We start from the raw sequence: 144,179 nt of genomic DNA, 5'->3' as shown, positions 1-144,179 counted from the left end.
TCTCTCTCTCTCTTTTCTTTCCTTCCTACTTCCTTAACAGAAATGTGTTATTCTGGACAATAGTTCTGAAGGCTAGAAACCCAAAGTGTTCTCTCAGAGGCTCGAGGCTAGGATCCTTCCTGGCCTCCTCTCAGCTGCTGGTGGCTGCGTCCTGGCGCCCCGCAAGCCCTTCTCTGTCTCTGCAAGGCCGTCTCCCCGGGTGCATCTGTTGGTCCTGTGCTCAGGCTGCTCTGAACTCAACAGATGATAACCAAATATCATTTAGCAAGACATTTTACTGTTCTCCTGCCTGACAGTCCCCTACTCATGAGAATGAGGGAAGTATGGACTAGACACTCAGAATTGAAATGCTCCAATAATATCCAGTTCAGTGACTTCTTGCACTGAGGTTGTTCAAGAACATCGTTTTGTTTTGTCTCATTTCTCGTGCCCCCACCTTCCAGCCATGCTGCTCTGCCCGCCTTCCACGTGGCCCTGGAGTATCTGGCCACGTGACTCCGGCACTCGAGCACTCCCCAGGTCCGTGACTCTCCATGCATTCCCGCTTCTCTGCCTGACCCAGGAAGCCCTTGTCTCACCTTTCCAGCTTTATCACATACATATTGTTCATATGTTAATGATATCTGAACACTCAGAATCCCCCCAAATAATGCTCCTCCTTGCCTCTGTGTGTTTTCTTTCCTGAGCAGGAAACAACCCCCTGCCTCTGTACCCTGCCTTGCAAGCCTCTCCTCATTCATCTAGACCCACCTGGTGAGAACAGTGTCCCCACTTGCCCCTTAGGCTGACATGATCTTTCCTCTTACTGTATAGTCACCATGCTCACTCCTGGTGACCAGGTCTATTTATCATTATCTTTGTCTTTCTTGAATTCTGACTCCCCTGGGAGGAACAGCAGCTTATTCATTCTGTGTCTGCAAACAATAGCACAGGGCTGCTATCTTCAGGCTCCAGGGACATTTATGGAATATAATATCCACAGAGAATGTTATCACCACCTCACCAAAATTATGAGCTAATAATTACTCAATGCCTATGGTGTGTCAGATACAAAAAAAAAAAAAACAGTTCTAATCCTGAAGTTCTGTCTTCAAAGACTTTATGATCTAGTCAAAGGGATGAAGCGATGTTATACTGGCCTACTACCATATGCCTGACCTGTGTAGGGATTTAACCTGGGAATGAAATATCTTCCGTTAGATCCTCAGAAGAGGACATAGAACTCCAGAGAGGTAAAAAAAACTCCACAGGTAAAAACAAAAGGGATCTCATAAGGATTTTTAAAGAGATGCGTGACTGGGCTTTGCCGCACACAGTCGTATTTTAAGAAAATGACTCTGGGTACCCAGAGTGCATGTCAGAGCAAACGGAGCCGTGGAGGGCTCCCATCACTCAGAGGCAAGGGAAGGCAGGGAAGGCACCAGCTCACCAACCCACATTCTGGGTGACAGGGTTTGGCAGCTGCTTGCTTAATCATCCTATGTCGAAAAAGGATCTCTTCTACCCATGGAACCCTGGCCCACACAGTACCCGTCCACATCCGTCCCCACACAGGCCGCCCCCCACGCACCCTTCAGTTGCCACTAACTGACTGTCCCCACCAACTAGCTGCTATTCCAGCTCCACTGGTTGTGCAGGTCAAACTGCAGGCATCGTCCCGGTTTTGTCCATTTCCTGCACCAGGACCCCTGCACACAGGCTGCATATCCAAGTCACCAGACCCTGGGCTCCAAAGTCCTGCCTTGCTGCCTATCTTCCCAGCTCAGCCAGCCAATCACCACCATCCCCTGGGGACACGACAGCACATCTGACCTGGCCTCCAGGTCCTACCCTCTGCCCCGCACCCATCCGTTCTCCCTCCAGCAGTCAGAATAAGCCTTTACAATCCGATGCCACAGAGTGAACTGATTTAACCGCTTCCTGGTGCACTTGGAATAAAACCCAAATTCTCTTCCATGGCTGGTGAGGTTCGGTACCATCTTCCCCTGCACCTCCTCGATCTCCTTTCACTGCACATTTGCCTCACTTTCTGGGCTCCAGCTGCTGTGGTACCTGAGAAGCCGAGTTCACTGCTGCCCGCGAACCCTGCCCCAGGTTCTCTCTCCCCTGGAATGTGCCAGAAGCCTCTGGATCAGATGTGATCCATGCACTGACGCCTCCCATGCGTGCACACCTGCCTCGGTTCCTCCAGGAAACAATGGCTTGTTGGTGTGTTGGGGAGTCACTGCTGGAAGTCAGTATTTGTTACTACAAATCAATGTAGCTCCTCCGTAATTCCAGTTACAAGCACCACCTTTTCTGACTGCATCCTCCTCCCTCTCTGGTCCTCTTCTTCTAATGTCCAGACTCCCACAGTCCTTAGTGTAAGAATCAATCTCGCCAAGCAATGTTCCTCAACCCCCTTATGCCCTCGGTCCTCCCAATCTGACAGCTCAGGCTGCCCGCCCTGTGCCTGTGGACTCTCCTGTATAGTCCTACTTCCCGTGACTCATTCTCCCTTCACTGAGTGAAGGGATTTGCTTGGCAGAACTGCGAGCGCTCAGATCTAGTCCACACTTCTTGCCTTCTGCACAGGTTCACTGGCAGAAGAAAAATGCAAGCTGTGCAGACTGCTAGCAAGCCTCTCCGAGTTCATCACCATCAACTTCAGGCGGGCCTTTGTTCCGTCTGCTCCGCCTCAGTGCATTTCCTACGCCCATCCACCCACTGGCGCAGACCTCCACTTACCGTCTCCTCTTCTCTGCCCAGGCCTCCAACGGTGCCTCCCTCCCCACTCTCTGCTGATGACCTTGCCGTCTGCCTCCGTAAGAAAACTAAAGCAATCAGAAAAGAGCTTCAAATGCCTGCCACCATATTTACTGGACTGTTAATTTCTGAGCCCAGATGTTCCTTCTTCCTTTCCACTAACTCAGATGGGGTTCCCTGTTCTCACCTGACGTCATTCTTGCATCCTTCCCGCCCTTCCTGCCTCTTGGCAGACACCCCTCAGACAACACCCCCTTCCTCATGGTGGGTTACTTCATCCCTCATCTGCATTATTCTCATTGACACTTTTCCTGTTTTAAAGGAATGATAAAGGGAAGTGCCTCGGCTTTCTTAGCCCTCGCAACGGCCCTATCTGCTCCCACCGGCCCCACGCTAACCCCCAGGCATCACCTGTGTTTCCTTCCAGGGGCCTATTCCCATTTTCTCCTAAATGCCCGCCAGTAAGATCCCAGCCCCGGGTCCCCACCAAGTGCCTGTCCACAAGGTCATCCTGCTATGTCTGGTTTTTCTACTCAGTGAGCATCTCACGTGTCACTATTCCACAAGTCACTCTCTGCTCTCTATGAAAGTTTTTGCTTAGCTTCCAGAACCTCTCTCTTCTAGTTTCCCCGCTTCGCTGTCTGCCCCACTTTTCCTCTCCTCCTAATGTTGAAGCCTGGGGCTCAGCCTGGAGATTCCCTGTCCACACCCGCTGCCCTGATGGGCTCATCGGTGCTGTGGCCCCCTGCCCAAGGGGTCTCTTGGGGCTGCTATGACGCGGGCTGGAGGCTCGGGGTCTGAAACCAAGGTGTGAGCTGGTCCACATGCCCATTTGTGACTCTAGGGGAACCTTCCCTGGTCTCTTCAGTGTCTGGGAGCTCCTGCCCATCCTTGGTGCCCTGTGGCTTGTAGCCTCATCACCCCAGCCTTTGCCCCACAAGGTCACGTGGCCTTCTGCCTTCTGTGTGTCTGTGTGACTCCGAGTCTCTGTATCACTATCTCCCTCTTCTTACAAGGACTCCATTCACTGGGTTTAGTACGACTTCATCTTAACTAATTATATCTGTTATGACCTTATTTACAAAAAGACCATATTCTGAGGTTCTGAGTGGATGCACATTTTGAACCCAGTATACTATCTAAGTGCAGAGAAGTTTCCAAATTTGTATCTCCAGGTTTCTCTTACCACCATTTCAGACTCTTCTGTACAATGTCCTTCCCAACACCTCTACCTGGCTGCCCTGATAACCTCAAAGTTGATATGTCCAAGACTGAACTCGTGATCTCTTATAAACCTGTTCCTTTCATAACTTTTCCCATCTCAAGTGTTGGAAATCCTATACCAGCAAGTGCTCAGTAAAAAAAATCTTGGAATCGTCCCTGATGGCTCTCTTTTTCTCATACCCTGTGTACAATAGGAAGGACATACTTTCAACCACCTCCCCTTCAAAATACATCGTGAGTCCAAACATTTCTTTCACTTCCCACCATTTCCACTATTACAGCCATCATCCAAACACCCACATTTCTCATACAGATTATTTCAATAGATTCCTAACCATCTTTCTTCTACCCTTAGTCCTTTATAGGCTATTCTCACCAGGGCATCTAGAGAAATCCTCTTAAAGTAATCTGATCACTCACTTCTCTGCTCAAAGCCCATCAGGGGCTCCCCATCCTACCCAGAGCAGATGGCACTATCTTTGTTGTGATTTTAGGGTCCTAAGGCTCTCATTACCTGTCACCTCATTACCTACTACATTCCCCCCTTGTCTTGGGCTTCAGCCACAAGGCTTCCCTCACCAGTTCTCAAACAATAAGCACATATCTACTGCAGGATTTTGCATTTCCTGTTTTCTCTGCCTGGAATGTATCCCCCTTCCAACTCCTTCAATTCTTTGCTCAAATCTTACTTTTTAAAAGAGTTCTCTGATGATCATGTTAAAAACTGCAAGATCCCCACTGTATTCATACACACTCCTAAGCCTTCACCCTGCTCTTTTTCCCAAAGGAACTCATACTCTTGTAAAATTTTCCTTATTATTATGCTTATTATTTATTGCCCATCACCCTTCACTAGAAGGTAAGCTTCATAAGGGCAGAGATTTAATAAAATGTAAGAGACTGGAAAGGAAAACATGAATATGCTCTACCATACTTGGGGAAAATACTGTTTTAGTCATACAAACCCATGGTGTGATACTGTGTAAAAACACTTCTTTATGTATATTTTAGTCAGACATTGTTGGAAAGGTCTGGTCTTCCAAATAACTAGTTTTTATAGTACTTATCACCAATGTGGTCATTTTTTAATTTTTATGTTTTTAAATGTGTTCAGTGATTTTCATCCCCCATTTAATTGTAAGCTCCATGAAAACAAACTTTTACCTTTATCTTCTCCTGGGGACTCCCAGCATCAAGAAAAATGTGTAGTATATAGGATGGGGTCAATAAGTGTTTCTAATTTTTCTACAGAATCAATGGGTGAATAGATAGTTTCAGTGATATATGAAAAATATTTCTCTTATCTTACCCATGCTTAGACATATATAATACAAGCAATTATTTAAGGGTTGATGATAATTTTAATAATTATCATTGTTACAGTTATAAATGTTAACACTGTTATTGTTATAATCAGTATCATTAAAATATCAGTTGCCCATTTTGTTCTAGGGACTATCTTAAGTGTTTTTCTCACATTTTGTCTTTAGACCTTAAAAATTTATGACAGACACATTGCTATTTGATGCTAATTTTACATATGAAGAAATTAAAGTTTGTCAGATCTGTTGGACAAATCTGGTTACATGTCTGTCTTTTCCCACAGATCTTCTCTCTTATCTGTGACCTGCAATTCCCTAAAGAATAGCATCTCCTCCTTAGCGCCAACCATACAAAGATAAGGCATATGTATGCATGATAATTCCATGTAGCCAGACTTCACAGAGAAAACACTAAACTCCAATTTGTAATGATTCTGAGGCTAAATTCATTTGCCCACAATGTGCCCTCACGTCCTTGCCTGAACAACTGAATGCTGAATTTAATGAGATAGCACCAAATTTTAAAATAATACTATATATTTTAAGCTCTCTGGGACATAAAGAGACAGTTTACACTTAAAATAACTGCAAACTCCGTGGAAGATACAGCCAATTTTCATGATAAAGTTAAACATTAAAGTTGTCCTCCTGAGTTTCAATCTTGGGCAAGGTGAGGGCAGATCAGAACCAAAAAGAATCCACTGTCCTAAAGAGAATATCCTGAGCGATTTGAGAATTTCTCCTGCGTCAATAACCGCAGTACACTGAGCATCCCCAGATTCACTCAGCTATGGTGGTTTTCTAGGGCTCAATTCATTTCTTATTCCAAAGCAAACTCTCAGAGGTTGTAATAAGCGTACTAAATCCTCCTGCCTATTTGGTGCTGGGTTCTGGGCTACTTCACTCAGCCCTCTCTGCCTACCTTAATAGGCAGCAATGATCTTCTATTCCAGTGCTTCTGTTTCTGTTTGCACAAAATATTCTACAACCTTTAACTCAAAAGTCATTTGCATAGAGAAAGAGTCCCATCACTGGGGGTAAATGGAGATTAAGGGACCCCATTCCACGGTACTCTGTCCAGATTCCCAGATTGCATTGTTTCCTTACGATCTGCCATAGGGAATGGCAGCCTTTTTTCCAACAAGAGAAAAATACCTTGACTTAGGGAATTAGGAACTTTAAATTTTTAAAGATTTTCAGTTGATATGTATGAATGCAACCAAACAGATGCCCATGGCTCAGGCTGGTCTTCTGTTTTGGGCTTTGCGGCACGTCTACAAGGCTGTCCACAAAAGCTGTGGGGAGCCTGGCTGGGGTTTCATGTGCTGAGGTGTTACAATGAGCTACTAAAGACTGATTTCCCTTTCTTCTGAAATCCCACTAGAGTTCACTCACATTTAAAAATTCTCATCTCTTGTGCGTATAATTTATGGGGTTTGAAGCAATAGTCACTAGAACTCAATGTAGTAATCAGTCTTTCTAAAGTGGGCTTTGTAAATTTTATACTTTTTATGATCTGACTGCTTTTGAATATATATCTTTTTGATCATGACACAACTGTCAAATATTTGGAGCTAATGTTAGTTGTATGTATTTGAACGTTTTTTTTTTGAGTTTTGATGACCACAGATACTGAGAGTAAAGCAGTGCAAAGGCACAGAAATCCTGGGCCTCGGTTTGCTACGTGTCCCTGGTTGGCCAAGTGCCGCTGAGAGCCAGTGCTTCTCTAATAAAGAGCCCAGTTCACTTCCCCACCTCCCTGAGGTGCCCAGGCAGGGCTCAGCCAGAGCCGCCCCTCCGACAATACGATCCACATGTGGATGGAGGGCGGCCCACCCAAGATGTGCCTGGAACGGGACTGTGGATGCCGGGTGGAGAAGAGAAACATACTCAGCCTAGCCGAGTGGCCCAGAACAGTAAGACCATCCCAATACTGAGAAATACGGAAGAGGACGCACCCAGGTAAGGAAACTGGATTATCAGGTCCAGGGAAGACTTTGCAGGGGCGATAAACCCTGAACAAAAGTCGTGAAGAACACAAAATTAGCCACATGGACAAGAGGAAGAAGAGGTTTTATTAGAGGAGATGGTGTGTCAGAGGCAGGGAGGCTTTGCCAAAGAGGATGGAGTCCGTGTCTGTGGTTGGGTGGAAGGTACTAGGTGCCTGGAAAATAAACAGAGGGCAATATTTCATACAAGTGTGGGTAAGGGAACCAAAGCATGTGCCCTAAGGATGCCGCTCCCTGTGAGACCATGATTTTCCTTTCATTGTTTTTCCTAAATGCTATTTACAAAGATAATTTCAAGAGTCCTGCTCGGATTACAGCTCTGACACCTTTTCTCATGGTGTCATTCTACGCACAGGGGCAGGTGCTTAGATCCACAGCACACAGGACTCGGCGGCTGCTTTTGTCTCTTCTCTGTCCATCTCTGATCCACAGATGAGATCATGCAGGTGGTTAGACCCACATCCGCATATGAGGCACTGAGCCACCCCACGTTTAACAACCCCATCTGTAAGTTTTCAGCATCTACTGCTGTGTGCGCCACCTAACAGAAGAGGTGAAGACAGAGATTTAAAAAAAATATATCTGTTGAGCATAGGGTGACGATCTTTTAAAAAGCTGAAAGATGTGAAAGGCAAGCATGGCCAGAACGGTCCCCACAAGCCTGGGCCTTTGTGTTTCCCTAAAGTCGCCCCCTGCAGCCTGCCAAGTACTGGGATTACAGAGTAGTTAGTGCCGGCTTCAGGCACCGGCACAAATGAAAATATAAATGATGGTCAATTAGAGATGATTTCCTGAACCGTTTCTAAAATCATTAACAAGTAGTGTGACTAGCTCAAGAACAAGTTCAGGCACTGTTCACAATGCGAAGTCATCAAGCCACGGCCACGGGACCCCGTTTAATGGCACACAGCTCATCAGAAAGAGGTCTGCCCTGAGGGGTGGGGCTCCTCCATGGCCTGCTGGCAGAGTCCCACCTGTCCAGGATGCAGTCCCTTCTGGATCCCGTACTCTTTGTTACACCAGAGTGGGTCTTGGAAATGGAGATGGTTTGCATCTGAAAGATGCACCCGGAGGACAGGATGGGAGAGAGGTTTACTGGCCGCCTAGTTTGACCAACCCAGTGGAAGTTCCTTTGTATTTATGGATGACATTCCCCTGATGATGGAGTAAGGTGGCACTGGCAGTGGCCTAGGTGGGCCCCAAGACGCTAAGATTCTTTCCCCCACCCCTCAGAGGAACCAGACACTTCCCTGGGCCAGAGGCTGTGACATGACAACAATGTGGAGTAATTATTATTTCCTATAATAAATGAGAAAAAAATGAAGCTCAGGGAACCCAAAAATCTGCCTAAAGTCTCAGTCATAACAAGAGGTTTGAACCCAATGCCTATGCTACACTCGCACACCACGACAGACGTCAGGTAGATAAGAACCTGGGGGTCTACCTGCTGATCAGAGACGGACAGAGAGGAGACAAAGCAGCGCAGCGCACTGCCTCCCATCCTCCTCAGTCCTTATCACAGGGCACAGCACACTGGGAATGACAAAAAAGAGCACCTCCCCCGGCAACACACTGACACACCACGCTCCCCACTTGCACACCTGTGCACTCCCATCCACAGGGGGCCTGGCCTCACCACTCTGCGTAACTGCTCAGAGAAGATGGAGGCCTTACATATGCATGGAAGAGAAATGGCAGGAGACCTTGCTCTCTGCTGAGATGGGAAAAACGGAGCAAACGTTAGTAACAGTCCTTAGAGAAAAAGCGGGAGAGTTCCCCTTCTTCTACAGATGAGAGAGGCTGGATTCGAAGCCAGCAGTGCGGCGCGCAGTGGTGTGAGGGGCGCCCTCCGGCAGCGAGCGCTTACCCAGCACCTACCAGCCCCTTCTGTCCCCAGCGAGGCGGCTGCTCTCCCGGGCGCCTCCCCGTGAGGGTGGAGTGAACCATCAACAACCGGAGCAAACATCTTGACTCAGAGGACACGTCCCAGGCTCCAGGGGGCAGGTGATGGTGGAAAGGGGCCACCTGATTCAAGGAGAGCCCCCCAAATTCTCCAGGCCTGACCGTCCTTTCCACTAACACGGTCCCCTCATCCCACGTCATCAGTGCAGCCGCCTCCCCTCACCAAGCCCAACAGTGTCACCTCTCTGTGAAGGTCCCCCTTCCTGTCCACACAATGAGTCCAACCACTAGCCTACCTTCTCTCATCCCTCTCAACCTGTCAGCTCCCACATCCCCACAGGCCACCCCCAGCGCCCCAGACTCGAGCCAGAACAGGTTGGTGTCCTTGCAGTTCTCCCCTGCGTGTTCTACGTACAGCCTACTGACCTGCCAAATGGAAGAATAATGGGCTTCAGAAAACCTGTGCAGAGCAAGAAAACTAATGTTCCTTGTTCACTATGTCAAATATATTTGTTCAACTACAGAAAAGTTGAAAAAGAGACAATGGTGCTTTTCTTGAAAGAAAAATAGAAGGTAATTGCATTTGTGTTTTCCCAACATTTACCAAGGACCTTCAGAACTCCGCACACAGCCTGTCATAGCTGACAATACCTGCTAGTTCAGACAAAAGAGGTTAAGTGGAAACCTCGCTGACAGGAAGCTCAGGTCCCCATGTATAACAAAGGCATCTGGCATGTGGTAGTTAATAAATATCATCTAATGGATAAAGGAAGGAATTAATTAATTAGTCAATAGCTTTTAAAAAGGCAGGCAACATAGAAAGATAAAAGAAATTTTAGAATGCAGGAAAAAAGGTTTTAACTATGAAAATTGATGTGGGATGCCAGTTCAAGATAGTAAACAAACAGCAAGATATGTGGGGGTTGGAATTTCGGAGGGAAGTGGAGGCTGGAAAAGGAGAACTAAGCCTTGGGCAGGAGGTGGTGGGGACTACGAGGCCTGTCGGTGGGCAGCCACGTGCAGACATAGCAATATATTAAGTTAGAGATGTTACTTTCCAGTTAGTTCTTCTCAGCTTCCAGCTCCAAGACCAGGTGTGATGGATGGGAACAGAACCCACGTTCTTTCCTGAGATGTGCTTCACCCCTTTTATACAGAAGTGGTGCAGAGTCTATGACATGTGGCCCAGTTCAAACCCTGAGCCTGTGGGCTTCCAACATATGCCTTTAGTGGCAGGTCAGAGCAGGCCTTGATTCTGCAGTCTGCCTGAGTCAGACCCCAAGGCCTCTCTACTTGTCACCAGGGTGGGCCTGGGGAGGGTGAGTGGCTGCAGGCAGGAGTGCAGCCCAGGCTGCCTCCCTTCCCATCCTCCTTTATCCCTGAGTCTCTGGGCAAGGCACATACTGGGTCTTTGGTGAACATCTGTTAAGCAAACACTCACACAGTACAGAGAAGCCCCTTCTCAGCCCCAGCTACAGAAACACGGCTAAGAAGAGCCCAACAGGGGCCTGTATCTGTGCCACCTGCGCTGTGGCAGGCACGGTTTTAGGTGCCCTGTGTGTTCCTCCTTTCTCATCACAGTATTTCTTTAAATGAGATGAGGAGAGCATCATCAGACATAAGGGGAGGAAACTATTTTGCTCTACTTCACATCCGTTCCCAACACACAGGGCATGGCTCACCCAGAGCAGCGCAGTTAGAGGCAGCGAGAGGCCACCTGCGCAGGGAGACCCTTCACCTGGGACGGGCGACGACAGGGAAGGCAGGAGACGGGCCACACCATTTGGCCGCCTGCAGGATGCTGGGTGACGGTGTACAAGGCACATCAGTGTTCACCATCCCGACCACTTGCAAAGGGGTGCATTACACGCAGGGGATAATCGCAATAAAGAACCAAAGTGTATTAAACAAAGCAGATACTGAAATAGTGGCGGTTTTATTTGCAAATCAAATCTGGATGTAAGTGGGCTTCCTCCCTTTGTCTTCAGATACCGCTCCGTCTGCGGGAGACCCAGGACTGAGGCGCTGCCATCCAGGGGCTCCAGCCTATCCCAGAAGCATGAGGGGCAGCCTGGTCACTGTGGGTGACTTGTCCCGGGCTGACGGGCCAGGTCTGGGAGAGATGCTGAGGTGCCCCATGGGCCTGCTCTGAGATGACTGGACCAGGGACGTCAGCCGCCCCGGACCTGCCCGGACTCAGAGCTGTGGACATGCAGGGAACCGTGTCTGATGGTGTCACAGCTTCCTGATGATAAAAAAAAAAAAACCCTTAGATTCTCATTAACAGGAATATTTCCAGAGCTTCATTCCAGATCCACTTAATCCAAGTCTTCAGGAAGAGACCTGGGAAGGTATGCATTTAACCACCTGCCCAGGTGAATCCTATCACAAGGGGCTGTTAAACATTTTCCAGTTAAGGTAGGGTGTACAAACTGGAGCCCATATCGAAATCACCAGGAGGCTTGTTAAAGGGGATTACTAGGCGGGACGCCACCCCAAAGTCTCCAGTATGCCCCGGGGGCATCCGAATTTGAATTTCTAGCAAATTCCCAAGTGATGCTGACCTGGGCTGGTGCAGAGCACACACTTTGAGAACCTATGGGGTTAATTTAACCCTGGAGCAAAACAGGGGAGGAGAGAATCAGGAGAGCTGGCTGCATTCATGAAGGAAGGGCCAGGGTCTGGGGAGAGGCTGGGGTTCAGACCTGGAGCTCTGCTCACCAGCTAATCCCCCCAACTTCTCTTGTCACCTCCCACCACACACATTTCTTGGTTTCCTCAGCCTCCCCAGCTCCCAAGTCTAAGCCTCCTCCATCAAGAAATCTGAACACCTAACGGGCCCGAAATGACCCTGAGAAATAGCCAGCCAACTAACACAAGATATTTAGCTTGACTATTAACTCAGGAGATGAGATAAAACACTATCAAATACTTTGGAAATGTTCTGAACAGGGTAGGAAAATGGTCATCAAGTTTTCTGAATGAAGGTACCTCTTTCAGTTAATATTTAATACAGTCATAACCTCTGGGTAAAGTGTCCCAAAACCCAAATGATTCAGATTTTTTAAAATATCATTTGCAAATAACATGTTGGCTAAATTAACATAATTATGCAAGTATTTTGGTTATGTAAAAATAGCAAAGTATACTAAAAGACAAGTACACCCAAAATAGAGATTTAAATCCCTTAATTCACTGTCTTTTATTAAATAAGCCTATGTGATTTGGAAAGATTCATGAGCCTTCTTACGTTTCTACATTTAAAGATACTTTAGAGGTTCTAATGAAAGCTAGGCATCCTGTCCACCGAGAAATCTCCCACACATCGCTCATGGATCGCCATCCGGGCCCCACTCCAGAAACACCCAGCACAGGTAGCACAGCAGGTCCTCTGCAGAAAACACAGCTCCTCTCCTCCTCCGCCCCAGGTTCCAGAACAACAGGAGACCTCTGCCCAGCAGCCACTCTGGAACCTAACTCCGCCAAGCGTTTCCATCTCTCAGGCTGTCCTGTTTGGAAGAGGCTGGCATTAGAGCAAGGAAGAGCCTTTATGACAGATTTGCTTCACCCCGGAACCCTCCGCCTCTGGTCCTCTGATGTCCTTACTCTGTCTGCTCTACCACAGGGCAAGCGGCTCTTCTAGTGTCTGCATCAAACAGCTGTGGCGGCTTCTCACAGGTTCGCCTTCTTACCTCTGGGGCCCTTCCTGAGAAGAGTTGGCTTAAATGGATTTCACATCAACAATGACATGGAAGCATGTGCAATGCGGACAAAGGCAAGTATTTGGTGGAGGCTAGAAAAATATAGGAAGTAACTCCTATTGGAGGCAAATAAATTACTGTTTTCCAATGATTTTAAGAGTATACATTTACTACCCTAACTCTGGTTAAGAAGAGAAACATATCCTATGCTCTGTGTGAAAGTGAGTACTAGTTAGATCTTATTAGCAGAACATGGCATTTTTATGAAGAGCTCTAAATATCAGTGGTTTAAATAATTAATATCTTCATTTATCTTCTTTGCTGGCCCCTCTCCGGTTTGTACAATGGTTAAGAATATATGAGTGACTATAATGTCTGCATGAGTAGAAGCCTATTATTTCTAAGAAGAAAAGGGGTGGGTGCTAAGGAGCATTACACCATGAATTGAAGTTAACCTTTGTTTCATCTCTGAGATCTTGTAAAAGTGTGTGAAGTCCAGGAATACAAGAACTCCCGGAAAGCGGAGACATTAATAAGGAAGCACCAGCTATGCTGCCTGCATGACAGCCTGCAGGTGGGCGGTTCCTTTGTGGATGAGGTCTGGCTTGCCCGTAGGCACGGCTGTGCCCTCCGCACTCCATCCCAGGCAGGCACCACTCATCACTTCCTCTCTCAAGCAAGGGCCAAGCATCTCCCAGCTGTTCCCAGGACAGCCACTAATTGATGGGGCTGCCAGGAGAGTCGCCATGCCTGGACTCTGTTTCAAGTCACGGACACGCACCCATCCTCTCAGGCCCCAGTACTCCCAAGTGCCCTGCGTCGGGCACCCTGCTGCATACGCTGGTGATGCATGAGGCACGATGGACGAAACGGCCTGGCAGACTTGCCATCACAGCCTTGTGCTTTTCCTTTCAGTCCAGCAAGCAGGCCACCTGCCATTTGGGAACACAGCAGGGATAAGCAGAAGACTGTTTCTGGCATTTTAGCAAGAAAACTGAAAGTGACACACAAAGATGGAGGAAAAGGAATGACCACCCCCAGATAGTCTGAAAAGGGCACCACCATCGCCTGTGTGCAGGCACACTGGCCCTGTGGCCCATTGCCAGCCCGGCACAGTCAGCAGCCTCGGTGGTAACGAGGGCAGCTGGTCACCTGTCACTGGGCCCTCCCCGTGCGGGAGCCACTGTGCTGGGCGTGAGGCAGGCTGCACTCATCACTGCTGTCTCCACAAGCGTCCTCTTCGGCTCTGCTGGACAATGGGGGTCCGGCTTCAGATGTGTCCAGGGATTTACCCAAGGTCACCCAGTAAGTGGCAGAGCTGGGATTCGTCCCTAAGCCCCCATTTCTATCCACTTGCTTCTCTTCTCTGATGGGGGCAGCAAAGAGCAATGCGAGCGAGGACGCTTGTGGACATGGGGAGGTTCACTGACTTGCAAAAAGCAGGACTAGTTTGCAGTGAAGTCAGAGTTACAGCCCAGACCCTTGTGACTCTTATTTGGCAATTCCTGCATTTCATCAACAGGACATGTTAGCGTGGTGAAGGCCTTTGTCAAGGTGGAGTGGGTGCAGTGGTGACGGGAGCTGCAGGGGCTTCTGGTGGGTCTGGGACACTGAGGATCTGATAATGGATCTGCTTTAGAAAGGGGTGCCCACACCCAGCACAGCAGCTCCTAAGCAGGCAGCCAGAGGCCTCCAGAGACCCGTGTGGCCCTGATGAGAGCTGGCTCCTTTAGTGCCTCATCTGCTGTCTCAGGCCCTGGGCCCCCAATCATCCTCCAAGAATGGGTGTTTCCAAGCTTACCCCACAGAGCCTGCCCATTGTGTCTAGGTGGCCATGTGACTGGCATGCCAGGACAGCCCTGAATGACACAGTTACAGTGGTGAGGTTATAATTAACACCCCTTCCTACTGTCAGAAGTTTCCCTGTACTGGTGATAAAGTATTGATTGCACTAATTAGGGCAGTAACTATAATAAATGATTGCATTTTCTTTCTCTGAGTTATTTTCATTCTGCAAGACCATGGGCTCCTCAAGGACAGAAAGAGTGCTCCATGCCCACCCGCCCTGTACCCACACATTTCAGCACCGTGTTGGGCACACAGGTACAGTTTGGGCTCAGTGAATTTCAACCTATTACTCAAGATTACCTCAAGTTCTCACCTAAGATACACCTAGCTCAATTTCTGCCAGAGATCTAGTTTTAATTTAAAATTTCTCAGCAGGGTAAACAAGCACAATCTAATAGAATATCCCACAAGTTGCCCATACAAGCTAATACTTTTAGCAAATCTCTAGAAGTGAGTAAACACATTTACATTGGCTTTATAAATATCACATATATGGAGTGAAATGACTCTGTTAGCCTAGAAATCGTTCGAGTTGTTGATCTGTGTTGTTCCTGTGATTTCATTGTCTGCAGCCTTGTCTAAAGCAAAAACTAAATAACTTCTGGAAACACAAATACATATGTTTCAAAATGGCAATAATGCATCTAGCTGGAAAGGGGCTGCAAATCACATAATGTTACATGAACATTCATGAACAATTCATGCAAAGTCAGTCATGTTCCTTGTTGAGATTATTTGTGTCTAAATACACAATAACATAATTGCTTGCTTAATAGATCAGTTGAATTGCTCATAACGCTGCTCTCAAAGGATGAGGAGAAGAGTTAAGTAGGACAAGGCAAAAACGAAAGGCGAAGGACTTCACTAGAAAAATACAAATCAGGAGTCTCAGAGGCTCTCATGGCAAGATCCCCTCTCCCAGCCCCACAGCACCCTAAGCAGGGACAGGCCTGGAAGCTGTACTTAGGCTAAGGTTCTGAGAACCAGATCAGCCAGGGAGATGAGTCAGGGCTCACCCTGAGGCTACAGAGCGTAGAACCAATGATCATGAGGGTAAAGGCATAACTGAAAGTCAGGTGGACAGTCACCTGTCACAGACTGGATGACTGGGTGATAAGACAGAAGCCAGGTCTTCCCCAAGAAGAAGAAAACCCAGAACGTCAGAAGGAATCAGTAGGTCTGGAGGGGGCCTGCGAGCCCTCGTCTCTCACAAGGCCCCTGCATAGACACCGCTTGTCTGCGGACGACACATGGAGGAGCAGGAGCCGGGCGAATGAGCCCTGGACCCCTTCTGCGTGGCCACAGGGTCCTGGAGCCCCAAACCTTGAGTACTCAAAGTTCAGCACATTCCACCATCCCCTGGGTCACAGGTTAGAATGCAGGACCTGCAGCCCTGTCCCCAGAAGTCAGGAGGCAGTGGGTCTGAGGTAGAGCCAGGCATGTGCACCCCTCGTTCCCAGGGTCAGGGGAGGACTCTCAAGAGAAGGCGGCATCTGCATGCGGCCTCAGTGAACAGCCACTTGGCATCCGGTGAGAGAGGGCTGCAGGCTGAGCGAAGGTTAACGTGAAGCCTGAGGCTTCAGCCTATGGGCACCCTCCAGGGACCCTGAAGAGCAGGTGGGCAGGCCTGGGAGACAAGGTGAGGGATCAAGGATGGAACCGGGGCCAGAGGGTGAATGGCCTGCAGCCTCCAGGGAGGAGCCTGGGTCCCTTCGGCGTGACCAGAGAACCACAGCTCTGCTGAGCGGGCCCAGCCTCCCGGTGTGGGGGAGGCCTCTTTGGGCACAGTGTGGAGGACGGGCTGCCGCAGGGAAGAGCCAGGAGGAAGGACAGTAAGGTGGCCACGGTGGCTGAGCAGACGGGAGGTGTGGAGAGCATGGATGAGCCAGGAGTGGTGCAAGTGGTCAGCAGTGTTTGACTCCGAATCTCTTCTGCAGCCACAGATAGGGAATTATGAGAGAATGGTCAAAGTGAAAATGCACTACATAAGTTCACATTAATTTAATTTACGCATCTTGGGGAGCCAGGCACCTAACACCTCAGAGGTCATGGCTGGTCAGTGGGGTTTGGAGGAGGAAGCCCAGGGACAAATGGGGATGCCACACAGTGAGCGTCCTGCCCTGTTTGAAAATCCAGCCCCGCCTTTGCAAAGGGGCTTTGGAGTAGATCAGTTCTGACTGGGTGCATAGCATCTGCTCTCAGCTGTTTGGCCCCAGTTTTCATCACAGAGAGTCATGCCTCAGCTATTCCTGCAGCACAGCACTTAGCGTTGATTCCTGGCAGTAGCCCACCCAGCTGGGGGTGGGGAGGGGTGGTCCCTGGAGGTGAGAGTCATGTGGGATCAGTGGCATCCCCTGGCATGGCAGGGGCAGGGTGCCAGTGCAAACAGATGGGTTTCCACGCAGCTGCATTATTCTTTTAAGTTCCCTACAAGGCACCCCTGTTATGCCTGTCCCCACAAGAGGGACCTCCCGTGGTCCATGCCCCACCCTCGCCATGCTCCCTACACCCACTATAGCTAACTATGCCAGCTCTGAAGAAAGTGCCCAATCGAAGGGCCACAGGTATTTCCTGAGCTAAAAGAGAGAGACTTTAAGGAAACACAAAATCGTTGGGATTAGTTTTCGTTCTAAGGCCAATACTTTGTAAGTGGAAGTATGTGTACACTGAATGGTGTTTTCCTGCAGTAAAAGAACCGTATTTGAGACAATAGGAATTCTGTGCACTTCACAATCATCCAGTGAGTTTATAGCCCCTCAATCTTTCATACAACTGTAACTACACTACTCAGAAGGCCTTAAAAATCATCAAGGCCAACCTCACAGTCAGGATCAGAAAACTGAGGCCCACAGACATTAAGTGAGTAGACCAAGGTCACCAAGGACTTCTGTTTGGTTCTGTTTTAGCTTGTTTTGAAGTATAACATATAACTGTGCTGTGTGTAGACACTTAGCCGCGTTTCATACGGCATCATGCTCCACACATCTTCACAAATGGAATATACCTAGCTCAGGAGATGGTATTTCAGGGGCTCCCTCACATCTCTGTAATGTCACTCCCCTATATCTAGTGACCCCCTATTTATGGTAATCACTGTTATGATTTCTAATAGCATTGCTCCATTTTGCATGTTTTTGAAATTTATAAAAATTGAAATTATGGAGAATATACTTTCTATGTCTGGTCTCAAGTTTGTGGGATGTTTCCCTTTGTTTTATGTGTATGTGAACCACTTGTTCTTGTGCACTGAGTGGATGTGTACGAGGGCCAAGTTTCTCATGACCGAGAACCACCAGAAATGCAGCAGGAGCCTCTAGGCTGGGCTTCACGTTCATGCCCTGTATACACAGCCCCCATCCTGGAGGGCAGGGGCACCTGCGACTCATTTCTAACAAACAGAACGTGGTGAAGGTGATGGGCTGGCACTCCTGTAACTGCAGGTCCAGATTGATCCAGCAGATACCTGTGGGTGCTCTCCTGCTCGTCTGAAGGAGTAAGCTGTGCGGCCTGTGGAGGGTCCCATGTGGCCAGGAAGGATGGGCCGCTGTCAGGGGCTGACAGCAGTACTTGGTGGACTGCCAGCAAGAACCCAGACCTCAGTTCTAAAACCAGGAGGCACTAAGTTCAGCCACCAAGCCGAGGCAGCTCAGAAGCTGATCCTTCCCCAGTGAGGCCCTGAGAAGACCACTGCCCTCTGGACACCTTGAGCAGAAGGTGTAGACGCTGAGCGAGTGCTTGGACTCCTGGACCCCGGAAACCGTGTGGTGAGAGCGTGCGCTCCTTCAGCCCACGGAGTCGGTGGGAAGGAGTCCCTCGGCAGAGGGCCGCCAGGGCAGGGACCAGTTCTCTGGCTTCCCAGGAACAGGGATTTGTGTTCCTCATTTTGCTGAAGGCTGAATAAACTCCCTGCACACTCCCCATCCCACTGCCTCCGTGATCCATTTTCAGCAACAACCACTTTGGCAAACGGAGATGATGAAGTTTGTTAGGCAAGTTTTAATCATTTTAAATGCATAAACCTTTAAAAAGTCATCGGTTGACTGGGGAACAAGGGGGAGAAGCTGAGGTTGGACATTTCAGGACAGTTTCCTGGGAAGAACCATCTTAGGGGAGAAAAGGAAAAAAAGAAAACAGGGGTTGTATACCTTCACGATGCCATTTGTGTCATGTGTTTCCCATGGACACACCTTGGAGCTTGGAGTCAGTGCCATCCCCGTGCAGCCACCTCCCAGGCAGACACAGCTGTGGCCACCCGCCCACTGGCACTGGGAGGAAGCTTGCTCCCTCGGGGAGGTGAGTTCCCGAGAGCCCATTTCTATTCCTTTTCACTCTGTCCTTGATTTATTGCCTTTGTCCAGCGTCAGCATGACAGAGGCTTTAGCTTTGAGCACAAAATGGTATTCCAGATGCCCTTGACAAGGGCAGCCAAGAAAATTAAACTGCTGGCACGAAGACCGGCTGTTATTTAGAGCTGCAGAGAGATTATGGGGGATTAGTACTTTATCAAAAAATATTTCCACTATGAAACTAGTGCATTTTTCTTCAGTACCTTTGGCAGGGTGCTAATTTATCTCCCACCTTGCATGGATTTTGGCCCTTCATTGCCAATTTATCGAACAGCTTGACGAACGTCGGGGCCTATGGTACAGGTCGCCCAGGCTTACTCAGCGATTGCTACAGGGAGCTGGAGGGCGGGACCTTGCCTGGGGATTTGCATGCGCTGTCTCTTGATTCCCATTGCTGGGCTTTCATCTGAACCACCAGGGACTCATCTTTACTCTCATTTGTCTTTTTAGAGGCCCCGCCTCAGGATAGCAATGCAAACAGCTGACACCCAGCAGGTTTCCTTTATGGAGCTGATGACTTGGTAACATTTTTTTCCCTCAGTTTTTTAAATGCAGTGATTTATCAGTTTCAGATTGCCTCTCTTTGAAGATATTTTTCGTCAGACTCTAAAAAAAATTTGAGAGGGAAAAATGCCTATCAACATTAGAGATAAGAGGATAAGAGCAATCCATTTTTATTATATGCTACTTCTTAAAGTTTCTCGTTAGCTTCCATGCTGTTGTTATCCACTTAAATTTCTTCTCCCTGATTCTCAGCTGTGCCTTAGTGCAACACAAAGATATGACAGTGAACTAACTCTTTTAAGGATGAACCACTAGAATATGCTTCTAAAAACGTTCTTTTGCTTAAAAAAACAAGTGTCCTGTTGCTGTTAAAAGCTTCTAAGCAATTTCACTAGAAAATGTTGTCTATAATGGTGGAGTATTTATCATGCGTAGACACTGGGCCCCCAGATGGCGCTAGACCAGTGCTGAGTCTCCAAATCAGCGTCACAGCGCCCACCAGGCCGGCACAGACTGGGACCACTTCTGCATAGGCTGCCGCAGGCACCCACTGGGAGGGGAAGAAGTGATGGTAGGAAGGGAAGAATGTTTCAAGCCAGGGTAACAAAACGCACAGAGCGCCAGGAAGAATGTTTCAAGCCAGGGTAACAAAACGCACAGAGCGCCAGAGATGAGTGACGTGTTCAACAGTCTGAACATGATGAGGGACAGTGGGTGTGTGAATAAGCACTGAAGCTTCACAGGGAAGCAAGCAACCAGGATTGAAGAGAATTTGGAAATTAGCCCAAGAGCCATGGGAGCTATTGGAAAATTCAAATACAGGAATGTATTAAAGAATGTATTTGAATGCATTTGAATTCTATAAAGATGGCCCTGGTCAGAAGGGAGAATGAGTTAAAGGGCACAGGCCAGGAGGTCAGGAGAATATTGGGCGCCATTGAACTAATCTTCTGAGAGTCAGATGTCCAGGACAAAGAACTGCCCTGAGCACATAAACATTTGGACAGAGCAGAGATGGAGGGAGAGGATGCAATGCAGGGGAAGGAGGCCTGATGAAATCAGGGGACAGATGGACCCTGGAAGGTCAGGGAGATGCACTGACACATGCTTCTGATGTGGGAATCTGGGTGGGCACAGAGTCCTGCACTGGGTGAGGAGGACCCAAGCAAGGGAGGATCTGGCTCTGAGTGTGCGTGTGTGTGTGAGTGTGTATGTATGTGTGAGTGTGAGTGTATATGTGTGAGAGTGTGTATGTGTGTGTGAATGTGTGTGAGACAGTGTGTGTCAGTGTGTATGTGTGGGTGACTGTGAGTGTGTATGCGTGTGTGTTTGTGTGAGTGAGTGTGTGAGAGCGTGTATGTGTGTGACTGTGTGTGTGTGACTTCTGTGTATGTGTGTGTATGTGTGTGTGACTGTGAGAGTGTGTGTGAGCATGGTGTATGTGTGTGACTGTGTGTGTGATTTGTGTGTATGTGTGTGAGAGCATGTGTGTGAGTGTGTGTGTGTGTGTGTGTGTGTGTGTGTATGAAGCTTGAGGCCAGTCTGAGATGTGGGGTGAAGTGAAGCTGTCCCCTCACATAGGACACGTTCCTTAAGGCAGCACAGGTCTACCTAGTCACCAAGTGCAGTCATGGGAATGGGTGATGCACCTTAGGGCGGGTGTATCTTTCCCCCGGAAGAACCAGAAGTGCCCTGAGAAAGCCAGCAGGCTGAGGATGCAGTGCCCGATGGAGGGCTGAGTGGCAGCAGCCAGCAGTGTGACAGGCCATAGGGCCCAGGCTGGGCAGACCTGCCAGCGGCGCCGTGTCCTGGCGGACTCCACACGGACTGTTTGAATTAAGTGCGCCAAAGTGCTGAGGAAGTAGAATATCTATTTGTTATATTGAATATTCCCAACTAAACTGTTTCATCCACTCATTTCTCCATTCATTCATGGAGGGACTCAATACACTGCCCAAGGACATGGACACTGGGGAGGTGTGTGACTTGGCACGATCCCCTAATGTGCTTCGGTGAACATCCTTCATCTGCTTATGTGAGCTCACTGGTGGGGGAGGAGTGAGTTTTCTAACAGAATCATACATTTTCTACTGTGTATTCAAACAGTGGACTTATTTCATGTGCTTAATTATTTTTTTAAAAAATACATTTTGAAAGTCAAATACTATAGAAAAACTTAACAGAAGAAAGCAACTCCCCCCCACTGGGAGCCTCCCCGCCCCAGGACCCTCCTCCTCACGTGCATTACATCTAGCGAGTCCTTTTAGTCTTTCTGTCATTTCCCTTCAGCTTTATTAAATATGTTGCTGTTTCCTAATTTATCAAGTGTAGGTATTCTGCTTTGCCTCCCCACAGTGAAAGGTGAAGGATTACCTTCCTGGGACCTCATCACACACGGCCACCCGCCCTGTGCCTCTGACATGAGTGCAGGGCAGTCCTGGTGAGGATGGTTTCCCAAGACTATATTGCCGTGTCCCTTGTAAACACCCCCCTTTTCAGGCATCTACCCCTTGTCAGTGTGCTGCCTCCTAAGACAGATCTTCTCAACCTCAACCCTACTGACATTCTGGGCCAGATTATTCTGTGTGTCTGTGTGTGGGCAGGGGGAGCGGCCCGGGGTCCCTGGGATGTTTAGCAGCATCCCTAGCTTCTATCCACTACTTAAAAGTAGCACTTTTTATCTTGATAACAAAAAATGTCTCCAGAGGTTGCCAACTGTCCCCTGCGGTAGGGTGGGGGACCATGCTGCCAGCTGAGGGCCACCGGCCTAGACTGGCTGCTCCTGGGGACTTCTGCATTGCCGTTATCCTGCGGTTATGTGACCTGATCTGCAGTGGGAAACAGTGTCCTGGATACTCTGTCTTTCCTTTTTATACATGTCTTTGGGTGATGCACACTGTGGCAGTGTCGCGTGCCCTGTCCTCGCCGGCAAGAACAGCATGCAACAACAGCAGGATTCTTCTGCAGAAAGCTTTATTCTTCAGCTCTTTGTGAAACAAATGAGTTGGGCAGGACCCAGAGGGGAAGGAGAGGCTTGCTTATATAGTTCTCATGCTCTGACCTGGTTGGTGCGGCTCCATATGCCTTATTAGCATAACCATTTGGTGGGTCTCATTGGTCCTTATGCCAAGGCGCAATTAGCATGTAGTTTAGTGGTGTGGGATGATTTGTCATTAGGAAGTTCGGGGCCTTCCGGCTGCCCTGCATTGGGCGCTATTTTCTGAGCGCGGCTGCCAACATCTCCCCCTTTTTTGTCTAACAGAAGCTCAAGGCGGAACTTGCCAGCAGAGGCGGAGACAGAGGCCTGACCTCCATCATACTTCCTGATGCCCCCTTTTTGGAGAGGGGTTCTGGGCATCTACCCCTATGCAGTCAGGCATGCCTCTCAGAGGGGTCCAAGACCTCTTGCAGTGCTTTGCCTCGCATCCTCTGGCTGGTGTTGGGACCGCTTGGTACAAAGGGTTTGGACCCTTTTTCTCAACCCTCTTGCACCATGAGCTTCTTAAAGAAAGCTGTGATTAAGCATTGAGGTACTCGGGCCTGGTGCAGAGCCACATGGGCTCAGGGTGCAAGAGCTACCTCAAGCTAAAGCCGAGCTTCCTTCTTAAGCATGTTGAGCCACACTTGGGGAGAGGCGCCAATGTCTATTGCCATTAGGGCTTGAGCAAGGATCACCTTGTCCTGCTTATGTTGGTTGCGGAGTCTGCATAACAACCAGAGTAAGAGCATGAGACCTCCAAGCAGGAACACGCCCATCCCAGCCATGCCCGCCCACTCCTTGACATGGGAGAGAGCTCTGAGGAACCAGGAAGAGAGTCCTTCCGCTACGGAGATATCTAGACGGGTGGAGTTGATGTGGATAATTTCTCGCCGCAGCTCTTCTAGTGTCCCATCGAAGTCTTGGGACCAGTTTCCTGAAAGATACTGGGACAGGTCTTGTGACAGATTAGCTGCCCGTGTAAAATTTTTATATTGAATGCTAGTGATGCAGAGGGCACGATATTTCCGCTCACATCCCAATTGGGCCATTTGCCAGAGCACCTCTATTTGTTCCTCCACGAGATCTATGCGTTGATTGAGGATCATTATTCCTCCTTTCAGTTTGCCATCAAGTGTGGACTGTTGGTCCAAGGCAGAAGCTACTGAGGCTGCAAGGTTATTGAGCTCTGTAGCCGATTTGATGGAGGTGTCTAAAGCTATACCAGCGGCGGTGGCTGCGACCGCGGTCGCGGAGATCAGGAGCACTATGGCGGCTGTAACACCGAAATCGCGCCTTTCTCGAAACAGAGTCATGGTGTTAGGGGCGTCTACGGGAACAGGGACCCAACGGGGGATGCGGACTACCAAAGCATTGGTAAAGTTACGCGCATCCCAACACTGAGACAGAAAGCAGGTTTCATTGGAGCAGGAGTCAAAGCTACTATTGGATAAGATAAACAGAAATGGGGGGTATACGCATACTGGAGAAGGTGGAAAAAGGGAATTAGGTGACTCTGGACCTGATTTTGCTGAACACGTGTAGTTCTCGTTGTTATGGGTCATGATCATGTTCCAGTGTGCGCGCATGTGGTTATTCTCGCACCAAAAGGTGATATTTTTTACACCGATTCCCCCACCCTGGAGGGCGGAAAAGGGGGAGAGGTCGGTACACGAGCCATTGACTCCACACAGCATCCATTTATGGAAGGGGTTCATGCTCAGCTGCTGACGAAACTCGCCTTCGAGCACCTTTACTGGCCACCAAGCCTCATTGGCTGGCCGTCCCTCCATATCTGGGGAGATGGTAAACTCCTGCCTCTCAGTTGCCCACGTTACTACAGTTGACTGACAGTCAGTCCAGGGCCACAGCTCTCCTTCATAGTCGCCCACACAATGGGAGGCATATTTGGGTTGACGAGGCCTGTCGGTGGAATTGTTCCTGGGAGAGTGTACAAATGTGCCATTGATCCAGAGAACCATCTGGTGGATAGTCATGTTCTTATAGGGCGGGCTCCCTTCCTTATTAGGCCCTTCAAATTTAGCTGACATAACGGGGAGGCTACTGGCCTCTAGAATTATGTCACTGAACCATCCGTATTTCCTCCGTTTCAGGGAGATACAGCCAGCTAGATTCTGAGTGGTGAAGCATAATGACCCATTAGTTACGAAGGATCGGTTTTCTCCCAGGGGAGCTACTAGGGTGTCTTTAACTAAGTAGGGCAAGTTCATACTAGCATTGGTAGTGAAAAAGCGCGGAAAAACGGCTGCATTGAAACGGACAGGCATAGGCTTAGGAAAGGCAGACAGGATTCCCCATCTCAATACTCCCTGAGTCGGGGTCTCCAGTGTCAGGAGCAGGGTCAGGAGGTATAGCGAAGTCATCTCCTTTGTTTAGGACTTTCCTCATTAGGCGCTCCGGGATCCAGAAGGGATTTTCTTCACCCTGGGGGAAAACACACACAGCTCCCCTGGATCTGATTATGATTGGATCCGGGCCCTTCCATTGGTTAGATAACACGTCCTTCCATTTTACTAGTTCTTGTGGGTCTTTTGGCCACTGATTATGGCGATCCACTGCTGTATGGCCTTGAGCATCCAGATTCAAAAAATTTATAGTGAAAAGTGCTAGGGCTATGGCAGTTTTTGGTTTGGGGGGTATATCTTCAATTCCCCCTTTTTGTTTAAGTAAATAGGATTTGAGCGTGCGGTTCGCGCGTTCCACAATCCCTTGACCCTGTGGGTTGTAGGGAAGGCCAGTAATATGTTTTATCCCCATGTGATGACAAAATTGAGCAAATTTTGTAGAGGTATAGGCTGGGCCATTGTCTGTTTTCAGAATCTGTGGTAACCCCCATGCGCTCCAAGCCTCAAGGCAGTGCTGGATGACATGGGAAGCTTTCTCTCCTGACAATGGGGAGGCAAAGATGACTCCTGAACAAGTATCCACGGATACATGTACATATTTCAGTTTCCCAAAAGACGAAATATGCGTCACATCCATTTGCCAAACTTGTAAAGGCCTAATACTTCTGGGGTTGATCCCAACATGAGGTGTGGGAAGGAAGCTGCAGCAATGTTGGCAGCTAAGGACAATGTTTCTAGCTTCGGCCCTGGTTATGCTAAACCGCTTGCGCAGTGTTTCGGCAGTGACATGAAATTGTGTATGGAATTTTGAAGCTGTGGTGATAGGGTCTAGCAGGGGAAAAGCTATATTTCTGGTTGCGAGGTCTGCCAGGTGGTTGCCTTGGGTCATAGGCCCGGGAAGGCCTGAATGTGCTCTGATATGAGTTATATACAAAGGAGATTGCCTATGAAGTAGTGCTGATTGTATCTGTTTGAACAAAGTGGCTACTGGGCTGGACGCTTTGATTAGCCCGGCCACTTCTAGAGATTTGACTGCATTAACTACATAACAGGAGTCAGACACAATATTTAAAGGTTCAGGAAAGATTTGTAGGACCTCTAAGACTATGCGACATTCCACTATTTGTGGAGTGTCAGGCGTGTAGCCTTTTGTCACAACTTTGCCATCATGGACATAGGCACCTGTGCCTGTCTTAGACCCGTCCGTGTAAACTGTTTTTCCATGAGGCAGCGGGGTTAGGCTAGTGACCCGAGGAAATACTAGGAGATGATTTTTGGCGAAGTTGATGAGGGGATGTTTAGGGAAATGATTATCAAAGGTTCCTGAGAAACTGTAAGCAAGTATGGCCCAATCATCGTTCATAGCACATAATACTTGTATCTGTTCTATGCTGTAAGGGGTTATAATTTTAGCTGGAGCCTCTCCGAAATGTGTCATGGAGGTTTTTACTCCTCTCAAAGCAAGTTTGGCCACGGCTGCCGGATAGTACTCTATTGTCCTAGCCTGAGAGGCTTGGGGATGGATCCAGATCAGTGGACCGTGCTGCCATAAAACTGCTGTTGGCAGCTCCGGGGTGGGAAGCACACACAACTCAAAGGGTTCATTCGATTGCACTCTATTTAATTGTGCTGTCATCAAAGCCTGTTCTACTTTGCGAATGGCTTGTAATGCCTCAGGTGTGAGGGAGCGCGGTGACGTTAGTTGTGGGTCTCCTTCTAGGGTTTTAAATAGTGGAGTCAATTCAGTGGTGGGTATCTTTAAGTATGGGCGCAACCAATTAATATCCCCTAGGAGTTTTTGGAAGTCATTCAAATTTCGCAATTGATTATGTCTTATCTCAAGCTTTTGGGGGCAAATTACATCTGTGTAAATGGTTGCTCCTAGGAATTTGCTAACACTAGATTTTTGGACCTTCTCGCTTGCTATATTCAGTCTCCAATTTTCTAGGGATCTAGTGAGATCTATATATGCTTCTTCTATTTCTGCTGGTTGTGGGGAGCAAAGAAGGATGTCATCCATGTAATGGATGATCTTTAGCGTGGGATAGGTCTTACGAATTGGGTCTAGCGCTCGCTGAACGTACAGTTGACATATGGTGGGGCTATTTGCCATTCCTTGAGGGAGGACCTTCCACTGAAATCTGGCATCGGGTTGTTCATGGTTAATAGCTGGCAAAGTAAAAGCAAATCTTTCCCTGTCCTTGGAGCTTAGAGGTATAGAAAAGAAACAATCTTTAATATCTATTATGAGCACTTTCCATTCTTTGGGTAAGGCAGAGAGGAGTGGCAGTCCCCGTTGTACGGGTCCAAGCATTCTCATTTGAGCATTTACTGCTCTCAGATCATGAAGCAACCTCCATGATCCTGACTTTTTCCTGATTACAAATATGGGTGTGTTCCATGGGGACACAGAGGGTTCTAGGTGTCCCACTTGGAGCTGCTCTTGCACTAAGCAATGAGCTGCTTCTAATTTTTCAGAGGATAGGGGCCACTGAGGAACCCATACGGCCTCCTCTGTGAGCCAAGGTATGGGCATGGCATCTTCAATGGCCCCTATGAAAAACCCAGGCCATGACGGTCATTCTTTACTTTGGGCAGGATGGGCTCTATGTGTCCCTGTTGGTGTTTCCCCAGCCCCTTGCCAGGGATGTATCCCATGTCCATCATCATGCCTTGGGCGGGGGTGGAGTATTCATTAATGAGTTTGAGGCCTAAGTCTCTCATGACATCCCTCCCCCATAAATTGACCGGTAGAGGGAGTACATAAGGGGTGACTGTACCCTCTTGTCCTTCAGGGGCTCGCCATTTCAATGGTTTGGCACTAATTGAAGGGCTTGACTCATATCCTAAACCTTGTAATGAATGTGAGGATTGGGTCACAGGCCACTTGGAGGGCCACCAGGTTGCAGAGATAATACTTTTATCTGCTCCAGTGTCTAGGATTCCCTCAAAGCTCTTTCCCTCTATTTGAAGAGTTAATTTTGGTCTGTCTGCTAAATCTAATACTATGAAGGCTGAATCCCAGTCAGAGGAGCCGAAGCCCCTTTCTCCCCTCTCCGTGTTGGTAGCAGGATAATTGGCGTGGAGACTAGGTAAAACTAAGAGCTGGGCTATGCGGTCTCCTGGGGATATAGGATAGATTCCTCTGGGAGCCGAACACATGATTTTTACCTGTCCTTCATAATCTTGATCTATAACTCCGGGATGAACTACCAGGCCTTTCAATGCAGCAGAAGAGCGCCCTAGGAGTAACCCAATGGTATTTGGTGGTAGGGGGCCTTTAAAGTCTGAAGGGATAGGCTGAACTCCCATCTGTGGAGTCAACACTATTCTGGTGGTGGCACGGATGTCCAATCCCGCGGAACTTGAAGTGGCTCTCCTTGGGGGGCCTGGTTGTTCCCGAATGACACTTGCGTGCTGGTTGCCCCATATATTTGCGGGCCCTGGTGACGGGGGCCCCTCTGGGCGTTTTTTGGCAGTTCTAAGGGTTTCCCTTCTATATCTTTAATAGACCGGCACTCATTGGCCCAATGCCTGCCTTTCTTACACTTAGGGCACAACCCAGGGGTCTTTTGGGTTGTTTGTTCTGAAGCTGGGCTCCTACACTCTCTCTTTATATGTCCTAATTTCCCGCATTGAAAGCATTTGATACTTCTGTTAGTGATCCTGGCTTGTTTGTGGCTCTGTAATATGGCCGTGGCTAGGCCTGCATTGGTGAGTGGCCCTCCTATTTCTCTACAGGCTTTCAACCAGGCATGTATCCCTTTTTGTTTCCAGGGTGTTATCGCCTGTCTGCATTCCTTGGTACATTGTTCAAATACTAATTGCTCCACTAGGGGCATTGCTTGTTCCTGATCTCCAAATATTCTGCCTGCGGCCTCCATCATACGAGCGACAAAGTCAGAAAATGGCTCGCTCAGCCCCTGAATAATTTTTGTCAAATTGCCTGATACTTCTCCTTTGTTGGTGAGGGCTTTCCATGCCTTGGCGGCGCACGTGTTTATTTGTGCGTATACCTGTAAGGGGAAGGCGGTCTGGTTGGCTACCCACTGTCCTTGGCCCGTCAGCATATCATATGACCACGCAGGCTGTCCTTCGGCCGCGTTTGCGCGTGCCTGGGTCATACTGATATCATGCCACAATGCCTTCCATTCTATGTATTGCCCCATACTAGAAAGGCATGCCTTAGTTACATATTGCCAGTCTGCGGGTGTCATGGCTGTCTCTGTTAATCTCTCAACTTGTGCTATGGTATAGTTGGCACTGACCCCATACGCTCGAACGGATTCCGCTAAGTCTTTAACTTGTTTATGACTCAGGGGTTGGTGAGAGCGTACACCGTTATCCTCAAATACAGGAAACATTTGTCTAATTGCCTGAAGATTATCTGGGTGGCAAAAGGAGAGTGCGCCACTCACGTAAGGTGGCGGGGCAACAGGCGTCGGGGGACACCCTGCTTTCATTTTTTCCTTGGTCCGCTTTTCAACTTTGCTGGTTCCCTTACTTCTGCACTCTGCGGTTTTATTCTCTTCCCCTTCCTCTGTGGACGTTAATTCCTCCTCAGATTCCCTATTGGAGAGTTGGAGGTCCCTCAACTCTTTCCAGGGGTATTTACTATTTTCTCCGAGGCGATCGTCACTCGCTTCTCGGGGCTCTTTCGCTTTTGCCCTAGGCGGGCTTTCTCCCTCACTCTGAGGTTTCTTTACCTTCGTTTTTGTGGCCTTTTTTCGGCCGCGCGCGCTCTCTGTTTCCCGTTCCGTTTCTGACATGCTCTCTTGGATATCTGTCAATGCTCTCTGACCTTCTTTTATTACCTTTTCACATCTCTCATCTTGCAGACAAGCTCTAATCAGTTTCCAGAGGGGCCTGGTGCCTCCCCTCAGGCTACCCTCCTCCTCCTCTCTATCAAGATCTTTCCCCAGTTTGTCCCAGCTCGGGATTGAGAGGGACCCTGAACAAATGAACCAGGGGGCCACACGGTCTATCTCCTTCACAAAAGATCCTAAGACTTTACTGGAGACCTTCAAGTTTCGCTCTTTGAGAGCTGTCTGCAGCGCCGTGACTAATGACGGTGCATTCCCCATGGTGCCTCCTTATTTACAGAGAACCATCAACCATCATCCTAAAAAGCAGGGGCCTCTCGGAACTTACCCCTCCGGGCTTTCTTCTGACCTGCAGTTCTGAATCCTCTCCAGATGTCTGAAGGGTCCTCCCTGTGCCGGTGATGTTCTGGTTCCCGGGATTCGGCACCACTTGTCGCGTGCCCTGTCCTCGCCGGCAAGAACAGCATGCAACAACAGCAGGATTCTTCTGCAGAAAGCTTTATTCTTCAGCTCTTTGTGAAACAAATGAGTTGGGCAGGACCCAGAGGGGAAGGAGAGGCTTGCTTATATAGTTCTCATGCTCTGACCTGGTTGGTGCGGCTCCATATGCCTTATTAGCATAACCATTTGGTGGGTCTCATTGGTCCTTATGCCAAGGCGCAATTAGCATGTAGTTTAGTGGTGTGGGATGATTTGTCATTAGGAAGTTCGGGGCCTTCCGGCTGCCCTGCATTGGGCGCTATTTTCTGAGCGCGGCTGCCAACATGGCAGGGGGGCTCTAGGAAGCCCCCTGCCTTCTATGCATAACACTGTTTAATTTCCTCCCACCAAACATTGCACCAGGTGTCCCTGCTGAGTTCAGGTTCTAAAAGATTCTGATTTCTGTCTTGGGCACTCTCTATTTTTGTGTATCTCTCTCCCTCCGTCCCTTTCTTGTCCTTCCTCCCTGCCTTTCTCACCCTGTCTCTGGGGAAAGACAACTGACATGCTGTCTGTGCAGTCCTATTGGACGTCAAAGGATAAAAGGCTGGAAGTTCCTGTCAACAGCTGCATGGAGCTTGAAGCAGGTGATAGAGTCCCTTCAGGTGACTGCAGCCCAGGCTGAGAGTGTGACCTTCTCCACCTTCTCCAAGAGCCTGAAATCATGCATGCAAACCCACCCCAGAATCCTGAACTCTCACAGAATTGTGTAGGTGAGAATGTTCTTTTAAGGTGCTAACTTTTAGGATATTTTTAAATACACCATTAAGTCAATAATGCATGCATACCAAGCAGCATCCTAATAAAGGTGTTTAGGACCTTAAATGATGACCTGAGATACCTCTGCCCCTTATGTAGGACACTGCTTTTGTTCTTCCATCACACATGACCAATAATTTGGCTAAGCACAGAACTCTAATTTGAGAACCACTTTCCCTTGGAATTGTCAAGATGCTCCCATTATCTTCAAACTTCCAGCGCTTCTGATAAGTTCTCTGCTAGCCCACGTCCTGGCCCCATCGGTAGCAGAGTCAGGATTTCCAGTGCTTCTGGTAAGTTCTATGCTAGCCTGCGTCCTGGCCCGATCTGTAGCAGAGTCAGGATTTTGCCTTTGTTGCTGAATGAGTCTTTTTCTGCTCACTGCGCTGGGTAGGGACATACACTCTTATGTCATACTTCTTTTATTCTATGAAGAATTTTCCATTATATCTTTGATCATATCCTCTCCCATCTGTTTTCTTCTTCTGTAAATCCTGCTCCATGTTGTATGTCATGTTTCAACCCTCTGATTTTCTCTTCTTTGTCCAGTTTTCTGTATTTTTGTTCATCTTTCTAGATTTCTCACATTTTGTCTTTCAACTTTGTAGATTTTCAGCAATTTCCTCTTCTGCATTTCCAAGAGTTCTTTATTATTGTCTGGTAGTTTAGTGAAGAACCATGTCTTTGTTCCATGCATTGATATATTTTCCTACCTCTCTGAAGTTTATAGTTGCAATGCTTCTTCTGCCTCCTACATTATGAGTTCTATCCACTTGATTTGCTCATTTGCTTCGATCCTTGCCTTCCATCCTGGAGGTTTTGGGGACTATCTGGTGGGCCTGGTTCCCTGTTCACACCACCGAGACCCTACAGACTGGACTGAGATCCCATGTGTAGGCTGAGTTTGTCAACAGGAGGGACGTACTGCTGATCATAGGGGTAAAACAATTTTTTTCAGAAGGGCATCTCTAAAATTCTAGTTATTAGGTATAGTTTTTGTGGGGTTATTCAGTTCTTCTCTGGGAAAACCCTCTTTTCTCCTGCATGAGGAATGGCAAGGCTCCCTGTACAAGCTCTTGAACGAAGGCAGGAAAACAGGCTGGGACACCACAGGCCAGTGGGTGGGCAGATGTCACCCCTTTCCTGTCCACAGCCGCATAGCTCCACCTGCCCTCAGCCTCGGAAGCTGGCTCCATCTCTTCATGCTCTGCTTTTCTGGGCTGGGGCGGAAAGGAACTGGCTTATCTGCCTGGAGAGGGGAGGATGGGTCTGGGTGCAGCCGACAGAAAATGGCTTCCTGTAAGAATGTCACCACCTGTGCCTCTGCCTCCTGCTGCATCCAGACTCCACGGTGCACAGAGCGCCCAGGCTGAGCCCCTCCCAGATGCCTGCCCCTCGGCACGCCGTGCAGAGCCCTGAGCAGGGCCAGTTCCACTCCTCGCCTGCGGCCAGACTTCAAACGTGTGGATACTCACCTGACCCATGCTCGGTGCCCTCCTCTTTGTCTCTGAGTTTCTACTCTCCTTTCCCTGGTTTCTTTATGTCCTTGTGAGGAGTTTAAAAACAGTGACAACAGCCTTGTGCATCCATCCTCCATGTTTAAATAAGAACATGCATTTACTACATGTGATTTTTCTGAACCCCTGAAACATTCTTCGAGCCCTATTAATAACATTAAAATTACTTGTTTGGGAAAGTAGCCCTTCCCCAGTGCTATTTATTTCACTCTGAAATTTCAGTTGACGCTGGCCGGCCTCTGAGCTGGGGGCTCTCGCTGTACCCTGCGACTTGCACTGCAGACACTGGCAGCAACAGGGTTTTCCCGCTAGGCAGTTTCTGGGCTTCTCTGGGCACCAACATACAACTGGCCAAATAGAAGGAGATAGCTGGCAGCCCCTCTCCTTGGCAATGCCTTCTGGTGCCCTCAGCACCCCATCATTCCGCACAGCCCACCATTAGGCAGTTCTGCAGAAAGGTACTGCTGGGAACTACAGGCCATGGCAGAGCGCACACCCTCCACAGAAGCAAATGGAGGGAAATGACAGGCGCTTACCAGGTAGTATGAATGACACGAGAGGCTGGACACGGAAGCCAGACAGCCTGCGAGTGACAGAGTGAGTCGTGGGTGTTGACCGTGGCCACACGGTTCCTTGCTATGTGTTCGTGGACTTGCCGGCCAGCCTGTCTCCTGATCTGCCCTTTCTATCCCCACAGCCACCGTGCGTGCGAGCACTGAATGAGCAAATGCACAAAGCGCTCACCTGCACCTCGGCACGTGGGAAGCACCTCCAGGAGTCAGCCTCCACCAGCCCACTGGGAGACCGAGGAGGGTCTCCTGTGGGCGGGGGCAGGAATCTGAACTGGACTCAGGTTGGAGTAAGGCTGCAAGCCCTTCACCCTCTCCCTACTGCAGCTTTAGAATTGAGGGGGTTCAGTTTTCAGCCCTCATGTCTAAGCACTGAGAGGTCAGACTACTTATTAAAGTGGAAACACACCTTCAGTAACTGTGAATGAGGAGAACCCACAATAACAAAGGCCTCCTTGTTGCACGAAAGGTGATTAACTACATGGAGAGCAGAACAGACCCTGAGCCCGGGGCTCTGCTGACTCGGCACCACATCTCAAGCTCTGAGTATTTATAAGATCAAGTGGTCTAAGAAGAATAAAACCATGTCTTTTATCTGAGAAAAGCTTTCTTCACACAGACTTCAACTACTTTCTTAATCCTTAAGCCTCTAATTAGAGTTCTAGGCCAAAAACTACGTTCAGACCCCATTTTCTCCACCCCTGGCTTAAAAAAAGAAATCAAGGCAGCTCGGTACCCAGGCTCTTTGCTCTGTTTTGTAATAACCTTTTTTTTTTGTATTTACCCACATCTTTCATCAAGTTACTTCAAATAGGATCTCATTAATCCTCAGCACTCCTGTGAGACCCTCAACCATTGTGATTATGCCAGATTTACAGAGGTAGAAACACAGGCACATGCATGCTTCTCCCGTGTTTACAGACACACGAGTGGGTGGTAACCGATTGTCATGCTACCGTTGCAGGCAAGCAGCCCCTTTGAGAACACAAGCAGCTGCTCAATTCTTGGAAAATTTCTGAAGAGTTGTTTAAACTGGAGAAGTACGAAGCGAGACAACCTCAAAGGCCCTCAGAAAATAAAACTGAAGAATGCCAGCTCCATAGAGTCCCTCTTTCCAAAGCACACTGCCTCCTACATGCGCCTTAACGGTGATAATATGATGGTCCTCGGGAATAAGAGTTAAGACCATTCATACTCGGCAGAGGAACTTACCTGCCTGCCCACTTTCACTGGGAAGCCCTTTGCGATGTGCTGAGAGGGGCTGCCGTCTCTCCCAGCAGACCCCACTAATCCTAGGGAGTCTTCCCATGGACAGCGTGGGCTGATCCCACACTTGCTGGGTGCAGACCTCCTCCTACAGTCCAAGAGCACCAGGGCCCACCGTGCTCTGGGAACTCTGCTACATGCTGACATTTCAGAGGGAAAATGCATAGGAAACATAGCCGTAAGATGCTCCTACCTAACTTCCATTCTCCAGTTGTGAGTGTGTAGCCCAGCACCTGCTACATGGCAGGCACCATGGCGAGTATGTTTCTGTCCCCCTCAAAGCCTTATGTTGATGCCTGGGCCCCCACTGTGGCTCCACGTGGACACAGAGCCTCTAAGGAAGTGGCTATGGTTAAATAAGCATGAAGGGTGAAGCTCTGAGCTGATAGGATGCATGGCCTTTGCAGAGAGGACAAGAGGAGAGAGTGCTTTCCCTGTCCGCACAGGCAGCATGGAAGGGCCACGTGAGCGTGCAGTGGGAAGGGGCCAGCTGCAACCCAAGGCGAGTGCCTCTGCTGCCACCAGCCCTGCTCCACACTGACCACAGACCTCCAGCCTCCACATCCATGAGAAAATACGTTTCTGCAGACCAAACCACTGAGGCTGTGGTAGTTTGTTATGGCAGCCCCGGCAGACAACTCAGCAGGTATGACATAGCTGTTTGTAGAGTTCATTGTGGTCTGTTATCTTCTGGTCTCATTTCCACACCAGCCTTTGATGACTGCTCCTTGCCCAGGGGCTTAGCCGACTCAGGAGCTGCCAGTCCCCCATTCTGGTGTCCTTGGCACCCATCCTTGGTCTCCCTGGTGGGGGCACATGCCAGCTCCACAGCCCTAGCGTGCAGGATGCAGCGGTGTCGGCCCCGCTCTGGCTGGGCCTGGCAGGGAGCAGAGCTCAGCATTAGTCCTGCAGAGTCGGCTCATCAGTTGGTTTCATATTCCTGTGTGTCTACCTTTCAGGGACATCACTCTAGCTCCCCAAAGGCCTGCTGTACAGCAGGTTTGAGAACAGCATTCTTAAAGTCTTGTTTTCATGCTTTGGCATATCCAGCGTGCCGCCTGTGCCTCATCTTCCTCCTTCCTGAGGTCATGTCCAACCCGCAGGGACTCTGCCTATAGCAATGGGCAGTTGTCATACCCTTTGTATTCATTTTAATCCCATTAACCTGAACCCTCATCTTCACATTTGTGTTCTGATAACCCAAGCATGCAGATAATTCATGTTATTGTCAATAACACGCACTGTTTAGTATGTTAACAGTCTGCGAAGCTGGTCTACTTGCATTATCTCATTGGATCTTTGTGTCAGCTGACTGAGCCGCTGGAACAAAATACTATGGATTGGGCAACCCAAACGGCAGATGTTCCCAGTGCTCTGGACGCCAGTGAGATCAGGGGGCCAGCCAGACCCATCTCTGGGGGGACAGAGCACGCTCAGAGTCCCCTTTAGCAAGGACTCTGTCAGAGCAGGGCTCCCCCGCTGTGACCTCACTTAGCTTGGATTACCTTCCTGGTCTAAACACAGCCTCACTCAGTCAGGCCTTCAACATCGGGATGTGAGGGGACACAGCCCAGCCCACAGCAATCTTGGACCCGCGGGCACACCATGAAACAAGGAATGCACAACAAAGAGAAACCAGAGAGGTGGCCCAGAACCCGTGTCACTCATCATGCCTCCCCCTTTCCTCCCAGCCCCCCCACCCCCGCCCCAGCTCCGCAGTGGACTGTGTGACACCGGAGACGCCATTTGTTCCCACCCATCTCACAGTCCTATCCCAGAGGGAGGAGGCAGGAGGGAGTCCTCCTGGCTGCCCCTTGAGGCCACGGTGGGTCACCACCACATGACTGTGGGATGGAGGGCAGCACCCAGCAGGGCCTGGGGTCTCCCACAGAGGTCAGTCATTCCAAAGCACCAAAATCTTGCCTGACACAAGACTGGAGACTGAAGGGGTCAGGGTGCAGAAGGGAGGGGACATGGCGCATTTCCCTGGCTTCTCTCTGGCTGTTTAGCAGGGTTCCTGCTGCTCTGAGGAACCCCAGCATATGGTGGGGTTAGAGAGGGGATGTCAGGGGACAGAATTAAAGTGTGAGGGTCGTCGTCTGTGAGGAAGCAGTGGAGGTGGCCCGTGTCTGAGGGCTCCTCAGCCTGGCTAGCACAAGGTCTGCCCACTGAAGACGCTCCCCTTCTGGTTTCCTACTTCATGCTTTCTCCCTGGAGTTGGGCAGCTGGGAATGTGGTTTCTGAGCTCATCCATACCCCCTCCAAGGTGTGTGCAATTGCAGTGCATCTTATGAATGTGTATGTTTAAGAAAAGACCAATTAAAGGAAATTCTGAAGCAAATGGGACAAACTGTTTGGTGCTGGAGGGTAGCTGAGCAGCTGCTGTGGAAGGTGACCTGTAAACCCTGTGCCGACTCTGGGCCCAAATGACTCCGGCATATACTGATGGCTGCAGAGTCAGTACGTGTCTGAATTTGACTCTTCTACGTCTACCATCAAGGAAACAAGAAAGGCAGATAATGAAAGACAAGACAAGGAAATTCATTGAGGAAAATATGTATTTCATATGCAATGGGAATAAAATGGAGAAAATAAGGACCAATCAAAGACACATTTTATTTTTTTTTAAAAAAATGTCTGCCTGGAGAATACTGACATCTTTCGTGGCCTGACTCCAGGGTCACCAGCTCTGTGAAGTCTTCCGCACCCTCCTTCCTAGAAGGAACTGGTTACTATTTGTTTCTTTGCCTCTCTCCACCTAGAACAGACCCTATCCTAGTGTCTATGACATGCTGTGGATCTACTTATGACCTTGTGTCTATCCCCAGACCACATCCTTGGGGCAGGGCAGGATCCTGTCTATCTGTCTCTCAGACAGGAAGTATTCCTGACACAGGGTGGATGCTCTGAGTACGTGGCAAAGGGCAAGATTGTTGAGACCTCACTGTCCTGTGGAGAAGGCAGAGCCACCCCCTAACAGTGCTGTGCAAGTCAGGTGTTTCTTTGGGGTGCTCTCAGCAGCTCCCCCAGACGCCCCTGCCCCTCCAGCCCCCTTCTGAGACACCACCCCAGGCCATGGAGATGCAGGCCTTCTCTTACCCAAGGACTCTCTGACCCCAAATGCCTTCCTGCCTCTCATCTTCCATCCCAGAAATTAAATCTCTTTTCTTCCTTTAGGAAAAGGGATCATTTTTCATTTGAAAACATTGAAAAGACAGGAGCAGCTTAACCTGAGTAAGTCTCCAATTGGAGAAATTTCATGAAAAATAATGAAGGGCAAAGAATAGCAGACCTGGCAAATCAAAGCCCTGCCAGGGAGAGACTTGGAAGCATGACTTGGAATCACATTGCTCTTCTCCCCTGGCCTGGACACCCATATCAGACCCATTTTCAAGCCAAGAGTTTTGTTCAGTGTTCATAGCGTTCACCTTGCCAGGTCCTCCCCGAGGCGTCTGAACCCAGAGGGCAGAGCCTGGAGCCGAGCTGTGTGACGTGGCTGGCTGGGGCATTTTCCTTCTCCTGGGGACAACCAAAAGGGTTCTTTCGAAAAGTGACCCTCTCATCACATTTCCAGATCCCCAAAGATGTTGTAAATCAAAGAAAAGTTAAGAAACCTGTATGAACAGAAGATTCCTAACTCCATTTAAGGGAGGTGAACCAATCTTATAAAATCCTTCCAGATAAACTCTCCTTGGTTAGACCTTTACCATCTTTGCTCACTGAATTTTGTTCTCAATGTCTAAGTCTTCTAAACTCTCATTAGCATTTTCAGTGGCATATGTTTCATTTCAGTGGTAAATGTATCAAAGTCACACTAACAACACTCCTACCTCCTGGTGATGCAGTGTCCCCGTGCTACACACCACAGGCGGGCCAGTGGCCTTCTGCCACAAACCTGCTGGCAACAACCTAAGGAGACAGCAGTTCCTAATTCCCCAGGGAAGCATCTCCATGTGTGTAAGTAGAGCCCTAGCAGAGGACACTGCCAGGAAAGGGCTAGAGAATCACGAATTCCATAGCCTGGGAAGAAACTCGGACCTTATTTTTCTCCACTGTCCACTTCTCGAATTTAGTTACAACTTTTCTGAAAATCATCACTTAATTACTACTTGACGACCTCCAGCGCAAGGACTGTCACTCAAGCTATTTTTCTCTATTGTTATGACTCCTGAGTTCCTAGGAGACTCATCCTTAAAGTTAGGCAAAGTCTAACAGCTGGTTAGACTGCTTGAGAAATCTGGGCAACCTGATGTCCTAATGTGTCTAGATTGTTTTTCAAAAATGGAGAGGGCATTTTCTGAGTCTTTTTCTTTTCATGTTTAGACAGAACTGCATCCTACTTTTCTTTGTTGTCCCCACAGTTCTGGGTACTGTGAAGTGGGTTCAGTAAACATGCAGCGAGTCAGCGAGAGAATGACTCAACGGCAGGCCGCTTAGTTGTGTCTCTGTGGTCTCAGGAGGTGGCAGGCAATGCCCAGGGCCCCAGACCCTGGGTCACTAGCCCTGCCTACTGCGATGAGAGGTCCCCAGAGCCAGGGGTGAGGTGCTGATCCCCTGGGGCCACTTGGGGGAGGGAGGGTCCCTCCTTGCTCACCACGGCTTGGACACCTGGGTCCCAAGAGTTAGAGCAGCTGCAAGGCCTGCCCTTTTGCACCTGCCTTGAGATCCAAGCTTCACACAGATGAGCAAACAAGGCACAAGAATCTCCTGCACTGGGCTGGAGTTTCAGGTGCAGGTGCCTGCAGGGTCGCCAAGTGGGCAGTGCATAAAAACTGTGGGGAGGGCAGAAGTCAGGGACACTCTTAATTAGGCAAGAATACAGAATAAGCCACCAGCCTCTGTGGGGGAGGACTAAATTCCAGCTCTTTACCTTACTTGCTGTGGGATTTTAAGCACATTATTTAACTTCCATATTTCACGTCTTAATTCCTACAACTATAAGGTACTGGGTATATATTAATATCACCGATGACACAGGACTGTTGTGAGGACTAAGTGCTGTGTACATTAATTAGAACAGTGCCCAGCACAGAGTAATATATCTATCTTGAGAGATACATTAATATATAGATATATTAATATAATTATACATAATAACAGCATATGGAGTAATTACATACACATAGTCTGACGAAGCCACTCCCGCGTGCTGACCGCATCTGCAGGCACAGCCTGGCAGGGGCCATGCCCACAAGGGGCTGTCGGGAATCACTCTGACCTCCGTGGTCCACCTGATCAGAGTCGGACCGCACCCCTGCAGGGGAAGATTGCTGGGCTGAATGTCCAGCCCCAGCCGGGTCATGAACTGGCCGCTGGACCATGTCGGTGAGTTTGTTAGTGCCTCAGAGCCCTCAGGCGGCCTTACCAGCCTCAGAGGCAGTACAAGGGCAGAGCTCAGGGACTGACAGGGCACTATAATGGTGCCAATCATACAGATATCTGCCGATAAATACGAGGTCTGATGACCCATAAGTGCAGCCTTTCTCTTTTGCAGGCTCTTCACCACCAGAGCGTCTGGGAGTGACCAGTCATCATCCCAGGCTCTCTCTCTGCCCAGTAGGACATCACTATTGTTACTGCACTATTATTATTGTACTCTGACGATTCCCTGTGACTCCACTCCCAGGCCCACTACTTTTGATGCTTGATTTAGGCCTTCCCATCATTCTTTAATTTCAGTGCTGTAAGCCGTCAGAAAGCAAGATGAAGCCAGGAAGAACGACCTCGAGGACAGGTAGGCAGGGGCAGCGGTGAAGTCTGCCTGAGGCCCAGGGGTGGCACAGTGTGTGTGGGCGTCTGGGCCCCTTTCTCCCGGGCACCCCCACAGTCCAGCCTGCGCTGGATGCTTCCAAAGCCCAGACTCACCCCATCCTATCAGGAAATCACATATCCTTGATCACAGGCAAGGGTCCTTGGGACCAGACTGTGCCCTCTCCGCCTGTCAGACGTTGTTCCATCCCCTGGGTTTCCGTTTCAGAGCTCGTGGCCATGACTGCACCAACAGCCTACCATTGCAGTGAGGGAAGAAGCACCAGCTCCTCCCAACAGCTGTCTAATGAGGAGCCCTCCCCATTCTCGGTGTCCTGGACACCCTGTATCACTCTTAACCTCCCCATGGTCCATTTTTGCACAGTCCTTTCAAAATCTGACTTGCAGAAGCAAGCCCCATATTCTACAAGGTTATGACTCACACACCTATCTAAGGCCCAGGCACTCAGCTTCTGCTAAAGAAGCCTGGGTTTAGGCGGGTTGGTTCAACAGCCCTCGGGAAAGAGACTGCAGCAAGGTGACACGATACATGGGACGAGTGTCCTTCTGAAATCCAGGTGGCTGACGATCGTCTCCCTTACACTTGTGGATTCCAGCACCAAATAAATAGCAAACAGTTACATTACACAGTGAGACAAATATAAGTGCATACGTCTGAGACTGGCCATGACTTGACACTGGCTCTGAACATCGATCCCAACTCCCAACGTAAATACGACCTAGGGTTTGGCTGGACATGTGAGAGAAGCTGCCCAGTGGGACCCAATCTAGGTGGCAGTCACGTGGGGCTCCAGGGCGCTCGCACTGTTCCCCAGCCCACCTGAAATGCCTGGGCTTCTTGCTGTCGGCATTCACCATTGTCGCAGAGCAGGACGGCCAGGGCATCCTGAGAAGAACTGATGTAAAGCAGGAGGCTGGGCGCCTGGGCTGTCACGAAGCTAACTGCAATGTTTTCCTTGGATAGAGCTGCATCTGCATACATCACTGAGGATGGGAGGCTTGCATTCTTGGTCACCGGGTATGGTTCTTGAAACATGTAAGTAACTGAAGTGCCAGCCTCAAATGCAGCAGAAACCTCTGCAAAACACAAGAGGGGGAAGTGCACCCTGAAACCTTCAGTGGGTCATTCAGGAGAGCTGTAACTGTGTATTGTTGGCAACCCATGGAGCTCTGTATGAGAGTTTGCACCTGAATTATAGGCTTCCCCCACTATGAAACTGCAGGAATCACATGCCTCCCATGATCATTTTGAAGCAGAAGATGATATTATTTTCAAATGACAAAGCATGGGGCTTGCAGAGGTTAAGTACCTTGCACAGCTGGTAAAAGAGCTCAGATTTGTATCTAGAAGTTCACATCCAGTTTAATATACATTTGCAGAATAACCACCATGGGACAGGCTGATTTCTTGAGATGCAAAGAGAAAATGTCCCTGCCTCCAGGATAGTACAGAGAATTTTACTACAGCCTTTTACTTTCCAAACTGCAGTCCTAACAGCTCTGTGTTTGCCTGGTGCGTTAGGACTGTGAGTGGTCCCTAAACTCCTGAGCACAGGACCCTTGGGGCCAGAAGCACTTCCCTGTGGTGTTAGGCAAAATGTGAGGACTCGTGGAAACAGAAGAGAGAATCTGTGGAAACATTAGGAAACATTTTGGTACTCAAGTTTTTAGAGGTCTAGGAATTGATACTCTTTTCCAAGAAAAAAAAAAAAAGCCAAGACGGGCAAATTGGCCTTCCTATGGAGAGTAATAATGCTGTTAGGGCAACAACAGATAGGGTTCTGCTGCCCCCAGGAAGACAGGTGGCACCTGCGAGCTGGTGCTGTTCGATCATCAGGAGCATACGCCTCACCCAGCCCACCTGGGTAATGTCTTCACTCCAGCTGTCATCATTTTAATTCCATGCCACTTAATCAGAGGCACTAGCTCGGAAGCCTCACTCGATCTCTCCCTGTCTGTGTGGTCCCAGGCAAGTGACAGGGCCTGTGGGGACCGTTTCCTCATCTGACAGATGGAGAGAAGACACTCGCCTCGGTAGTGCTTCCCTGTGGACAGATGAGAAGATGTGCACGCGGCACTTACGAGGGTTAGTCGCAAGTTTGAAATCACGCACTTTCCAGATTGGAGAATTTGCCCTGAACCCATCCCAATTTTCTTCACAAAATATATCTGTTTAATGATGCACATCTGTCCAAATACTAAGCTGTTCTCTTTCGCTCAAGGCTCACTTTCACCTTTATCTCTGTACAGTATCAGAGTAGGGGGAAAGCTTCTTCTGTCAGCAACATACTGAGAACCTCTGACATAAAGACCGGGCAGTAATCATGAGGCCGCTCTGCCAGTTCCTCTTTGTCCCGAAGGATATATGGAATGTTCCCAATTCCCTAGGAAATCCTCTATTGAGTTGGTGGCCCCCAGGACATAACCAAATGTGGCTTTAGCTCCCTAATTCCATTGCGAATTGGTTCCACTTTTGTGAAAATTCGGTAACAGCCTGTACCAATGCCAAAAAACTTAACATTGCATATTCATGCATATTGCTCAGCAGTTTGGGAATACCAGCTGCTTTCTACTAACATTTCAGAGAAAGTGTTCTACATTTATCATTCAGGTTCCAACATCAGAGCTCCTGATTACAGAGATATGCAGAGACTCCTGACCGAGGATTCCCGGTGATCGTCAGTTTGATTCAAGCACTTTCTACATGTGAATTTCCTTGCCACCTTCTGGTCCGCATTTTGAGCCACACTATCTCCCAGTTAACAGAATAATGGCTTTTATTTGAGGTTGGTGTGTGTTCAAATGTAACTACAGTTCAGAGCATTCTATTATGAATAGCACATTAGATATGGGCATATATATTATATTTTCTTCTTTATACTTTGGACAGGAAATTAAAATGAAAGGAATTTTTAAACTAGAAATGTCCAACAGAATTCCTGTCTTCCCTCCTCCCTTAGTCCCAGTTCTAATTATTTTTAATGCTTGGATGTTGTAAATTTCAAGAAGCTCAGTTCAGCAAAACACCTGCATTTGTTTATTCTCTCAATTTCTTATATTTTATAATTTAAGAGGTTAAGCTCACTGATGATATTTAAGGTCCCTGACTGATTTTTTTCAGAACATCCAAAACCACTGGGCTAAATGGGAGAAAACCCTTCGCATGGAGGTGATCTTGCAGAACCATGAAGCTACTGCAGGGCTGGGACCAGTACCAGCGGCGTCCCCTGAGGGCCTGCCTGGCAGAGGGGCTGGCTGGGTATAGTCTGAGGAGACAGGACACACATCAAAAATAATTCTAACAACCCAGTGGAAGAGCCCCAGGGTGTGATGTGTGAGCCACTGGGCAGCCATGTTTCCAGGTGCCCAAGGAGCCAGAGAACACCCGGTGGAGGGCTTGGCTGGGCCTCCCACCAGCAGGAAGGAGGAGGCGTTGCTAAGAAACACGGTGACACTGCAGGGGTGCATGTCTCAGCCTCCAGCCTCCTCGCACATGCCACCAAGCCGCAGGCCATTCAAGGGAAGGCAGAAATGAAGTCGGTCTTGTGGTGGGTAGGACGACTGGAAGAAGTTATGTCAAATCATGGGATGTAGGAGGGACGCAGTAAACAGAGCTGGTCTTAATAATAACAGTATAATTATATTTAGAATTAGAGTAAGGGTTTAGACAGGCATGGGTGATGAGGATACTGGCTGCCTATAATCAGACAGGATGTTATTAATTCAGAAAAACATCCATCAAAACTAAATGGAACAATTGGAAATTTGAATGCTGAGTGGACATTTTATAATAGTTTAAGAATGGTTATTAAAATCTTCTTAGAGTGTTATTCCTGGGGTATGTGTTTTTAGTGACTCTATCTTTTACCAATATATATTGAAATATTTATAGGTAAAATGTTGTGATATTTCAAATTTACTTCAAAGTAATAAAGGAGAGGAGAGGGTTACTGTCAATGTATCGTGAGTGCCATAAGCTGATAATTTTTGAAGCTAAACAGTAGATCCATGGGCTTCTGAGGTCCTTCTGTCTCCCACAGCACATGATTGAATTTTCTGTAGTAAAAAGTGAAATACATACACACACATATATGTGTGTGTGTGTGTGTGTGTGTGTGTGTGTGTGTGTATTAGTTGGCAGGAAGAAAATATTACAGAGTTTTTGACAGGATTTGGCAATTGGCAAAGAGTACTTAAATATACAATATATCTTTTTCACAGATATTTCATTGCTAAGGAAATAAACAATGCATGTGTCTATCACCACATTACTTGGATGCAAAATTTGGGCCAATCTAAAATTCCAAAGGAATAATTAGAGCAATCATGGTAACGGGCGTATGTCCCTAATCCTTGGCAGACATTCTCCCAAGGTCTTTGTGAAGTGCTCACTGGATGCCCACCATAATCCTTTTGTGAAATACTCCTGAATTCAAGTTTTATAGACAAGAAAATGAAGGAATCATGAGGCTTAGTTACATAATCAGTGTCACACGCTAGAGACTATGGGTGAGCCAGGGTCTGAACTCAGGCCGAGTCCCACCACCCTACCAAGCTGAAGTGTTCTGGTGATAGAATGGGTTAAATAGTAGGCAACTCCACCAGATGGAATATATTGCAAACATTACAACTGGTGAGTTAAATAGGAATGTCTATGCATTGAAATAAAGACAATTCAGGTTATGAGATGTAGCCAACAGAATTACCTCAACTCTACTAAATGGAAAGAAAAGAGGAAGAAGGAAATCAGATTTTCTTTTTAATGCTTGTTATTGAGTAATTGGATTGCGTTTTTACTTTTCTAGACTTCCAATTGTATTTCCAAATATAATTCCAAATTGATTATCTAATGTTTAATTAAAAAGTAATTTAAAAGCTAACACCATGACAGTCCTACCCAGATTCTTTGTATAATGGTGAAGGTGGAAGTGGGCTAAAGACAAATGGTGTTGGGGTAGTGGATGTCCACCTGCACAAGAATGAAGCTGGTCCCCTACCTCATACCATACACAACAATTACCTCAAAATGGCTTAAAACTAAATGTAAGGGCTAAAACTACAAAACTCTTAGAAGAGAACATTGGCAATAAATATTCATGACCTTTGGCTAGGCAAGGATTTCTTAGACCTAACACCAAAAGCAGGACAGAAAGGAATCAGTAGGAGATAAGACATCACCAAAAGTGAACACTTTAGTGTTTCAAAAGATACTACAAGAAAGTGAAAAGGACAGAAAATATTTACAAAGCATATATCTAATATGGGAATTATATTCAGAATATGCAAAGAATTCCTACAATGGAACAACAAAAAGAAAAAAAATAACTCAACCAAAAAAATGGGTAAATATTGAGATAGGCATTTCACCAAAGAAGGCATATGAACTGCCAACAGGTACATGAAAATACGTGCAAGGCCCTTAGTCATCAGGGAAGTAGAAGCCCAGAGTGCACACCCACGGGAAGATGGGTCGGGGAGACAGAGAACAAGTACCGGTGGCCATGTGGGGAAGCTGGAATCCTCCTGCTTTGCTGGCTAGGATGTAAAATGGAGCAGCCACTTGGAAAGCAATTTGCTAGTTTCCTCCAAAAGTAAACACACAGGTACCGCTCAACCCGGCAGTCCGGCTCCCAGGAGTACACCCAGGGGAACAGAAGACACAGGTACTCACAAAAACACGCACAAGAGTGTTGGAATTATTCATAAAAACCAGAGGATTGATCCCAGTGTCCATCAACAGATGAATGAACAAACAAAATATATGGCATCCACACAATGGAATAATCTTCAGAAATACAAAGGAATAAATTATGAAAAATGCTACCTTGAAAACTTTATGCAAAGTGAAAGAAACCAGACACAAAAGACCACATAGTATATGACTTGATGCATATGACATGTCCTCAGGGGCAAACCCACAGTGAGAGGAAGTAGATTGGTGGTTTCCAGGGACTGGGGGAGAGGGGCGAATGGGGAGCCGCTGTTGATGGGCATGAGATTTCTTTTGGGTATGAGGAAAATACTCTGAAATTAGTGGTGATGGTTGTGCATCTATATTTATATGCTAAAAACCACTGACCTGTACATTTTAACAGGGTGGATTTTATGGTATATAAATTACATTTCAATAATAAAACAAACAGGAAACACAAAACAACAAAAAATACCTATTTGAATCCTATCACTATATTCCTATACAGACTGGAATTAGGGTCCTAAGGGGAAAAAGGAACCAGACAGTTGCTGGATGGATCTCCAAGCCTGACATTTATTAGCAAGTCCCTAAGCCTCTGTGAATGTCAGTGTTTTCACATGTTAAATGCAGATATTAATATTTTCCCTACTATGCTGGGGGTAGGGGTTATTTGATGCAGTCAACAATTACTAGCTAATTTTGTGATCATTATTCCTTTGTACCATAATCAAAAGAATGTGGATCACCTCGCTGGGCCGTGGTTCTGGCCCAGGCACTGGTAACGGGCGTATGTCCCTAATCCCACTCCAGATGTTTCCGGTACCTGCACACCCTCAAGCACTCATGCCATAGCAAGTTAACAGGGAAGATTGCCCCCCACCAGAGAGCATGCCTGTCCAGGGCCGGCCTGTGGCTAAGGTCTCCCACTGTGCTCCCAAAGTATGTTTCCCAGCAGCAGCTGGCATGGCCAGAGACCTGGTTAACAGGTTCATCTTAGACTCTCTGTAGCTGCTGAATACAAAGAGAATGATGTCCTAGGGGTCGGAGGAAGAGGGAGAAGTTTGGAAACTGAATCATGAAGCAAGCTGAAAAGGCTAAGCACATATTTGTCTGTGTCACATATGGATCAAAATAAAAAGTGGGGAGAGGGCACAGAGGATACTTCAACACAGCAATCAGACGACATGGCGGCAGGGACAGAAGATAATTCATAGGGGTTGGTGCGGAGAAAGGAGCCAGGGAAAAATTAGGCTAAACTTACAACAACATGATCTATGAGATGTCTGAATCATGTCCCTGGAGAAATGCAGAGGTCCAATGTTCTTTTTTTGTTTTTGTTCTTCCCAAACAGAAGAGCTGGGTATACATCCTGCAAAACAATGCTAGCGTCCTTCAGTGAGGGGCCTGGTTGGGTTTATTTCTGCATTTGCCCCTCCTGGGTTGTGGGACCAGACTAAGGGCGGCATTTAATGTTTTCAGGGCAAGTTATTCAGACCTCCCCATGTGAAAATCAAGTCGTGCTTTGCTGGTCTTAGCTCATTGTGAGAGCCTACTGGGGTGGCGCGACTTTATTTTGAGCTTCCACATGGGGACCAACATACAACTGGCCCTAGAATTTGTGCAGCTTCCTTCCAAGAAGCACAATGCTTCTCCACAATAAGCAGCAAGTGATTCAGTCTAACTGGGGAGACCAGCATGAATGAACAAAGAGCTTCGATTACGTGCCCTTCAAGGCGAACATTTTTTGGGGGGCTCTTTTTTCCCCAGTGCTTTAAAGTTCCAATGGTAACATGGACTAAACAAAGCATCTAGGAGAGGTGTTAGGTAATGTGTTTTAGTGGACTGAGAAGAGTTATGTATAACTGCCATCATTGTTTGTATGTAAATGGTGTTCCAAAGTGATAAAAACATTTTGATAGTTTAATGCTGCTTTTGAAATACCGTTTACATTCTTTGGTCAACAAACATTTTTTTTTAATCAACAAAGTAAACTTAAAAATTCTGCAAAGGTCAGGTGAGAAATTGGGGATCAACAGAGGTGAGGCTTAGAACCTCACCACTCCTGTTTTGAGAGAAATCTTCTGCATCCGTGGATGTTTTATTGCCCTTGTCTAGCTTGGATTAACACATAGTCTACAGGCACACACCTGATCATCTACATTTGCTCTCTTACAACACTGAACTATGTTTTCTACCTTTATCTTGCATCTACCTACCACTTCAGCATTTTATTTAAAATAATAATAATAATAATAATAATAATAATAATAATAATAATAATAAAGGGAGAAATGTGGGATTTACATATAAATCAAGTATAAAAATCAAACGAATATTCATATTTGACCTGATTGTTTATAGTTCATAATGCGTGATCAAAACCAAAGTTTCTGTGATGAATGCCCTTGTACTGTTCACCATGTAAGAACTTATTCATTATGTAAGAATTTGTTCACCATGTAAGAACTTGTTCATTATGCTTTAGAAGATTGGAGACTGACGAGAACTAGGCTGGGGGTTGATTAATGATTGTGCATTGAGCATTGACTCCCCAATACAGAATTTTATTGTTGTCAACAACCATTTGATCAATAAATATGAGAGATGCAAAAAAAAAAAAATTCTGCAAAGGTTGATACTGGACCTCATCTTTGCCCTTTTATTTGAGAAACACTAAGTATTTATACTGAATGATGAAATTTTATAGTTTACAGAGTCATCATGAAATTATCTAGAGAATTCACACCATGACTATCACTCCTGGCCCAAGGCAGATACCCTCAGGATCAGCTTTGGTCAAGGCAACAAAGTCATACGGTCAGGAGGGCTGTGGAAAGACACTGGGGCAGGAATTTTGGCTCTTTGTTCTATCCCTTTCCAGCCCCCCATGACCTGAAGTGAATCGCTGAGCAGGGCTTTTAAATCTTCCAACCCCACCTGTGTCACCTGCAGAACCGATTTTACTAGATGCTTGATATGTGTCACTAACTTAACTACATACTCCCTACCAAAAAGGATTTAAGGTGGCTTATGTATCTCTAAGGCCCCTCCAGGGCTGTAGTCTTGGCTCTGTGATTGCTCTTGTGGACTGAGTCATGGAACTGGAAATATAAGATCAACCCTCACTGCCTGGCTGACAGAAATGAGTCCACTCTCCCAGTGGGCAGCTGGCTTCTGGCACTAGGATGGCATCCTGTTACCCTCCATCCAGCTCAGCGGCAGTGCCATGCCCAACAACTGTGATGAGTATCTGTCATCCTGGCCGGGAGCTCTGCCCGTCTCACCCAGGAGACTGAGGGAGGTGATGCATCATGGGACTAAGGGCACAGCCTGACCGTGGCTTGCAGGTGCCACACGACAGCACGTGTGGAAACCATAGCGCCTATTGTACCTGTGTAGAAGGGCCCTTCATAGGACGAGTTGGTGCAACCGTAGAAGTACCCACTGAGCTTCTCCACGCACTTGCCCCGTTGTGGCAGGTATGGCCATAACTGCTGCAGTGGCCTGGGCATCCTGGCCGCACGCTGGGTGTGACCTTTGCCCTCTCCTCCTCCAGGTCCAGTTTCTGCCCATTCAAGTGCAGGGAGTGTATGCCTCCTAGGAAGCCTTTCTGTCTTCATGATGTTCCCCCTGAAAAATACAAGGAATACACATCAGGCCTCACAGGGTTCGATGCCGTTAGTTCAACGTTGACATTGTTAACAGCTAATTAGTGTCCTGTTGTCATGCTGTATTGAACTTCTCTATTAAAGTTCCCAGTAAGAATTAGGAATTCAGGGGGCCTGGAAAGAGTATGTCTTTCTAGGCTGGGAAACCCCCTCTTCATCCTGCTACTGAAAAAATAATAAAAGACTATCTAGTTCATGCAAAATCCTGAACTTTACATGGTTAAGAATGAAACTTCAGATGGCCATGTTCCTTGCAAATGAGATAAAATATGCTCTTGCACAGTCTGTCACAGACTTTTTGGTAGTGGAACACACATGCAGATTGTCCCTCATGGCAAAGTCAGAAGCAAGCTATTCGGGGCACCAAGTTAGGAAACTGCGATAAGTTTTGTAAAGCTCATGGAACACAGAGCGGTGTGCTGTGCAGAGGGCGGACCTCACGGCCAGAGAGCAGGGAGTCAAGCTCTGTGTCACTGGCTGATTAGCCACATTGGCCACCACATCCCCAAGCCTCAGCTACTCGAGATGTAAAATAAGAATGAGTCTATTTTGTGTGTTTATGCTACAGATTTGGTTAGACCGTGACTACAGTGCATGCTCAACCATCGCTCGACACGTCCCTTCTCCTGAGCCCTCCCAACGGCTGGGACCAGAGGTTGTCAATGTAGCTGTGCAGATTAATTGCTCCAGATGTTTATTTAGAAGGGAAGGTTCTCCTTCTGGAGCACAGAATAGGACTGTAACCCAACTTTCTGCGCAGGGCACACCTTGAAGTTTCCAGAGAGATTCACAAAGCCCATAGCAAATTATTCAAGAACAGAGGAGGCTCGAAGCCATAACTGTTAGAAAGCCAGGACCCCACCAGGTTAGCCCTTTGGTAAAATGATGTGTACTGAGAAATGACAGCCAAGAAATTAAGCCGAATCCCATCTTCAGATATTTACTGGGTTCTGGGAATGCTGAGTAATCCAGAGAAGACAGGTCCAGCCTGCCTTTAAGTTCTATTCCAAATCCAACGGTGTGGGCTCAGGTCCACATTCCTGAAGAACTGAGGGACACACTGTGGTCCTGAAGGCTGCAAAGGGCACCCCTGGAGAGGAGATGTGCAGGAAGATGTCTGGAGCAGGACCCTCTTGTCATTTGTCATCTCCTTCCTCAGGCCTTTCTTAGCCTCAGTCATTTCTAGCTCATCAGCCTGAAACTTTATTAAATCCTGGTCTAGAAAACTACCAGATAAAAATACACTCCTAGCAAGGTGGGAACAGATGAGAATTCCGAAGGATTTATATGAGACTGGGAGTCTCCATGTTAAACAGGAAACTAAATCTAAGTTAAAGATAAAAATAGGCAACCAAAAGATTTCCGGCATCAGTCACCCTAGCAACGTGGACAAGGAAATAATTGGAAATGGGGATGGTGAGGGTATAGGGTGGATATTCGGGGGTCAGGAGGTATTCCATCTTCCCTGAATCATACCAGGTCATTGGACCTGTACATATATGTATAACAGTTACTGTCTGCACCAAAAAAATGAGAAAGGACATTCCTAAAGAATTAATCGAATCCCTTATTCTAAAGTAATGCTAAAATACCACTGAATTTTCTGTTCTGATAAGTGATACCCAAGCAGGCCAGGAGGTCAAACCCAAATTATATCCTCCTGTCTGTCTCAGTTTTGGTGAGTATATCTCCTTTTAACCACAAGATAAATCAACTACAAATACAAGCAGATCATAAAGTAAGGTTCATTATTTCTTTTCCAGAGACTGTGTAGAATAAAGAGGGGAGGATTTATGGAGTCAAATGTTTTTTCAAATATTTTTTCCCTTATTTTTCAGTCTTTCCCTGTGGTAGATTTGAATAACTCTTCATATATCTTGTTAGTGGCATTTTTCTTCCAGCAGATGTGGAAAATGCAAACTCTGCTGCACATTTTCTCACAGGTGACAGTCAACACGTTTAGAAAAGGAGCAGAAGGTGGCAGGGGCATTTTCTCTGGCAGCAATGTACCCCTTGAGGTCTGAGACATTTAAAGTACAGTGAGAATGACCCAAAACTAGGGGAGCCTTTCAATCCCAACGCTGACAAAACACCGTGACACAACGAACTATGAACTAAACTGCACAATGAATTATATTTCAGTTTTCACCAGGCTGTTTTTTATTCTTTACAAAGGAGAAATTAGAGGTCCAGCTCCTTTTCCTTTATGGAGAGGTAGCATGTGACTGAGGCTAGAATAATCTGAAAAGGTGCCCCTGGCGCCCACACTCACACCTGGTCTCTACTTCCTGACGCTACCTACTACTTGTAGTTGGAGGCATGACTCTTTGTCTGAAACTTGAATTCTGCAGAGCAGGGCAGCCACAGCCTTCCCTCCCCCTGGCTCACAGCCCCTCTCCCTGGCCTGCCCAGCCTGGGCATTTGCTTTCTGGGGTGTCTCTGCTTCCTCCCCACACCCAGAGGTGAGGTCAAAGTGCAACCCCCTCAGGCCTCCTTGGAGCCCTCAGCAACCCTGTAAACCATCTTCTACCCTGACTTCTCGTCATGTGCCACTTTGCAATCAGAAAACCAACTGAGTGTGAACATTTGATTCTGTCCTTCCTGTTTAATGTCCTGGAGTGACTAGTCCTTGTCTGGAGCAGTGAGCTCAGCTCTCTCAGCAGAGCTGACGGAGCGTGACAGATCTGGCCTCCTCCCACACTCTCTGCTCTGACCTCAGTGCCCCAGGCACCCTGAACTAATGGCCCCACCAGGCCCCAGGTCAGCTTTGGCTTTGGGCTCTTCCTGTGCCCCACTTAGGTGGGGTGTTGTCTTCCCCCAGCCCTCCACTGCTCACGCCACTGTCCTGCATGGCAGAGCTCAGCCTCAGCTGCACCAGGGTCAGCTGGGGTGACAGGTGTGCGCTGTGCTTGGCCAAAACCCCAGCAGGACCACTTAACCAGTGGACATGGCCTTCCTGTGACTTTGCAACTGCTGCTCTAATAGAATGGCTTTTCTCCTTACTTGTCTGCATCTTGTCCAGAGTTCACTGTAAGGCTGGAAAAGCAACAACAGAAATGTAACATTATTCTTAGAGCAACTGGAAGTCATGTTTTTTGAGGCTCCTACTTAATCTGCAAGCCGCTTGAAAATCAGAACTGTACCGCTAATTCTAAAAAAATATATTGGTATGCCGAAACTTGCTCATTCTGCATTGAATGCTCAGCGGGAAAGAAGGTGTCGTTCATATTACTCATGTTGCACAATGAGGAAGCAGCGTCAGAAAGATTGCTTCTCCAAAGCTGAGAATCAGACACAGCGAGGAGTCAGGCTGGGATCTCTTGGCCTTCAAGCGTGCACACCTTCGGAGCCCTAAAATCCTAAAACAAACGATCTGACGGACACAGCACCGTCGACAGGGATGTTCCGCCTCCTTCCTCTGGTTTCAGATGGTTTCTCCCTCCAGGCGACGTGCACGTGTGCGTTTATCCTCTCAGCTCCCCATCACTCTTCCTGACAACTCACACCACTAGTCGGCTCGCCCAGCCAGAAGCAACTCTGCATGAAGCTCTTCAGCTGGCCCTTGGCATCCAGCATGTTTATGATGATGATGTTTCCTTGGACTGAGTATGAATCAACTCTTAAAAACATCACTATCATCATTCTGTGCCCCTCATAGAAAACCTCCACGTGTCAGCTCGACACACGCTCATTGCTTCCAGAGAACATCTCAGTTCCTTGGGCCCTTCTTGAGCGCACGTGCAAGAGCCCGTATTTCTCTCCTGTGGGCCTGCCTGCCTTCCTGGCCACACGCAAGCCAAACTTTTACGTGGAGGGCCCTTTCCCTGGAAAACACTGAATGTGCCACCTCAGGCCACTGTTGCACAGAAACGAGCAGTGTGACTTCCTTTCTTCCCTCCCCTCCCCTCCCTTGTCTTCCTTTTCCTTCCCTTCCCTCCCCTTCTCTCCTCCCTCCCTCCCTCCCTTCCTCTTTTTTTCTTTCTTTCTGTTGCTTGCCTATTGCTCCTCATTTAACAGTCAGTAACTGCTTTCTACATGAACTACTTTGTCTGAAGTCTTCAGCCAGCTGAAGTACAGGCATATTTACCACCTAGATTTCCAAATCTGAAGTGGCAGCAGGCTTGGCATGTATATTAGGGATAAAGACACACACCCTCACCATCCGTTACCTTCTGTTTTTGCCTGGCCTCTCTGACCGGAAGAGTCTTTAACCAGAAGGAAATTCTAGTGGAAACTTCCGTTCAAAATGTGATTTCCTTAAGGACAAAGTACGCATCTGGTGCGTGTTGCCATACAGAGTGATTTCTTACTCATGAATCAACAAACACAATGTCTGACAACACAGATGACACTCATGAGATGTTTAAGAGGCAAAGTGATGACAGCGATAGTCAGTGTGAGCCAGGAGCTTCCTGCGTAGAAGCCACCTTCCATGCACGGTGCTTCCCGGGCGCTCCCTCCCGCCGAAGGTCCAGGGGATGGGACAAAACTGCGTGATGACCAAACAGCCTTAAAGGGCAAAAGACAAACTCCTGTGAAGGAGGAGAGACTGTGGCGCCTGCCAGAGCAACTGGGTGAGAAATACAGCTGAGCCGCAGGTCCTTTCTGGCATCAGGAGAAGACCTGGCACCTTCCAGGCTCGCTGCCTTGCCAGCTTGCTGCCCAGTGGGAGGGGTGCCAGCGTCTCCTGGGCACTGGGATCCTGACAGACACTTTGATTAGTTTTCCTCAGGGTGGCCCTGCTGAGCAAAGGTATTGCCCAGCAGCTAACCCACAGACTCATTCAAAGAAACAACCAGATAAAGTAAAAGCCTCTAATTATAAGCTTTAAAGAATTTTCCTTAACAGTCGACATGAACCAGAGTGATTTTACGGATGAACGCAGGAGACCCTGAACTGTAAGAAGAGCCTACAATTCACTAAAAGGAAACATCCGTGGTAGGTCAGGGCTGGCCAGATCTCACAGTCCAGTCTATTAGTGCCTTCACGACGTCGGGATGCATTTATGCCACAGCCACTAGGCGGCTTTTCTTATTCTGAGCTTTCTTCCTGCAACTGATGGCTGCAGTGTGACTAGGGACACATAGTCAAATGTGAGAAGCAACTCTTGTCAGAAAAATTACCTACAACTTGGAAACAAAGCAGGAAAATAGAAGGATAATTTTTCCATTAAAGATGAAAATAATTTATAACTCTAAAGATGGCCTGTTGAACAGCAGTTTTGTGTTTAACCTGACAACTGAATCCTTACATTTTCATTGTTGTTAAGTTGCCTCTACACACCTAGTTTTTCAGATGCTCTCTGGCCTGGTTGTAACATCTTACAGACGCCCTCATTAATTAACAAGTTATATAAAATCTTTAACACATGTTCATTTTCTGTTTGCCTGAGACTAATGATCTTGCCTTTTTGAAGATTATATTTGAATATATAGACTGTATCAATTAAAACAGTGTTTCTTATTATTAGAAAGTATAAAACTGTGATGGAAAGCTCTTGATTCCATATGCACCATTACAGAGACAATAATAATAATAACAGTAAAAATAGAAGTGTTTAGTCCTTTGTAAACATTAAGCTGCAGCAAGCTGGACACATTATCCTCTACATTTTCCTGCTGGGAACGCCAGGTGCCCACGGAGCTTAAAGGGCCTTCAGGACGAAGAGGAAGGAAGCGACGTGACATTGCAGAAAAGGAAGGAGGTGAAAAATGAGAGTGAGCACACAAGGCGCAAAAAATGATGGATCCAGAGGGAACACGAAGGCAGCGGCTCTGGAGGGGAGGGGAGCTCGGAGGCCGGGGACTCCAGCCTACCGAGGGGCTGTGAGAAGGAACGGATGCTCGCACGCATGGGGTCCTCGGTCCCCGTCCGCACCCGACTCCTGGAGCGGGGCTCCTCCGCGCGCGAGCCGCTTCCTACCCAGGCCTGCGTGGCGAGCCCTCCCGGGCCTGCGCCGGCCTGGCCAGCGGGCAGCGGCCTCCCCCTGAGCCGCCCCAGCCCGCGTGCAGTTGCCAGTCCAGCAAAATGGTGCAGGCTGGGCTGTGAGGGGCCCACTCCCGGCCTTAGGGAGACTCCGGCCGAGGAAGAAGGGGACGCGGCTGATGCCAGGCGGAATGAAGGCGGCGTCTTACCCGAGAACAGCACTTCAGTCAGGAAGGCAGGGAGACCTATTGGCCTTTGCCACGGCTTCGTCCCAGCCGCAGGCCGAGGGAGGGCCAGGAGGGGAGAGCACTGGGCGCGCAGGGGGCACCACGCGGCGGGGACGGGGCGGCCAGCATCCGTGCGCACCCTGGCGCTGGCGGCCGTGGGACCCCCTCCCCGGGGAGGGCCCTCTCCTGCCTGGGCAAGGCCGTCACTGCCAGGCCTCCTCCTCCATCCCGCGTAAAGGAAGCCCACCGTCCTGAGCCGGAGCCGGGGGCTGAGTGGGGCGGGCGCTGAGTCCGCAGGGACAGCTCGTTAGCAAGCCCGGGGTGCCGTGCGCCGCCCGGAACTGTGGTGGGGGAACCTCTGCCTCGAGCTGCGTCCGCGGCACCTCCCGCATCCGACGCGCCGCCGTGGGGGGGCCGCTTCTCTGACTTGTGCAAAAGGACAGCGTCCAGGGTGGGGCCGGATGCCTCCCCTGAGAGCTATTGCAGCAGGTGACTGTGTTTGTGAATGTCAAATATCACAAATTTCTAGGGGAGGGAATGCCTCGTTATCCCACCAAGCCAGAAACACAATCTCCCATTTGAAAGGATCTTTTGCTTGCAACTCCACTCTAATAACCCCTAGGAATTTCCAGTTGGGAGGAGAAACGTCCTCTGCCATAGTCAACTTTCAACTGATTTGGGAGGCACTGAGTATGAAGCCCAAGGGCAGACGGAAAATCTGAGGCCCAGAAAAGGTAAAGGACATGACTTGGACTATGAATTATCTGGTAAGGGAAGGGCCAGTGTTTGGAGCTCTGCATTTGATCACTTTCATTAACTGACTGGACATTTAGTGAACACTAAATACACCAGAGAACCTACAACGGGCGTCTGGACTAAAGATATTCGAGGCTATGTGCGCCCACTAGGAAACCAGTGGAGGGCCGAGAGGCATGATCAGGGGGTTACCATTCAGCACGATGGGCCTCCTCACAAGGGTGGAGGGTTGCGCTGGGGAACAAACGCCCCTGTGGAAACACAGCTCATCTGAACAAGCAAAAGGCTGTATCCTCAAGGAACATGGTCTGCCAGGCTGGGGTTCCCATCCTAGTTAGTGGGGGAGGACCCCCGGAAGGGGCTGAGCCGAACAGGGCAGACCCAACTCCAAGGAACCCACTGACTTTACAGAGTCCTGGAGGAGAAGGTGGGAGAAGAGGAGGCATTCTTCTACGGCTACTCCTCAGGAGGGAGGAAGAAGAAATTTCATTTAAGAAAGTTACTTTGATTTCAAAAAGTGTGTGTGCGTGTGCACGTGTGTATGTTGTAAAACAACCCACCTGATTTGGCCTCAGGTTGTGTTCCCCAGAAAGCAGGCTACGGGATGGAGTTAAAGGGCAGGAGGTTTGGAGGGGAGCCTTGGGAATGCACCCCGAGATGGGAGGAGGGAAGAGGGCGAGAGAGGAGGGTGGGCTGGGCGCAGGCTAGACCACGGCTGTGCAGCCCATGGGAGTACGGGAGCCAGGACCACTACCTGAGCTGGGCCCAAATGCCGGCCCGCATGCCCTGGGTTCTGCTGGCACTGCATGCGACCCCTGGGGAGGGTCTGGCTGTGAGGCACTGCTCTGTCCAGGGGGGCAGAGAGCCTCCTACAGACTCCCAGTGGCAGGGCGACAAGTCTGTCTGGAGAGGGACCCTGGTCAGCAATCCCACCATCTGTCACAGGTTCCCAAGCCTCCATACACCAAGGCAGCCCCTGATCCTTTAGCCTCAGATGTGGACTAAGAAGCAGGGAGCTGAATTAACATAGCACTTCTCTCCTCTTCTACAACCCCTCTTCCCTCCTCAAGAGGCTCTGCAGCCAAATCCCTGTCCCCTGGATCAGAGGAACGTGGTGACAAAATGAGAGCAGAGTGCCAATCTGCCAGTCACACTTGGCCGAGAATTTTCATCATATCCCTTCTCCCCCGTCCCTCTGCTCAAGAGCTTTCTCACCTCCTCCCTGAATACCCCTGGTGACTCTGCCCTGAATCCCTGGGGAAATGGAAACAGGTGCGGCGGGCTTCAGGTAAGCTCCCGGCATCGCCCTGCCCCTTGGGTGCTCTGCTTTCCAGCCTGGAGTTTGATCCCGCTTGTCCTGGCCACATGGGCGTGAGGGCCTCTTGCCTTTGGAAAAGGTGCAACTTCCCACCCCTCAGACTGGGTCCTTGAGCACCCACAGAGCACTGTTTTATTTTTCAAAAATATCTGGCTTGTATTTCTTTTTATAATTGTCACTCCAGCTGTACATAAACAGTTCTGTCCTAATTTTTTATTTCTTTCCTGAGTTATAAATTCAGGTGACTGGCAGTGCCAGAGGAGTCAGAATGGCTGCCTCTAATGCTGAGGATCTGAGTGGTCTATGCCCCTGGGCTGCAGGAAAATTCGGTGCCATATGGCATCTTCCTTTAAAAAAAGACAGTATGATTCATGGTAGGTTTTGCCAAGGCAAGCAATAAATAAATAACAACAAGAAAACTGCATTTTCCTTCAGTTGCTCATTATCAATTCGATGTGGACCGGGTATATGGTGCACTGAGCTTCAGCTAAAACAGAAGAAGTAGCCTATAAAGACTTCAAAAGAAAGTTTCTGGAATATTAGGAGGCAGAAAACACTAAACGGACTATTGAGATTGGGTAAATATATTCAATTCTCAACCTGCTCAAGAAGAGATACCATTTTGCAAAAGGGATCATTTAATCATTTACTTCTCTCAAAATCAAACAGAACCAATGTTCTTTCAAAATACTTTTAAGCTGTAACAGTTAGATTTTGTGGAGCATTGGTGCTGTGGAAGAGCAATCCACGAGGAACCAGGTGGTCTGCACTGTTTTCTTCATTGCAGAGCAGCTATTGAGTGACTACCAGGTGCTGCTCTGGGTACTTGGTACGAGGCATAAATCAAAGCCCCATGGAACTTGCCTTCTAGCATTGTGAGGTCTCTCCCCAGTTTCTCAAACTAATCAGGGCAATTAGTCTTATTTAACTATTATGGGACTTCAGAAATCAAAACAAAACAAAAGAAAAGGAAGTACAGTAACACAAAAATGAGACTCACGGTCCCACCTCTTTACAAAATGTGCACTCTGTAATCGCAGCACATTTGTAAAGACGTGATGTCAGATTTGGGGGGAATGAGACATATTCCTTGCTGTTACATTCACATGGGCATGTAGATAAGGGTGATTGTCATTCCTAATATACACCTGGAGACAGGAGATCCTCAAGTCAGGCACGATCAGTTACTACTCTTCATTTTTACTCTGCAGATAAAGACCATGAGGTCACTTAGGTTAGCAGTTTTCCTGGCAAGGACCCATGGCTTCTTGGCAGTTAACCTGGACACGCACACCCAGGTCCCTTCGTTTCACTTCTGGCAATGGGTGCTGGTTCTTGGATTTCTCTTGCTCATTCTCCTATGGACTGGCACATTCGTAGTGAACAGCAAAGTGCTGGGGCCAAACTAAGAATTTCAGAGAGGAGACAACGTGAAGCTTGCAGCATGCATTTCAGAAGCTCTGTGTTACGAAGTTTCTCGTACTCTGTTAAGGAAAAGTGGCCAGTGAGATGGACGGCTGCACATGTCCCTTACCCGCCTGGGATGGAGGCCTGAAGGTGCAGTCCTGATTCTGGGAATCCAGCATGCACTGACTCATGTATAAACACTTCAACTTGTCACATCCCAGTGACAGGACAGGGGCAGTGCTGAGAGGCACATCCTCTCCTATAAAATCCCACCCATTCCTGACACCCAGGAAGCACTCAAGGGCCCAGAAGCCAGGCCAGTGGTCACAAGGCTGAATGACGCTGCTTTGATTGACAGATCTTTCAGTGGCCAAAGGTGTCTAGATGGACATATGCAAATTAATATGTAACAGCTGCCACATTCAGTCTATCCCAGGAAAGAAGTCCATACCAATGATATCTTTTTCTGACCACCAAATATAAATACCCAGTGTCTCTACATTTCTGAATGACAGGGAATGCAAATTTTCATTTTAGCTGCTATAGCCAAATAGAGTTTCTTGAGCTTTTTTTTTTGTGTGTGTATTTTGTTTTTTATTTGGGGGAGGGGCATTAGATTATGCAAAGTGGAAATACTGGCAGTTCAGCTTTTTTGGCTGCATGACATTTCTAAATGGGCATATCTTTGAACACTGAACAACAAAATTCAAATAAACAGGCAAAAATTACCTGCAATAGCAATTCTTTTTTCTTCTTCACGTACATAAACACAAAGTCAATCAGGCGAGTAACAGCTGAGATGGAACCTATGGCGGGAGCTACAGGAGAAGCTGGTGTGAGCCCCTCCTCCAGGCCCCCTGACGCGCTCTCACAGCTCGCTGCATTTGTGATCAGTGTCCCAAAATGTCTGGAGAAAAAACCTGCCCTGAAGTACAGCTGTCTCTTTCCCTCTTGACTTGCACAGAGTTTACCACATATTCAGCCTATATGATAACTTCATAGCTACATGAAATTTGCATGAAAGGATAAAAAACATTCCATTTTTATATACACCTTTCAGCTAGAAAGATTCATAAATGCTGCCTGAAGATTTAAACTTTGGCTGATTACAATTTATGAAATTTGCAAACTACTTGAATTGATTCCATCAAAAAAGAAATTAAATCTTGATGCCTAGCAAACTTCGTCAGATAAATAAAATGTGATGTTTAAATAGAATTAAAACAGCAATATAAATTTTAAAAAATACTTTAAGAGTAAATCATATCACTTGTGTAAGTTGTTAAGTAAATGCCTCGTAATCATAAAAATGCTTTTGATCATTTATATCTTAGCTTCTGCTAGATATGTAGAAAAACAGATGAAGACAGAAATATGATTTCTGTTGAAAAGAGGGAATATGACATATTCTGTGACTTCTTCCCTTTAGCTGGCATGGTTCCAGTGGGTACTTTTCTGAGTCAGAAGTTGCACAAACTCAAATTTAAAGGACACAGGTACGAAGCACCCACTGACTGCTGATGGCATGTCACTAATCCAGTAAAGCTATGGAGTGTGAGTGTTGTGAAAATAAATAAGGAAAGGAAATTAAATCTGGGTCAAATGGCAAATTTTGGAACTTACTTTATCACTGTTCAAGCACCAGAACTTCAAGTTTTACATAAGAGCTGCCTCTTGGCTCTGATATTACAACAGTCCTAATATTCACAGATCTGTTTTGTACTTCAACTCTTTTCAAGCCCTGCCCAGCTTACTTTAAAAAAAACCTTTCTGAATTATGACTATGAGGCTGACGTTTCTCACCTGGACTAATGTGGCTGAATTCTCTCTTTCCCTCTCTGTCTGTCTGTCTCACACACAGACACACACATGGACACACACACACTCACAAAACTGTGAGTTCTTTGAAAAGTAGTGTCACTGCACAATTCATCTTTCAATATCCCCTGTCCAACAAGGGGCCCACCCTGTGTTCAGGTGCTCAGTGACAAGAGGTGGAATGGATGAATGAATGAATGAATGAACCAACAAATGGCTCAGTGGTGATGGCTGAGCCATCCCACGCCCACTACCAACAGCGGCAGCCACTTCTGATAACCCGCTCGTCTACAGCCTGCTTCTGAGTCTCAAGGAGGGAATGAGCAGGGGAGTGCTGTCTGCTCAGGGTCCTGGGCTGCTTTAGGTGCAGTGCAGGCACCACCTATGTGATGATTTCAGGGAGTATCACAGAGGCCCCTGGTTTAAGAAGTAATAGGCCGTTTCCCCACCATTTCACTTATGGCTGAAATGCCTTTGACCTGCTATATTTCATTCCATTGTTAGTGGTGATTATCAGCAGCAGGGGTCAGGAGGGTGGCCCCGTGACTTAGAGCTGATACCTGCTAAGGTATAAATAGCTGATGTACCCATTTTCTAAGAGTAGATTTTCATTTATAAGAATGACAAATAATAGGGGTCTCTGGACATCTAAAGTTAATATGTACAAGGAAAAAAGATACAGGAAGGGTCTGAGACCATCTCAGAATTTGCTAAAGAGTGGCATAATCTTGTATTGTTATTGCTAATGAATTCAGGAAGAAATTATAAACTTAAATTTATAATCATAAATGCTTTATGACACATTTGAATCATTTCCCAGACCTAAAATAGAACCAATTTTCTTTGAGCCTGGTCACCCAGTGGTCTCGGGATTTTTAGCACAAAGGATGCCTTCAGACATCCCCTACCTACAAACAATTGGCTGTTCAGCTGCAACTGGAAATGGCTTTCATCTGAAATCTCCCTGGAGACCCTCGGGAGGCTGTCCACCTGCAGTGAGGTCTCCTTGAGGTTCCTCTCGGCCCGGACGTAGTGCCACTGGTTGTCATTCAGAAGAGCAGGAGACTGGGCTATGAGCTCTATAGGGCCAGTCCCCACATCGATGGCAAACATGATCTCAGAAGGAGCTGAAACCAGGAAGGGAGATGGTAGAGATAAAGGCGTTGTCAGTGCATTTAGGGCACAAGCGTGTCCTGACGACAGGTGCACACCACTGTGAGTCAGCCACTGTGCTCAGAGGCCTGCGGCTGAAATCACCATCAGTAGTAATAACTCCCAAATGCCAAGCCTCAAGCTCTTTCCTTGGCCCAGCTGGTACCATTGTAGAATACAGGAAATAGGATGGGAACCAGGGTCACTGATGACCATCTGGTCAACATGCATCAGGGCCAAGGTTCTGGGTTTTGGGGGTTATTCTAGCTTCAAATGTGCCCTCCTCAAAGTACGTAGATACTGGGTTAGCTAGGCAGCTCAGCTCCTGCAGGGAGAAGACTCATGCTGTGCAAGCCCAGTGTTCTCTTCTGTGATGTTCCACTAACATGTGACTCAAGCCTTCATGCTACTTCAGTGACCTTGGTATTCTATTTTACTTAAGGAGACGCAGAAGGTTGAAGTGCTTTGTGAGGAAATGTAAGCACAAGGGCAGTACCTGGGCCTCACACAGGCCCCACCCCACCCTGATGCTGGGCTACTGCTATGACTCTTTCTGCTGTTAAAGGATCTGCATATCCTACAACCCAGGGTCAGCCAGTCAGGGGTAAGAATACCTATGGTGGAGATGATGGTGGTAGTGGGGATAATGGTGGTGGTGATGATGGTGGTGGTGGTAGTGGTGTAGGTGTTGTTGTTGAAGGTGTTGTTGTTGAAGGTGGTGGTGGTGTTGAAATGAAGGTGGTGATGAAGGTGGTGGTGGTGGTGAAGATGGTAGTGGTGTAGGTGGTGGTGAAGGTGGTGGTGGTGATGACAGTGGTGGTGTAGGTGGTAGTGAAGGTGGTGGTAGTAAAGGTGGTGGTGGTGGTGAATGTGGTAGTAAAGGTGGTGGTGGTGATGGTGGTGGGGGTGAAGGTTTTGGTGAAGGTGGTGATAGTGGTGAAGACGGTGGTGTTGATGGTGAAGGTTTTGGTGAAGGTGGTGGTGGTGATAGTGGTGTTGATGGTGAAGGTGGTGGTGGTGATGTGGCCATTAAGACTGAGACAAGTGGCAGCACGTAGGTGCTATGAACTCTGCTGATCACTGTACTGAGCACCGACATAGATTCTCTCAGTTTACTCCTCAGAATGACCGTGGGAGAAAGGCCTCATGTTTATTCTCATTTTGTGGGTGAGAAAACGAAAATTGAGAGATGTATCCACAATTCGCCCGTGTTCCACATAGTAAGTAGAATACAACTTGAAAAGTAGAATTTTTCACCATTTTTCTCTATTTAGTATATCTTCCTGTATTTACCATTATTAGCTAAGAGTCTTCCAAACCTGAAGGATGTAAGAGGTGAACTTGAAACTGGGTCTGAGGAGATGGCAGCCCCCTTTCAGGATGTGGACCTTCGCACGCTGGGCTGTCCCTTCCCTCTCAGCTCTTGTGGCAGCCCCGCCCCTCAGCCCCAGTCAGGATGCATCTCCCTGACAAAGTTGTCGCCTGCCATTATCAGTGACACCAGAGGCCAAACAGAACCCTGAATACCCCCTCCCAACTCAGCCTAAATAAACCCTAACACAAAGCCATCCTCAGTATAAGGAGGCCCTCAGATGTTCAGATGTGAAATTTCAAGTAACTGAGAGCTTGAATTGTCTTACATTCCAGCAAACCCGAGGCCCGACACACAGGAGAGATGATCAGGCAGAGGCCCTAAATAAAAATGGGGTGTGAGAGCATAGACTCTGGGGTCACTATGACCTAAGGCAAGTTTTCTATCTTGGCACCTCTCAGTTGTCTCATCTGTGAAATGGAAATAAAACAGTGCCTATCTGTCAGGTTGTTTATGACTTAATCCTGAGGAAGTTCTTGGAACTGTGCCTGGCGCACAGGATGTTCTCAATGAGTGGCAGTGGGTGTTACTGTCCCCGTGGTGGCACGGTTCACCAGCCCAGGTACATTGGCCTTGGATCATAAACCCACTCACTAAAGGAAACAGAATTTAAAGAATGAATCGAGCTCAGCAATTAAAAGATTAAATAAGAGTGAAGTTGGCTCTTTGAGCCACTTCCTGTTTCTTATCCGGGTCACTGATGCCGTCTTGCAGCCCTGCACATCTTGAGATCAAATAAACACTTTCGTGAGGATGACTGGAACCTAAATTTACTTCTCTCTGTTGAACACAGGCAAAGGTCGGTGAGAAATGGAGGGGAGGGAAGCTAAAGGTTTTGCCAAAAGCCTCTCTGCAAGGCTGGTCTTGTAGATGTCACGTTCTCTGCAGACAGCACGTCTTTGTGGAGGGCTTTCTGCCCCACTGTGCCCACGGCCCCCTGCTACCCCCACCTCCATGCTAGGTCGCCTGTCTGTGCTCATCGCTGCTCAAACATTATCCCCTTGTTGTGTAATGATCTGTTTGTGGTCTGTCTGCCCAGCTAGTCTGTAAACTCTAGAGGACACCTCATCTACTGGACACCCAGAACCTAGCACCAGGCCTTGCACACAGGAAGCACTCATCAGATCAAAGGTTCATTCATTAAAATGTTACACTGCACATACCAAATGCAATTTTGCAATTTTTTGTGAATTATTTTTAGTTTTATACCAAGATACAGGTTTCTTGGAAAATATTTTAAAATTATTACTATTTAACTTTATTCAAGTCACTATTAAAGACCTACTTTGCTCAGCCCATTCTTCCTAAGGCTGGGGTAGAATCAGCGAAATGCAAAGATAAACTAATGTTTATTGAGTGCTTAAAACAAGCTAGCACTCTGCTAAGAATGTTTCATTATTCAAGTCACTTAAGTCTTACTATAATCTTCTGAGACAGGTAATATTTCACAGAGGAAGTGAGTCACAGACAGCTGCTAAGTTGCTACAGCCCAGGTGCTGTGTCTCTGGAGCTCACCATTAAATCCACTTTTTTTGTGACAGAACCTTCATCCCCAAAATACGTGTAATCTCTCTGGGCAGTTAAACCTAGAATATATAATTTCAGGTGATTAGAAAGAACTGAGCGAAAAAAAAATGTTAAGGAAATGGATATTATGTCCAGCTTGACTAGTGACTTTATGGATGGGACAAATATAAGCTAGCTCCCATTTGCTAGCGGGATGGACACAACCCAACAGCCCTGGATGGGGAAGCTGAACTCTGTGCTGTGGCAGAATCAGCTCTTTTGTAAATCTACCCTCTGGCCTTTCCTTCCCCCAACTGTCTGGAAAAGATCTTCTCTCATTCTTTACTCCTTCAGGACTCAAGACACAGCTGAGGGCACCTTAGCCTTTCAGTGGGCTTTTGATGAGCCAGGCCCTGTGACAGGCACCAAGAATGCAGAGATGGAGGAGAAAATGGGCTCATGGTGCACTTTTGAGAAGACTGACAAAGAAGGGATGTGTTAGGTAGAGGAAATTGCCATGACCACAGCATAGCATCTTCCACCTATTTCTGGAAGATGTGAAGAAGCCTTCTAAGGACAGGCTCCAAATAATGTTCTTCCTTCCTTGAAATTTGACTCCATCTCTCCGTCCCTAACTCCTACCCCATATTCAGCATGTGAGACAGCTCAGAGACCATTTATGGAATAAGAAAGTTGCAAGGCCTTACTGCAGTCACTTAACCTCTCTGACTTCCCATGTATTTGTCAGTCAAATGATAAGTAAGAACTAAGTGAAATATCATTAAGCTTTTTTGGATACATGGACTCTTCAAGGGTCTGATGGCAGCTGTGATTCCTATCTCTAGATGAAAAGCACACATACTTCTGCTTAAAAATCTCAAGGACTTCCTGAATGTTCTATACCTTGAAACATGGAGGGAAATAATTCTATTTTAAGTTCTAACTTTCTTGGTTCTTAAGGTAGTTTTGCAAAGCAGGTGGGGGTTACTCTAAGGAACAGAGAGGCAGTTCGAGTTCTGCATCCTCAGTTTTACTAGCTGTGTGACTCTGGGTGTATTGCTTTCCCTCCCTGGGCTCATGCTGTCATCTGCATATTGGACTATGAGTTGACAATGAAAACTAGAGTATAATATCTTGATGATTGTAGATAGGATTGTTTGAAAATGAAATGAAATTATGAATGTAAAGCATTTAGTACAGTGTCTAATCAGAGTAAACACTCAATAATTTAGTATAAATGTTATTATTAGTATTATGTCTACTATTCTATGAGGACCTGAGGATTATACTGCACATTAACATTGCATTTGGTAATATTCTTGATATGATTACCACTGAAAATGAGAATTCTGTTCTTAATCTCTATCTCATATACATTCATTATACATACATCCATATATATATATATGGCTAGCAGAATATGCTACCCCAATATATGTCACTTTAGCATAAGGATAATTTTGACTGAAGGCAATTGAGAAGATGCAGAGACAAGGAAAGTCCCCTGCCCTCCCCTCCCCTTATTTGTCTAACAGCAGGACATACACTTCCAGAGATGTCCCTCTCCTGCTCCCTGTGAAGAAGGCAGAAGTTAATCACCTGAAGACAGCTTCGACGGTGTCGGCCTGAAGACAGCACAGAGGAATCGACATACAGAATCTCAGTGACTAGCCTTTATCTCTGACACTGGAAACCCAAAACTGCTTTCCTTTTTCCTATTACTTTTCTCCATAAATGTATTATTCTCTGTTGAAGATGCTATCTAAGCTGGAGTTCCAGGCCATCTCTTTGAGTTAGTCATTTTTATCTGGGTATCTCCCATGTATATGCAAGTTCTATGTGTTAATAAACTTCTGTTTCTTTGACTCTTGTTAACCTGTATTTTATTACAGTATATCAGCCAAGAATTTGGATGGAAGATTATTTTCCCCTCCTGCAGGCTTTAAGGAAAGCTGCCCCTCTCCCTGACCAGGCATAAGCATGGACCCTAGCAGAGAAAAACCGTAACCTTTACTTTCATGGCCAGAGGTATTGGTCTATTGCTGGGACAGCTGCCAAAGAGATGATTTTTTTATCAGCTGAAACACAGCTCTGTTTTGAGGGAGAGCTAGTGTTAGACCAAAGTAGATATCTAGGAGTCAGAGCAAGGAGAGAAATAAAGTAGAAACATTAAACTGCTGAATCCAACCAGAAATCAAGTGTTGCACCAATTTTGGATTTAGTCACATTCTGTAGAATGAGTGAATTCCCATCCTTCAGTCTATCAATCTGAAAGTTTTCTTTTAATTGCAGCCAAATACATCTGACTGGCCATTCTGCACAAATAAGCACTGAAGGGATGAAGAATTTGCTAACAATTAGAATTTGAGGGACAGAAATTTGAATCCACAGTGGGTTGTAAATAATAGGCTCTTTCCAAGGCCATCCTGACTCTCAACAGCCATTTCCTTCTGCTCCCTGTCGTCCACTCCTAAATATCTACTTCTATGTCACAGCCATTGTGAAATAATTGTCAAAATGACTTTTATTTCTCAGTCTCATTTGAAACACATCTGCTATGACTTGAGGACCTAGTGAAATATCTTGCTTTTCATAGAATGTAGGCTCATCTCAAGGCTAGAAAATTGAAATGTCTTAGTTGGAAATGACCCAGAAGAAACTAGTTTGAAAATTTTGTGAAAATTCCTTTTCCCTGTCCAACAATTTGGATATATCAATTTTGGAAGATTCTGCTCAGAAAGTTATAGAGGAACATTTCTTGGGGATGGGAGAAAAACCTAGCCTAAGTTACATCTGTTTAAAGGCCATTTCCTTTCTAAGTAGCTAATTTGTACAGGTATCTCACTATGAACCCTTCAGGGTAAAAATTCCATCTGCAGGAAAGGAATAGGATAAGTGTAGCAGTTAATATGAAATGCGAACTCCCCTCTAAGTTTTTTTTTTCTTTTAAATAATAATAACAAAATAAAATACTTCAGAAAATATGAGCCTTTATATTTAAAAAATTTTTACATAAAATCTTCCTATTTTGAAAGCATATGTTTTCTGATCTGGTGAAAAAGTGTAATTTTATCAATAGACTTAAAATTTCATCACATTCAATACCACCTGCATTTCAAACGTTTTTGTACAACCGAAAGGACAAAATGTTGTACCAGAAAGTACAAACAAATTGGACATTGAAATGTAATTAACACTAAATCATCACTCATTACCTGTGATAATATGCCATGATATTTGCATCTGCTGTAATGAATCAAAAGGCCTTGGGGCTTGATTTTTATTAAATTTACATTGAGTTTGTTATATCCGTGTTAGGAAATGGTTGGTACTCAGCACCACATTTTCAGAGCCCTGCCAAGTTAGGTATGAGGGATCTTACTCCACACGAAAGCCACAAGAACTTCCTCCCATTAATTCTCTAAATGGTTGGAGGAAAAGGAGGTTAAAACTCCCAATTAAAGAGACCTCCTTCCTTGTATGTATTGTGCTGTAGCAGCAAAAGAAACACTTAGCCCCTTGGTGATTAGCAAGAGACTGGTACAAACACCTCAGCCATCTCCCCCAGCCAGCACTTTGGTCTTTTTATGGAGTTCTCAAATTTCTGAGTTTCTCCTGCTAAGACATTACTTATGCTTCAAGGGTATTTCACGCAGTCACATCATTATTGTAATATGGCCAATTGCCTTAGCCAAACTATAGTAAACATTCAGACACAGATAAATTAAATCCCTAACGGTGAGCAGGAACCTTTATGGTCATGGATATAATGAGGGCAAGATGCTGGGGGCATCCACGCTGTGTGTAAGAAATAAGGGGTACAGTGTATGCAGAGAATTGGAAAAAAGGCAACACAGAGTAGATCTGTTTGTTATTATGACCATGTACCAGTAATTCTAAACAATGTCAGTAATAAAACATTCCTCCATCACAAAAACCTTTGTTGGTCTAATTCTAACAAATGCTGATGTTGGTATTAATTTTAATAATGTATTTATAAGCTACAAATAGTACATTTTATTGCTTGTCACTTAATATATATTCTATTGAAGAGGGAAGTTAATACAGAGAACTCCATATACACCAGAATATGCAGCTCATATGTTTGTTTTAAAGAGTAAAAACTCAAGTCTGATTTTTCATTGTTACAATTTACTGTGCTATGATTGTTTAATCTACTGTTGAAATGGATGGATATATAGTACCACAGGGGCTGTGGACACAAATTGCTCCCAAAGAGAGCTCAAGTGCTTCTACACCCTTAGGAAGTCCATGAAGTTTTAGCTAAAAGAATAATAATTTATGATGAATTTTCCACTGAAAATATTTGGTTTTGTTTGTTTTTTATTGCAGGGACATTTGAAAGTAGCCAGATTAATACTGAAAAATATTCATGGGAAGTGTTGCAATTTCTATAATTTATTGTAAAATGGAATTTCTATGAATCTCTACCAAAATCATCATGTTTAAAATTTTTCCTAAAATTTATATACCTGGTGCATAAAGTGAAAAGTTATTTTAAATTTAAAATTAACAAACTGATTTAAACTTAATAATAATATCCTAATAAGAACACATTGACAAACCTGATTATACTCTCTTTGAACATGAACATGAGAGGAAAGTCAATTTTGATAAAATCATTCACAAATTGCAGAAGTGAAGACTAAGGAACAGAAATTAAAATGCTGTAACTGTTACTTGAACAAATCAATATGTAGGTAATGTTTCTCCCTCTGTAAAAAAATCAGTTAATGTAATTAAAAAGTATTTTATTATACTGTCTTTGTTTTCCTGTACTAACATTTTTTTATTGACATGATTACATATAAAAGTTCAATAATAGAACGTTTCACCACGTGTATTTCTATTATTTTTTCATTTAACTTGATGATTATTCCTTAGTATAACTTGCATAGATAGATAGGATATTAAAAATGATTCACGTCCTGGCATCAAATTCATTAGAGGCAACACCGTTCCGGTGAAGTTGGGGACAAACAATGGGGATTCTGACTGGGTAGTTACATGGCCCTGGTAGTGAGAAATAAGTCAGGAAATGACTTTCAAAGCAAATTCCATAAAGAAGTCGACCCAAAATATGAATTGAATGCATCACAGAATAGAATCCATGGGAACAGCAATGGAAAAGTTCTGTGATGTGGATGCTCAAAGTCACAGATAGAAAATACCGACGGCTCAGATAAAGGAGGCTGAATAAGTGTCTACAGGAATTTGGCAATACACTTGTTTGAAATCAGAATGGCTAACTACATACTGATGGGAAATAACAACACAGAAAGCATTAGCAGAGCCAGAAATTACCATTCTAATTCCACAGATTCCAGGGAGATTCATTTGCCAGCTCAAACAGGCATTAGTTGTTGATGGCAGAGAGAAGTTATATGCACTGTTGGCCAGTTACATAAAATTCATAAATGAGGGCACTTACAGCTTATTTCAAGTCGGATGAAGTCTTTAATGCCGAGGTTTTCTAGGAAAACTCCAGATAAAGCTGTGGTTTTAAAAAAGAAGGAAATATCAACACTCATTTCCGCATGGAAGGTAGGGAAGTGGAGGTAAGAGGCTTCTGTAGAAAATGATACTGCTTTCCAGAAGTGTCTTGCGAATGAAAACGTCATTCAGCACGGTTCACTGTGGCACAATGGGGCGCAGCAAGACACTGGGCATGCAGGTAGATTTCAAGACTAGAGGACTCTGCAGGGAAAAAGGGATGGGGTGATAAAAACCGCTTGTGCTTATGCAGTGCAGACAGAAAGCTTCTTTCACTTTAGTACTCACGGTCACCATAGCAACGCAAGGGACCGATTCTCCAAGCAGCTTCTGAGTTTGATCTGTTGGTACCCATGATAACTATCTGAGTGACGGGCAAGTGGTCTCTGAAGGAAAGCAAGCCAGTATCATTTGTCCTGCAAAACAAAGTTCAGAAAAAAGAGAACAGGTGAATAATGTAAGGATTCCTTACCAAGACTCATCTTTTCAAAAGCAATTGAGGTGTATTGCATCAGAGAGGCAGTGACAGAGGGCCTCTCATCTCAGGAGTGTGTGTGGAAGGCTGGGATGCCTATTAGAAGACCCACAGCCGGCTTCCAAAGTCACGGAGATTCTGCAGCATTCCCAAGTCTGTCCGAAGATGTGGACATTCAGAGCTTGGGCTTCCTGGGGAAGCTAGGAGCGACCCCCCACCCGGCCTGGGCAGGGCTGGCGGCCAGTATCCAACGCCTGCCTTTCCACAGAGACCAGCGATCTCTATAACTGCCTTGAAAGTGGCTTCATGAAATCCCACTCGAAATCCCTCCAAGGGCTTGTTTCGGGCCCCTGCCAACAGGCTTTCATCAGCCTAGGGTGTTTCTTATCACCTTTTAACTCTAGGAAAGAGCAAATCTTTAGAGTTAAGGGTTGGTAGTCTCTCCTTTTGTTCTGTTCTAGAGATCTTGGCAGTTAAGAACTCAAGCTCTGTTTGTGTTAGTCATGCAAATAAGGAACTGGTGAGTCATCCTTTGGCAAGAAAGTTAAAAATGAACAAGGTCAAGCTATTGCTCTTTCCCTCTAACTTGTGTTTTGGGGGTCATGGTACACTGTTTAATTGAGGAACAGAAGATAGGTAAGAAACTGGGGTTGAAGGAATAACTATTTTGAGACAGAAATACACTGACGATAAGTATATATTTTTTCCCACACAACACCCCTATGCAGTGGGTGCCTTTACTTCCATTCAAAAATGAGGAACCCAAGGCTCAGAGATTCCAGGTAACACCTAGTCACATACTCGGTATCTCTTCTATGCCTGAATTAACACGAGTTCCGGGAACACATGTTCATCTGAGCTTAGCTGAACTAGATGAGGTGGTCTGAGAACCACATGCATGTCCTCCAGCCCCCAGAGCCTCAGTGAGGCACAGGACAGGGTACCCTGACTGTACAGGGGACCTGGGAGACCACCTCCATGCCCCCTGCACAGGGCACAGTGCACGAGGTAATGATTTTATGACAAGAGCAAAAAAGAGCAGATTGTTATTGACTCTCTACAGTCACCAAGATGTCAATAAAATGCTCAAAAACACTCAAAATCGACACTATATTTCATTATCATTTACAGATTGTTTACAAACCTGCATTTAGAGGTAAGGAAAATACTATCCCAAATTATTAATGGCAAGAACCACGTAGTGTGATGAAGTGTTTTAAGGACAATTATAGAAGCACAGAAATTTTTCTGGATTGTTGGTCCCCAGCTCCTGGCTTGGGCAAATTACTTTATTTCTGAGATTCCCCAGTGTTCCCTGTTTGAGAGTGGGGATATTGTCTATAGGACAGAGTTAGAGAGAGGATTAAATTAGAGGACACAGCCACCTAGCCTGGCGTCTGAACTGCGGTAACTGTTTGGAGATGGTAGCGGGAACGTTCCTCTTAGTTCTCATCTGTGCCCCGGACCCACTGTGCAGGGTCAGGCAAGTTGTCCCATTTTTCCAGGTGCCCAGCTATGGCTCTGTATTACAGATCACATACTACAAGGAGCATGGTGGGAATTTAAATGTTAAGATTTGGCATCCAGCTCATGAGATTTGGGGAAAAAAACTTAGCAATCATCTTGGTTATAAATAGATCAAATATTCACCTGCACATATACCCCTATAGGTCTATTAACCAAAAATGTAAATAAATGTACTATCATCTATAATTTGAGTGCTTGAATTAAGAGGTCCTTTAAAGTATCTGAAATAAGACTTTTGTTTCTATTTTAAAGTACAACTATGAGTGTCACATAGACACAGAACAAAATTTGAGTCTTCACTTTCCAATATCTTCTCAGAGATTTCAAAGCAAATTCTGAGTTGCCAAAGTAGAATAAAGACCAAACCAATATTCTGTCTTCAAGAAATTCTGTATTGCTATAGGATTTTATTTCTCTCCATTTTTCACTTCCAAGGTGAAACTAGTGGATTCTGAGGTGTGTCCATCAGTGCTGAGTCCTGCTCCCCTTACACACTCTGGCATCTTGTCTATCAGTTTGATGCCCTTGTGTCAAAGTTGGAATATACAAACAGCACTCTAGGAACTAAAATCTTTTCCAAATAATGAGAAAAAAGCCTTCATATTTAGTTTGATAATGCAAGGGACATTGCCAAAAGTATTTTTTATCTGAAACAAAAAAAAAAAGAGAAAAAAATCTGCTCTTCAAAGTTATTTAATACAATAGAAACAGATACAGACTGAAATGCATACAGGAACCAGGCAACTAATAAAAATGAGAAAAGCCAGGTCTGTTAGGTGATAAATGGAACCTGACACACAGCCTTTAGTGCCGGGGGAAAGAGGGCGACTGAAAGAGGAGACAGGGGAGAGGGGTAGCGAGGAGGTATTCTGCCTGAAGGAGGAAGTGATACCCTTTAGCAATAGATAATTGTGCTGTTTATGAATGTGAGACCAGTAGGCCAGATGGAATATTAATGCAAAATTCTCCACTTTTAAATTTTGGCAATGGATTTGAATTTCTTTTAAAAAGTGCAATGGGAACAGCACCCCACAAGCCAGCATAATGCAGGTGAAGGCCGTGCAGCCCACACAGGTGGCCGAGGCATCAGGGGGACTTTGCATATGCATGTTCGTTCTTAAGGTCACATTAAGAATAAGACTGTATTTAACTCAGTCTGTGAGTGACAGGCACGACTCCGACTCTTCAGGGCACTGATGGCTCAGTCGTTTGGAGGCAGGGTGGTGGCAGTGGGGTTTAGCTATAAGAAAATGTGCCATGTAACAGAGGCACCTCCTGACAGGCTGGGAGTCTTCAGCTGTAGGTTTGACTCCCCACATGTTAACTTGTTCCACTTCCCTTTGTTTGAATGCGCCTCCTCGAGTGCAAACACTTCACAGACTTCGCACCTTGAGAACATGCCAGGGTCTTGCTGAAGGCAGAGGGCACAGGACTGGGCACCCACAAACTCTTCCCTTACACGTTTACCAACAGTCACTCAGTTTACTTCTATTGTGGGCAGGCCCACCCATTACATCTAGATTTTACTGGGAAGCTGTCAGAGGGGGGCCCCATTTGGGGGAGAGGTGCTGTCATGGTTCTTTTCTTATTTCATCTAGAGTTTGATGGCTGAATGATAGATTGCTCTGGTGTGCTAATTACCTTATTTATTTGGTTATATATACATATATGTACGTGTGTACTTTTCTTAAATTACCTTTTGTAAGGCGATGTTGCCTCTTGCAGTTTATTTAGGATGCTATAAAAATAGAGAAAATGATAATAAAAATGATGACTAGCAAATTCTGGGATCTAAATGCATGACACATCTGCGAGCTGCACAAGTTACTGCTAACTCAGCCCGTACTCCCCAGAGATGGATATCCTTTTTGTAGTAAAATAGAAACTTGAACCCAGAGAGGCTGAATGCTTCATAAGTGACAAGTCCAGGATTTGATCATCCCATTACATAACTAAATATTACTTGGGGGTAAACTGCATTTCACATCCAGAAAATGTGGGTGCTGCCTCAGAAGTAGCCAGAGTTGTGTTTGGTTACACATGCATACGCTATTTTCACTAAAATCCTACAAGATCTACTTGTCAGAGAGACAGAACCATTTCTTCTCCTCCTCTTCCTCCATCTCTTTTGTCTTAATGACCAAGTCTGTACACTTTGAAACACAGCACAGAGACACAGGGGCTTGTGTGTACACTTAGCCAGAGTGCTGACGGCCCTCGGGAGCATGAGGCGCGGTGGGAATGGCTGAGGAGGAGCACCATTCCCAGGGGCTTGTCGGCGCTGTCCTCATCTGGCCGAGGGCCCCGGCACGTTTGGAGCAAAAGGAGAAGAGGCGTCACTGATGTGTCCCTGGTGGCCGAGTTCTGACTCTAGTGTGCCCTGCATGTCCTTTCAGCAAGGCCCCCCCTCAGGAGGGGACCGTTTCACACCACAGAGTCAGGAAAGCCAGTCCAGAACTGGTTCCGCTGGGAGCTATGTCATGTCCAAGTCCCTTCAGCAATGTGGCCCCTACTATCAAAACAGAAAGATGGATGATTTTACAGTTCTATACTAGGAAGGTATACAATATAAATAACAATTTTCAAAGTTGAATAAAATATAAAGCAAGACTCAAGTGTTCATTGCAATATTTTCTCTAATCGTGAAAATTCATCCACAAGTAGAATGCCATACAGGACTGGCAGAATAAGTTATAACCACACTAGGGAATGCTCTGCAGACACTACAGTGGGCAGGATGGACTCATTTTCATGCTTATTTGATGATGCCAAGTAAAAGCTCTCCAAAACACCATTTACGTGGAAAAGGCAAGTTGCAGAATAATATGTTTAATATGATCTTGCATTTGGTAAAAAGTGTAAAAGGCTCCATATCAGCAAATATGGAATATGCATAGGAAGATATTTGTATGTGGAAACAGCCTACATGCCAACTACTCTTTCTAGGTTAAGGTGTCACAAAGTAGTGGTGAAGGAGGAATTTCTACTTTTTTGTTTAAATACTTCTGAAATATTGGAAATTTTTATTTCCAATATTGGAAATTTATATTCCAATAAGAATATAATAGAATATACTAATTTTGTAATAAAAAAACCCTAAAATTAAAAAAAATCAGGAAAAGTATTACCCTTATACATCATTCAATATAGACACCAAAATTTAGTTGGCCAGGCTGAAAACTGTAAGCAAACTTCCAGAGTGGACAAAGAGGTCAGAGGTTCATCTACTTTGGATCTGAGCAAACATTACTGCTAGGTGAGTAATGCTGGGCACTTAGAGATAAATGGGGCAGATTAAAACAGAAGCCAAAGGCATGGCATTTTTAAGTGGAATTATATTATCTCAGGGTTCATTAAAAGTCCAAATCAAAACATTGTATAAAATATAGTATCTAAATGCAAACTCTTGATCTTGATATTGACTTTGAGTTGATCTATTTCTGATACTTACAGTTCTGCAAATACCCATGTGATGTGATTCCACAGACAATTTAGAGGTAGTGTATTTGTACAGCTTGACAGCTAACTGATGGGAGGCTCAGTCTAATCTTCAATTGTTTCCTATAAGCACAAGAGGAGTATTTCATAGTCATATTTTGTTTTCTGGAACAAACTGCTTATTGCAGGCATTGTCCCAATCTATGCTAGAATGGTGGCATCACAGAATAACAAACAAAAAACACTCCTTACTGGCACCCCTGGCAAACTGTCAGCTGTTTCACTGCATCTGAAATTCTGTATGATAAAGATGTGAGGTGGTGGACTTGAATTCTCAACCTCTGGCCACAAGTTCTTTTGCCCATTTTTGTATTGTTCCTTCTTTTCTTGAGCGGTGATGCTTTCTGTTCTCTCCAGCCAGATGTACCTCAAAACATTCTACCTGAAAACAATGTGGAACCCAGCTATGGGGTCGTTAGTGTACAAGTCAGGAGCAAGTTGCCCCAGGCTATACACTTTAAGTGAAGAGTCTGTGAAGAAAAGAGCAGACTACAGCTGGCAAGTGTTGGGCATATATGGCCATGGCCGGGCAGAGAGCATGGGCAGGCAGGAATGTCCCCTCTGCTCATGCTGCCATTCAGTCACTCAGCAGATAATGCCCGAGGACCCACCATGTGCCAAGCATCCTTCTCTCTGACACGAGGTGCTCATTCTGCTTGTACTGCTGGTGCCTGTGGGGATTCGGGGGCTGGAGGAGTCAAAGCCCAGTAAATCCTTCATAACTTCTGACTTGGAGCAAAGGCACTTCCAGAACTCAGTAAGCATGAAATAGCTCATCAACAGATTCATGAATAATAGAGTTAAACCAGTGCAGGCTGCTCTGTATTATTTGCGATAAGAGATAGAGCCCTGGTGCCCTGAAGTGGTCCTTGCCTTTCTCTTGGGATCCCAGACCCCAGCCCCATCCTGAGACACTACCAAGAAGAGGCATCCTCTCTGCACCACGTCTGGGAATCTCAGAAGGAGAGGCTTTGAGGGAAGGAGACCTGCAAGATCAAAGAACAGCCTATGTTTAGAAAGAGCAAAGCCCTAAACCCTTGGGTGTATCCACCATCCTCCTCCTAAAGGCAACTGCCTCAAATCTCACAGAAAGAGGTGGAGGGCCTTGTGTAGGCCAAGGGCCTGGAACTAGACATGTATTTACCAAAGAGAAAAGGTAACCCTTGGAGTGGAGTCAGCATTTCTCACTCCTCACAGATGGCTGGGAGCAATCAATCTACAACAGAAGTCCAGCTTAAATTTAGGGTAAACATTTTGTATGAGATCATAAAAGATGGGTAACAGCTAACAACCAAGTGCACACAGCTAATCCTAGAATGATCAAGACCTGACCCACCAAAAGATGGAGAGGTAAAAATATGTGCAACAGAAGTAGTTCGCCCATTGTTCATTCATGGATTCAGTGCTATTAAATAGTTTCTCTGTGGCACAGAAGTCCAATCAAGAGCTAAAGAGTGGTTTGAAGCTCCAGGATTCCATATAATAATAAAAAGAAATCCTCTAAAAATATACTACTCCTTAAGAAAAAGAATGATAGGTTTCCTTTTTGGTTGATCAAATGACCAGAATTGAAACCTATTCCAGTTTCTCATCCTATTTTGTGCCGTATCTCTTTACACAAGAGAGTCTTAATGGTGGGTGGCAAAGAACAGAGTTACTAAAAATCAAGTACAAATGTCTACATTCCTTATGAATAAATAAAAGTTCTACTGTTAAGTAAGAGAACTTTACTTTATTTTCTACCCAGTTACATGGATAAGAAAACTCCTTCAGATGGGTCACCACCAAGATGCACCTTTTGGACCACCCCCCTGCCTCCTCCAAACTGCCGCCTCCACCGTCCCTGCATCCCACTTGCATCCCTATGTCTGGATGGCTGGCACTGGCCACACAGCCCCGCACTGCCCTGTGCTGTCTCCAGGCTGGAGCTGCCACCAGCTTTCTATCTGACTCTCAGGAGTCTGTGGGTCTGGGGCAGGATGGTGGAAACAGCCAGCTGAGGGGCTCCCTTAGGTTGAATCATTCCTTCAAGACAAGTTCCTTTGCCAACAATCGCTAACTGCAGAACTGTTATTCATTACAAGTTTCTCATTTCTTTTTCTTTTTCTTCCTGTTTATTTCTTTGGCTGGGATGGAAACCCCAGGAGAAGTCAGTCTGCAGCACACCTGGGCCGCATGTCGGGCTGAGGCTTCCCTGCACCCTCGGAAGGGTCTTTGGTGCGCACAATCTACTTCTTTAATCCCTCCACCTACCTCCACCCGCTGAGCCGCGGGACTCTGACCACACCTGCGGCTCCTTTTCCTCAGTCTCTTGGTCTCTCTGATGTATGGTAGCAAAGCCCTCAGGTACAGGTTTGTCAGAACAGAATAAACTATAACCAGTGACCAGGAGGCTGGAAGCCGGCCGAGCCTCTCTAGCAGCCTGACGCGGCGACAGGAGGTGCGTGCGGCCGGGGTGTGAGTTGGGAGCCCCCGAGAGCAGGGATCTGGCCGCCTCCCAGGATGCCCTGATCGCATCCCCGCCCGAGCAGCCCCTCCGATGCCCCCAGCGAGAGCCACCTTGCCCTCTGCTAGGATCTGCATCTGCCACTGAAGTCGTGTGACTTCAAGCCACTTACTATCTAAGAGCCTCAGTTTCCTCTTCTTGGGAAAGGAAATAAGACCAACCTTGAGGGTTGTTGGTTTGAAGACATGAGATACAGTATAAGAAAGACTAAGAACACTTCAGTAAATGGCAGGGAATGTTTAAGTGACAATATGATCTAGGAGGTATAATATATATATAATATACATATATTATTAAATGTATTTAATTATATATTAAACTGCTGTCTGCTACATGCTATGCTGGCCCAAACCCGTTTTATGATTGACTTTACCAAGAGCAGAAACGAGGGAATTTTACAAGGTAAATGCATATTTGCAGTTTCTTAGGAGTCCAGAACACCAGTGTTAATTGCCTGAAACGCTGGGAATATGTGGGAAGCCAGCTTGACCGCACGTGAGCCGAGAACACGGGTGGAAGAATACTGAGAAGCGTCAGCAACTATATTCTACCTGCGGCAGCTTTTGAACTTCTCCCTTCAGCTGAAAATCACAGAGTTGAACAGATACACCGAATGCATTTCCACAAGGCTCTGCCAGTCTCACGTCTGAGACTATGTTCTGTGTCCCCAATACTCGCCACAGACAGAGCTGACCGGTCCTCTCATGTCCGAGGAGCATCGTCATCTGGATCTGACCGGGCCCTCGTCCCACCTCATCCCCGTAGGTTCCCCACACAAACACTGCAAGAACCACACCGACATACTTGTGTTTAGGGGAAGGAGTGGTTTCTGTGATATGCCACCTGTCCCCGTCCCAGCACGTGGTGGCCCCCTACCTGCACTGCTCAGCCGCTAGCTACATCTTCTGGTCCTTCCAAGTCGACCTACCACTTTCCGTGAAATCTAACTACACCAGCTCATATCCACCCCAGGTCTGGGCACATCTGTGCTTATTTCAATTGCCAGATTAATCATGCTGATAAGCTTCCTGTCCACTCTGTGTGTTCCTCAAGGGCAGGATTTGTGCCCTAGGCTCTGTGCAGCAGACACCCTGACTGGCACAGAGCGGGCCCTCACAGGCACAGGATCAATGAGTGAAGGCTGGAGGACTAGCACCTACAGTGGCCTCTGTGACACTTTTCCCAGAGTCATTCATGACCGTCTATGTCACATCCTGAGACAATGCTGAAATCCATAAGAATTAAACCAGAATCTCAGCCCCTGTTCCCTCATGAGCATGGCAGAAGGAACAGCCCGATCGCACCTGCATTTTGCCCTGGGTGAGGTCGGTATCCTTACAAAGGGAGGCTCAGATTGTTTATTTTGAACCTTGGTAGGTTGGTTGAACAAAACTTTGTATCTAAAACTAAAGGCAGGTGCCGCACAGGTGCCCTAACGGAGGCGGCCTGCCCAGGGAGCAGCAGCTCACGGGCTTTTCCTGGCTCCAGAGGAACAGGGCTGTGAGGCGCGGAGTCCCTGTGCTGACGGAGGGGTGATGACACTGGCCGAGGGAAAGGGCAGTTTGGGGAGCTCCTGAGCGCAGCCCAGCTGATGAAGCCACGTCAGCATATGGGGGTTCAAAGGTCAGTGAGCCAGTGGGCATGTCAGAGGAAGGAGACGCCGGAATCGGAGAGGAGGAGAAGACGGGGTGGGGGGAGGTCCTGGAGGGGAGCGTGTAGAAGTTCGGACACGATGGTCTGATTCTCCACCTCTAACGGGTGCAGTGCCCCCCACCACACCCCCTCGTGTGCGGCTGAAGTCCCGGCCCTGGCCCCTTGTTCCCTGGGAAGGGGAGACACTGAGGCCGTGGTTAGTATGGGAGGGAGAATGAAAACAGTGAGCAAGCATCAATAATTCATTCAGTCAGAAAGGGAACGAGCATGGCAGGTAATCGGGAGAAACCTCCCCTGTCCACTCAGGCTGTATATTCTCCTTGCCACCTCAGTTCCTCTGCTCACACACAACTACATTAAGGTGTTTCTATACAAGCCTATAAATCCATGAAGGTTAATGCTATGCATAGTGAAGAGCAATTAAAGAATTTAAAATAAGGGAAAAGAGTGACTCTCAGCCACTGGTTACAGAGGATTCTGAATGTTTTCCAGGGCACAAAACCATTTACGTTGCACACACATCTCCCAGATTGTGAAGCTGCTGTGCATGATCACCCATTCTCCTCAAAGTTCTAAATTTATCCACTCAGCTAAGTAAGACTGAGTCCCTATTTTACAAGGAGTAGGTCTTGAGGGATACAGTGTTTTGAGGAAGATACAGGCTCCATCTGAAGCAGGTGTCCTGTGTCCAGGTGTCCGTGATGCTCAGACCGAGGTCCCTGCCAGCCTAAGGAGTGGGAAGGTCCCTCTGCCACCAGTCCCCTTTGCCCACTCTGATCACCGTGAGGTTTGGGGGTGAGGCATCCTGCTTCGTGGTAACTGGCCCTGTGCATTCTGATAGAACCTGATGGAGCCAGATGGTTCCCCGCTGACCTGAGCTTTTAACTCAACCTTAAATTTCATTTGGGAGAGGAGTATATGCTGTTATCAATCTGAACAGTGAAGGAAAATTACTTAAAATAAATTTCAACTGGATTGAGTGCAGTAGGAGATAGGAATTGTTAATCACAACGGAGCAGAATTTGATGACGCAGGAATGATTACAAAGCCAACCCAAGAATGCCTTCAGTTTAGTTAAAAGAGAAGTGGAGGCAGAGATGTTCTGTGCATATTTTCATAATCAATACAGTGAGATGGAAGTAAGTCAGCTGAGGACAAAGGAAAAGTAGATGTTAGGGGCACAGGACCTACAAACACAACTGTATCTTACACAAGTAATTTGGTGTGGTGGAGTAAGATGGACTCCGGTCCAGCTATACTGAAGCTCAAATGCTGGACTGGCTGCTTAATAGATGTGTGGCACCTTGGGAAAATTATTTAACATCTCTGTGATACACGTTCCTCAAACTTAAGATGCAAAAAATGAGAAAACTATAAGGAATTACCGCTTGTCATGAGGATTAAATGCATCCTTGGTAAATACAAATTCCCTTTTCTGTACTTTTGTTGGAAGTAACAGGGGAGGTGGTGACAAAACATTCCTGGGAAATGGGGAATGAAAACAGTCTGTGTAAATGCATGTTCCTACCTCCCCTCTCTCCTGAAACCTGTATCCCACACATTTCAGAAATACTCTCTAAATCACAAAGCTCCATATAATAATTCAGTCTTTTTTAACAGAATGCTGAGAATATAGGGACTTGATGATGTGGCATGTGTTGCCACAAACCTCAGTAATGGCCCTAAAGCCCTGACACTGGCAATTTTCAGTTACAAACAATCACAGTCATTAGGGAGCCCTAGTTCACGGTGAATTTCCCCCTGCCTTTTCCCTGGAGGGAAAAGTATGCACCCATTAATGTGTGTCCTGCATGCCTGCAGGAAGATCCTGACCCCCATTACCATCCATCCTTATCAGAGCCACAGCTGCACAAGTGTCCCACGTCCAGGCAACTCTGGTCCAGGCCGCATCCACACTGCTGAGCTCCAGCGGGGGCACCTGTCCAGGAAGGGTGCCTCTCACCAGACCACCCGACCCACCAGCTGAACGGCACTCCATCTGCAAGACAGGGTGTTGCACAGGTCAGAGTAGGGCACACTGGGAACAGCACACAGGGTGTGCACAAGCCAAGAAGCAAAGACTGTGAATAATGCTCAGATAGATATGGATATAGATTAGACATAGATGGATATAGATCATAGATGTGCATATACATATAGACATAGATAGATACGTAGATGTGCACATACATATAGCTATAGATATACATATGGATATAGATTAGCTAGAGATATACATGTAGATATAGATTATATAGACTACAGATGTGCATATACATAGATATACATATAGGTGTACATATAGATTAGCTATAGATATACATGTAGACATAGGTTAAAGATAAAGATATATCCTGCCACCCTCCCTCCCTCCCTCCCTTCCTTCCCTATTTCCTTTCTTCTTGACTGTCCTTGCTTTCTTTCTGTCTCTCTGTGCATATATATCTATATATGCAGGTATACGTATTGTATATGTACATATTTACATATCTAAACAGACATATATATGGGTAGATATATATATACACACATGAACATATAAACAACACTTGAATGAAAAGTATTTATATAGTAGGATATTGATCAGTCACCATATTCAGAGACAGGCTCACAGACTTAAATGCTTACCAAACTACACAAAGACAGTTGGGTAAATTGGGAAAGATTTTGGACCAAAACAAGTTAATATGTGCATACAAAAGTTAGTTTCCCTTTAAAACTACCAATGAAAATGCAACAGTATGAGGGCCAGCGTTAGCCCGACCGTAGCCCCAGCTCCTGGTAGACTAGGAGGACGGCCGGACCCTAAGGCACGGGGAAGGACTTGGTTCAGAGAGGAGGGCAGCCTGACCTGCCTCCCATTTGTTTCTGCCATGACAAAGACTAGCCCCAGGGCTACCATATCTTCTGAATTGACTAATTAAGACACACATCTAAAATTCAAATATTTGGAGGCAAAATTAAGGGCCAAAGAAATCCTCTTGAACACAGTATCTGACCACACAGATCTGGTGTCCAGCCTCTGACTTCTGGTCACATAATCCCGACTCTTCAAGGCTTGGCCTTGTCAATTTCTTTCTCTGCAAAGTTTAGTCAATTTTGTTGTAGATTTCTTATATTGTTGGGAATATTTCAGTAGATGAAGATTATTAGTCAGGGGGTGATAATATCCCCAATACAACAGGAGTAGGCAGACATGGAGATGCTCTCTCTCATCAGGCTGAATGGACTTAGTCCCAGTTTCCCTTTGGAAATTGCTGTCCTGTCCTTGTTTAGCACACAACAGGCATTTAATATGTGTTTATTTGAAAAATGAAATAAGTATTTATTAGAGGCCATTTTTTATAAGGAGAATAAGAGCTGTCTCACTATGCCATCAGGTTGGAATTTTGCCTAGACAAGATTTAATTTTGCATGCAACTCCTGATTTACAAACATATCCTTTACAAATTATTCATGTGAACACAAATAGCAACAACTTCCTCTGAATTGCTCTCACTGCTGCTGTCCTTATCAGAGTCACTGAGGCAGGAAGGGTGAGAAATGACAGTACGGAGCTTTCAGGTCTGCAGGTCATGAGTAAAACATGGGGCAGATACTACAAAAAGCAAGAATCTTAGGGGAGCTGGGCCAGGGGCACACCCACCCCATCAAACTACTCTTCACTCTGCCAAACATGTTTCAAGCCTCTTTATTAGCTTCTAAGCTAGAATTCCAGTCAGATTTGTCTGATAACCAGTGTCTTCTTTTTTAAAGAATAATTCTATATGGTATAAATCCGTTTTCCCTAGTTTCTAACAGCTATGAGTCACTGCACACTCGTTCAAATGAATTGCTTTCTTTCTAAATCCTGGCCCAGAAAAGCTCCCCTCAAGGGGCCTTGAGGGTGGGTGGGTTTCTGCAGAGCAAGAGGCACTCTCGAGCCTGGGGTGGGCTTAGCTGAACTTTCCCAGGGTGTGTGTCCAGGCAACACAAGGGCAAAATAGTGTGGATTCTAATATGCTTGCTAATGTTGGTTTTGGGTCCAAAAAATGGAAAGAAATCTCTCCACCTCTCCCCATGCCCCCAGCACTGCCCAGCTCCCCCACCCAACCTAGAATCCAGACCGAATAGTAAAGCCAGAGGCCATCATGGATTCCTTCTGTGTACGAGCTGAACTGGGCTGTGATCTTACTAATAGTGTCGGTTTTAATGGTACGAGTTCTGAACGACCCATTTGTGTACACTTCTGGGCCAAACGCTGCCTTTAGGAGCACCACCAATTCTTACTCGCAGTCCTAAGCTCCTAGGAGTCCCGCCGGCAGCCCAAGCCTTTGCCTTGTTTTGGACCCAGCAGTGTCCGGAACCACTGAGCCTTGGGTCTGTCCCTGCATGTCAGCCAGTTAGCACAAAGGATGCAAGTGGTTTTAACGGTTTGAGTCTCAGTGAGCAAGGAGAAAGGGAGAAAGGAGCGAGGTCACAGACGCCCACGGGCAGGGGCGCAAGCAGGAGCATCGCTGCTGGGCGGGCCTCTCAGGGTCCTGCCTGTGCTTCCTCCCCTGGGGAGTCCTGGCTGAGAACTGAGGAAACCAAGGACCAAAACGGTGACGGGTTTGCCTGAATTCAGGATGGATGATGTCATCAGGAAGAGAATCCACCACCTGGCTGAGCACTCGGGCCTCTGGAGAAATGGGATTTATTGTCTCTGGAGAGAAAGTCTTTTTCAAAAGTGCCTGGTTTGTGTTAGGAACCTAATACACATTTCATGCATAAATTAGCAAATGACTAAATACCAAGGAAAAAAATCAGTACAGCATTCCCACAGATGACATTAAAAAAAAAAACTTCTTATAGAATACATACAATTATGAGGCCTTCAGTCTTTATATAGGCATATTCCTCTTTGGCATTTTATGCCATCACTGAAGATACCAAGTATGTTTTGTATTTTAGTGATGGGCCCAGAGATGACACGGCAAACCTCTGGATAAGTGTGCTTACCCTAAATGTGGCTTGGAACATGTAATGACACATGTAGGTGTCCACACACCAGTTCATTTCTTATATAATAAAATGACACAAAACATCTCTAGTGGACAAGATGCTTGTCTGGTTAGAATATAAAAATGCAAAACAAATATGAATGCTGCTGTTAGGAACTTTACAATGTAATAGAAGAGAAAAAAAAGTGAATCATTATCTTTAAAACAAGTTAGAATAACTGATGGCCTTTTTTAAGTATTCCCCCAACCTTCTTGAGGATATTCTAAACTGTAGCGTCTCTCCTACTATACTGGTATATGTATTGATTTTTCTAACCATCAGTCGGACAAACAAAATTGCCTTCAAAAATAAATGTTTTAGTATTTACCATTGTTTCTAAGACGGCTAATTTTTTTTATTATTATTATTATTTTTTTAGATAATTATTTTTTATTGAAGGGTAGTTGACACACAGTATTACATTAGTTTCAGGTGTACAACACAGTGATTCAACATTTATATACATAATAATTCTAGGTACCAGCTATCACCATACCAAGTTGTTACAATATTTTGACTATATTCCTTATGCTATACATTACATCCCAGTTACTTATTTATTTTACAATTGGAAGTGTGTACTTTTTTTTTTTTTGTGAGGGCATCTCTCCTATTTATTGATCAAATGGTTGTTAACAACAATAAAATTCTGTATAGGGGTCTCAATGCTCAATGTATAATCATTAATCCACCCCAAGCCTAATTTTCATCAGTCTCCAATCTTCTGGAGCATAATGAACAAGTTCTTACATGGAGAACAAATTCTTACATAGTGAATAAGTTACATGGTGAACAGTACAAGGGCAGTCATTGCAGAAACTTTCGGTTTTGATCATGCATTATGAACTATAAACAATCAGTTCAAATATGAATATTCGTTTGATTTTTATACTTGATATATATGTGGATCCCACATTTCTCTCTTTATTATTATTATTTTTAATAAAATGCTGAAGTGGTAGGTAGATGCAAGATAAAGGTAGAAAACATAGTTTAGTGTTGTAAGAGAGCAGATGTAGATCATCAGGTGTGTGCCTGTAGATTATGTGTTAATCCAAGCTAGACAAGGGCAATAAAACATCCACGGATGCAGCAGATTTCTCTCAGAACAGGGGGGGAGAGGTTCTAAGCCTCACCTCTGTTGATCCCCAATTTCTCACCTGATGGCCCCCCTGCGACTGTGCCTGTCTTAGGTTGTTCCTCCCTTGAGGAATCTTACCCATCTAAGACGGCTAATTTGCCTGAACTCTATAACTCTGCTCAGCAGCTACCTAAGGGAGGTCTAATCATATAACAAGAAACCAACTGCAATTCCCCTCTCGAGATCTTAGATCAGTATTTCTGGAAATGTCATTTCTGACACTAACAGGAATGATCTGGTGCGCTTGTAAGAACACGGGTTCACAGAGCCTATCCCCAGACAGGTAGTGGAGCTGAAGATTCTCACCTTACCATCCTTACCAAATGATGCTGGAATGTCACACACTAAAATTTTGGACTCATTGGTTAGAAGGTGTGAACCTTACTCAAAATGTTGAAACAACACCTTCTGTTTTTGAAGAATTCTGACTTAATGACACTACATATTGCTAAATACAAATGATCTATACAGTTTTAGTTTTAATCCCATTATCAAAACACATGCAATAGGTTATATCAGTTCCAGCTAAACAAAGATACAATGATAGGAGGAGAAGAGTAAAATACCTAGGAAAAATTAAGTTTAAGTTGTAACTGAGGAAAAGGTCACTGAGTTTATACCAATTTCGTCCCTTCTGCCTGTTCCAATGTAAATCCAGCGGGCGTGTCTGAGGGTGCCGGCCTTCATGTGGTGCCCTAGAAGGCTCCCTAGACAGGTCTCCCGCACAGCTGTCCATCCTCATCCCACTGCCGTTCATTTCTCCAGTAAACTCTGCCATGCCTCGGAAAGATTAGGAAGGTCCAGCTCAAGTTCTCTGAACATTTTTCTACTCTGATTCAAAAAAAGTCGCACTTCCCAGTTCCTGTGTCAAATGGCCCCCACGTCCCCTTTTCACTTGCTGATCGGAAGACAGTGAAGCTGCTCCTCCATCCGTTCCAGTTCTCCACCTGTCTGCTCACTGCCCACCGCTCGCCCACCCCCTGAGCCCTCAGGTCCAGGACTGGTCCCACGCACAGCCCTTCAGGGGGCTTAGCACTTGTGTGTTTTCCGTTGTCCTTCCTCGACGCTTTCTCATCTATACTTTTACATAAATGCCCAGAAAGTCAAGACTCCTCAGCTCAACATCCTTTGCTGAATTGCTTGGTGGGCATGCCTGATCCAGCAGTATTTCCCAATACTTCACAAAGCCTGAAGGAATTATTGTTATTCTATATGTATGTGTATACAAACATATATACACAAAGTATTCATACATGCATATTCCCCAATAGCTGCTGAACTTTTATTAAAAAGGCATTCAATCAGTCAATAAATTGTGTGTTAAATAAAGTGAGAAAGGAGTAAATGTTGCATTGCTAATCAAAATGCCATTGTGATCAGTCGTGATAATAAATCCGCCCCCCCCACCCCCCGTCATGGTTCCCATTTATCAGGACAACACCCTCACAAGGGTTTATTTACAGCACACGTCTTTCAACCACATTGTAAATTCCCCCTGATGATCACATATTTTGTGGGAATCTTGGTGTTGAAAACATGTAACAGAAGGGGAGAATGTTTGCCTGAGGTGCTCAGTATTTCCTCATTCAATCAGCTAATGACAGATTCAAGTGCAAACTGCAGAAGGTCAGAAATAAGGCCCTTTGGTGACTGAGTGTCCCGTCTTCTTGCCCTTCTCTCTGTTCTCAGTCTTTCTGTCCATCTCCCTCCCTCCCTCTTTCCCTCTCTCCCTTCCTTTCCCTAACGTCCATGCCTCTCTTCCCAATATTGTTTTTACTTCTCCTGTCCCTTCTTCTCTCCTCCACCCCTTTGTTTAGATCTGTCCCCAACACTAACTCTTAATTTCTTTTTTTTTGAGAGTATAAAAACAATTTCAGATACAAGAAGAAATGACCATAATTCTGTCAACCATGTTCACTGATGGTTAATAGACATTACCTGGTTACAGTTGGAAAAAAAAAAAGAAAAGAAAGGAAAGGAAAAAAGAGCCCATGAATCAAGTTTTCCTTCATATTTTTACAGGTGAGCGAATGCGGGAAAGAGCATGAAGCACGCAGAGTGAGTCTGCTTTGCACAGTTCTAATGAAGAAACAGAACCCCTGTTCATCTATTTCTGCCCTTGGAACGTAACTTACGTCTGTAAGTCTCACATTCGTTAGAGGCCAAACCAGGCACAGGCAGAAAGGTGATGGAGCCCACAGATCACACCCGTTAGGAAGTGCTGGGACCATGCAAGGCAGCAGAAGACGAAATGGACACCGAGCAGCTCTTCTGATGAATAAAATATGAAGAACTTTGCAATTACGAAGACCAGAGACAAGTGGCCAGAGGATCATCAGCATAATGACAGCTATAAAAATAGGATTTCATGCCTGCATCTCCTATTTCACATCCTCAAATCTGAATAACATTTATTAACCACTCTCCTGTTTTTTGGTTATTTGCAGGTTATATAACAAAAAATAAAACAAGGCTATGAGTTTCCTGCCTTCAAGGATTTGCTGTTCCATGATAGCCCACAAAGGTCATTTAATTATTCTGAAAGATACTCTACAATCTGAAAAATATATGAAAGCGGTAATTTTGGTTTATGAGAGAAATATGGTATTTAAAAGAAGACTGTATATTTTTAAAAACTAGATAAAATGACCAGTTTGAAAACCTGATTAGCTATGTGTGTCAATCCAAGGTAATTTTCATAAATAATAAAACAAAAACATTGGCTAGTGTTTACTAGGGGCTCACGATGTACTGGTTGCTATGTTTCCACACCCTGAAAGGAGGAGAGCAAGAAACAGGTCACACGAGGTTGGCAGAAACATCCCTAAATTCAGGGGTGGTTACCCATCATTATGAGCCAAGCTTAGATCAGATTACTCAGTAAAGGATTACTTAAAGATATGCCACTTATTTAAATATAGGATTACCTGGTCATCCTTCAAGTAACAATTGAATATATGTATTTGTAGATGTATATGTCTGCGTACACACGGATGTCCGGTGCACATACTAGATATTCAATAACTCTTTAAATAAGAATTGAATAAATACATATATTTGTTTGTAAATATATATGTACATGCTCACACACTGTCTAGTGCACAACTCAGAGTACTATTCCACTTGTAAGGTATAGCAGTGCCCTTAATGATAATTCCAATACAATTCCTCAAAAGATAGAGTATTTTACCTAAGATCGGAGACAGGATCATTACCAGGAAATCTGTAGCTCTGTTGTTCACAGCCAGGTATGTTTTATCAGATAACGGGATGCAGCGCTCTGCCCTCTGAGAAGTCACTTTGTTGCTGTGACAAGGAAAAGCTGAGTGATTGGAAGATAACCTGATACCTCCCATCTAGGACTCAGCTTCAGGCTGGCAGACCTACTCGTCGTCTCCCACCAGGACACACCATGAACAGAGGCTGGCTTGTAGGGTCTCAGTCAACAGGAACAAGTCAATTAAAGGGTCTTTCAGATGACAGGGACAGCTAATGCATGGCTCACTGCTCTTAGAAGCCTAGAATCAAATTAGAGAAATGAGTACATAATCAAAGCAAAAAATAAAAATTAAAAACTTGTGAGAGTTCAAATACCTAGGGTGCCTAACTGGTTTTCTTGGTTTCACTGGAGATGGTAATTGTAGGTCTGCTTTGGTTATGTAGCTGTATTCCTATTATGTTAATGTGTGTGCACAACTTAATTATTAGTTTAAAACCTATACATGCTTATGTTACTCTACAAGAAGATATGTCAAAGAAATAATCAATCTTCCCATGTTTTCTTCCATCTGCTACTTCTATAGCTTTTCTTCTTCCTTCCTAATTACAACCCTTAAGTAGAATTCGTGTCTCATATCAAAATTACTGAGTATCATAATTCTTCCAAGTGGTAAAGATACTTTAAGACAAATGCTGGGCATAGAAGCCACAGGGCATAAATCTGCAAAGAAGTAAAAAGCTAACCTTTTCAAACAATATTGCTTCTCTGTCACTTACCAACTTTACATTTCCCTGTATGGCCCCGGAAGATGACTGGTTAGCCAGAGACGGGTAAGATTCCTCAAGGGAGGAACAACCTAAGACAGGCACAGTCACAGGGGGGCCATCAGGTGAGAAATTGGGGATCAACAGAGGTGAGGCTTAGAACCTCGCCCCCCACCCCCCTGTTTTGAGAGAAATCTTCTGCATCCATAGATGTTTTGTTGCCCTTGTCTAGCTTGGATTAACACTAAGTCTATTGGCACACACCTGATCATCTACATTTGCTCTCTTACAGCACTAAACTATGTTTTCTACCTTTATCTTGCATCTACCTACCACTTCAGCATTTTATTAAAAATAATAATAATAATAATAAGGGAGAAATGTGGGATTCACATATAAATCAAGTATAAAAATCAAACGAATATTCATATTTGATCTGATTGTTTATAGTTCATAATGCGTGATCAAAACCGAAAGTTTCTGTTATGACTGCCCTTGTACTGTTCACCATGTAAGAACTTATTCACTATGTAAGAACTTGTTCACCATGTAAGAACTTGTTCGTTATGCTTCAGAAGATTGGAGACTGTTGAGAATTAGTAGGCTTGGGGTTAATTAATGATTGTGCATTGAGTCCCCTATACAGAATTTTATTGTTGTTAACAACCATTTGATCAATAAATATGAGAGATGCCCTCTCAAAAAAAAAAACTTGTGAGAGTTAACTGGTTTCTAGGATACTGCAAGTCAAGCAAGATCTAAGATATAGGACTCATTTCTGTGATGTGGAAAATCTCTCAAAATAGAGGGTATTATTGCACCCTAAGGGTCTCTGGTTGTTCTGGATTTGTGAATAACGACTATTGTGTTTTCATCAAATGTTAGCTGCCATAGATCAGAAGATATGCCACTATTTTATGTACCACCAAGAAAGAAAACTGCCCTCAGCTCCACTAAAACACACCACTGATTGTAACACTCATTCCAATTTCAGAGATATTAAAAATGAAAAAAGAAAGTTGGTTCCAAGTATGTGTCACATCAAGCTGCCCATGACTCATTCCATCTACATTAATGCTCATTTTCATCTCAGGATTTGTATTTTGAATGTTGCACAAGGATAAAGAGTAATGTCTATAATAGGTAACAATCAGAATTATAATAGTTTTCTTATGAACAATAACCACTGTTCAGTTTAAATTAGACATTTAACACAAGTATTTTATTAAAATATTTGAAGATCAGGGTTCTCAAATAAGAAATGGGGATACATGTGGTGACTTCAAAAGAGGGCCTGAAAATTCTCTGACACTCCACTTCTTTTAACTCGAGGTGGGCTTGTTCCTGCAGTAAGAGGACACCCGTCACTGGGTGACTCGCAGGCGATGTCTCGGCAGCGCTGTGCCCCCAGCCCCCGGAGTGGGCTCCCCCTGCTGACTACTACCTGGAGGGCTGCAGTGCTCCCCTGCCGTATGCCAACGACGTGAGGGGCCTGTCCCAGAGCCCAAGAACACCCTTCTATTTGGGATTTGACACAGGGTAACGGAAAACAGCTTATTTTACAAATTGGATTATAAATATCATTTAGCTTAGTTTAACATGCAAATCACAAAAAACATTCAACTCTTCTTGTCTAGCTTACCAGGGTTCCAGAAAAGACCAGTTTCCCAGAAGATTCAGAAGGACTTAGAATCATCTTAGAGTTTCTAGCCCAAGATATCCATGCCTCACATTTTGCTAGAACTCTGCTCCTTCCGTGGAGCTTCCTTTGATCAAGTCAGCATAGAGATCGGCCAGGTATATAGCACTTTAGTGGGAAAAAATGTGTATGTAATAAATTTCTGTATTCTAAACATACTTCAAGTTCCTGGAGAGAAAGAGAAAGGTTATTTGCATCTATTCATTTCTTTGATTTCAGATGGTTTTCAAAAAGAACATGGTCAAATATTCATGATAAAGTATAGATTAGGATTGTCCTAATAACAGAAAACAAAATTATGGAAATAATTACTTTTCAAATTAGATTTTGGCAGTAAAAGAGTAAAATAAAATGCCATAATTTTTATATTTTTTTCTCTCACAAGAAAGAAGGATTCTCAACAGTCCTCAAGGGAGATAAAAATGTTTTTGAACACTGAACCTGGAACGTGAGTTCTCTTATGAGATCCTCTGAAAGACACACAAGGAATCTACTGGAAAATGTCCTCAATAGCATCCCCACTGTACAGGAGAGACTTTGAACTCCACATGGAGGAATTTCTTGGAAGACTTTATATGGAGGTATTTCTGGGAGACCCTTTGGGAAAAGCTGAGGGGCTCATGTTGCTAAGACAATGGACCACAGAGGAGAAGTAGCCTTCACAGGTAGTTCTAGAGAATGACATCACAGGGCAGCTGGCTGCATGGCCTTCCCGTGAGCCCCCTCCCCCAGCACCACTTTGCTGAGCTGGGCTGTGAGTAAGGGCTTGGCGGGAGGACAGGGTGAGGATATGTCCTTTGACAAGGGCCTGTGATATGCAATGTGCCTGTGAATCAGGTCCCAAAGTTTAGAAAACAGAGGAGACAACAGAGCCACAATCCACCTATGTGTTCCAGCTGGGCTGGCGTGGCGGGAGGGCTGGACTCTCCATTCAGTCACCACCCTTCACATCCCCACACATCACTGTCCAAATCACTGTCCAAATGAGGTGAGCAAGACAGGAACTCAGAAAACGTTTAACTGACTGACGATACGTGTAATTATTTCTGACTCTCTGTACGTGTTACGGGCTGCACTGAGTCCCCTTCCCCAAATTCATATGTTGAAGTGACAACTCTGAGCACCTCAGGGCATATTCATATACGGAGATAAGGTCTTTAAAGAAGCGATTAAGTTAAAATGAGGCTGTTTGGGGGTGCCTAGGCCAATGGGACTGGTGCCTTCATAAGGCTCCTCCCACTGAAGACACACCAGGGATGTGCATGCAGAGTGCAAAGGCCGCGTGAGGGCCCTGAGGGGCGCATCTTCAAGCCAAGAGGGGAGGCCTCTGTGGGAACCCCACCCTGCCCCCACCTTCATCTTGGCCTTGTGGTCTTGAGAACTGTGAGAGGGTAATTTCTGATTTTAGGCCACCCCATCTGTGATACTTTGCTGTAGCAGCCACAGAACACAAAATCAGGGCCATTGAGAAATCCCCCCAGGTTTTGAGTTTTTGGATTTTAAAGCCCCTAATACACTGAAGGAAAATACCAATGGCCCCTAATTACTAATGGAAACAGCAGTATCACGGACAGCAAAGGGGAGACGAATGTGGTCAGCCAGTTTGTTTTTAAGAGCTAGTAACTGTGATGTCCTCTGTGCTTTTGCTTTTGTTCGGTCTGCCTGTGTGCTCCCAGCACCCTTTGCTGGAATCTTACAGGCAAGCTAAGTGGAAATGCGCCTGGCAATCCTGAGTACTGAGGTGTGGACCCCAGTGGGGCAGGGAGCTGGTGGGGGCAGAGGCGGGTGTGGGGCGCATGCTCTTCCCTCTGCCTGACCGGATCTGGATGGGCCATCTGCACACCCTGGTCGGGAGGTTAGTGCCGGGAAAGGATGGGGACAGGAGCAGGCAAATGTCCCACAGGATGTGCCACGTCACTATTTAGGTTGGTAGTAAAGAAAACATTTTGCCAACTTAGAGTATATCAAAAAAGAAAAATATGTAAGGGTTCAGTAATTCCACTCTCAATATGATCTGGTAAAATGTAGATTACTCATTAGCCTTCAAAGAAATTAAGTATCTTATTTTCATAGCCAAAGGGGTGTAGGCACAAAAATTGATATAATTCATCGTTTTGGGGGGGGGGGGAATCCCCACAAATGTATCTTCTATAGCAAATTGACTTAAAGTTGACATTTTAATTTCTGAATTTTGTTGTATTCTGTATTTTTAAGGACGTAGCAAGCCTTGTCCAGGGGAAATGAAATTATTGGCTCTACCGATTCTCTCTCCATGTCCTATGATCTGGTTTCTACTAAAAACAGCTCTAAGAGTAGTAGAGTTACCTGAAAATTTAAAATACATTTTAAATATTCATTTTGTGTGTCATTTGAAAATTGCTGATTGAAAAAGAATAGTTGTTTCCCGAAACACCACCGGCTGCTGAGTCATTTCTGATTCATCAGTTGCAGCCTTTAAATTCAGGATAGCTGAATGGGAACTGGGAGCAACAAGCAGATGTGACTCCAGCTTCTGCCGGGGAAACGGGGACACATGTTTTCAGGAAATATTCAAAGGAGGAAACCACTAGGTTTGTCAACAGCTTTAGGGACAGTATTTAGCAGCCAAAATGCTTCAGATACACACTCTGAAAACAATATATTAGTCAACATAAGACATCCAAGCAGCTCAAAGCCCTCCTCACAGCTGAAGGAGAGAAGCTCAGTCCTAAGGATGGCATGGCGCTAAGGGGCATCAACACAACCAGACGTCCTGGGATCATGGAAGGGCAGACACAACACAGTCCGCAGGTAATTCAGAACTGGCCTTCAGTCTTGAAAGCCTCCCTCCCACATCCTCCCCATGGCTGCTTTGGCAATCCCTGACAGTCTCCCTGGACTGAGGATCCACTCTGTCTTCTTTCCCCAGCACTTCCTCCCACCCCCCAAATCATCTGTTTCAGGCAAAGAAAATGACCAGCAGCCCTGCACCAGAATCCTCACCACTGGACCTTCGCTTTGAAGACCAACCCCTAAATCTTAGCCATGTATTCACCTAAATACTCGATAGAAATGCCAAATGAAACAAACTTCATTGGCAATAGTTTTAAAAGTCTTACAAATCTGCTTCTAAGGATCTTTTCAACAATTTCTTGATAGAAATATCCATCATGGTATTATTATTCAGACTAAAAAAATGAGATGTAATTGAAGTTCCTTCACTAGAGGGATGATTAAACGAACTGGTATAATCACATGATAAAACACTATGCAGACACAGAAAATCACTATATGCAAGAATTTCCCCAAATTTCTATTGTAAAATTGCAATTTGGAAAGAAAATTAAAAGGACATGCAATTTGAAAATCCCTTTTGATGAGTCAGGAAGCAGAACAAAGGTATCCCCTCCACTTCCAGGCCCACGCTAGGCTTACTGCCCAGTCAGGCCACTCTTTAGGTGTGTGTTACATTTCTTTATAGATGATATGCACTCAGAGACAGAAATTTTGATTAATTTATTTGTTCAACATTCCTTTCTGTTAAGCATAGTGTTAAAAATCTTTGCATCCCCTATGGTGTGTGCACATCACAGGGGACAACGAGGACTTAAACACCACTTAGACATATATCATTTGCTAGCAACTGTAGGAGGTGTTTTGATACATCATTCTTTTTAACCCTTTTCATGTCCTATAAAGGGTGTTTCATTACTTTATAGCTGGCGAGACTGAGGTTCAGGGAGGTTAAGCAATTGACCCAAACTAAGAAGAGAAGAATCTGGCCAGGCCAGAGTCTACCGGTCCTCGTACCCAGGACAGGCCCTCTGGTCTCTTGCTGAGAGACAGTCAGCACCCTGTGCTCCATGAAGCCACCGGCTTGACCTTTAGTAAGTCCCTGTCCTTCCTTTAAGCCACTGACCTCATGTCACTCCCTTAATGTCCCCAGGGCCTAGCAAATGTGTATGTTTGGTCCCAAAGGAAACAGTAGCATATTAAATGCAATAGTAGGTTTTTTGTTTGTTTTCCAATAAATGGACAGCTTGGGCTGTTTCCTTTTTTTCCCTTCCATGATTTATACACTGACACACGGTGACACAGCCGGCTGGAAAATGCCACAGAAAAATAAACAGGGAGAAAAGGGGTCAGGGAAACTCACTGACAGTAACTTCTACTGAAAAACGGGGAGTTTGCTGGATTGATTTTTATTCTTTTTTTCTAGGTGGAATGGTGAGCTTATGAAGTGAAAGTAGAAAAAGTCATCTTTCCCCAATACCAAACCCAGATAGGATAGTTTCCTTAGTCACAGAGGGGAAGCTTAATAAACAGTATTTTATCTCTGTATCTTTACATTTGTCTAATTTTTAAAGTTTTTATATTCCACATCTCATCTGGTCAGAATGAGGCAGAGTTGGAAGTGTGCACATTGAGGTGAAACTAAACAGCTGTCTGCTTTACATCTGCTCATCTTCTAACTTGTTTGGTACAAAATATGAAAAAACGGTGTGGAGAGACTGTAATAACACCACGTGATTAGTGGCATCATCACGCCATGTGGATAAGCTGAGACACAAACTGCAGCACTGTTTCCAGGACTCGGCAAGTGATTTGGGACCTCGGGCACCCATGCTACAGGGAGGAGCTAACTTCTACCACAGGACGATCCATCCTTATTTACCGTCAAACCTTGTGTTAACATGTTTGCATTTGTATCCATTGGCCAAGCAAACGTGAGTGTCAAGAGGAACAAGGTGGCCACCTGTGTTGAAGGTAAGGGTGACCTGTGGAAACCCCGTCCTCATTCTCCCTTAAGTTTCACAATCCACTTAAACCAGCACGGCCTACGTTGTCGTACCAGATTCCCCAATATTCTGCAGAGGTTGCGTCTACGTGCGAACTACAGCAACATTATGTATAGGTGTCGTCCAGTGATGTGAACTGCAGATTCCAGGGCCTTATGTCACAATGACTGAATCAGAATCTGGGATACAGCCTAGAAATCAGTATTTTAGCAAGCTCCCCAAATGATTCCACACCACAGTTTGTGGGACACTGTCAAGTAAATGCTTTTGTTCACAATCACCTCTGTTATTGTCTTTGGAGGCAATATTTCTGGAGACAACTGAGACGTGTCATTCTATGTCCATTGAGTGCCTCCAGTCCCACTATGTACACACTAACATTGACATTCCACACTACTCAGATTCCCCTAAGTGTCTGAATGATTCAAATTCCATAATTCCTTTCGGAAATGAAACCCTCTCCTAGGGTAGAAATGATGCCAATCGGGCAGTGTGCAGCCTCTGAGCTCCACGATGGCAAGCTCGGTTCACAGCCTCCCCCCCACCCCCCTGCCCCTGTGAACCGCAGTCCTACAGCAAATCAAACTGGATTCCAACCATTTTAATTTTCCACCATACTCTGGAGATGGCATCGCTCGCTATCCTGGTTAATGGAGATGGTGCTCTTTGATTAAAATAATTATATAGCGGCAGCTTGGCCAAATGAAAATAAAGTGTGGGGGACGGTCGTCGAGAGATTTAGAACTGTAGAAGAGATGAACACCAGGGCATTTAGGCAGGGGTTGGTTATGAGTAACAGGGAGAGATTAGACAAAGGAGCGCCTACTGCATACCACAGAAGCTTTGCCAGAGTGGCTCTATTTTACAGGGGATGATTTCCCAGGAGAGGAACATTTATCCACATGTTGCTGGAAATTGCAGAGACCAACAGCCTAATTTCACTTCCTCTCATCCTAACTAGTTACCACCCCAGAAAAATCTATCAGCTCATCAGTACCTATTTACTCTTCATCTTGTAGTTGCTTATTCTAAAAAAATGTGTATATGTTTGTATTTTCTCTTCCCCTTGGCATCCCCGAGATCTAACGTGGGTCTTTACACAGCAGGTACTCAACTGCTGTTTAAGTATGGAAGGAATAGAGCGAATATGAGTTATCACTTCTCTTAAGTGGTTTATAGTCTAATGTAATTAAGAACTAACACACATTGATAAGAAAATAGCCTAGTTTTCAGGTATTCCATAAGTAAATTTCCCAAATGATAGAGGTAGATATTTTATCATGCAATTTCAAGAAATAATCATCATAGTAATATTTTTATAGCAACTTTTAAACTGTGTGAAGCTTTCTTAAGTAGAATGTGGCCCAAAAGATTCAGGGTCATTACTATGAGCAAGAAGTGTATGTACTGGGGTTTGTTTAAATATTTAGAGCTACTTTCATTTTCCACATTATTTTGATCATTTTCCTTGTGGTGGTCATGAAAGGGGCTCAGCAGTAATGGGAAGGTGATTTAAAAATGAAGAACTGCCCATTGGGAAGAGAAAAAAGAAGAGAATAAATGGAAGAGTACAGTTTTTTTTTCCCAGCGCAATCTTTAAAAAGCTAAGAAGTCACAGGAGTTAAATCAAAGCATACCTGAGCCTGAGACTGATCACAGGACTTTTGATCTCATAGGATTGGTTTTAGATGAGTCATAAACTTGTATTCCTGATAGGTTCTTATATATTTAAATGAGAGATCACCTTTGATAGAATTAAGCTCATAAAATCTGTATTTTGAGAAGAGGACTTGGAAGTCATTTTTTGAATCTGCTTATTTATGTGCATGTCCATCTTCCCCTATCAGACAAGGTGACAGAGACTGGCTAACTGTCCCCCCATATATATTCTTCCTTTCCAATAAAAATGGCATTTTTAGGAAAGAACAGTCACCCAGATATTGTCTGTCTAATGTTTCTTTACAGCTCTACAAAGCCCTGTGACTAAGCTCTAGCTGTCAGAATGTGCGTAGAAATGGGGTGCATCCTTTAAAGGGCGGGGCCACCCCTTGCTTCCTCCACCCTGAAGCCTCTGTGCAGACACGGTGGTGAGGGACCCAGGTTCATGCAGAGAAGTTCAGCTTCTCGGGGACGGCACAGCAATGAGAAAGGAGTCTGAACTGAAACACCCCGGGATCACTGGAGAGACATAAATGCATCTCATGCTCAAGACGTTGCTGTTTTGACTTTTTATTTCAGCAGTCAAATGTGTTTTCCAAGAAGATCTAAATATTGAGGGCCATTTCTAATGTCTCCCTCGTGTCTCTGTGGCCCAGTGCCTGAAAGCACAGCAGGTACTCAAACTGAGGCCCAGGGCTCGGAGCTCAGACAGCTCCCTCCTCTGTGAAGTGTCCAATAAGCTCAGCTGTCCTGTGTATTTGGCCAAATATGGAACCCACCATGCATTTCTGGAGCAATAAGCTGAATATTTTTGCCTCTTATTAGTTTCCTACTACCTTGTTTTATTTTGCATCTAGGAGTCTTATCTTTCTTCATCTCTGCGAAATTGTATTTTATAATTTTTCTTCAAAGTTCACAAACAGAATGAGCTGGATTATGCCTACAAGGTCAATGGAACACTTTCTACAAATCAAGAACATGCCTTTGCAAATCGTCACAAATCAGAGGTTTCTCCAGATTGTTTCTAGATTCTGGATTAATAGTTGTATTTAAAGAATTAAAAACTATCTATATATGGTTCTAGTAAAATATATCTAAATATTTAACATTTGGGTGGCCCCATATAAATATAACCATGTATTAAATTATTATACAATACATAGTATACTGCATAAATATAATGCACAAATGGCACATATTATTATATATGTGTATTTCTTAAACTCACAAGCAGTAGTGTATTCAAAATTCCCTGAATGGATAACTTCTGGGCTTACTTTGGAGAAACAGAAGCTCTTTATAAATACCCAGTAATAGTCCTGAATACCGGCTTGAAGATATTATCCTTGTCTTGGAAATAACACCATGTCTGAAACTTGGCCTCACGTAGAGCTCACAACACTCAGAGATGAAGTTCTGGCTTTCTCTCTGGCAGTTTGAGCTTTCTTTAGACTGTATTTTCCTAAAGATTGCTGTGTTCCACTTGAAACCAATCCTTGTTGCCCATGGCGGGGTTAGCCTGAAATAAAGAGTTGAAGGAGATGCCCAGTGCCAAGGACGAACATGTCACGTGGCCCTCGCCCTCTGGCCCCAGAGGGGTCAACAACAGGCCCTGCGGTCACACCTAGGAATGCCGGCCCCACCCTGTGTTAGTGGTGACCACGAATGGCTCACACCCTGCTGCCCACCTGCTTTTTTCTCTGGCCCTGAGACAGAGTGAATCGCAGGACAGTGGGCGTGATTAGTAGTTGCTTTGTTTTGTAACTCCCATGTCTCGAGTGTCTACCCATGATCTGTGCCTGATTGAGGCTCATCCAATAAAATGGTGAATGCATCTGTCCAGTTCATCCCTTCTTCCACTTCACATGGAGTCCTGATATTTTACCAACTGTGCGCCACAGCTCATCGAAGCAATGGATGTGGATTATTACAGGATAAATTAAGCGATTGTATTTCGCTGCGATGGGGTTCTGTTTTTGAACAAATGGCTTACTCTACCATTCCCCAACTATATAAATACCTAATTCAAATTTCTGCCTTGTTTTATTAATTCTGAGTTCCTAGAGGGTAGCTCTGCATGTTTATTTCGTGGAAATGCATTAGATGTTTACTCCATACCAAGATGCTCTGTGGATACGAGATGAATAAGGCAGGGTGAATACCCTTCAGGAGCTCCACTGCCCTGGGAGAGATGGACGATTCAGGACACAATTGAACTACGTCATTACACATGGGAGGCTGTGGAAGCCACAGTGGGCTTGGCAAGTTCAGGCTGGACATGATGCAAGGGAAGAAAACCTGGAGGACCTGACATATTAATCTTGGAAAAATCCAAGGACTTCCCAGCCAACAAGAGGGAGAGAAATAATATATGCCAAATCGAGGGGAGGCGAGAGATCATGGTGTGGCCTGGAAACTGCAGTTAACTCCTCAACATTTCAGCACAGACACAAGGAGGGGTGCTTTTCTGAACTAAGGCGGAGGGATGGGGAGTCAGACAGTGACTGTCCACGTGCCCTGACTTCTCCTAAGGCAATATGAGGTGTCGGAAGATCAGTTTACTGCAGAAGCAGCAGACCGGATCTGTGTTTTAGAAGGGGCCCTCTGGTAGCAGAACGGAAGCTGGTTTGAGAGGAGGCGAGACCAGGAACAAGACTGGAAACAGAGACATCATAGGATGCCCTTGAGGCTGACTGCAGAGTCCCTCCCACAGGCATTTCTCCTGTGCTCACAAAACCTGTTTCTCAGAGAATGTAAGTGGGTAAGGAGCAAGGCTCCGGATCAGGGAGCTTGGGTACAAACCCCGGTAGCTATGGAAACTTGCTCAAACCCTGCAGCTTGTTTTCACTTCTGAAGAATGATGATAACACCATCTATCAAATATGGTTGTGGTGAGGATTCAATGGGAAATAGAATCAGAAGCTCAGAACAGCCTCTGAGTGCCCCGCTTCAGCTGCCGTCATCCTTCCATGGCTGTTCTTTGGCTTGTGGACTGACCCTATGTGGCCTCAAATAAGGTGGGTCCCAGAAGGAAAGGAAATTGTAAGTGGCCTGAACTGATTAGTGCGACTCGATCTTTTTCAGTAATGGTTTGAACAGGGACATATACAATTCTGGCCACTAAGGGGCTGAAAATGATTTCTGAGGACGGTTGCCTTCTGCAAATGGAAGAGCTGTTGGGACATTTCCTGTTGAGGTGTTGGACCTTCCACACGTACCTGGGGACTGTGAGGGTGAGGCTTGTGCAAGACATCAGAAAACTGGAAGAAACTTGTCTGTGATGAGATGCTGAATTCAATCAATCCTAGAACTGCCCAAATGTAAAACTTTTTGTAAATGAGATAATACATCTCTTTATTGTATAAACCATTTTGCACTGAGTTTTCTGTTACTTGTGGCCACAGCATCTTGACTGCTACAATTAATACAAGGTAAGAAGAGCCTGAATAAAGCACATAAAATAGGAGAAAGGAGGTGGTTTTGAGAATACTATGGCTATAGACTAGAAGGGACGCCATTTGGATGTTTGGGGGCAAAGATAAAGGGAAGCAGGATCCATCGCCCCCTCGGTGATAAATCCGATGGAGAAATGGAAATTGCAATATGAAGGGATGACAAGTCCACAGGACTTGGGAAGGGACAGAAGGGTGACATCTAGGTGACAAGTGTGTGATAGCAGGAGGAAGAGAAGCAGCAGGGTGCATGCACTTTGCTGATACCAAAAGGAAGATTTTCAAGAAAATCAGAACAGGCTCTTGGCACAGAAAACTGAGGCTGGAGAAGGACTAAGGCGGGCCTGTGAGCTCACGATGCCACGGTCCCAGATCTCCCTGCACAGAAGAGTCTCAGGACAGCCATAAAGGGAGAAGCTGTTCTGCAGCGGATTGAGGAGGCAGTGGGGCTCGAAAGCTGGAGACGGGGACGTCTGTGCAGAGGTTCAAAGAGAGATGGGACCATACCATCTCCATATTCAGCAGGGCACTTGGCATTTCATCTACACACAGCAGACATCTGCTGCCGGGTGGATGGGTGGATGGGTGGATGGATGGATGGATGGATGCTGGACCTTAAATTCTCTTGTTGAATTGAGCATACTTCAGCATTCCAGGCTGAAACACCCACATTCTTGTAGGGCAAATCCACAGATTTGGTACCCTGGGTCATGTACAGGCACCTAATAAACTCAAATTCCCCCCCAGAGCTTGTTCTATTGAACATAAGGAAGAGGTTGCACCATGGAGGCCACCTCAGCAGAGGTCCTACCATTGTTGACCCACACACTGTTTACCTTTCCAAATAAATTTGCCAACATTTGTAAAGAGGAGATTTAATATAACAAGTCAGGGTTGCTGGGCCTGCCTGGACAATCAGATGCTGGCAGACCGGGCCCCATGCCCACCCACCAGGCTGTCCACTGAGGGGGGTGCTGGGCTGCTGATTCTGCTTCCACCGCCTCCGGCACATGCGTCATCTTGCACACCAAGCATCAAGCAGCACCTACCACCCATTCACTCACTGTGGATGCAAAGAAAGGACCTGCATCCACTCGTCTTTTTTTTTTTTTGTAATTTTATAGAAGAATTCAAAGGAAAGTAACTATATATTTTACTTTAACATCTAACAAATTTCAAAACCAAAGCAAACTAGGTTGGTTGTGTGGCATAAAAGACAATATATTCTTTTGTTAAGAAAACTTACTTGAAACTTGGAAATAAGAGAAAGGATGGCTGATAACCTTTCAAGGTCCCATTGAAACACTGAGTGACAGGCCTACCCAACACTTAGTTCTCTGAATGATTACTTAATTACCTAGGGGATTATTGATTTCTTTAAGGGATTTATCTTTGTTTGCCTTTCTCTCTAGTACTGATTAGTGCCACAATACATGTTAACTTGCATATTTTTGTGCAGTAGAGATAAAAATAATTTCCTACTCCAAAGGTTTGGTTTTACTGCCCTATGAGACATTAGCCAGTTTTGTCTCTAGCAAATTTATTGTCACATATTTTCCTGACTATGTAAATTTGTGTTCCTCAAGTGGTCTTTGAATTGACTTTATCACCCCACTGGTCTCTCACATTAACAATTTATATGAATCTTCAACATGTTCCCTTTCTATAAGTGTATGCAAGTCATGTTTTTAACTTTATAGAAATTGGAATTTGAGATCTTTGAAAAAGAACTTTTCCTAAATATTTATTGCTCAAACAAAATGAGTCATGTGCAATAGACATTATATCTTGTAGAAATAATGTTTCCAAGTGTGTTAGCTGTTTGGCCTCTGTAGACACTTTTATCTGTAATCACTGTTAAAATGAACACACACACACACACACACATACACCCTTGTGGAGTTGGAAGTCTTTCCTTAAACTGTTCTCTCTGTTTACATCTCAGTGTGAATGATTAAAGTATGGATTTCCCTGGAAAACTTGCTACTCTTCCTGGGTGGAAAAATATCAAATGAAAAGGATGCTAGATGCTGCCCCCACCCCCACCCCCACAGCGCTGCCAAGAAGACACCCTTCTCCACACTCGTTGAACCGGGCATAGGACACAGTGAGCAGGTCATTGCTGCAGTTCAGTGTCAGGAGGATGCCCGGAGCTGGGCTCTGCCCAGGAGGCAGAACAGAAAGAACACATTTCCGAAGCTTCTCCGCAGTCAGGTACGACCACGTTAAAGAGATGCTGCGCAGGGGTGATTGCTGACTCACCCCGCTTGTCAACTACCGGGCAGTCCTGGTTTAGAGAATCCAGCAATTAACTCCGATGGCTAAGGACCCCTAAGCGACGGTTTGGGGACGCGCTGCCCCCGGGAACAGAACAGGCCAGGAACCAGGAAACTGGCTGCCGCATCCTCCCGCCGGGGACCCCAGGAAGCTTTCTGCAGCCGCGGTTCCAGTAAAGACACGAAGAGCCTGGCAGGTCACGCCCCTCTCCCGGGGCCTGCGTTCTCTCCTCTGCTCTTCTTGGTGCCCCCATCGGCCAGGTCCCCATGTCTCCTGGCCGGGGATGGGCAGGCAGGAAGCTGAGAGGGAGGGAGCCCGGGATGTTTCTGTCTGGCGTCCTCCCTCCCTGCTCAGAGCCGAGCCCGGCTGGGCCCGGCAGCTCTGTGTCCTCCTCAGCTGCAGGGACAGGGAGGGCGGCCTGCCTCTGCCGGTGCCTGAGCGCCTTCACTTTGTACCCTGGGATCTCTTACCAGCTGTCGCCTCCATACACAGTTCCTTTAGGGACGACTGAGTGGAAGTCTAGATTATGCAGGAATAAATGGGAAAGAAAAAGTCCGCCTGGTTTTCCAGCTCAGTAACCATGAACTAAAAAAAAAACATTATAAGCATAGCTGTAAATACTTGGATGATTTAAAAATAATAACAACTGAAATACCGTGACCCTGGACACCAGTGCCCACCCCTCCACGGCTTCCCCATCCCTGCAGCCGCCCACAGCTCCGGGCCGCTGTCTAAGTGTGAGTATTCTGTCTGCATCACCAGTCTCTGTAAACAGCGGGAGATCACAGTGCCGGGGTACATGGAGGGAGTTAGAGACATTGTCCTCACACTGCGTTGACATTCTCTGCACCTTGGACTTATTTAGGTGAGGTGATGTGATGTGTGACGCAGCTCAACAAAGAGCCATTCATTCTCCGGGTACTTTTATCCCCACTCGATTGAGAAAATGCCATTCGTCCATATCAAAAATAAAACTTAGTTTCAAATTTTGATGGAGATTCTTGGGTGGTTCGAAGCCCTTCCCCCAGCCTCTGCCCTCAGCCCACCACCAGGTCACCTGCGGGCCAGCCCTGGGCAGATGCTGCTGTGCTCCCTCCTCAGGGTCACTGGACAGCTGTAGGTCCCTTCTTCCCTCCAGGATACTTTAAGAGCCAGAGAAGTCATGAAAAATAAGCAGTGGACTAACAAACTATGTTTTGGGAGAAAATACTTATCATATTTACATACCGGCGTGAATTCTCCTAAAATAAAACTATCCAGAAGTTAGTCATCAGCCCTGGGCTTTAGCTGTGGCTGAGAGGAACTAAAGGGCCGAAACCACACAGTACTTTACACTCCACTTCTTCCTTCTATCTAACTAACAGGCATCTACTCAAATCACATGAAAACCCCAGTCACAAGATTTCTCTCATCTGGAAAGGGGGCAGCTCCCAGAGAAAATCTCACATGATGGGGCACAGAAGCCTAGAATCAGAGCCAGCACTTCATGATTCTCAAGTTTCCAGGCCAAACCTACAGGCTGTGTAGGGTCCCCTGGGCCCGGCACCTGTGCAGGCAGGAGAGAGCAGACCTGGGCAGGGTGAGGTCTTAGATTTTCCCCATGCCTGGGAAACCAGTGGCCTGGAGGGATGGCCATATGGAGAGTGCACAGCATTCCCAGGCTGAGAAGGATCCTGAGAGGGGACAGAGTAGCAAAGCATGTTTTACTCAGAGCTGTGTTACTAATTAGGAAGCCGAACATTGTGAAAGTTGGCCTTGATATTTACACTACCCATTTTACTACAGCCTCCAGCATTCTCCAAGAACTGTTATCCAGTTGTATTGCTCTATTCTTCTGACAAGTCACCCATAACGCCAGCACCAGGCACTCAGCAGTCCCTCACAGAAGGCCTCCCTCCCGCCTGCCCAAGGCTGCCCCAAGGGCCACACTAGATTCAAATGGAGCAAACATAACCTGCCCTAGTACGTTCCGGAAATGGGAATTGCCACACACAAATGTGCACACAACACTCTGTAGAGTACATGGTGTGTACGTGTGTGTAATGTATAACCACATGTATTACGTATTACGTATTACATAACATGACATTGTATACAATCAAGCAGGAAGCACTGAAGAAAAAGAAACAGAAGTTGAAAACACTAAATAGGACAGATTATGCAGAGAGGAAGCAGCACGTACTACTACATAGAAGGATCTCCCAGATGAAATGTGCTTCAGCCCGTGCAGGCCACCGCACGAAGCACCATGGCAGGGGGGGAGGCAGGGCTTAAACAACAAATATACCAGTCTTTCATTTGGTACCATTACTAGTCTCATAAACATCACCGCAAGTCTTCTGGAACTATTAGGCTACATTGCTTCTCCAAGTAATTCATGGTTTGGCAGAGAAAAGACTACATCCATTGGGGGGTTCATGTCACTGCAAGTAATAGAGTGTTCAGCTTAACATTGGCTTCACTGTAAAAAGTGTTCAGGACTTGGTTAGTACTTCTGCAATGTCATCAAGAGCCCAGGCACCTTCAAACACTCTCAGTATCTTTTTTATCCTGAGGCTTGTGCGCCACTCGTCCCAAGATGGCTGCAGTTCGTCAAAATATCACAGCCTTACACAGCATTTAAAAGCAGAAAGCAGCAAGGTAGGAAGTAGGCAGAAAAGGACTTTCCTTTTAACAGGAAGAGGAACATCTCCACAAAAGTACACCAGTAGTTTCATAAGCCAGGACTGAGACATGACCCCTTTTTTCCCTGGCCCCCTAAACATGAGCATTTCTTTTGATTTCTTCAGGCAAGCTTAAGAGGTCTTCTGTGCATCCACTGTGCCTCTTGCATACCTTGATTTCAGAACTTAATGCTTTCATACCTTTAAGTGCCTTTCTTCTTCAGTAAGCCCCACCTTTCATCTTTTTGCCCCCATTTATGAGTGAATGGAATGAAAGGAGGAAGGAAAACGCTCTACCCCAAGTCCTAGTCTTTCTCTTCTCATTTTCTTTTCTGCTGGCGATGTCAACTGATTCCAGAAGTTTCTGCCCGTCCTCCAGGCCAAAGCCTTGCATTTTCAGCCCCTGCTAGAACTGGGACTCTCAAATTCAACACATGTAAAAAAGAACTTATCATCTTCCATCAGAATTAAATCTTCTGAAATGGAGATCGTGTTTTTGGAAATATGCCCGTTGCTGTCTCTATTACAATCCCCTGTGTGTGGTTTCTGACCACTCATTTGCCCCTGGGAGGGTCAGGATTGCTGTAAGAGGAATGCAAAGAGGAGGAAGATAATATTCAGCTTTTGATATCCAGTGTAGGCTTTCAAAAACAATCGTGTATTATGGAAAATTCTGTACATAAGTGAAAGTAGACAGAAGAGTACGATTCTTCATGTACTCATCTCCCAGTTTCAACAGTTATCAACCTATGATCAATCGTTTTCATCTGTACCCCACCTACTACCACCCCCTAAAGTCATTAAATATCCAAACCAGTAGTCAGATTTTCCTGATTGTTTTTGACCATCTTACAGTTCTTTTGAATCATGATCCAGTTAAGAGCCATACACTGCAATTGGCTCTTAGATCTCTTTTAAAAAACCGCTGGGTTTTCGCTCATCAGCTTTATTCCCCTTGTGATTTATTTGTTTACAGAAACCTGAAGTTTCTGTTTTTGCTGATCATACCCCGAAGGGGTGATTTAACATGCTCCTCTGTTCTCTGTATTTCCTGTAAGTTGCTGGTTAAAATCTAATGCTTGTTGGACTTTTTGGCAAAGAGGCACACTTTTTTGGTGATGTTAGAAGCTGTTGGTGATCACTGCCTGGAGCCATTAATTAGGTGCTGCAAAATTATGACATCCTATCATTCTTCATTTATTAGCTCGACTACTTCTACAAAGAGAAATTTCCCCTCATTGACTATTTGCTTATGATGAGGTACAATTTGATTAGGAAAGGCCAGACAAATGAATTCTAGTTTCTTTTAGTAGGAACTGGTATTTAAATGCCACACTCTGGATGCCAGGAGTGCCCACTCTTACTGGGATGATCACTGTTGGTCTTTCCAGAGGATAAAATTGAGAAATAGATTTTAAAAAGATAAAATACATAATTCAGATGTATACATCCAAATTAAATTCAGAATGGCTAGTTTTTTACCTAGAATTGTTTTACAATCACATATCTGTATCTCCTTTTTCCCATGCTCAAGTCCAGTTTCTTAGGGACACCACTGTAATTACTGGTTTGCTTCACCTTACAATACATGCATAACTATCTCAAAATAATAATACCAACACTATCATCAACAATAGGATGACTGAAAACAGATTTTTTTTCTTCTTTTTGGAACTTCCCTTTGTCCTTAGGATCTATTACTATGGACACATGATCAAATTATTGTGAATTAAAGTCCCTTAAAGTAGCTCACTTCAGTGCATTGTACCACCAACTTAATATAAAATTAGACCCATTTGTCCATTGATTCAATTTTTACGGATTTCTTTCTTCCTTTTTAAATTTAATTTGTTTATAAGTATATAAACTATTTACCTGATTTCAAAATCAAATCTATCAAAGTAGTCAGGGAAGATTAGCTTCTATGTCTATTCTCTCAACCTCGTTCTTCTGTTCCCTATCAGTAACCTTTCCTTCCTTCCTATGGTTTGTCATTCCATTTAAAAACATATAAATTTATGTGTATTTATAGAAAAATATACATATACATAGAAAAATATATATGTATTAAAATTCAAGCTACACTAAGATTTGTACATTGTATGTCCCTCAATAAAATTATTAAAAATTAAGAGATGAAAAATGTGTGTGTATATATTCACATAAATCACCTTTATCACACAGATGGTATGTTAACATTTCTCCACTTGCATTTTCCACTTATCAGTATAATCCAGAAATAACTATGTAGTAGTAGTAGGATATAGAAATATTTCTTCTTCCTTTTAAAAAGTTGAATACCTCTCCATTTTGTAAATGTAATTAATTCAACCAGACCTATACTGATGGGCAGTTCAATCTTGTTAGGCTCTTAGTGCTGCAGTAATAGCATTGTGTGTATGTGCATCTTTTCCTATTTTTGCCATGTTATCTCTGGGTAGATACCTAAAAGTGGGAAATCTGAGTCAGTGAATAAATGCATATGCAATTTGCATGTGCCAGATCACCAAACTCCCTGCCACAGGAATTCTACCATTTTGCATTCCCACCAACAATGAATTTCCCCACAGAATATGTTGTTGAACGTTTTGGCATTTGTCAATGTGCTACGAGAGAAAGGCCACCTCAGTGAGTTGTAGTTTGCACTTTTCTTGCGAAAGACAAGGTTGGGGCTCTTCAAATGTTTCAAGGACCATTTGGGTTTCATTTTCTGTGCCTTGCCTGCTCATTTCTCTAGTCCATGTTTCTGTAGATTTGTGGCTTTTTCCTTCTTTGGTTAGGAAGCTATTTATGTATAGGGAGAATAACCCTTTGTCTATAATTTTTCCCCCAGTTTGTTATACTTTGCTTATGGTGTTTTTGCCATGCACACTTTTTAATGTAATCAGGTTTATTCATCTTTCCTCTCACTACTTCTGCATTTTAAGCCTTAGGAAAATTTCCTTGTTGCATAAGTTGCAGAGGAATTCACCCCTGTTTTCTAGGAATATTCTACTAGGCTCTCCATGGAGTGTTTCTTTCACTACCCCCGCCTTTATCAAATCAACTCATAATCTGGGTCCTCGAGACCTTCACAGGGCCCTGTAAACCTCTTCTTAACAGCTGCAGACCATATTACCTTCTGAGATCTTCTGATTTCAGCCTCCACCAGATCTGAGCAGCAGGAGTGACCTCACTTACAGGTTTTCCTACCTGGAGGAGCAAGAACAGTCACTAGGGACCCAGAGAAGGATGGAGCATCTGTAGGGAGCACCAGAGCCCTCATCCCCGTGGTGAACAACTCCTCACAGGGGCCCTGTCGGTCCACATAACAGCTGACACTTTCCATGCCCAGCTCCCCAGCACCTGCTGGAGTGCTGCATGTTTTCCAACTAGCAGGGAAATACAGCAACTCACCCTGATTAGGCCAAACTGCCCTTAGGGCTGCAGTCAGGCAATTCAAAAGTACATCATTCCCTGGTGCTCACGGGCATTTTATATCCTCTGCCAGAGAGATGGGTGAGTCGTCAGGGAAGCCACTTTACTCATTTCTGACCCAGACGGAACAATGCCCTCTACTCCTAAACCCCAAAGATGGAAAGGCCATGTACACAGAGGCTCCAGCTCGGCCTGGGTATAGGTGCGGAGCGTGGAGTGCTCGACAGTGGGGTGGGGTCTGCTCCACTCAGTGAGGAACCCCGGTTGTTGCATCTTTATTTGCCTAACAAAGTGGGCAGGCCTTCAATATGGGAGGGTTGGAGCCTCAGGCGGCAGCCTCAGCAACAACCCTGTCCTTGGTCCCACCCCGTCATTGTCCCCGGCTCCTCCTACCCTGCTGTCTCCTCTGCTGTCTCCAGGGCTGAAGGCACCACCCCTTCCTTCACCACCCCACGGGCTCTCTATCTCCTGTTTCTGTGCTGTCCCCTCCTGTGCCACCACTGTGTCTCTCAGCAGTGTGACCTGTTTTCTTTCCCTTCTCACACCACCCCACAACTCATCTTCCTGGACACTTGCCACTGGAGGGTATTTCTCTCATTAGTAACCCTTTCTAATGCTGCAAGAAACAACCACCCCACTTTTCCTGCCACCTCATGGCCACTCAGTTCCGAGTCCCTGATTTTACATGGGGCTGACTCCACTGCCTCCAGCACCCCCATTTTTCCCAGATTCTGCGGAGAGGCCCACTCCTCCAGGAGGCACTTTGCCACAGACACCATCCCCACTGTGGCATCTCCAGGTGAAGCCTCACCATCCACAGGGGAATCCCTGGGGAATCCCTGCCACCCCTAGAGGGGTCCCCAGAAGCATCCCCACCACCTCTAGGGGACTAAGTATCTCCACACCATCTGTAGGAGCAGTCCACACCAACAGGGAACCATGAGGACCGATTTCAGGTTCACCAGATCCTGCCAACTATGACGGATATAGAATTGGAGGGAGAGATGTTCCCAGGCCAGGGCAAGTCACCCTATGAGAGTGCAAAACCGAAATCAGTCAAGGGGAAGGGCAGGTAGGAGAAAGACTTTTATCTCTTACAGTCGCTAGCCAGGCTCAGCACCATCAGACTCCTCCAGCCACGGCTGATGCTGTCCTTCCCCTACCCACCTCTTCTAGCAGGAACTTTGCCAGATGCCAGACCAGTTACACACCAGGAATGGAGGGGAGGAGAGAATGGCCATTTCCTCTCCACCCCTTGTCCTGGAGGTTGCAAGGCCCTGCATTGGTTACAACCATTGATCTGTAAATGGACTTAAAAGGACTGCTGGATTCCTTAAGGGAAGAGACAACCACACCGAGAAGCGGATATCCAACCAAGAGATTTATTTAGCGGCAGTGAGGTGGCTGCCCACGAGAGAGAGAGAGGGCAGCAGCGTGGGCTGGGGAGCTTTGGCTTATACCCTGTTAAGGCACTGGCACCAGCTAATTGGCTACAGAGTCATTAGGGTTAGCTGGTGGGACTTGATTGGTCTGCATCACAGGTGTTCTGTTGTCATGAGTGGGAAGCTGAACTTATTTATGGGAAACTGAAACTCAACGGTCGCCATTTTAAATCAGAGTGTGGGGATTGGGTACCAATTTTACTAACAGGACTAAGGCTAGGTGGGAGGTTCTGGAAATTCTGCATTGACCCCTTAGCTCTGTGCCCTCTGGAGTTTACACACAGGGTAGAGGAATGTAACAATAGATTTATACTAACTAGATGAAGCACTTGTGATGTGCCAGGACTTCCAAGCCTTCTTCCCAGGGTAACTCCTTCAATGCTCTCTGTGACCTCATGTAAACAAGATCCTATGATGATGGCCAAGGGACGGGTGGAGAAACTGAGGTCCATGCTAACAAGGTCGGTGACTCACCCACAGTCAAATGCCTATTAAGTGGTTAAAGCTGGATGCTGAACATGAGCTAGTAGCTCCGTCCCTATTCTGCAATCTTAACCATAACATTTGTTCCCTAAATAAGCCAAACCATGAACAAAACGGATGAACGTATCCATTTTCTCAGTGTATCCAAACCTCACTCCCTTATGTCTGAAACAATACATGCGTAGAAGCCGTAACACATACGGGCTCCCAAGTTCACTGCCCTGGGCTGCATCAGGACCCTTTTGGATGGAGAGCATGAAAAGTGGGGAAGTGACTGACTGGTTGTCGTGAAATGTGGCTGAGACAGCACATCCCCTTGGCTGTGCTATTCATGCCACACAGTGGTCACAGGGTATGTGCTTTCTAGGAGGAGGGATTACTGGGTTCACCACACAGGCTGCCCACCACATATGCCAACAGGAGGCACTGGGGTATGGTCCTCAGATAACAGAGACCTCTGGAAGCTGGATGCCTTGGAAATAGATGAGAACACCTTCATCTCCTCTCATTGCCACCCCTTCAAGGTACACACCTGAAAACGGCCTAGAGGGGAGGTGACTTGCCCAAGTTCACATGGCCTGAATCGGGCCTGACTGGCGTGATGTTCCACACTCCATGCCAAGCTTGGTTGGCATTCGTCCATCTCTGAGTCTGTGCGTCAGACACGTGTGACACCAGCCCCCAGGAGTTGGAGGTGTCATCCGTATATCCCTGAGGATGTCCCTAGGGAAGAATGTCTGGCATGACCCTGCCTGTGCAGGTTGGGATGTTGGGCAGCTCCTGGGAGGCACTGTGGCTTCAGCAGGACAGGGAACTGGTGAGAAAAAGAGGTCTCAGCTAAGCTCGTCTCTCAGCTAAGCTCGTCTCCTAAGAGCTGGGACCCTGGGACCCAAAGAGCGAGGGGAGGGCTCTGGTGGAGATTTGTGTAGTCATGCATGGCAAGGGGGCCAGGTGGATGGGCAGTCAGCAGCCCAGAGGGGCATGTGGATGAGTCTGAATGCAGGGAGGGGCCCACAAAATGAAACCTTCAGGAAGTGATATCACTGATGACACGCCCAGTAGAACCTGAATTGTGACCTGGTGCCCAGTTCCTGGTCACAGACCCCAGTCCTGCTCACTTGACCAGAGACGCTCGACAGAGCAACATACGGTCTTGTTGTGCAGAGCCTTCTGAAGACATGGAAGTCAGGGAAGCAAAGAGGGACAGTCTTCCTGCTCGCTGTGGGCGTTGGCTCAGAGACCACCTCCAACGCCTCTGTCTGTGTTGTCCAAGGAACCCCGAGGTAACACAGGGCAGCCCAGAGTGGGCCACACCAGGTCCAGGCCCCAAGTGTGACCCATCCCGGGATGACCTTCCCCTCCGCCCCTTCTGTGTGTGTGTGGTGGGTGTGCGGTATCGGCAGGACTGAAGGCTGGGGAGGAGGGGGGCCATTCCTGGGTGCCAGCATGTTGTGAGGTGGTGGCCCCCTGGTGGGGCAGTCACAGTCAGTGTCACACCTCTGCTCTCATCATTCAGGACATGGAGGTGGGTGTTGGGACCAGGTACTTCCACCCACATGTTAGTCCTGAGCCTAGGGGGTGTCCTCTCCTTCCCTTAGGGACGAGTCCTATGCAGATGGCCCTGTGTGCCTGATGTAAGGAGCAGGGTTTGAGGCCCACATTTCCCCGAGGGGAGGTCCAGGCAGCCCCAGGAGGCACCTCCCAAGCTACTAGGCACTAGCTTTTCGGAGCTCCACCCTGGGGAGCATGGAGCTGGTGGATGGATTCACCTACTCCATCTCCCTACACCTGGGGCAGGCTGTCTACACCAAGGACACCGTTCCAAATCTGGCAGCCTGCCAGGGCCCTCCCAGGGCTTCCCCACGAGAGTGGTTGACAGTCGGGACTGTCATCTCATTCCCTGGGGGCACCCCTTCCCTCTCCTTCATTGCACCCCAGAGGGCTGGGGACTCTTGGGTGAGTTGCAAACCTCCCTCGTCCTGGTGGTTCCTGGGTTTCCCGCTGACGATATGCCCCCTGCCCCCTTCAGCATGAAGAGGAGTCAACTCTCCGTGGGAATGAGGTCCACAGGCGGAGGGCTCCCTGGACAGGTGTGAGGAAGAAATGGAGAATGAGGACGGCACGAGTGGAGCCAGCCAGAAACATCAGCTGGCGCACTCCTGAGTCCTCACTCCCTCCTGAAGACACTGACCAGTCCAGCACAGGCCAGCAGGCCACCAGGTGATCCTCCATCCCCTTCTCGGCCAAGTCGGGCCTCTGCCCACAGCGCTCTGTGTGTCTTGAGTGTCCCCACATGTGTCTGAGCTGCAGCGTGCTCCTCTGACAGGCAGGGTGGCTGGTGATCAACCTGTTAGGGTACCCATGGGGAACACGGGAGGAGCCCTAAAGGGGCTCCCCTGGCGCCTGGCGGTATAGAAAGGACTACCTGCCAAGCAGGGCCACTGTGGGGCTATTACTTCTCTATATCCGATGAAAAGCCTTTGGCTTCACCCGTCAGGGGAATCAATTTGGAAAAGCACATGGAAAACAGCCTTTGGAATGGAGACTTGCAATTCCCTGTGGCTGGGACCAGTCCCTTTCCTCACCGTGGCCACATGAGGGACCTCTGGGGGCAGCAGAGGGGTACCTGGGAAGGTTCTGGTAGGACTTCCTTCAGCAACAATAGGTAGGAAGCACTCACTTTGTGCAGGCCCTTTGGGGACTATTAGCATAACTGAGTGAAGGAAGCAGACACAATACTGGGACCCTGTCCCGGGTGGAGTTGGACAGTCACTTCAGGCATCAACCACAGGTCACGGCCGGGGAGCATCACGGGAGATGCTCTCACGGCCTCCTCGTGCAACACAGGGGATGACAAGGGGCCAGATGAGGAACTGGAAATGTGAGCACTCACTGGGCCCAGAGGGAACACTGCCCATCTGCACAGAATGGGGGGCAGGAGTTAGGGGCTTGGGGCAGGGGGAGCACAGCAGAAACCAGCAGGTCACTGATATTTGGATTCCCAAAGGCAGGCTGATGACTGGGGACTTCCTATTTGGGAGGATGGGAAAGGATGGGGTCCCAGGCTAGACACACAGGGTCAGGAAGGGGGAGGGGCAGATGCCTGGACAGGCAGGGAACTACACAGCGGCCAGGCCCACACAAGGGTGGGCCAGGAGGGCAGTGTGGCTGGGAAGACCAGGCTTCTCACTCTTCCACCCCAGGCCTTCCCCCAGCCATGGGATGGGCCGGGCTAGGCGCCAAGCCTGGGAGCCCGGTGATGTGACCAGCGTTGTACAAGGCACCCAGCTTTCATCTATCCCGGAGGGCCAAGCCCTCCACTGCTTGGTCCAGGAGGAGCACCTGGGGCCCACTGTGGCAGAGCTGGAAGGTGAGGGGCTGCAGCCAGGGGACCGTCTAGGGTGGGCTTCCTGGACTGGGGTTGCCTTCAAGGCAGTGAGGGCTTTTCTGTCATTGTTAAAGTGTGGGGAATCAGCCCTGGGGTGACCCTTTCTCTGTGTCCTGCCTGCTCCAGAACCACGGCAGATGCAGCAGGCTCCAGAGACACGGGGAGGGCCGGCTTCGTGGCTAGAGCCAGTTCAGGAGCTCCCTGAGACCCCTGTTCTGGAGCTAAGGCTGGTGTCACCTGTTCCAGACCCTGCAGAGCCGGATGATGTCCCAGCAGTGACCTCAGCTCCGGTGACGGGCCCTGAGCTGGAGCCTGCCAGAATGGCATCGGGCCTGGCAGTGCCAGAGCCAGCTCCAGAGCCCACCATGCCCTGTGCTGTGAGCACCCATGTCGTGTCAGGGGAAAAGGAGCCCACCATCCTGGCATTCCCCCACCGCCTGGTGGCCGAGCAGCTGACCCTGATGTATGCGGTGAGCACAGCGGGCTCAAAGTGGGGGTGGGCCTTTCCTGTGCCATGGGCTGCCCCAGACCTGCTGTCCCCTGATGTGCACTCCTGTGATCTGGGCCCACATCCCAGCTTCCCACCATGTGCCCTTAGAAACTCTCCTCACCCCCAAGGCTTCACTGACCACAGGGACAGTAGGGCTAGCATATAGGGGTCCTTGCAGACCAATGAGGAATAGCGGAGGGAAGGTGGGCAGGGCCTGGCAGGGGGAGGAGGGGCAGGGTAGTGCAGGGGTGCTCAGGGAAGTGCTGCCAGGGCCTTAGGTCCTCAGGCCACTGGCCTGGCAGGCTGCACAGCCTCCACACTTCAGAGGCCCCTGCCATGTACCTGACTACATGGGAGACACAGACACCAACAAAGGCCTGGTTGGAGTTCTTTGGGAGGAAACTGCACCTGAGTGGGTAGTGGGATCCAGGGGGTGACAGAATGGGAGGCAGATGCCCCAGGATGGGCAGGCGTGAGCTGCCTTGTGCTGCCTTGTGCTGCAGGGAGGAGGTGAGTGAGGATGCCTGTGCGCAAAGCCCCTCTGTTCCCCACCACTGTGGCGTCCAGTGCATCCGCTCCTGGGTGCCTCAGTGGATGGGGTCCAAAGCCTGGACTGCCACAAGGCTCACACCACTTCCTCATTGGCCTGGGCTTCAGATCTGACCAGTAACTGCCTGGGGCCAGGGGCAACGTGGACACAGCTGAATGACCCTCCTTGCCATCCCCAGGAGCTGCTCACCAAGGGGGCAGTGACCAACTGCATGACCTACTTTGGGTGCCAGTCATACAACGGAAACATTCTGCACCTGGCCCCCACCGTCTATAAGATCTTCAGAAAATTTGATGACGTGGCTAACTTCGTCATCTCCTCCTGCCTCGGGGCCCCGAGCATGACGGCCCAGGACAGGGCCCAAGTGGTGGAGTTCTGGATCCGGGTGGCCAAGGTGTGCCATGGGACAGCCCCCAGGGTCCATCCTGCCTCTTGGGACCTGCTCCCCTCCTTGGCCAACTCTCAGGATGGATTCCTGAGGTCTGACCCCGCACGGACCCTGGGCCCCTCCTGCCAGGGGCGTGCTGACCTGGACTTGCAGGCCCCGGGAGTGGGACAGCCATCCCTGGCCCCTTCCTTGGGTTGAGATACAGTCCTCCACCCAGGAGGGCTGCTCAACAGGTCCTGGGTGCGCTGGGCTCCCTGGGTGTTTGTCTCCTTAAGGACAGGGGTTCATAGGGGGACACAAGCACAGAAGCAGGCTGCGTTCTCAGCTCAGTCTTCCCACCCAGGAGTGTCTGGACCTCAAGACTTTTGCATCCCTCCATGCCATTCTCTTGGCCTTGCAGAGCCCTGCTGTGGGTCGTCTCAAATGCACCTGGGGTCATGTTTCCTGGTAGGTACTCCTGTCCCTGGGACCAGGCCACCTGAGTGGACCAGAGACACCACCCCTAGGTCTGGCAGTGTCCCCCTCAGTCGGCTGGGGCTCCTGGGAGGCTGCAGACCCTGGGGACAGGGGCTTACAGGATGGCGGGCTCTCAGAGCCCCTGTGGGTTAGGCCAGCGGTTCCCCCCTCAGGAATCGGGTTTCTTTGTCAGGTGTGGGTTGAAGCCAATGGGAGATGTTCAGCATGTGTTCTGTAGCAGGAGGTCTCTGCCCCAAGGACAGCCACCTGTCCCCAAAGCAGATCCGCCCCCAGGAGAACTGCAGGCCTCAGATTCCCCAGGTCTAACAGCCATGGAGGAAAGGCTCATGCAGGCTAGTGGAAAAGGGGTCCAACCTGTTGGCCCACCTGTTGGCCACATGTCTCCCTCCTCTCTCACTCCCCTTAGGAAGATCTCCAGGATGCATAAGAGGCTTATGCAGGAGAAGTGGCTTAACCGGAAGTGGCTCTTTACGGTAAATGGAGGCTAGAGGTCTGAACAGAGGGGATCCTTGGGGCAAGTCCTCTCCTGTGCTGTGGCCAAGCCTTGGGGATGACTCGAGGTGTGCATGGTGAGAGGGGGCAGCTGATGGGAGAAGTAGGCTCCACCTGGCCCCCAAGGTGTCCTGGGTGTCTCCCTCCATGCCTCCACTTGACTGGGAGCCTGACATTCAGTAAGGACCCAAAGGACAGGCTCCTGGTCAGGGCTGGGGCTGGCGCTGGGTTGGCAACAGGGGTGGGGCCTATGGCTGAGCAAGGTCGGCCCCTCCCCAGGGCCCCCTGAGCCCATCACTGCCCCTCTGAGGACTCAGGCTCATCTGGTCATGGAGGGTTGTCACCCTGGGGTGTGGGCCTCCCAGGTGAGCAAGGTCCAGGGAGCACAAGATGGCCTTCAGCTTTATGCCCATCCCACCTGGTCGTGTGAGGGGAGCCGTGGTGATAGCCAGGTGACAGTGAGTGCTCAGGGCATACTGGGAGGCAGACGGAACTCCCCTGACACTCTGCGGGTGAGGAAGCCTCTCAGGCCAGCCGTCCGCAGCCCAAGGACACCCATGAGTTTGAGTGTGTGCTGGAGCTGCGATCGCCCTGGGCTGAGAGCCTGCTGGAGGTGGGGACAGCATAGTACCAGGAGACTTGGGCGAGGCATCCACCAACCAAGCTCTGGTTTGTGGGAGGCCATGTAGGAGGGGAGCATGAGCACCTGAGTGTCCTGGACCTTGCAGGAGGTGACCTCCATGTTGAGGCAATGGCTGAGGGACCCCTGGGAACTCTGGCATAGGGAGGAGCAGGTGAAAATGACCTGCCCAGGGTTGCGGGTGGTGGGGCGACCCTGCACTTGCTCCTGCTGCCACCAGCCGTGAACTGCCAGCACTGGGGTGACCAGGAGGGCGAGAGCAGTTGGCTACAGGGAGGAGTTGGAGCACAGGTGCAGGGACCACAGGTCTCGGGATTGGCCAAAAGCCAGGCCTTGGCGGGACAGGAGGGGAGAGCAAGGCGAAGGTAGGGGTGGGAGGCAGCACAGGGTGGTCCAAGTGGAGCTAGGGGCTGCGAGTGAGGGGTTCAGGGAAGGCTCTTTGGGAGCCCGCCTCTGAAACAGGCGGGGACTCATCACCTCCCCACCCCAGTGGCACAGGGCATGGTCCCCTTCTTCAGATTTCTCACGGCCGGCCTGCTGGTTTTAGACAAACCCCTGGAACATAATGATGTGGGTTAGCCCAGAGGGGCACAGGGGTCAGGATGGTGAGCTTTGAGGAGGAGAGAGACCCTAGTGAGCCGTACCTCTCAGCACCAGGCATTCCCGCCTCCTGGGGGTTCTCCCTTACAGCCCAGGAGCTGGGCTGTTTGGAGAGGACTGCCAGAGGGACCCCCCCTAAGTCCTGGTCTTGGCCCCAGGGCAGATGGGGCTGAGGGCTACAGGGGGCAGCCTCTGAGCAGGACTGGCCTCTCCCTCAGGCCCTGCCCAGGGGGAGGGATGTTGCTCCTTCAAGGCAGGAAGCACATGGGGGGTGCTGGCCATGCCTTCCTGCCTGAGGCCTACGCCTCCCTGTGTCATCAGAGAGAGTTGAGTGGGATGCTTGGCCTCAGCTCCCCAGTCCAGTCCCCCCTCCTCGGTACCCCAGATCCTGGCCTAGGTCTGGGTGCTGTTTCTGGCAGGCCTGCCGCTTGGAGGGCCCCAGTGCTCCTCCAACTTGAGAAAGGGTGGGGAGGTTTGGGCCTTGTTCTGGGTGCAGGGGGCTGTTTCTGATTCACTTTGGCTGCCTTGCTGCCTTCCAGGCTGATGGGATGAGAGAGGCAGAGTTGCGCTACTGTACCACCCCGCCACAGAAAGGGAGGTGTGGTGCAGGGCCCTTGGGTAGGACCCTGTCCGGCCCAACTCCTGGGTATAACATGTCTTGAGAAAGTTAACACACCCAGGGCTGAGGACACTCAAGGCTTTGTCAGGTGGGGGGTGACGGTGGCATCAAGACAGCCTTCCTGGAGGAGCAGCTAGAGACCCAACAGTGGGAACAGGCAGGGCTGGATGGCATTGGAGGGAAGGTGGGTTTCCACATGAGCAAAGTTCCGGGACCATCCCACTGCCCCACTCCTCACGCCCCTCCTTGTCCACATCCTGTCCTTCCTCTGCCCCAGGAATGTTCCATCGTACGTGAGATCATGACATACAAGCACATGGCCAAGATGCATCACCTGGAACCCGAGGAGCACTTCAGGTCCTTCTTTCAGGCCGTGGAGACCCTGGATGAGCAGGAGAGGTGAGGCTGGGCAGGAATCACGTGTGGGTTCCACCTGCTGGCAGGCTCTGGGAGAAGGGCCCCTGACATGTGGCTCCAGGGACTCACAGGTGCCCCTCTGTCCTGCAGCTACACCCTGTCCTGCCAGCTGGAGGCCCCAGGACAGAGGGCCAGCACAAAGGGACTCTTGTTCTTCAGGTCCCATAACATTTAAACTTGGCGGCCAGAGCCAGGTAAGTTTCTGGCCTGGGGCCATTCGCAAGGGGTGGGCTGCTCCCCAGCCTCAGGGAAGCTTTGGGCCATGTTGGGTGTGGGGAAGTACTAAAGACAGGTTGGGCTGGGACTCTGCTCCACTGCGGAACAGTCCTGTCAGGCTCAAGGGTGATTCCCCTCCCTCTCTGGGACCCAATTTCCTCCTCTGTGAGTGGGTGATGCTCATGAGCCTCCCCGTGACAGGGACCCCACGGGTGACGGTGATTGACAGGACCCTCTGCACAGGGCCAGGAGCAAAGAGGGTAGTGAGGACAGGGTGGAAGCAGGATAATGGGGGGAACCTGGGATAACCTGCCTCTTCTGTTCACCTGCGTGGCCCTGTAGCTGCTGTCATCGGGCCCACGACCCAGCTGGTATCCTGGCTGTGTGCGGAGTAGAGCTTCCCCTTTGGACAGGAGGCACCCGGCACCCCAGGACCCTAGTCTGCTTCCTGCTCCTCTTCCTCCCGCTGCTCATCCTGAGCCTCTGCTGGGGCAGGTGCTCTGGCACCTCCTCCATTGGCTGACTTTGGCATCTCCCCATGCTGCCGCTGCATCCTCAAGGGCCTGTACGTAGCCACTGCCAACCTGGCCGCCTTCGTGCTGTGTCCTACCCTCTGCTCGTGGCCCGCTGGACAAAGGCGAGCAACCCCACCGTGTGGAGGGTTTTCCCCTTCGAGTAGGTGGCCTCCCACCATGACGCCAACTGCTGCCTGGGTGCCATCAGCCACCGAGTCGTAGCCACAACGGTCCAGGAAGAGCTGGGGCCCATCCTCACCATGGCCAGCCTTTCCCAGGATGGACACAGAGATGGCGCAGTGCTTTATGGGACCACCGCCCCCTGGGCGCCCAGCAGAGGCATCCGAGGCTGCAGGGCTGGTCGGCCGACACAGGGTCCCGGGACATGCTCCCAGCAGAGCCCCTGTACAACTCCCTCCCCTCATCCCTGAGAAATAGCCTCCCTAGGCACAGTGTGGTCTAGGTGTTGTGTCAGAGGTTTGGGTTGGGTTCATCCTGTGCAGAATGTAATAAATGAACGGATTGCCACCACACTGCTCTTTCTTCTCAAAGCTCTGCCCCTCCTGCAGACATCGTGTGCCCCAGCCCACCCCACCCCCAGCCCTCAAACTCTATGACGCAGGGGGGCCCTGACCTACGCCAGGTTGTCCTCCATCCTCGGTCCTCGCTCAGGAAGAGCGGGGCGCTCTAAGCCCCAGGCTGGCACACCTTGGCAACACTGGGGAGGGCAGTCCAACAGAAACTGGACCTTCCTTCCTTCCTTCCCGACCTCTATAGGTTATGATCAGACGCCCCGGGGTGTCTCTTCACGTCTTCAACACCACTGCAGATGTCATAACCCAAGTAGATCCCAGGGCTGCAAGGCACCGGTCTAGCACCATCCCACTTAATGACACACAGCTGCCCCACACATTCCAAGAAATTCCTTTTCAAAAAATGTTGAACTTGGTCTCAAAGCACCTCCAAGATGTGCACTCCTTCCTTTGAGGGCCTTTCTGTAAGCCCAACTTTTCCATGCTTCACACCTCAGAGCACCCACCAAAGCTCCCAGGTCTCCAGTCCTCCCCCATGGTGCCCCCCTCAGCCGTCCATCCCCAGGCCAGGCTGGTGTGAGGCCCCTGGTATCCCGCTCCTGGCTCCTGGCTGAGCAGCCTGATGTCTGTGACAAAAGGCTGGGGAGGCTGAGTGGAGGCACTTGGCTCTGATTCTCCCCATAATGCTCTCCCAGGGCTCTCAGGATGTGTTCACTCTCCCAGGAGGGGAGGTCTGGCCTGCAGGGGAGCTGCAGGATCAGCACAAATACCCCCTTGGGGGGCTCCACGCTGGAGACAGTCTCCAGGCCATATGCTGCAGGTGGAGCCCCAGACTGGGGACTGGAGAAGTGGAAGTGGGCCCTACTGACAGCCTCAGGTGACCGGATGACAGGAGGTAAAATCAGGACACCCAGGCCACCCTCCTCCCCCTGGCCCTGCCCACAGCACCCTCAGAGCCATCTGCCTGCACGGTGGTCCCAGGGATGACCTCAGGCTCCCCGGCCACATAGGGAAGGAGGTTTGGGCAGAAGAAGGGCACATGGGCCTCTGGCAGGTCGGTGGCCCAGGTCAGACCTGTCTTCCTGCACGGCCCACCAGCCTCAACCCTAGAGAGATGAACTTCTGGGCCCAGAAACAAAGCAGTAGCCCTGGGACTGCTGGGTGGTCACTGAGGTCAGCAGTCCGTCCTGCCCCGGTGTGTGCAGGTGCCCAGAGCATGCCACGCCCTGGACTGCTGCTGCTGGAACACCAGGCTCACACGGCTGCGTGGCCACCCTGACTATGGGCTGCAATGCACCTGCCCCACCCGATGTGTGCTGTGGAGATGGCACGGCCCTCTGGCACCAGGTGTGCGGCTCTGTGCCCAGGCACGGGGCTCTGGGGACTCCCCATCTTCGGGCTCCTCAGAGAAGCTAATGCTGGATTTCTTGTTCACGGAGTCGAATAACGAACTTCGGAAACACTAAAGGTAGGAGAGCAAGTGCGAGGCTTTTATTTAGAGATGAAGCAGGCAGGCAGAGCTCCTGGCTTGCACCTGCCCGGAGGGCTCAAGACAGCCCTGGGTTTCTGCGTCTTCTAGGGGATTTACAGGTGGTTGAGAAACAAAGGGTAGGGATGCAGACTGGCTAAATGGCCCCCAAATGCTTATTTTTAAAGAGACAGTTAATTTCTTATCAGTCTTCCAGATTATTTTGCAGAGTTAACACAAGAAATTTACTGCTCTGATTCTTTCCCAGAACAGCAGCTTCTTGGTTTGCGAGCATATCAATCAAGACTGCCTGGTCCTGCTCCCAAGGTAGGCTGAGTCATTGTCTGCTATGTTAAGAAACCCATTTTTTGACTTCTTGGGTTTTAAAATGCAATCTTATCTTGATGTTGGAATCTTTCCTGTTTTTACTATGTTGTTTGTGACTGGGCTCACTTGCCATTATTACTTGCCTAGGATGCAAATCGTCTGATTAGGGCTAGAGGAAGAAAAGCAGCATCTGGGTAAAGTTAAAGATAATAAGCTGGGCCTTTTAGCAGGCTAAAGTAAATTTTACAATAGTGTCATTTAACTGACACAATAAAGACATGGGCTATGCTGAGGTATTTTCTTATCTGGGGGATATTCAAACATTTCAGGCCAAGTTACTCCTGGGCTTTTAGTTTTCATCAATCTCACAGAAGAATGCTTGTATTACTTTAGAGAATTAATGTGACTGACTTTGCTTAATTGTTTCATATGGAGTTTCAGTAGGGGTTTTATTCCGGAGGCCCCCCTACTCGGTCTGCACCCACAGTCCCTTCCTCACTACCACTGAGGCTCTGTGGCTTCCCTCCCCAGCTGCTGCCATTCTCTCCTTGTTCTTCCTCCAGGCTTCCCTTCTTCACTCTCCAAGCTCTGTGTTCCCATGCTTGGGGCACCCCTCTCTCCCTGCCCTCCCAGCAGTCTCCTTCCCCCATCCCTCCCCTGGCCTGGGACTCCTGCTGAGAGGGCGTTGTGTCTCTTCTTCGGTTCTTGTCCCTGCCGCAACCAAGAATTGAAGGGCAGGAACACAGTAGTGTGGGCTACCTCAGAGAGAGAGGCACACTGAAAGGTTGGCGGTTCCCCCTTTTAAGGATTTCTCAGGAATGTGACAAAGGGCTAGGGGTGTGGACTTGTTAAGTGGTCTCAAGATGTTTTTCTTTGATGAGACATGAAGTTTCTTATCAGTCCTCTGGGTAATTCTGCAAAATTAGCTTAACACAAGAAATGCACTGCTCGGATGCATGTGGGATGCATGTGGGAGCATATCAATTAAGACTGCCTTCCTTACCTCTAAGTTATTGTATGTTCGCTAAAGAGTATGTTAAGTGTGGATAAAATGGAAGTTCCTGTGTCCAGGATTCTCACCTGGGCCTAGTCGGCTAGCTCACTACACGTGTTTGGGCAATATGTTGCTATTGACTCTATAGAAAGAGCTTCCACCCAGTGCTCTGGGTGACACGGTGACACGGCTGCGAGGCTGCAGGAGAGCAGAGCAGAGGCTGGAGTGGTGGCAGCGCTGAGGTCAGAGCCCCAGAGGATGGTTGTGTGGGATGGCTGTGTAGGCAGAGTCCCAGAGGACTTGCTGTATGCAGACTCGCTCTGATTGGATGGGATGTTAGTGATTGACCTGCCACTGTGGAAATAAAGTTGGGTATATAACCCTTTCACCCCAAGAACATTTTACTGTCATTTCTTTCCTCACACTGAATCCGTAGTGAACTTGCCCAGGGTTGAAACCCACTGGCAGGACATTAAAAATCTTACTTCTTAACTTCCTGGGTTTTAAAATGCAATCTTAGCTTTAAGATAGAATCTTTCTTGTCTTTACTATGCTGTTCATGGCTGGGCTAGCTTGCTACATTAACTGTCCAGACCGCAAATTACTTGATTACGGGATGAAGGAGGAAAAACAGCATATAGGTAAAGTTAAAAAAATAAGCTGGGCCTTTTAGCATGCTAAAGTAAATCTTACACATGATTACAAACAATTAGCACAATAAAAACACAGACTATTTTCCTTCACCTGGGGAATATTAACTGATCTCACTGTGCATAATGCTTAACACAGAGTTCTGCTAGGGGCTTTCCTTGCACGTAGTCACACTGCTCTGACTGTAATTACTCTGCCTTGCTTTTTCCAGAGGCCCTCACCTTCACCCTATTGTGTCTAAGCCCAGGGTCCCTGTCTCAAGCTGAGCCTGGGCAGCGACGCAGCCATGGGAGGAGGAGACTTTGCTCGGAGATGGTGAAGATTCAGGCCTCTGCAGAGTCGGGGGGCGGTGAGGATCTGCGCCTCACCTCTGTTGGCCCCCAAGTTCTCTCCTGATGGCCCCTCTGCGACTGTGCCTATCTTAGGTTGTTCCTCCCTTGAGGGATCTTACCCGTCTCTGGCTAGCCAGCCATCCTCCGTGGCCAATCAGGGCGATGTGAGGCACGTGGGTGAGAGAGAGGCGGCGTCAGTTTTCTGTCTCCATGGCTGCTTATGCCTCCGCGGGCTCCGTGCCCAGTACCTGCTTTAGGGATCCCTTGCCAGCCGGCACGGTCCCAGCTCAGGTAATATATTTTGAGGAACTCAGGCCATTTTTTATAACGTAAGATACTTCTTCCAAAACAGCACAGTAGTGACGTTTCAGAAAAAATCTGGTTTGAGAAGGCAGGAGAAAGATCACAGAACCAGCAAACAGGAAGAAAGGTGAAAAGATTGGAAAAACCTCAGGGCAAAACGCTGGGCATAGCTGGGAGCTCTCCCCCTTCTCTCTTTAACTGAAGTTGTAGGTGATGTTGGGTGCCGAGGGAGGCAGACTTCTGAGGGGTGGGGGAGGGTTCACCCTCATTTTGGGAGCTGACCGCTGTGTGATAACGTTTGACCAGCTGTGTGGGGAGCCAGCGAGGGCCTGTAACAGACACGACCTCGCCCCCAGATAAGCACTGCTGCTGGCATCTAGTTCTTTACCAGTTTAGGAATAAGAAACTATAAATGACAAAAGACTTGCAATTTACAATGGTTAAAGAGCTGAGGAGAACTTACAGTAAGACATTGGATATAAGGATATTTGGAAATATCTGTCATGTAAAATACTGAATAAAGTTTAGCATTATTCCTTTGACAGTGCTTTCCAGGTAATTATAGATGAGATAAATGTAAGCCAAATTAGCCAAATTTTCCCTAATGAGGAGAAAAAATTCCTCTGTCATGTTCCAGGAGGCCTCTGGAAAATAACAAGAGTTACTTAGAGGTAAGAGCACCGTTCTGAATTTGGTGTTGGTGAGACAAGGGGCCGTGGGTTTAGGCAGAGTAGGGTGAGGGCCTCCGGAGAAAAAGCAGAGCAACATCATTACAGTCAGAACAATGTAACAATGTGCAAAGAAGTCCCTAGCGAAACTGTGTGATAAGCATTACACAGTCAGTCACACTAACTCTCTAGGGTGAAGATACCAGAGTGGAATATAGACAATCTTCAGTGAAATCAGTTCAAGCTCAGGAGCAACTCGGCCTGGAATGTCTGAGTGTTCTGCAGATGAAGAAGAGTATCTCAGCATAACCTGTGACTTCTCTGTATCAGTTAGATCATGACACTATAAAATTTACCTTAGCTTGCAAAAAGGCCCAGCTTATTTGTAACTGTACCTATATGCTGTGTTTCCTTCTCTGATCCTAACCAAGTAATCCGCAACCTGAGCAAAAATTCATTTAGTAAACAAGCCAGGGTATAAACATCTCAAAAAGTTAAGAAGTAAGATTCTTAACACACTTTAGCAAACAGGGAACGACCCAGCCCACCTTGCAGGCAGGGCACGTGGTCTTAATTGACATGCTCCCAGAGGGACACTGCTATCCTGAGAAAGAATCACAGCAGCAAATTTCTTCTGTTACTCATCAAAAATGAGCATTCTGGGACCACTCAACAAGTCTGCACCCCTAGCCCTTTACCCCCATTCCTGAAAATCCTCAACTGCGCATACATCCCCTAGACAACGAGCCAACCACAAACTCTCAGGTCCCCTCCTGGCATGAGCTAGGAGCTCTGTCCAATCACTTTAACTCTAAATTAAAGCCTCTAACCTTGCTCTCCTACCTTGAGTGTTTGCGAAGTTCATTCTTCGGCTCAGTGAACAAGAACCTGGGCACCAAAGGCACCACGAAAAGGCATGGACTTGTCCTCCCTACCCCGGCAGACTGGTCAAAAATTAGATACAGAGCAAAGAAAACTGAGTATGATTACAGTGCTTTCTTAGTATGCGGAACTAACGACCGCAGGAGGTTCACACTCCCGTGAAAAGCCCGCCAACTGAATCACACCCAGTAAAATAATGAATACCCTCTGTGTGTTCCAGTTGTACTCTTCCTGTCTTCCTCCACCTCTAGTGGAAAGAGCCAAAGCATGTATTCCCTTATCAGAGGAAACAAAGCAGGAAATTCCACCTAAACTGGAGAATTTAAATCCCCAGGCAGAGCCAAGCACGATGTCAAAGGTCACACCCCACATTTGGCCAAACAAAAATACTGTTACTCTATTTGTAGCCCGAATGAGTAACTGTAAAATCCAACAGCTACAAGCTGATGGAAGGTGGAAGGGGCATAAAATCCCAGTGTTTAAGCCGACACAGGCACACGGTCCTAGTGCCATTCCAGTTCGTCTGCACATAAACATGCTCTAATACGTCACTACGCTCCTGTCAGCGGCCCGGCGATGTAACTGGCGCAGCTCAGCTGGCTGCTAACTCGCTTCAGGCCAGAGTAACAGAATAGCAGCCCGTAGGAACAGGGACACCTCACCGGGAGAGGGGACCTTTTGTGCAAAAGGCAGGTCACAGACGTCAAAGTTTGCTTCATAAAATTCAATGTCATTTTTTAAAGTGAGTCCCTGAAAGTCCCAGCAAGCCACCCAGAAACAAGCTTAGTAAGGGCACATGACCCAGGGGGGTGGGCGGTGGGGGGTGGTGTCCCCATTTCCAATCCCAGCGTGCATTTACACAGTTAAGGGGCACAAAGAACTCAGGGAAGGAACCTGCGGGTGCATTTCCTTAGATTCTGAAATGCTGTCACACTTCATTTTCTCTCTCAGATTTCATTACTCCTCCTCCCAGACCTCTCCGAATACTTATTTGAAACACAAATGGGGGCGGGCAGTGTGAACGAGGTCTAACTTGGGGCTCTGAATGGCCAATTGCACAAGAAGCAACCTCAGCTATGGCTAGCCTAAGGACCAAAGCCATCAAGGGCTTGTCTTTGTTTAAAGTATCTCCATAATTTCATCACAGAAGAAGTAAGTAGGATTTTTGGAATGAATACAGTCAGCATCTGACAGAACCCAAGAACATGTCCTCTATTCAGGGGAATCACATGGCACAATAACCATACACCTCAGATTTTTTCCTTAGAACTACAACTTAGAAAGCATGCAAGCTAATGGCAATGAATTCTGAAGCAGACTGACTTCAAACAGGCACCCTCCCGTGGTTTAAGTGGAAAAAAGCATTCAGCGTTAAGGCGGCATCATCCGTACCAATGCAACATTTTCTCCATTTTACTTTCTATCTCCCCTATCCTCCACCGTTAGCTCAAAATAAACCAGTCACGCTAAGGAATGCATGGCACAAACTTTAATATTTATACTAATTAAGTAGCTTGAAGCTCAACTAAGATGAACAGATGAAGACTATTTACTTCAGAGCTAGATGCCACTGTGAAAAATTCAGACGAGAAAGATCATGAGAGGGGGCAGTCTCTAAAACGGAGGTGACAGGTGGTGCGGGGACCAGCGCTCTAACAGGAGACACCCCCCCAACAAACACTACAGTGTGGGCACGGGAATTCTCACGGCTTGTGATAACCATGCTTTAAAGCTTTTGTTTTTAATAATCCAAATTCTGCTTTATTTTTATTTTGTTAAACTATGTTCTCAGTATAACTAACTATCAAAGGTATCAAAATGACATGCACAGAAATAGAAAGCACCTTAAAGGAACATTCCAGGAACACTGGAATGTCATCCACAAGACCGCAACAAAGCAGTGTGGTCCCAGCTGGGCAGGGTCCACTCAGAGCCAAGGGAGGCTGTAACTCACACCAAAACATGCCTAATTACTGGACTTTTTAACCCTAATACATGTCCTTAGCATTAAGTTTTTTCATTGCCACAAATACCTCAGACAAGAACAAAAACAGCAATAAAAACCTTTGGTGAAGTCTTCTACAACGTAAAGCCATGAAATACCGTATTTAAAATCAGCGCTATGCCATAACCTGAAAGCCTGCGTGTTAACAAACATACATATAATAAATATAAATTCAGGCCCCGCATACGCATAATTGATTGTTTCCTGAATTCTAAAGGATTCAAGAAACCATTTCAGGGGGGAGCCTAGTAGACATAATGTTCTTCATGTAACTGTAGATTAATGATAACAAAATAAAAATAAATGGAAGGGAGGAAGGGAGGAAGAGCATCAGAGTTAATACCATTACCTTTGTGGTGAGACAGAGCTAAATTTAACATAGAGCTCCACTTACTGTTATAAGGCCACAGATTAACTGGTGAATAGCCTTAGTTTCTTCACTTCTAAAATAGGGAAGGATAACAGAGCCAACCTCATAGCATACAATTTAACATAATTAGCACAATTCCCATTGCACAACAAATACGCAATAAGTATCAGCATGTATCTATTATAAGTGCTTCCTATCAAGCATGAACTCAGGAAGGTAAGTTTTCCATGGAGATTATAGGACCAACCTTAGATAGGCTGGTGAAGACCAGACTCTATTCAATACCCTGGAGATGTTACTTTTGCAAAGGCAACGTGCTATAAAGGATTTTTTTCCTTCTCTTTATTTTTCCAGTCAGCTCACACAATACACTTCTTGTTACTGAGAGCCACCAGTAGGGAAGCTCACTGTAATTAAAAGATCGATCTTCTGGAAACAATGCTTAATAACAGGCACAAAAAAGTGTGAGTAATTCTGCATTTTCAAACACTGTCCTCAAGTTAATTTAACCTGAGCTCTTTGTGAACCACCTAGGAAGTCTAGAATCAGTACGTACAGGCTGAAATCAATGGACCACAGAGAAGAGGAGACAAACTCCAATTGGCCACCTCATTAAGATCAGGGGAGCCTTGTGCAAAAAAAAAAAAACAGGTGCATATAAAAAACAGGTGCATTTTATATGCTCCAGATGAAAACAGTTCAGATTTGCAATGGCAATATTTTGTATTTTGTGTGTTCTCTAAAGGACAAATCTAACTTTATGCATATATATATATATATATATATATATATATATATATATATATTTGTGTGTGCTGCAGGTATACTGGGAAAAACACTTGCTATATTGAAAAGACAAAAAATAAAAGTGGTTCTGAGCAAAAAAAAAAAAAAAAATACTCAGCAAAATATTGGCACACCAAATTCAAAAATACATCAAAAAGATCATCCATCATGAACAAGTAGGACTTATTCCAGGGAAGAAAGGATGGTACAGTATTAGAAAATCCATCAACATCATCCACCACATCAACAAAAGTGAGGACAAAAACCACATGATCATATCCACAGATGCTGAAAAAAACATTTGACAAAATTCAACATCCACTCATGGCAAAAACGCTCAACAAAATGAGTATACTGGGCAAGTACCCCAACATAATAAAGGCCATATATGACAAGCCCACAGCCAACATCATACTTAACAACAAGAAGCTGAAAGCTTTTCCTCTGAGATCAGGAACAAGACAGGGATGGCCACTCTCCCCACTGTTATTCAACATAGTACTGGAGGTCCTAGCCATGGAAATCAGACAAAACAAAGAAATACGAGGTATCCAGATTGGTAAAGAACAAGTCAAACCGTCACTATTTGTAGATGACACGATAGTGTACATAGAAAAACCCTAAAGACCCCACTCCAAAACTACTAGAACTGATATCTGAATTCAGCAGAGTTGCAGGACACACAATTAATACACAGAAACCTGTAGCTTTCCTAGACACTAACGATGAAGTAGCAGAAAGAGAAATCAGGAAAACAATTCCATTCACAACTGCATCAACAAGAATAAAAATACTTAGGAATAAACCTAACCAAGGAACTGAAAGACCTACCATACCCTGAAAACTACAAGATACTCTTTACAGAAATTAAAGAGGACACTAGCAAATGGAAACTCATCCATGCTCCTGGCTAGGAGGAATTAGTATTATCAACATGCCCATCCTGCCTAAAGCAATCTACAGAATCAACGCAATCCCCATCAAAACACCAACAGCATTCTTCAACAAACCGGACATATTTTTATGAGATAAAAAGTACAGCATTTCATCAGGAGTAAGAGCGAAGCATAGATCTCCTACCTTGCGGTGCTGAGCATCGGGGTCCGTGGCACTGACGAAGTTAGAGGCACACATCGAGCGAGTAAAGGAAGTAAACAGCACCCTTGCCTCACCCAGAGGCTGAGGCGGCCCAGAGAAGCAGGCTGGAAGTCAGGCAGACAGAAAGAGAGACACTCCTCATGGATACCCAGTCGGGCTGTCGGGGTCTGATTCCAGACAAGCGGGCCTTTGAGAAGCCGCTGAAGCACAGCCTCAGCCTAGACTCTCGCAGGTGCCCACGGCCTTCCTCAGTCCCTCGCATCCAAGGAGATGCCTCTGAAGGGGAATCCTGGCCTCCACTCAGGTGACTTTCCCGGCTCCCAAGGGAGACGGGGGAGCCACTGAGGGAGACGCAGGGGAACCTGTCACTCGAGACTTTGAGATCGGCAGCCGGGCTAGTCCCATTTAAGTGGCTGACGAGCGCCCGATGTTGTGTGCCATAGATGGCTTCCTTCTATAAGAACAGTGAAAGAAAAGGCAGGCTCGGATGCCTATACTCACCTCGGAAGTTATCCCGGACGAGCCCCCAAAAATGATGCAGCTTCTCACACCACAAGGGTATGAAACTAGAAGTAATTTATGCAAATAAAACGAAAAGCCCACCACCGCATGGAGGCTTAACAACATGCTCCTAAATAACCAATGGATCAATGACCGAATAAAAACAGAGATCCAGCAATATATGGAGACAAATGACAGCAATAACTGAACAACGCAAAATCCGTGGGACAGAGAAAAGGCGGTGCTAAGAGGGAAGTACACTGCAATACAGGCCTACCTCAGGAAAGAAGAACAATCCCACATGAACAGTCTAAACTCACAACTACCACAACTACAAAAATAAGAACAAATGAGGCCCAAAGTCAGCAGTAGGAGGAACATAATAAAGATTGGAGCAGAAATAAATAAAACCGAGAAGAATGAAACAATACAAAGAATCGATGAAAGCAGGAGCTGATTCTTCAAGAAAATATACAAAATGGATAAACCCCTAGCTGGACTGATCAAGAAAAAAAGAGAGCCTGCACACAGAAACCGAATCAGAAATGAAAAAGGAAAAATCACTACAGAAACCACAGAAATACAAAGAATTATCAGAGAATACCATGAAAAATTATATGCTAACACACTGGATAACCTACAAGAAATGGACAACTTTCTAGTAAAATGCAACTGGGCTAGTTCCATTTAAGTGCCTCACGGGCATCCGATGTTGTGTGCCACCGACGGCTTCTATAAAGACAGTGAAAGAAAAGGCAGGCTTCGATGCTGATAACTCACCTCCCACATTATCCCGTACGAGCCACCCAAAATGATGCTGGGGTTTTTCTTGTCTGCGGACGGGAAGAATGAACTTAAGAGAACACCCAAGCCAACATAGGAGAGGCTTTTAGTGAGAGATACAGTGACAGGACAGATCTCCTGGCTCACGGCGCCAGGAGGGGTCAAGAGAGCCCATAGTTGTGCGTTGCCTAGGGATTTTATAGGCAGTTGAGGATTTGGGGGGACCCTATAAAGGCTTAACGGTGTGGACTTGTTAAGGGGTCCCTGAATATTTAAAATCAACTTAACACACGAAATTTAGTGCTCTGGTTTCTCCCTGGGATACCGGCGTCTTGGTCGGGGAGCATATCATTCAAGGCCGCCCGCCCAGTTCGCAAGGTGGGCTGAGTTATTGTCTATCTGCTAAAGAATAAGTTAAGAATCTTACTACTTCTTCACCCTGATGCGGAGAGGTAAATCCCAGATATCATAGTAGCTCCTCTCCTGACAGTAAATTAACTGCAACCAACAGAGCCATCCAGATTTAACAAGTCATAACTCCAAGTTCTAGGCAGAGCATCAAAACTGAGACTGGATTAAAGACGGCAGTGTGAGAAGTGAGACAGAGACCCCCTCCAAAACCACATATAATACGAAAATATAATTAACACAACTAGTCCTGAAAGAGCACCAGGAAACAAGGCTGCAGCAGACTGCATATACCTGGAGAAAGCAGCGGATCTCATGGAACAGGGCACCAGCACCACTCCCCCTGAGACCCGGGACATCCCTCCACTCGGTGAGCAGCTCCAGAGAGGAGAGGTTCTGGGCACTAGAGGGCGCCACATACAAACATATAACGTCAAAGGAACCTGGTTCAAAGCAAAATCTCAGCACCAGAGAAAGGACTGAGACTGAATTAATAAATCTTCCTGAAAGAGATTTCAAAATAAAAGCTATAAACATGCTCATGGAGGTACAGAAAAATATTCAAGAACTCAGGAAAGATTTTAGGAAGGAGATCTAATCACTGAAGAGCACAATGTAGGGTATTAAAAGCAGATTAGATTCGGTGGAGGAGACGACAAATGAAAACAGAAACTAGGGAAGAGGAATACAAACAAGATGAGGCACAGAGAGATAAAAGGATCTCTAGGAATGAAAGAATACTGAGAGCACTGTGTGACCAATCCAAACGGAACAATATTTGTATTACAGGAGTGCCAGAAGAAGGAGAGAGAGAGAGAAAGGGATAGAAAGTGTCTTTGAGGAAGTCATTGCTGAACACTTCCCCAATATGGGGAAGGAGATAGTTTCTCAGGCCATGGAGGTGCACAGATCTGTGAACACAAGGGACCCAAGGAGGACAACATCAAGACATATAATAATTAAAATGGCAAAGATCAAGGATAAGGACAGACTTTTAAAAGCAGCTGGAGAGAGAAATGAGACCACATACAAAGGAAAACCCATCAGGCTATCATCAGACTTCTCAGCAGAAACCTTACAGGCCAGAAGAGAATGGCATGATATATTTAATGCAAAGAAAGAGAAGGGCCTTGACCCAAGAATACTGTATCCAGCATGACTATCATTTAAATTTGAAGGAGGGATTAAACAATTCCCAGACAGGCAAAAGTTGAGGAAATTTGCCTCCCACAAACCACCTCTACAGGATATTTTAAAGGGATTGCTCTAGATGGAAGCACTCCTAAGGCTAAATAGGTGTCACCAGAGAAAATAAAATCACAACAAAGAAAGCAAACCAACCAAATACTAACTAAAAGCAAAAAAATAAAATCAACAATCCACAAAAGCAATCAAAGGAAACACAAAGGAGTACAGAATAGAACACCTACCATATAAAGAATGGAGGAAGAATAAGAAGGGAGAGAAATAAAGAATCATCAGACTGTGTTTATAATAGCCTAATACGAGAGTTAAGTCAGACAGTCAGATAGTAAAGAAGCTACCCTTGAACCTTCGGTAACCACGAATCGAAAGCCTGCAACGGCAGTAAGCACGTATCTTTTGATAATCACCCTAATTGTAAATGGACTGAATGCACCAACCAGAAGACACAGAGTAACAGAATGAATAAAACAGCAAGACCCATCTACATGCTGCTTACAAGAGACTCACCTCAAACCCAAAGACATGCACAGACTAAAAGGAAAGGGATGGAAAAAGATACTTCATGCAAACAACAGGGAGAAAAAAGCAGGTGTTGCAGTACTACTATCTGACAAAATAGACTTCAAAAAAAGAAGGTCACAAGAGATAAAGAAGGACATTACATAAGATAAAGGGGTCAATCCAACGAGAGGATATAACCATTATAAATATCTATGCACCCAACACAGGAGCACCTACATATGTGAGACAAATACTAACAGAATTCAAAGGGGAAATAGAATGTAATGCATTCATTTTAGGAGACTTCAACACTCCACTCACTCCAAAGAACAGATCAACCAGACAGAAAATAAGTAAGGAGACAGAGGCATTGAACAACACATTAGAACAGCTGGACCTTACACATCTACAGAACTCTCCACTCAAAAGCAGCAGGATACACATTCTTCTCAAGTGCACACGGAACAATTTCAAGAATAGATCATATACTAGGCCACAAAAAGAGCCTCAGAAAATTTGAAAAGACTGAAATTGTACCAACCAGCTTCTCAGACCACAAGGGTATGAAACTAGAAATAAATTACACAAAGACGACGAAATGGCCTACAATCACATGGAGGCTTAACAACATGCTCCTAAATAACCAATGGATCAATGACCAAATAAAAACAGACATCAAGCAATATATGGAAACAAATAACAACAATAATTCAACAAGGCAAAATCTGTGGGACTCAGCGAAGGCGGTGGTAAGAAGGAAGCATATTGCACCACAGGCCTACCTCAGGGAAGAACAACCATCCCATATGAACACTAAACTCACAATTAACCAAACTAGAAAAAGAAGAACAAATGAGGCCCAAAGTCAGGAGAAGGAGGGACATAATAATGATTAGAGCAGAAATAAATAAAACAGAGAAGAGTAAAACAATAGACAGAATGAAAGCAGGAGCTGGTTCTTCGAGAAAATAAATAAAATAGTAAACCCCTAGCCAGACTTACCAAGAAAAAAAGAGAGTCTACACACATGAACACTACTAATTCTGAAAGCGCGGCCTCCGGCGGCCTCTCCCACTCCGCCCCGCCGCGGGTCCCGCCTCACCCTCTGCTCGCCCGGCCCTCGCCCTCGAGGCCGCCGCCGAAAACCTCCACACGCGGCAAGACGCCCGCCGGCCTCCCCGCCTGCGCGGCCCCGGCCCCTCCGCCTGGGGCCCCGGCCCGGGCGGCGGCGGCAGGTCGGCGGAGCGGCCCCGAGCCGGGCCCAGCGAGGACCCAGCACCCGCGTCAGTCGCTCCACGGCCCCGCGGGCCCCGCGCCGCCCGCCGAGCCGTCGCACGAGCGCCCCCTCACCGGCTCCACCGCGCCCACAGGCGGAGGCAGGGGTCCCCGCGGCCACGTACCTTCTGGCCCACAGAGCCGTCGCTGTCGCCTTCACCCCTGAAGCGGGGCCGCTCTGGACGCTCCGCCGCCAAGTCCGCGGTGGCGGGAGCCTCTTCCCGGCCGGGCTCTCGGAGGCCTTGGCGAAGCGGCGAGTGCGGCGCCGGGAGGCCAGCGGGCGAGGTCGGTGCCGTCGGCGCCTCCGCTCCGGGAGGAAGGCGAAGCCGAGCACAGCGCGGGTCCACCATCTGGGCTACCCCGGGCTCGCTGCGCGTAGGAGACGGAGGGAAGGAGGGACGGAGGGACGGAGGGCCGGAGGCGCCCGGAGAAAGACGGCGGACAGGACCACGGACGGAGCCGCGGGAGCAGCTCCTCCTGGCGGCGCTCGCGAACCTACTGATTCTTCAATACGGCAACTGCGGCGCCTGCAGCTACTACGCAGCCGCCGGAGGTACGTTTTCTGCGCGCGCGCCCAATGGGTACCTGCTCCGCGGAGCCGCTCCCTCATTGGCCTCGAATGCCGTCAGTCGTGGGAGGCCCTGAGCCTGACGTGCCACGCTCATTCGCCGCGGCGGCCTTATGATGGGGGCGGGCCTGCGCGGGACGCTGCACGCTCATTGGCCGCGAGGGCTGTCCGACCGGGACTTTGATTTTGTTCAATGTACTTTCTAATTTTTCTTGAGATGACCCACGTGTTATTTTTATTTACTTATTTATTGATTGTGGTGTCATTAATACACAGTCACATGACGCCCGAGGCGGCGAGTCGGAGTGTGAAGATCAAAACCACGGCCCCACCCAGCCACGCTCCCATTGGCTGACTGCCTGGCGGCACCGTGGGATCATTGGGCACGGCCGCCGTCAGTCAGAGACCGGCCGGCGCCGCTGCGTAAGCAGCCATTGGGCTCTCGGGGAGAACACGTAAGTCCGGCGGCTGCGCAGTAGCTGCAGGCGCCGCCGCTCTATTCAAGATTTAGTAGCGTCGCTAGCGCCCGCGGGAGAGCGACCTCCCGCGGTACCTTCCTCAGGGATGAAGGCGACAGCGATGGCCTTGCGGGCTGGAAGGTAGGTGTCCGCGGGGCGCGGGGACCCCTGCCCCCGCCTGAGGTCGCGGTGGAGCCGGTGAGGGGGCGGCCGTGCAGGTGGCTCGGCGGGCAGCGCGTGGCCCGTGGGGCCGGGAAGCGGCCGACTCGGGGTAGGGGCTCGCCGGAGCCGCAGCTCCTCATTCCGGGACCCGGTGGTGAGCGCGGCTGGTCTCCGCCCCGCGGCGCGCGTCCTCCCGGCTTGGGTCCGCGCCGCCGACCTGCTACCGCCGCTCGGGCCGGGGCCTCCGGCGGAGGGGACGGAACGGGCGGCTCAGACGTGGAGGCCGGCGGGCGTTTTGCGTTGTGTGGATTTATCCGACGGGCGTTTTGCGTTGTGTGGATTTATCCGGCGGGGGCCTCGAGGGCGAGGGCCGGGCGGGCTGAAGTTCAAGGGTGACCCGCGGCGGGGCGGCGGGGAAGAGGCCGCCCCGAGGAAGCGCCTTTAAAATCAAAAAATGTTTCATGAGGTATCGTGTTTTTTACTTGGGAATTAAGTTTCTTTACTTTGGTCTGGGAACTGACAGTGCATTTTCTTGTATTTAAAAGTTTATATCTTTGTGTCATTTCGGTTTGTAATCTGCAGCTGAGTAATTTATAACTAGCCACAGAGATTCTGAGACAGGGACCATGAGTGTAGTCAGAGTAGCATGACGGCCTCTGGAAAAAGACCCCTACCAAAACTCCCTATTAAACAATGAAGCAAAATCAGAGTCACGTTAATTCTCCAAAGTAAAATATCAAACTAGGAGTATAAGATTTCTTCAGTGAAGATTAGTTAAAACTAAGAAGCCAGAAGTAACCTGGCCTGGAATGTTTGAACATCCTCCAGATAAGAAAATACCTCAGCATGGCCCATGTCTTCATTGTGTCAATTAAATGAGGCTATTGTAAAATTTTACTTTAGCCTGCTCAAAGGCCTAGTTTATCTTTAACTTTGCCCAGATGCTGCTTTTCCTCCTCCAGCCCCTAATCAAGTAATACGTGACCTGGGCGATCAAAATGGCAAATAAACTCAGTCACAAGCAACATAGTGAAAGGCAGGAAGGATCCTATCTTAAAGATAAGATTGCATTTTTTTTTAGCAGATAACTATAATTTAATTTCAATTACAATTAATTTTGCAAACAATTACAAATACAAATTAATTTCAGCACCTAGCAAGTGCCTTGAACAAAGTAATTTCTCAAATATTTGTTGAATAAATGACTGCTTCTATTCTTAAAATTGAAAGTTACTTAGCTAGACATCTTACCAAAAGAAGGTATTATGCATGTTCAGAGGTTTTCATGTGAACATTTCTGTTACTTTCTTCCTCTCCCCAAAATTCTACACTGGTAATCTTTTAAAGCATCCATTTAGTGGTTTTTATGATAGGCTTTAAATGATGGCTTTGCTTACAGAAGCCTTCACACGTCTTCAGAAAAGTGTTCTTGGTGTTGTCATTCATTCATTCATTCATTCATTTATTTACTTATTTATTTATAAGGTTGCATTTTAACACCCAGGAAGTTAAGATGTAAGATTCTTTATTATTTTTAAGGTATTATTGATATATACCCCTAATAAGGTTTCACATGAAAAAGACTGTGGTTAATACATTCACCCATGTTATCGAGCCCCCCCATACCCCTTTGCAGTCACTGTCCATCAGTCCATCAGTGAAGTAAGATGCCACAGATTCACTATTTGCCAAGAAGTAAGATTATTTATTTACTTATTTTATTAAGGTATTATTGATATACACTCCTATGAAGGTTTCACAGAAAAAACAATGTGGTTACTACATTCACCCCTGTTATCGTGTCCCCCCTGTACCCCATTGCAATCACTGCCCATCAGTGTAGTAAGATGCCAGAGTCACTATTTGCCTTCTCTGTGCTACACTGTCTGTCCCCCGGCGCCCTCCCACACCATGTGTGCCAATCATAATTCCCCTGAATCTCCTTCTCCCTCTGTCCCCACTGGCCCTCCCTCACCCCTCCCCTTTGGTAACCACCAGTCCCTTCTTGAAGTCTGTGAGTCTGTTTCTGTTTTGTTCCTTCAGTTTTCCTTCGTTGTTATACTCCGCAAATGAGTGAAATCATTTGGTACTTGTCTTTCTTCACCTGGCTTATTTCACTGAGCATAACATCCTCCAGTTCCATCCATGTTGTTGCAAATGGTAGGATTTGTTTTCTTCATATGGCTGAATAACATTTCATTGTGTATATGTACCACATATTTTATTTATTTGTTTGTTTTATTTCTTTTCTTTTAATTTAATTTAATTAAATTTTATTTTTGGTATCATTAATCTACAATTACATGAGCAACATTATGGTTACTAGACTCCCCCCATCATCAAGTCCCCACCACATACCCCATTACTGTGACTGTCCATCAGCATAAGATGCTATAGAATCACTACTTCCCTGTGTTGTACTGCCTTCCCGGTGCTCTGCCCCCCACATTATGTGTGCTAATTATAATGTCCCTTCCCACCCCCCCATCCCTCCCCTCCCAGCCATCCTCTCTAGTCCCTTTCCTTTGGTAATTGTTAGTCCATTTTGGGTTCTGTGTGTCTGCTTGCTGCTTTGTTCCTTCTGTTTTTCTCTTTGTTCTTATACTCCACACATGAGTGAAATAATTTGATACTTGTCTTTTCCGCCTGGCTCATTTCACTGAGCATAATACCCTCTAGCTCCATCCATGTTGTTGCAAATGGTAGGGTTTGTTTTCTTCTTATGGCTGAATAATAATCCATTATGTATATGTACCACATCTTCTTTATCCATTCATCTATTGATGGACACTTAGGTTGCTTCCTTTTCTTGACTATTGTAAATAATGCTGCGATAAACACGGATGCATATGTCTTTTTCAAACTGGGCTGCTGCATTCTTAGGGTAAATTCCTAGGAGTGGAATTCCTGGGTCAAATGGTATTTCTATTTTGAGTTTTTTGAGGGACCTCCATAGTGCTTTCCTCAATGGTTGAACTAATTCACATTCCCATCAGCAGTGTAGGAGGGTTCCCCTTTCTCCACATCCTCATCAGCATTTGTTGTTGTCTTTTGGATGGTTGCCATCATAACTGGTGTGTGGTGATATCTCATTGTGATCTTAATTTTAATTTCTCTGATGATTAAGCAATGTGGAGCATCTTTTCACCATTAAGGTTCTCCTGATTGACACAATACTTCCACTGCCATTCCCCAATTCTTCAGATGCAAATAATTTTTCATCACTTGTGTCTGTAAACATATTCTTGAAAATATTCATTGTGTGTGTACTTAGGTATTATATTGGGGGTCCTACCCTAGGAATTGAGGCCCTTCTCATTTTGGGGACCCCTGTGTTTTTAGCACAGTGCCTAACACATACTAAATACTTACTGAATAAATGAAGATTCCTTCTATTAATAAAAGGGTCATAGTCTCTTGCTTTATAGACTCTACAGGCTTTCTATTACCAATTCATAATTAGAAAGGTAAATAACTGAGAATAAGTGATAGCATCTGTTCTCACAATCTGACATTGCTACAGTATAAATATATGTGATCAATACACTTCCCTCACTGAATACAGTATACAATACCCTTTGTATATTGATATTGTATGCTACAGAGTTACTGAAATCACTTATTTCTAGTTGCTTTTTGGTAGATTCATTAGGATACTACATACTCAGTCATGTTATTGGCAAATAAAGAGTTTATTTCTCTCTTTCCAATCAGTGTGCTTTCTATTTTAGTTTTTTTTTTTAATCTTTTCTCACTTTCTAAGACCTCCAGGATAATGTTGAATAGAGGTGGTAAGATAGGATATCTTTGCCACATTCTTGATCTAGAGAGAAATTATTTAGTTTTCCATTGTTAATGATGATGTTATCTATTGGTTTTACCGTAGATGAGCTTTGTCAGATTGAGGACATTCCCTGTGTTCCCTGTTACTGAGAATTATAATTGTTGGGTGTTGAATTTTGTCAAGTGATTTTACATGTACTTATCATGTAGTTCTTTTTTTTGCATTACTGTGATGTATGTCAGTGCATACATTGCTGGATTTGATTTGCTAAAAGTGTCAGGAATTTTCACATATATGTTCATGAGGTATATTGGTTTATAGTTTCTCTTACCACAATATCTGTGTCAGGTTTTGGAATCAGGATAACACTAGCCTCATAAACTCACTTGGAGTGCTCACCATCTTCTATGGTATAGAATAGTTTTTATTTAATTGGTAATATTTCTTCCTTAAATGTTGAATAAAATTCACTAATGAAACTATCTTGGTCTGCAGTAGTCTTTGGAATTTTTAGTCTATGATTTCAATTTTAGAAGTTACATGTAGAACTTGTTCATCTATTTCTTCTTAGTGAGTATTGGTAGTTGGGTCTTTTACACCTTACCAATGATGTTTACTTCTTTCATAAACTTATTCATAAGTTTCATATATTTTTAATATTTTTAGGATGTGTAGTGATGATCTCTCTTACGTTCCTGATTTTGATTATTTGTGTTATCCCTATTTTCTGGATTAGTCTGGCTGGTATTTTCAATTTTGCTAATCTTTTCCAAGAAACCGCATATGGTTTAATTGATATTCATTATTGTTTGTGTTTCTTATTTCATTGATTCTGCTATTAGCTTTATTTCCTTTCTCTATTATTGTCTCATTTACTACAACTTTTTTTTAGTGTTTGCTTTAGTGTTTACAATTTGCATCTTGAACTTATCACAGTTAACTTTCAAATAAAATTATGCCATTTTGTGTACAATCACAAACCTTAAAACTAAGCTTCCATATGCTCTGTTTTTATATGTTAATATATTATAAATCCCATGATATACTATTATTTTTAAGGTGTCAATTACCTTTCGAAGAGATTAAAAATTTTGAGAAATATTATTTTTAAATATTTACCCCCATTTCTGGAACTCTATTCCTTTGAGTAGATGTGAATTTGTGTCTGGTATTATTTTCCCTTTGCCTGAAGAAATACGTTTCATTTCTTGTAGTATAGATTTGCTAGATATTTTCTCAACTTTTTTTTTTTTTTTGTCTGTAAAGTCTTGATTTCACCTTTGTTTTTGTAAGGTATTTTCTGGGTAGACTGTTTTATCATTTCAGCCTTTAAAGATGTTGCTGCATTTTCCTCTAGTTTGCATTTTTTCAAGAGAAGTTTAATAAAATTTTTCTTCTTTCTCCTTTATATTAACGTTCTTTTTTTTCCCCAAAAGCCTTTCGAATTTTCTGTTTATCACAGGTTGTCAGGAGTTTGGCTATCATGTGTATTGGTGTGGTCTTACTTTTGTTTATCCTTCTTGGATATTACTCAGACTTTTGGTTCAGTAGGTTCTAAATGTTCATTCATCTAATTTGAAAAAAAAGAAAAGCCTTTTTTCTTTTCTTTTTTTTTTGCGTGAAACTAGATACATGTATGAGATGATGCTATCATCCCACATGTCATTGATGTTCTATTCATTTTGTTTATTGAGTCATTTTTCTCCTGTTGGATTTCGATAATTTCTATTGCTATGTCTTCAAATTCACTAATCTTCTCTAGCATACAACTTGCTCTTAATTCCATCCAGGGTGTGTTTTTCATTTTAGATATTTCATTTATAATCTCTAGAGGTTTCATTTGGGGTTAATTTTGTATATTCCTTTTCTTTCTGCCTAATATTCATGTTTTCTCATACCTTATTGGTCTTCTAGAGCCTATTTACTTAGCTGTTAGGAGCCTTTATCTGCTAATTCCATTATCTGTCATTTGGTGGTCTGTTTCAGTTGACTTTCTCCTGGTTTTGGGTCCTATTTTCATGTTTCTTGGCATATGTGTTCATTTTTTATTGGATGCCCAATTTGTGAATGTTGTGATTTGGGGAGCCAGATTTTCTTGAATTTCTTTAACTAGTGTAGGTTGTTCTGGCCCTCAGTGAAGTTATTCAGGAGGAGGCAGATCCTTTTAAAGATTGCTTTTAAGCTTTGCTGGAGTGACCCCGGAGAGTCCTTTAGTCTTGGGATAACTTATACCCACTACTAAGTTGATATCCTTCTCTGGATTTGACCTGATGTGTATTAACTAGTTCTTTTCCACTTCCAGCTAGTGGAAACAAAACCTATGCACAGCCCTCTTTGGGAATTATTTTTCAGTCTATTGTTTCCAGTGGTTCTTTTTCCATCCCTGGGTAGTTCTCTGTGATTAATTCTCTGTATATTAATCAGTCAAATACGTGATGGGACCTCTCTATAAACATCTGAATTTCTATCTCTCTGTATGTTATGTAGTCACTTCTCTTGGTGCTCCACCTCATTCATTCCGATTGTTAACTTCCCTTCACTCTAATACCTGTCTTCTCTACAGAGACTGATGGAAATTCCCAGACTTTGTTTAGGCTACTCTTCTCTGAGGCTTAGGAGCTGTCACCCAGTATAAGTTGGGTCAGTCATAGAACTTACTTTCTTTGTTTCACTTTTTTCAGAGATCAGGTTCTGTGCTACCTCTTTCCCAATGCCTAAACACTCAAATATGCTGTGTGTAATTTTTCCCAGTTTTCTAGTTATGTAAGACCAAAGGACAAATATAGTCTGTTAGCCCATTATAGCTTGAAGAGAAATTGTTGAATAGGTTATAGATAAAAGGTGAATTTATGATAGATCAATAACACAAAACAATGACCACATCAGCAATACTTGGTCTTTTACTGTAGAGCAGCATTGCTCAATGGGACTTTCTGAGTTGATGGAAACATTCTATGTTTACACTGTCATTTACAATAGTCATTAACAGATGTGCAGCTATTTGAAAACATATTGAGAACTTGAAAATGTGGCCAATGTGTCTGAGCAATTGAACTTGTCGTTATATTTGGTTTTTGTAAATTTGAATAGTAACATGTGGGTAGTGTCCACCCTGTTGAATAACTCAGATCTAGAGCCTTTAGAAAATTGTTAGCAAGGCTGA

At 46.4% G+C, this 144,179-nt stretch overlaps 2 protein-coding genes across 12 annotated transcripts; one reads left to right on the top strand and one right to left on the bottom strand.

Moving 5' to 3' along the window:
- Positions 1 to 36,993: 36,993 nt before the first annotated feature.
- Positions 36,994 to 136,821, bottom strand: LOC140845159 (contactin-associated protein-like 5). 11 transcript variants are annotated; one of them, XM_073218907.1, is made up of 8 exons: positions 136,170 to 136,821; positions 81,987 to 82,143; positions 74,184 to 74,225; positions 70,774 to 70,901; positions 70,424 to 70,486; positions 61,854 to 62,068; positions 49,214 to 49,452; positions 36,994 to 41,204 (listed from the first exon to the last, which is right to left on the bottom strand). In XM_073218907.1, the coding sequence occupies exons 4-7, from the start codon at positions 70,838 to 70,840 to the stop codon at positions 49,420 to 49,422; spliced, it is 378 nt and encodes a 125-aa protein (XP_073075008.1). In that variant the 5' UTR covers positions 70,841 to 70,901; positions 74,184 to 74,225; positions 81,987 to 82,143; positions 136,170 to 136,821; the 3' UTR covers positions 36,994 to 41,204; positions 49,214 to 49,419. The 11 variants fall into 11 exon arrangements, 10 of the variants coding, with proteins under 10 accessions (XP_073075008.1, XP_073075009.1, XP_073075001.1 ...); XM_073218908.1 differs by lacking the exon at positions 74,184 to 74,225 and having other exon boundaries at positions 136,170 to 136,818; XM_073218900.1 differs by lacking the exons at positions 36,994 to 41,204; positions 49,214 to 49,452; positions 61,854 to 62,068 and adding exons at positions 75,939 to 76,048; positions 76,178 to 76,971 and having other exon boundaries at positions 70,427 to 70,689; positions 74,184 to 74,999; positions 136,170 to 136,812.
- Positions 115,136 to 121,475, top strand: LOC140844796 (ral-GDS-related protein-like). The gene is made up of 8 exons (XM_073217762.1): positions 115,136 to 115,531; positions 115,796 to 116,019; positions 116,768 to 116,983; positions 117,321 to 117,424; positions 117,861 to 117,927; positions 120,083 to 120,204; positions 120,313 to 120,416; positions 120,781 to 121,475. The coding sequence occupies exons 1-7, from the start codon at positions 115,261 to 115,263 to the stop codon at positions 120,395 to 120,397; spliced, it is 1,089 nt and encodes a 362-aa protein (XP_073073863.1). The 5' UTR covers positions 115,136 to 115,260; the 3' UTR covers positions 120,398 to 120,416; positions 120,781 to 121,475.
- Positions 136,822 to 144,179: the final 7,358 nt, after the last annotated feature.

This window comes from Manis javanica, chromosome 12 (genome assembly GCF_040802235.1).
Source record: "Manis javanica isolate MJ-LG chromosome 12, MJ_LKY, whole genome shotgun sequence".
Lineage (NCBI taxonomy): Eukaryota > Metazoa > Chordata > Mammalia > Pholidota > Manidae > Manis > Manis javanica.
Note: the sequence above shows the minus strand (reverse complement) of the source record. Positions and strands in the feature narration are given on the sequence as shown.

Excerpts from the sequence above, each read along its gene's own strand:
- LOC140844796 (XM_073217762.1), top strand. The coding sequence starts at position 115,261 with ATGCCTGGACAGGCAGGGAACTACACAGCGGCCAGGCCCACACAAGGG. Across the intron at positions 117,425-117,860 it reads ACCTGGGGTCATGTTTCCTG|GAAGATCTCCAGGATGCATA; the intron begins GTAGGTACTCCT and ends CACTCCCCTTAG. Across the intron at positions 120,205-120,312 it reads ACCCTGGATGAGCAGGAGAG|CTACACCCTGTCCTGCCAGC; the intron begins GTGAGGCTGGGC and ends TCTGTCCTGCAG.
- LOC140845159 (XM_073218899.1), bottom strand. The coding sequence starts at position 136,394 with ATGGTGGACCCGCGCTGTGCTCGGCTTCGCCTTCCTCCCGGAGCGGAG. Across the intron at positions 82,144-136,169 it reads ACGGCTCTGTGGGCCAGAAG|ATGGAGTGCCGTTCAGCTGG; the intron begins GTACGTGGCCGC and ends CCTGTCTTGCAG. Across the intron at positions 76,972-81,986 it reads GGCTCTGATAAGGATGGATG|GTCTCCTTCCCTCAAAGCCT; the intron begins GTAATGGGGGTC and ends TTGATCTTGCAG.